At 35.0% G+C, this 133,468-nt stretch overlaps 15 protein-coding genes, 2 long non-coding RNA genes and 1 pseudogene across 41 annotated transcripts; 9 read left to right on the forward strand and 9 right to left on the reverse strand.

Annotated features, from left to right (window-relative positions):
* The first annotated feature begins 34,479 nt into the window (after positions 1–34,479).
* Positions 34,480–35,583, forward strand: LOC140004122 (UDP-glucosyltransferase 29-like). Its single transcript, XM_027236296.2, has one exon. The coding sequence runs from the start codon at positions 34,771–34,773 to the stop codon at positions 35,572–35,574; it is 804 nt and encodes a 267-aa protein (XP_027092097.1). The 5' UTR covers positions 34,480–34,770; the 3' UTR covers positions 35,575–35,583.
* Positions 35,584–37,301: 1,718 nt separating this feature from the next.
* LOC113712745 (uncharacterized) lies at positions 37,302–40,354 on the forward strand. 2 transcript variants are annotated; one of them, XR_003453338.2, is made up of 3 exons: positions 37,302–37,918; positions 39,400–39,453; positions 40,311–40,354. It is a non-coding gene; the product is annotated as an uncharacterized lncRNA (long non-coding RNA). The 2 variants fall into 2 exon arrangements; XR_011821698.1 differs by having other exon boundaries at positions 39,400–40,354.
* Positions 40,355–44,502: 4,148 nt separating this feature from the next.
* Positions 44,503–46,090, forward strand: LOC113712744 (UDP-glucosyltransferase 29-like). Its single transcript, XM_027236295.2, has one exon. The coding sequence runs from the start codon at positions 44,503–44,505 to the stop codon at positions 45,934–45,936; it is 1,434 nt and encodes a 477-aa protein (XP_027092096.1). The 3' UTR covers positions 45,937–46,090.
* LOC113712743 (pentatricopeptide repeat-containing protein At3g29230-like) lies at positions 45,180–49,087 on the reverse strand. Of its 2 annotated transcripts, none has more exons than XM_027236294.2 (2): positions 46,923–49,087; positions 45,180–46,818 (listed from the first exon to the last, which is right to left on the reverse strand). In XM_027236294.2, the coding sequence occupies exon 1, from the start codon at positions 48,897–48,899 to the stop codon at positions 47,007–47,009; it is 1,893 nt and encodes a 630-aa protein (XP_027092095.1). In that variant the 5' UTR covers positions 48,900–49,087; the 3' UTR covers positions 45,180–46,818; positions 46,923–47,006. The 2 variants fall into 2 exon arrangements, with proteins under 2 accessions (XP_027092095.1, XP_027092094.1); XM_027236293.2 differs by having other exon boundaries at positions 46,917–49,087.
* Positions 49,088–51,817: 2,730 nt separating this feature from the next.
* LOC113713068 (alpha-crystallin domain-containing protein 22.3-like) lies at positions 51,818–56,166 on the reverse strand. 9 transcript variants are annotated; one of them, XM_027236788.2, is made up of 4 exons: positions 55,860–56,163; positions 54,915–55,014; positions 52,293–52,827; positions 51,818–52,129 (listed from the first exon to the last, which is right to left on the reverse strand). In XM_027236788.2, the coding sequence occupies exons 3-4, from the start codon at positions 52,771–52,773 to the stop codon at positions 51,870–51,872; spliced, it is 741 nt and encodes a 246-aa protein (XP_027092589.1). In that variant the 5' UTR covers positions 52,774–52,827; positions 54,915–55,014; positions 55,860–56,163; the 3' UTR covers positions 51,818–51,869. The 9 variants fall into 9 exon arrangements, 6 of the variants coding, with proteins under 6 accessions (XP_027092589.1, XP_027092587.1, XP_071923802.1 ...); XM_027236786.2 differs by having other exon boundaries at positions 54,915–55,024; XM_072067701.1 differs by having other exon boundaries at positions 55,706–56,163.
* Positions 56,167–56,682: 516 nt separating this feature from the next.
* LOC113712781 (pentatricopeptide repeat-containing protein At3g21470-like) lies at positions 56,683–58,622 on the forward strand. Its single transcript, XM_027236351.2, has one exon. The coding sequence runs from the start codon at positions 56,810–56,812 to the stop codon at positions 58,556–58,558; it is 1,749 nt and encodes a 582-aa protein (XP_027092152.1). The 5' UTR covers positions 56,683–56,809; the 3' UTR covers positions 58,559–58,622.
* A 299-nt stretch (positions 58,623–58,921) lies between these two features.
* LOC113712782 (psbP domain-containing protein 4, chloroplastic) lies at positions 58,922–61,161 on the reverse strand. Of its 2 annotated transcripts, XM_027236352.2 has the most exons (5): positions 60,554–61,156; positions 60,122–60,225; positions 59,820–59,931; positions 59,368–59,595; positions 58,922–59,279 (listed from the first exon to the last, which is right to left on the reverse strand). In XM_027236352.2, exons 1-5 carry the CDS (start codon positions 60,870–60,872, stop codon positions 59,215–59,217), a joined length of 828 nt encoding a protein of 275 aa, XP_027092153.1. In that variant the 5' UTR covers positions 60,873–61,156; the 3' UTR covers positions 58,922–59,214. The 2 variants fall into 2 exon arrangements, with proteins under 2 accessions (XP_027092153.1, XP_071923800.1); XM_072067699.1 differs by lacking the exon at positions 60,122–60,225 and having other exon boundaries at positions 59,820–59,912; positions 60,554–61,161.
* A 1,119-nt stretch (positions 61,162–62,280) lies between these two features.
* On the reverse strand, positions 62,281–66,735 carry LOC113711091 (probable glucuronosyltransferase Os03g0107900). The gene is made up of 8 exons (XM_027234241.2): positions 66,317–66,735; positions 65,523–65,669; positions 65,208–65,272; positions 64,670–64,739; positions 63,781–63,996; positions 62,975–63,118; positions 62,753–62,888; positions 62,281–62,677 (listed from the first exon to the last, which is right to left on the reverse strand). Exons 1-8 carry the CDS (start codon positions 66,680–66,682, stop codon positions 62,448–62,450), a joined length of 1,374 nt encoding a protein of 457 aa, XP_027090042.2. The 5' UTR covers positions 66,683–66,735; the 3' UTR covers positions 62,281–62,447.
* A 641-nt stretch (positions 66,736–67,376) lies between these two features.
* On the forward strand, positions 67,377–78,823 carry LOC113712327 (putative transcription elongation factor SPT5 homolog 1). Of its 2 annotated transcripts, none has more exons than XM_072067688.1 (22): positions 67,377–67,865; positions 70,747–70,988; positions 71,072–71,218; positions 71,368–71,529; positions 71,627–71,710; positions 71,894–71,970; positions 72,065–72,422; positions 72,524–72,679; positions 72,761–72,858; positions 72,927–72,975; positions 73,046–73,201; positions 73,285–73,428; positions 73,517–73,613; positions 73,896–74,054; positions 74,176–74,224; positions 74,299–74,393; positions 74,504–74,582; positions 75,812–75,866; positions 75,948–76,035; positions 76,148–76,291; positions 77,543–77,643; positions 78,419–78,823. In XM_072067688.1, the coding sequence occupies exons 1-22, from the start codon at positions 67,553–67,555 to the stop codon at positions 78,668–78,670; spliced, it is 3,105 nt and encodes a 1,034-aa protein (XP_071923789.1). In that variant the 5' UTR covers positions 67,377–67,552; the 3' UTR covers positions 78,671–78,823. The 2 variants fall into 2 exon arrangements, with proteins under 2 accessions (XP_071923789.1, XP_027091497.2); XM_027235696.2 differs by having other exon boundaries at positions 67,378–67,865; positions 70,750–70,988.
* Positions 78,824–80,279: 1,456 nt separating this feature from the next.
* LOC140015350 (uncharacterized) lies at positions 80,280–83,186 on the forward strand. Its single transcript, XR_011821970.1, has 2 exons — positions 80,280–80,721; positions 80,802–83,186. It is a non-coding gene; the product is annotated as an uncharacterized lncRNA (long non-coding RNA).
* LOC113712328 (alcohol dehydrogenase 1-like) lies at positions 81,478–84,181 on the reverse strand. Its single transcript, XM_027235697.2, has 10 exons — positions 84,046–84,181; positions 83,664–83,800; positions 83,481–83,527; positions 83,033–83,358; positions 82,847–82,929; positions 82,679–82,754; positions 82,434–82,495; positions 82,239–82,334; positions 81,882–82,043; positions 81,478–81,775 (listed from the first exon to the last, which is right to left on the reverse strand). Exons 1-10 carry the CDS (start codon positions 84,080–84,082, stop codon positions 81,659–81,661), a joined length of 1,143 nt encoding a protein of 380 aa, XP_027091498.1. The 5' UTR covers positions 84,083–84,181; the 3' UTR covers positions 81,478–81,658.
* Positions 84,182–91,472: 7,291 nt separating this feature from the next.
* Positions 91,473–99,105, forward strand: LOC113710898 (auxin efflux carrier component 6-like). 3 transcript variants are annotated; one of them, XM_027233962.2, is made up of 8 exons: positions 91,473–91,966; positions 92,414–93,045; positions 95,659–95,848; positions 96,244–96,329; positions 96,570–96,736; positions 96,847–96,923; positions 97,683–97,770; positions 98,793–99,105. In XM_027233962.2, the coding sequence occupies exons 1-7, from the start codon at positions 91,542–91,544 to the stop codon at positions 97,747–97,749; spliced, it is 1,644 nt and encodes a 547-aa protein (XP_027089763.1). In that variant the 5' UTR covers positions 91,473–91,541; the 3' UTR covers positions 97,750–97,770; positions 98,793–99,105. The 3 variants fall into 3 exon arrangements, with proteins under 3 accessions (XP_027089763.1, XP_071923790.1, XP_071923791.1); XM_072067689.1 differs by lacking the exon at positions 98,793–99,105 and having other exon boundaries at positions 97,683–97,776; XM_072067690.1 differs by lacking the exon at positions 98,793–99,105 and having other exon boundaries at positions 96,579–96,736; positions 97,683–97,776.
* A 4,019-nt stretch (positions 99,106–103,124) lies between these two features.
* Positions 103,125–108,246, reverse strand: LOC113711557 (uncharacterized). Of its 4 annotated transcripts, none has more exons than XM_072067695.1 (8): positions 107,972–108,246; positions 107,780–107,864; positions 106,672–106,704; positions 105,851–106,019; positions 105,285–105,337; positions 104,945–105,163; positions 104,225–104,271; positions 103,125–103,899 (listed from the first exon to the last, which is right to left on the reverse strand). In XM_072067695.1, exons 1-8 carry the CDS (start codon positions 108,235–108,237, stop codon positions 103,845–103,847), a joined length of 927 nt encoding a protein of 308 aa, XP_071923796.1. In that variant the 5' UTR covers positions 108,238–108,246; the 3' UTR covers positions 103,125–103,844. The 4 variants fall into 4 exon arrangements, with proteins under 4 accessions (XP_071923796.1, XP_027090516.1, XP_071923797.1 ...); XM_027234715.2 differs by having other exon boundaries at positions 106,672–106,713; XM_072067696.1 differs by lacking the exon at positions 106,672–106,704.
* A 1,884-nt stretch (positions 108,247–110,130) lies between these two features.
* Positions 110,131–113,035, forward strand: LOC113711657 (alcohol dehydrogenase 1). Of its 2 annotated transcripts, none has more exons than XM_027234823.2 (10): positions 110,131–110,396; positions 110,560–110,696; positions 111,190–111,236; positions 111,346–111,671; positions 111,755–111,837; positions 111,929–112,004; positions 112,080–112,141; positions 112,266–112,361; positions 112,454–112,615; positions 112,751–113,035. In XM_027234823.2, the coding sequence occupies exons 1-10, from the start codon at positions 110,360–110,362 to the stop codon at positions 112,865–112,867; spliced, it is 1,143 nt and encodes a 380-aa protein (XP_027090624.1). In that variant the 5' UTR covers positions 110,131–110,359; the 3' UTR covers positions 112,868–113,035. The 2 variants fall into 2 exon arrangements, with proteins under 2 accessions (XP_027090624.1, XP_071923794.1); XM_072067693.1 differs by having other exon boundaries at positions 110,159–110,396; positions 110,519–110,696.
* A 489-nt stretch (positions 113,036–113,524) lies between these two features.
* Positions 113,525–115,027, forward strand: LOC113711558 (probable polyamine transporter At1g31830; annotated as a pseudogene).
* An 18-nt stretch (positions 115,028–115,045) lies between these two features.
* Positions 115,046–123,274, reverse strand: LOC113712812 (maltose excess protein 1-like, chloroplastic). 5 transcript variants are annotated; one of them, XM_027236404.2, is made up of 10 exons: positions 122,992–123,274; positions 120,091–120,435; positions 119,747–119,920; positions 119,360–119,650; positions 119,183–119,272; positions 117,799–117,900; positions 117,567–117,685; positions 115,838–115,900; positions 115,700–115,761; positions 115,046–115,467 (listed from the first exon to the last, which is right to left on the reverse strand). In XM_027236404.2, exons 2-10 carry the CDS (start codon positions 120,334–120,336, stop codon positions 115,385–115,387), a joined length of 1,230 nt encoding a protein of 409 aa, XP_027092205.1. In that variant the 5' UTR covers positions 120,337–120,435; positions 122,992–123,274; the 3' UTR covers positions 115,046–115,384. The 5 variants fall into 5 exon arrangements, with proteins under 5 accessions (XP_027092205.1, XP_027092208.1, XP_027092206.1 ...); XM_027236407.2 differs by lacking the exon at positions 122,992–123,274 and adding an exon at positions 121,685–122,030 and having other exon boundaries at positions 120,091–120,412; XM_027236405.2 differs by lacking the exon at positions 122,992–123,274 and adding an exon at positions 121,583–122,030 and having other exon boundaries at positions 120,091–120,412.
* Positions 123,275–123,822: 548 nt separating this feature from the next.
* LOC113711985 (protein TRACHEARY ELEMENT DIFFERENTIATION-RELATED 7A-like) lies at positions 123,823–124,726 on the reverse strand. The gene has a single exon (XM_027235254.2). The coding sequence runs from the start codon at positions 124,724–124,726 to the stop codon at positions 124,043–124,045; it is 684 nt and encodes a 227-aa protein (XP_027091055.1). The 3' UTR covers positions 123,823–124,042.
* LOC113711120 (protein trichome berefringence-like 7) lies at positions 124,053–129,449 on the reverse strand. Of its 3 annotated transcripts, none has more exons than XM_072067692.1 (4): positions 128,156–129,449; positions 126,817–126,975; positions 126,122–126,412; positions 124,053–124,929 (listed from the first exon to the last, which is right to left on the reverse strand). In XM_072067692.1, exons 1-3 carry the CDS (start codon positions 129,022–129,024, stop codon positions 126,124–126,126), a joined length of 1,317 nt encoding a protein of 438 aa, XP_071923793.1. In that variant the 5' UTR covers positions 129,025–129,449; the 3' UTR covers positions 124,053–124,929; positions 126,122–126,123. The 3 variants fall into 3 exon arrangements, with proteins under 3 accessions (XP_071923793.1, XP_027090086.2, XP_027090085.2); XM_027234285.2 differs by lacking the exon at positions 124,053–124,929 and adding an exon at positions 125,690–125,984 and having other exon boundaries at positions 128,156–129,448; XM_027234284.2 differs by lacking the exon at positions 124,053–124,929 and adding an exon at positions 125,690–125,984 and having other exon boundaries at positions 126,114–126,412; positions 128,156–129,448.
* Between the last annotated feature and the right edge of the window lie 4,019 nt (positions 129,450–133,468).

Below are 133,468 nucleotides of genomic sequence, written 5' to 3' on the forward strand. Positions count from 1 at the left end.
CTTACCTGTGACTTATGGCAATGATAGAAATTTTATATATGTTAATCTTATACCAATGATCAGCAATTCTTAATTTCTCGGTAGTTAGGACCCGATTCGACATTTAGGTTCCTTTTAAGTTATTGTTTCTTCCAAGTTTTATCATGCTAATTTTGTAAGGCGAAGCATTATTTTGTGCACTCATGTTACTGATTAATTTGTTGGGGTTTTTTAGCGCGAAATAAACGACTACTGAAATATCAAGAATACAATAATTTAATAACAATTAAGTTACAAGCATAAAAGATGAAAGGCACACAAGATTTAACATGGTTCGACTCTATCATTGAATCTATGTCCATGGAAAGAAAATTTGATCTTTACTATGAAAGGAAAACTCTATACAAGAATATAATTTGAACCCAAATCCAACCTTTATATATCATCTCTCATTTCGTAAGAACTCTCTCTCTCTCTCTCTCTCTCTCTCTCTCTCTCTCATTATGTATAAGGTTACATGTTGCTTTTGTATGTCACTTTGTAGTACACCAACCCATAACTATTTATAAACTACTTTACTTGGCCAACACCCAAATAATAATAGGAAATAATTGCTAATTTCTAATTTTATACATAATAGAAAATAACTTCTAATTCTTAAACTCATACAAATAGAAAATTTCTTCACTACTATTTCAAGTAACTAAAATCAATAAGGAAACAAGTTACTTCCACGTAATATTTATATGAATATCTTTTCACAATAGAAGACAAAGATGACTGGTATTGTAGATTAATTGGATATCAATTTATCTAATTGCTTTTTCTAATCAGTCATGGCTTTTGTACGCATAACTATAAAGTAACTCTTTAGCTTGTACTTAACGGAGATGCCTACCATCTTTATGACTTTCAAGAAGCATGCTCGCTGTACCATTGTGATATGAAGTGACAATACATAGTTTCCATAAAATATTTTCTTTGTTCGTTGAATTATTTTTTTAACCAGTGGAATAGTATTAACTCACTTTGCACCCTCCAATTTGTACCACTTTTTCACTTTGCACTTCAAATTTCAAGTTCAAACATTTTGCACATACTAGCAGAAATATACCGTGCTTGCGCACGGTGAAGAATTAATGTAATGCCCACCAGGAGCATTAAAGAGTATGAATTTAATAAAGTAGTATAATTTGTAATTGCAGTATGTTGTGTAAAAATTAGGGGAGATAATTATAAAGATGAAAAAAAGGATACACAAGCCATTAATTGAAACGATACCGCCATCTGAATTAAGAAGGCAAAAGTTAGTAGAAATGTTTTTTGACATGTATAAATTAACGATATGGAGAACTTGGCATTAATTAAAAAGTGGATAATTAAGGTAGAATGTAATAAACGTAATTTTTTGTTCCACCCTCAGGGTAACAGTTTTTTTAAAAATTGTAGGGAATTAAAGTGGATAGATAACTGTCTGCAGGCAAAATAATTTCATGTAACTAATAGAATTAAAGACAATTAATTTGGGTGAAATTTCCTAAATGGTTGAAATAAATGTGCGGCACGTTTTAGATAAATTGCTAAGGTAAATTTGGTATGGGAAAAAAAGGAAAATAAAAGCTGGCATTCATATGCTTAGTGAACATATAAGAAGGACAACGCTTCTCCTAGAACAAATGTAAAAGAAGCTGGCTAAGTTCTACTGGTTGGTGCATCAGAGAAGATGCAGAACTTGTTGTACCAAGGGAATAGCTTTTCGACTCCACGCTTGTCGAAGATTAGGACAATATAGCAGAACTCTGTTTCAGGGATAAATACTAAAGCGTCGCCAAATTGTAGCTGATGCTCAAAACAAAAAGTGTTCCAATTTGTTGTAAACTGTCTCCGACGCATTCCAAGAGTGATTGTCTTGTTTCCAGTTCTTAGGGTGATCAGAGGAGCTTTGTCACCATGTATGAAGAAGGATACAAATTTGGGCACTTTCTGTTGTTCAGGGAAAGGAAAAATTATCAGTGGGAAAGAAAGCAGTGAATGAAAAAATAGAACAAGAGATAACTGAAGCTCACAAAATGATGTTGGTTTTGCTCAGTGAAGATCTCATAGAATGATAGACCATCAGCGAAGTCTTGAACGAAATCTGGTTTCATTGCCGATGCTACTTTCTGACACTGCATTCTTTGTTCTGTGTATAATAGAAAAAGGTAAGCGTACAAAGCTGGCAAATAAAACAAGAACGATGCTAAAAAGCTGGAAGTGTTTAAGCATGAGAAAAACTAACTTTTTAGGATAACATGCTCTGGAGTATCTAACAGACTAGGTAGTGGATGAGTCCAAGGTAAGTAGTCATGCGTTTTTGTTGCTGAGTAATGGAGCACGTCGAACATCAAGTTTCCAGAATGTCGAAGGAACATTGTGTCATCTTCCCGGATGATATTATTCTCGCAGAAGTCTTGCCAGCCTTCTCCAAACCAACTTTCTAAAATGCTGATAGTCCATGTTCTATAGCCTTCCCGAATAGTTATGGTACGTTGTTGGTGGTTTCTTAGAAGCAGCAGAAATTGAGCAGGGAAGATCTAATTATTTTGAAAATCTTTGGTTATCACCAAAGAAATCATATGCCACGAGGAAGCAAAACTATATAGTAGCAAAATTACCTGCTTAGAACTGCAACTCCTAAAGAAGAAGCAGCATTCCGTCCTGCCGGTAATATCTGGTGGAAGACTGGAGGATCCAACGCTTTCAGAGAACTCCATGTTTGTTTGTTATTAATCTTATAACTATAATGGCCTTCTGAGGCTGTAGATTTTAGTAGGTTGTTCTTGTCATATATATACAGGTTCCATAACAAGCTTTGGCAGCAAAAACTGGTTTGTAAAAGTATCTGGTAACCAGTGTATTCATTGAAAGTGGTTGAAGTAATAGCTGTAAGATCATTAATGAATGCAGAAAGACAATCTTGGAAAGGGTCAATGCAGTTTGATGTTTGGAGGCAACAGTTAATTCATGGCACATCATTTCACATTACTTGATGGCACATTATTTCAGAAGAAATGGACTGGAAAGTGAAAGCTTTGATAAATATATTGAATGGGAAAAAGTGTTGCTGTTGGCAATAAATGTTAGCTTGAAACAGCATAAAGGCACGCAGAATATGCTACTTTGAAACTAAGTTGCAAAAGGCATTTAGATTAATAGGCAATGCTTAACAGTGTGCACAGATACATACTTCAGCCGCATGGATATTTCATAGCATTTTATAGGCACATTAGCAGCATGATAGTGCTAAAAAAATGTGCTAAAAAATGACAGATAATAGAGAATCCAGCAAAAACAATATGCCTTGTTTGGAAAAGGAACTACTCTAAGCTTGTCTGGGCTTTTTCCTGGGGCTGCTCTGAAGAGCTTCAGAGCTTAATTGCATATTTTTAGCAGACGCGTCAAGTTTTTGAAGGAGACAAACTTTAGCTTTGGAAGAAGACGTTTCGCCTGCTGAAAAGCAGTAACCATACCTGATTCAGTGAGGTGTCTCTTGCATAGAAAAACAAATATGTACATAGTACAGATGAAATGTAATACACTTCTTATTTGTAGAGTAATTCATTCACATGTCAGGCAAAGATGACCAAGCATAGGTTATAACCTGCTGAAGGAGAAATCAAGGTCTGTTCACTGGAGTCTGTAATAGAAACCTGGTCATGAGAAACTTCTTTATAGTATACCATTGTGAAGCGTTGTTTTGCATCAGCCAAGGGAACTTGTACAGGTCTTATGCAGGCAAGGAATTTTTTTGATTTTAGGTCTTCATGCAGAATTTCAAGTGGTAAGGCTGTATTCTGCAATTTACAAAATGAAAGAATATATATATATATATAAAGACATATATATACATATGTATTGATGCGGCATGGTAAGAGCAAACCTGAAAATAATGCTCCATTGCTTCCTTGGCTGTGAACGTTAGCAATTTTTCAGCTAAATCACCAAACAGTGTGGCTGTGACTGTTCCAGTGGCATCAGAGAGGTCAACATCAAATTTACACCTATTAAGTATGCAAGCTTTATATAAGGCACAGCAGAGGGGAAAAATGATTATATAATGAGCAGTAGCATCAGAAATGACAAGTAACAAATAAATTAACGATCATTATACCTTGGTTCAGCCTTGTGCTTTTGTTTACAAGTATTACACATGAACTGAGCACCATAATCCGCAGACGTGGAGCGGAAGCATTTTTCGCACCCGATGTACCAAAATTTTTGGAAGATGTTTTCAAATGAAAACGATGCTTTGACCCACACATTCTAAAAATATAGTCAGTACATGAAGTAGTCAAAATATTTGTAGGCTGAAAGCTGCTGATGAGGCTGCAATCAGGACAGTACCTTGTGTTTTGAGCTGATATTTGATATATCAGTAGTCTTTTGATCTGCTTGGCAAGAGATATCAGGATTGTAGCGATTGTAAGTTCGCTTTTCGACAATGTCTGCAAGGCATTTGGCATTTCTACTTGCCCTGTATATAGGATACTAAAACGGTCAGGCAAATAGGGAACATATCATTTCTTTGTATGCACCTGAGATCGAAAATTATAAGAGTGAAACCAGCTCTTAAGTCTTTCTGACTGTCAAACAAACAGATGAATTATAAACTCTATAAGCAGTAAATACTGAAAATTCTAAGAGCAGAACCAGTTCTTGAGCTCCATTGCTTCCTGAATAGGTGGATTCACAAGGACTGCTGAATCAAACCAAGTAGAAAGAGCTACACCTATAAAAAAGAAAAGGGGAAGCAATATGTGATTTGGAAAAATGCACAGATAGAAAAAGACTATACGTTCAGAACATGTAAGTGCCAACTGTTATACCGACCATTGTAATTTGGAACCTTTAGCCTTCTTCCAATAAGAACAGGATAGTTCTGAATGTCCGAGATAATCTTGGAGCCTTCATTATCAATAAAAGCATTCCACATAGATAGCATAAGTGTCTGCAATCTGAAATATTTGAAACAGATCAAGTGTTTATGTTTTTGTTGAAAAATGCCTTAATCCGTAAAAGCAGATAGTGAGTGTATACAAAGATTAAGCCTTCTTACTCTTCATTAACAATGACAAGCTTCTGGACTCGGGCTTCCTTTGAATTAATTGTGACATTCCTTTCATCCAACGCAGCAATAACAATTCCCATAATATCTAGTGAGAGGAACTGTAAAAGTAAGCCTAACAACATATAATAACTAAGATAGATCAGTTATGATTGCAAAGAAAGATACCCACCAACAGAAATGTCCTTTCGATCCATGTACTGTGCCAAGTCCCTAAATTTGGTATACGTAAACTTTGCAACTATAACATCCTCATCATCTACAATCTCTTCAATAATAGTGCGACTGGTGATTATCCATTGCTTTGTCAGCTCAGTGGTTCTAAAGTTATCAGGGATCCTTTTCACCTGAGCATTGGAGATGAGGTATTTTTTGTAAACCTCTATTCTGGGGCTCATTATAGCAATGTCAGAATTAAAGATGATTCCTTCAACCTTTGATCCCTGAAAAATAATCATCATATTGGCGGACAAATGAGCAGTATGTATACTACTAAGTTTAGCAGATAGCATTAGAAGTATAAAAGGTAAATTGCAATAAATACCTCAGAATCAATAAAGATAAATTTTTGTTTCCTAGTTGGTGTGCTAATCGATGAGGTAACCTGCTGTTTCTCCTGGACAGTAACCTTCGCTGTCCACTTCTCCATCCCGACCTCAACATCAGCGATAGATAATACAGTAGCCATCCTATAATCAGTAGCAATAATAAGAATAAATAAGCAAGGAATTGCTGCTTCGAAGGCAAGAGAAAATTATAAGTTTCGAAACCAACATATAACAACAATTAAACGTCAAGATACCTCTGAAGAGTGCAAATGATCAATTAGACAATTGCAATATTTCATCAAACACAATATTCCTTGTTTTACAGTCGGTTTTTACTTCAGCAAAAGTCCCTGGAAGTATGAGAACTTTAACGGCATCAGCAGTTTTTGCTCTAGAGAGTGCAACGTATAATTGGCCATGAGAAAATACGGGTTCCTTTAGATATACACCAACATAGTCAAGAGTTTGGCCTTGAGCCTTGTTAATTGTCATTGCAAAACAAAGGCGAACCGGAAATTGTGTTCTGATGAACGGAATGCCATTTTTTTCATTATCAGGTATCTGCAATGGAATTCTGGGAATGAAAATCTGTTTCCCTTTATACTGACCAAAAGCAATCTCAGCACAGATAGTGTGCCGTTTTAGCTGTCGACAGATAAGTCTCGTGCCATTGCACAATCCTTCAGCTGGATTTAGGTTCCTGAGCAAGATTAAGGGACAGTTTTCTTTCAGCATGAGTTTGTGTGGAGGAAGACCCTTTGGATTTTGAGAATTTAAAAAATCCTCGTAATCTGCCTGAAATCTCTGATCAACAGTTTGGTCAGAGCTTGTATAACTAAAAAGTTGTCCAGGAAACCTCTGAATCATCACATCATTGATGTCTTCCACAGAGGTGTTTTTTGGGGTTAAAATACATCTACTGATCATTTCATAAGGATCAGATGAATAGAGGTTCAAATCTGGAAATGTGTAAGCTACCAACCTGGTCATAAAAGTTTCTGTTAACAGTCTGTGCAAGAATATGTAGTAATACTTATGAAAAAAGGTCAGGAGTGTGCGCGAAATACAGGAAGTATAAAGGACCTGTCAAAAGACTCTTTCATGTTGTGGAATGGTATAACCATATGACTTGGCAAGCAAATTTGGTTATCTGCATCAACAGGTTCTGAACCTTCCCCAACTGCGAGCAAGAATTGTGAAAATGCAGGATCTAAGACAGCCCTCATGTTCTGTGTTAACTTTATTTTGTGCATCTTAGACCATAACGAAGAATGCAGGAGGCTAGCCTGAATTAACTGGTCCTTAGTTACTCCTTGAATGACAGGAAGAGTTTGGCGAAAATCGCCCCCAAAAACTACAACCTTGCCTCCAAAAGGATCAGCAGTCTCCATTAGATCTTTGAGTAATTCATCAAATGCTTCAATAGTCTCCTTTTTTGCCATTGACGCTTCATCCCACAAGAACAACTTGCATTGAATGATTAAATGAGCCATGCTGCTTTGCTTGCTCAACTGACAGGGTTTATTCCTGGAAAAGTCCAATGGAATCTTAAATCTGGAGTGAGCAGTTCTTTCTCCAGAAAGAATCGATGCTGCAACTCCTGAAGTTGCTACAACTATTGCAATGTATCCCTGTGATCTAAGTGTTGCAAGAAGAGAGCGATATAAAAATGTTTTTCCCGTCCCCCTCGGGCCATCAATGAAAAAGCTCTGGAAAAAACAGTTTGCAATATCAAATCATAAGCATGTTTTTGTTCTGCATTTAACTTTGAAGATATCAAGAGATCTTCCGGTGACACCACAATACTCTTTTCACTGTCAACTTCCTTAGTCATGCTCTCATGACAGCTAAAAGTAATATCGTCTGCTACTAACCTGTACTCACTGATATGCCTCCCCATATGTTGGAGCGATCTGTTAATATCAAACAAAACCTTCCGTCTTATCTCAGCAGCTGAACAACAATGAGCCTGTACTTGCGCTCGTTCAAAGTCCCTCGAAAGTTCCACTTCAAATTTTTCCCACAGAAGACTTGGATTTGTTGGAGCACAATGCAAAAGCAAAGTAGCAAATAAAAATCTCAGTGAAGAAAGCATTTGAAAACCAGCCGCTTCTTCAAGTGTCGCCTCAATGTAAGAATCAGAGTCTAAGAGGCCAAGTTTTAAAGCAGCAGCTCTAAATGAAGCTAGTTTACATCCATTAACAGTCAACAAGTCATCAAATGAGGTAGGAGCTCGAACATGGGAGAGAAGAAGCCTTAAATAATACCTATCACCTTCGCTTGGTTTAACAGTGACTAACCTGCCAATAACTTTCTGCTTACTTCTTTCGGTCCATTTTCTTTTAGCAGGTGTCCAAACAAAGTGCTGAGCAAAATCTTTATACAAACATCTGAGGTTTTGAGCTTTCTTGTTGACACGGTTCATTCTAAAGAACTCAGTTAACATAGTTTTTGAGAAATCAATTTTTTCTAAGAGCTGCGAAAGATCAGAATCTTGATTAAAGGAAACATATTGGTGACCAGGAAGATGCACCTGAAGACTGTAAACAGCAGGGGTCATCATTCAATCGAAATGCATAAATTCGCCACAAAGCTTCCGGAGGAGAAACCCATCGACCGCGCTGAAACTCCTTGATCTCATCAACATCTTGAGGTGTTTCATCAGCTATGATGTGGAAGTTGACAAGGTCATGGCCTTTAAATATGTATTTGTATAAGTACTTAACTAACTTGATAGTTGAACAGATTTCCACGTTGATGTGACAATCGATCAAGGCTAGCAAGTATGGAGTATATGGGATGATCCACCTATTATCCAAATCATAGCCTTTGACTCTAATTTTTTTTTCCATCCTTTCGCCTCCGATAATTTGGATAGCTATCCTCACCGTGAGTCGTATGCTCAGAATACCCCTTGGGATAATGATTTTTGCAAACACTGTTTTTCATACAAGGACTATTTTTGTTCATTTGTCCACAAGGTCCATGTATCATGTGCCTTACAACAAGAGAATAAAGATGAGGATGTTCTTTACGATCAGGCAGCTCAGCGGAAACAATTTTATCATATGCTTCTGGATTAAGAGGCTTAAACTGCGGTTTCAATATCAGTAGTAGGTGAGCATGAGGAAAACCTCTTTTTTGAAATTCAATGACATAAGCATAGGCTGCTACGTCTCCAAAGATTTTCTTTGTAATGATCTCTGCTTTCAGCATTTCAAACTTTGCCCTGAACACTCTAGCTAAAAGATCGGGTCTGTCCTGAGGTTTTTCCTTGTATTTCAGATTTTCCTGAATTTCTGGCCATAGTGGATTGCATGTCATGGTCAAAAAAATGTCAGGCTTTCCAAATTTTTGCACTAAAGCCATTGCATCAAGATATCTACGCCGCATATCCTGCGGCCCTCCGAGAAAGGAAGCTGGCAAATATATTCGTCGGCCAACTTTAGAACCTGAGGTTTGGCCTAAAGAGACACTATCCATTATTCCTTGGAGAGCTTCAGTCCGAATCGTATTCTGTTTTCTTCTGTGAAAATCAAGCCTAGATGTCTCTATCTTAACGTATATATCAACAACATACTGCTGTAACAATCTCAAGGCATGTAACAACATGGACTCATCATCAGTTCTCATTTGAAACTTATAACAGTAGTATTCCCTAGCCGTGACATTAGTTTTCTGTTTCTTGCCACGATCAGCGACTGGAATTAAATGGAAGTACGTATTAATGACATGAGGCAGAAAGACATTGAGCTAGGAAAAGATTAAAAGAATGTTTCCAAGGTGTCTAGCTTATACTTGCCTCTTTGTTCCAGATTAATCAGATCAGATGGACGACTGATAGAAGCTGGATCAATAGGAATATCATCCTCACAAACATGACGTAATCGTTTCCTATTTTCGAACGTAATCCTCTGAATTCCATGATGCCATCCAGACTCACCACGAGGGAATAATAAAGGGTACTGCAAAGAGTCATAGCAAGCATAATAATGCTTAATCATATGACTTTGATCGGAATGACTATAAACCTGAATATGGACAGACTTATCTACTGATTCACCATCAGTTTCAATCCATATAGCAGCAACTTGAGAAGCTGATGGAAGATTATATACACGCTGATCAAGAGATGGATTGCAATTAAGCACAATTCTATGGTGTTCGAGATCAGGAACATGACGCAAATCCTTAAAGAACCTGGCATAAGGATTGCTAGCTAAAATGCGCATAAGCAATTTAAGGGTGTTTTCGCGCAGCCGAGAGGAAGCATCAAGCCTCCTTGCAAGTTCCTCATCGGTATCAAAAAAGTACAACTGAATACCAGATGGATTGCGACGGCGTGAGACCAAGCTATCAAGAAAGTGATATACTTGGCCCTGCACGCGAAACGTATAAACACCGTGCTTATTTTTCGTCAGTTCTGGATCATACTTTGCAGCAAAAGTAGTGAAAGAAACATTGTTATTGTATGTACGAGCATTCTTCCTGAAATGGTCACATTCTTCATCATCACCGATGAAGAGGCGGCGCAGATCATAAGGCATTGTTGAAGTGACAAGCGAAACTTCCCCTCCTGAACAGCAGAAATTAGGAGGTTCTAAATGGAACCTTATAGCTCCACAATACTGACAACTTGGAGATTCAGGGAGAAGCAAAGAACGGTCAGGAATCCTTTCTAAATGAGAGCGAATAGTTTTCCTAGAGTTTCGCTGATGACCTGGAAGAAAGGGTACTCGTTGACTTTTGCTGTTCCAGGGAAAAGTAGGACAAGAACTAAGCTTGAAAAGACAATGATAAAAGATTTAACTGGACACAATTAAAATGCAACCTGAGCTGGATGTTTTTCTGGTCAGGGAAGCACGTTTGACAGTGGTAAAGCAAGCTGCATTTCCTGTGAGTGAAAATGAGCTAAGCATTTTAAAAAGGAAAGAAGACAGAGAGAAGTTGTAGGTTGTAAGGAATGAGTAACATGGATGGATGGTGAAGGGAAAAGAGGCAGAGATAGATTGCAAGAGGTGTCTAAAAGACCAAAGTAGAAGGAAAAAAGATGAAGTGTAACAGATGAATTCGAAACAGCTAGATGCTAGGGAAAAAATAGTAATTAGGATCAGTAAAGTGCATTTAAACGCAAAGGAAAAAAACTAAAGCTAAGGTCTACCTTGTTGACCATTAGAAGGAATGGAATTTGCATGAACAGAGGAGGAAGCATGCTTTTCACACTCCAATGAAGTATTTGTAGAGCTGAACAAGTGCGGTAATGGAGCACCGTCTAGCACGTCTTCTGACTGAATGGCAAAAGAATGTGAGGCTCTACTGGCTAGCTCATCACTGACCAGAGGATCAGCATTTTTAGTACTGGCTAACTCATCACTGACCAGAGGATCAACATTTTGAGTAGGAACAGGGTGTATAAAAGCATCAGGAGTACTAATGGCTGTCCCTACAGGAACTAACGGAGTTTTTTGAGCGTTAGCTGGACGTTTTCTCCTAGAAGTGCCGGGTTTTGACACACAATCAGAGGCAGAAGTGGGCATTTTGTGCTTCTTTGAAGCATTAGCCTCCCTCCGACGGCGTAAAAGAGCATCCTTTTTATCCTGTGGCATTTGTGCGTAACGACGCGCGCTAGCTGCCCTTTGGCAGCTTAAAAGTTCATCCTTCCTTTCTGGGGGCATCTCTGCATAACGTTTGCGGCGTTTTGCATTTCTATCCATGGTATGGTATGGTATGAGATTTGCGAGAGGACTACATAAACGGACCACAGGTATTTCCAACGGAAAAAGAGGCACATCAGACAAGCAATAAAAGCAGAAGAAGCTAACGTGGCATATAAACAGAAATAGAGAACAAAGCAGCTAATAAATGTTTGCTAAAAGGAGACACAGTTAGACGGAGCAGTAAACATAACAACCGAGGCATTCTTGGGAAAAGAAAACGTTAAGTACCTTCTGCTGAAGCAAGGAAAGTAAGCAACAACTTCCAGCTACCAGAACCTGGAGGTAATGAAGATGGGCACCAAAAAGAAATAGCAATAAATGTCAGAAAGAGAAAGTGTAGAAGCAATAGTAGCATGCAAACAAAGCTGAGCAAGAAAGCAGGCGAAACATACAGAACAGAGGCAATGGTTTAGCAGGAAAGAGGATAAAAAGGAACAGAAGCAACAAAAATCAATAAACGCAGCGGTTCAAATACAATATAAAACTTAGCGGCGCAAGTACAACAAAAAAACGAACAAGAAAGCATACGAAACATACAGAACAGAGACAATGTTTTAGCAGGAAAGCAGAATAAAGGAATAGAGCCAACAAAAAAGCAGCAGACACAGCAGCTCAATTGCAATTACAAAATGTTAAGTACCCCTCCCTGAAGCAAGGAAAAATAAGCAGCAAGCTGCAGCTGCCAGAACATGGAGGAAATGAAGAGGGCAAGGAAAAATAGCAATTAACGACAGAAAGCTAAAGAGTGTAGAAAGAATAATAGCATGCAAACAAAGATGACCAACAAAGCATGCGAATCATAAAGAAAAGAGGCAATGTTTAAGCATGAAAGCCGACGAAAAGGAACAGAGGCAACAAAAAACTGGGTACAACCGAAAGTAAAAACGAAAGACAAAACAGCAAGAGATAACAATGGAATGAAAATGAAAACGGTAGAACAAACAGAATCGAAAAAAAAATGCAAGATGAATAATAATAGCATCGTCACGTGGAACAAAGCAGCAAGCATGATAAGTGCAAGAATAGGGGGAAAAATACAAACAGTACTACAAGAACAGGGATAGAGAAATTGCAGCAGCACTTACAGCAGATGTAATAGCAGTAGCAAGAAAGCAGGAAGAACACTGTTTGAAGAAAGACGCACAAGGAAACAGAGGTAAGGAAAAGCTGGAGGAAGAAGAAGTGCAAGCAATGCATGTAAGGAAGCAGAAGAAGAAGGAAAGAAGGCCGAAATGCAAGCGGAAGAAACTCAAATGATTACCTGGAAGCTCTTGGGTGCATGAGAACCTGGGAAAGCATGGAGACACCAAAAAATAATGAAGTGCAGGCTGCGTACGCTGAGAGGTGACTGCCGACCAATAGAAGAAACGGGCAAGGCGTCTGCTTATGCTGGCTCGACTACTAATGTCTTGTGTTCAGCGTGATCAGACTAATGTATTATTAGTATTAGAGTTATAATAATAAGTACTGTTATCATTATGATTAGTAATATATTCATGATAATATAGATAAGATATAATACTAATGTATCATTAGTACCAGGCTTATAATAATAAGCACTATTATCATGTTGACTAATATTTTTTGCATTACAACATAGGTAAGACAGATCACATAAGAAAATGTGTTATAGAAATTGGGAAAAGAAAATATACGAAAAATTATTACACTGAAGGCAAAAAATAGTCAGCCAGTAACAGCAAAAGAATAAATATAACAGTAAAGATGGAAAAATGGGAGAGAGGAAAAAATAATAATTAAAAGCAAAAAAAAGTCATATAAATACAAAAATTTAGTTTAAAGGAGGAGAGGGAAAAAAAACAGCATGGGTACCATATTTAAAAAGAAGCAAATACCGAATAGTGAAAAATATATTAATATATTAAAAAAAATGATAACAAATATAAAAAATATAGACAAAATAACAAATATAATAGAAGATAAGTATATATAATATATAATACATTAAGAAAAGCAAAGAAGGAGCGGAAAAAAACAACATGGGTATATAATTTAAAAAAGAACCAAATAATGGATAGTGAGCAAGATGAATTCAGGGGGGAAAAATAGAAGCAGGGATGCAAAAAATGACGGTGGAGGAGCAAAAAGGCAGCAAGCCACTCAGAACCAGCAGGATGATTTCCACGCCACGTGATTTGCACAGGAGTAGAGGACGAAAGACCACCAAGAATTCAAGTGGCATTCCCACTTTATATAAAGTTCTTTATATACAATACTTCCAAAGTTAAAAACTCTCAATTTTAGATATTTTACACTTTGAAATCTCAAATTTGTCTCATTTAAATCCAATCATTGATAACCGTAGCAAAATTAACAAGACAAAGAACTGTATATTAATGATAATGTATTATTTTGTTCTATCCGTTATCCCTTGAATCCTTTTAATCACTTTCAACCCATTGTCATTGATTTGTTTAGTTGCAATTATTAATATTTTGGATAGCAATAATATGTAAAAAAAATTATTTACTTGCATCACAAATACATTTTTCAAGACATCTTTTTATCTTTCCAATCACTTTTTTATCTCATATGCATCACATCACAAAAAAATTTTACAATAATTATTTCAAATAATCTCTTATTCAAACACAGCCATTGTCAGCAAAATTAATAAGACAATAGATAGTGTAAATTAATGAAAATATATTGTTTTATTCTAATTGCAATATTTTAGCTCATTTGACCACTTTTAGCATATTATCATTGATTTGTAAGATTCTATATGCCATTAATTTTGCCAATATTATCATTGATTGGACTTAAATGGAACAAATTTAAAAGTTTAGGGTACAGAGTGTATAAAATTGAGGATTTGAGGTGCAAAATATTTAAAATTAAAATTTGGAATACAAAGTGAAAAATCAATATAAATTCGGGAGTGTGAAGTAGTATTAGTCCAATGGAATTAATACAGAACGAAAATGCAAATCTTACAATCTAGTCCCGGGCAACAAAAGTTAAAAAACTCTTTAACTTTATGATAAAAAGTACGAATTGTGTTTAACTTGAAAGGATTTGAGAAAATACAATCTGACAATGAGATGGGACACATTAATAACATGGTCAAGACATTCTTATTTGCACTCTCCACTCTGGAGAGCCAGAAAATGTGCAGAAAAATAAATATAATGCATAGAGATGACAAGAATCAATAAACTTGTATTTGTTGACCACAAGAATTAACATGTTACTGATACCAGCTTTCGATGGTAAATTTTATGGTTTGCCAAAACCAAGCTACACTTCTGCAACTGCTAATCATATTGATCGAATAATGCAAGCTGCAAGTCAACCGTGGAAGACCCTGTGGAGTATCATTGGTACATTTGAAGACTATTCGTCAGAATGTACAGGTAAACATGCGTGTTTGGATTGCGAATTTATATCAAATAATATTTCACCTGCATCATAAACACATTTTTCAATTCATCTTTTTCTATTCCCAATTACTTTTTATCTCACATATATCACATCACAAAAAGTGCTACAGTAATTATTTCAAATAATACTCTATCCAAACAATTTAGCAGGCCAAATTCAGTAAAAATTCTGGATACCATTACTAGCAAAAGGATCATACTAGGTCATTTCCCAGCAAAGAATTTTGGATACCATTATTTAGGTCGTTTCCTCCAGCCTTGAAAAACCTACAACCCATCAAAATGGTGATCTTGCTTGAATTTCTTTATCTTGTAGTTATTCTCATAGTGTGACACTAACTTGCTTTGTTGAGAAAGGGCTTGCCACAATGGTAACAATATTAGACTCCTTGTTAGGATAGTGCAAATAAAACAACAAACATAATTTAAAACTTCATCACAATGCAAAGTATCTATAGATCTTGTCCATAAAAACACACATCATAGAAATCATGTCTTTAATGACACATTCCGCTAATAAAACAGCTTTGTAGCTGGTCCAAACTAGACGGTTTATTAGGCTGCTTCATGCCAATGCAACTTTGATGTCAAAGCAGCAAGTCCATAACTGAAAGAGAAAATGGCAAAAACAGTAATTCAGCTATTTAGAATTCCGTAGCTTGATCACTAAACTTTTTATTTAGTTAAAATTGACGTCATTTTAATATATACGTACAAGATAAAAAAACCGAATTACACCCGTTCACTGTAAGTATACAAGTCAACTAGCAGTTTAGGGAATATATCGGGTCGATCCCACAGGGAAGAGTGAACAATTACCGGTATTACTAAAGCTTCTCTATTATTTAGACTATCAATGAATTATAACAAATTTAACCTACTAAAATTATACAAAATAACAAATAAAAGCTCCTTAGGTTGTGTTATCCCTAACTACTCATGCAAGTGCTATATTTGGATCATTGAGTACTACATCTAAGCTAGTTATGGTGTAATTTCATTATGCATTTGAATCCTATTTTCGTAGTGAATCAATTATACTTATAACTAATCCATACCTATTCTCATGGTTATGAAATTAGCTACAAGTTCATTTCTTCAGTGAATTTACATGAAATGAATCACTAAAAACCACATAGGTGCACCTCTACTTTCGTGAGTGTACTCCCTATATTTAGCACTTCTTGAACTAGTGTTAAATCTCAATTTTCATTGCAGAAACAACACCTTAGATAATCACAATCAATGGTACCAGATTAATCATGATTTAGAGTCAAAGTGCTAAATAACTTGCTCAAATCATAGCAATCAAATAACCAAATAATAAACACTAACAATTATAGAAAGTTCAACCAAACCCAAGGCATAAATTTTAGAGACACATATTGAACACAAAATCCAGAACTTGTATATTAACTAAACTTGGAATCAAGTACAAAAGATAAAGAGTTTGGAAAGAATGTAACCCTTGTCACATGAGTTCATCTCCTTGCCTTCTTCATCCTCCATCTTCATCTTTGCCTAGCTAATAAACAAGAATGAATGAACTACTAGCTAAACTATCCTACACTAAGAAGAATGGCAGAGCTACATTTTTGCAGTCCAAGCTTTCTCCCGTATCTCTCTCTTCTCCCAATCTTGCAATGAATTTGGCTATATAAAGATGAAAGATTGGTCAAGACTTGAGGTTTACACCTCCCTTTTACAGTTGGGAATGTTTCTCACATGTCTAGCATCACATGTGAGTTGGTGGAGGTGAAATTGAGTTTTATGCGTACATAGCAGCCTTTTCTGACCATAATCCGGCCAGAAATCCGGCCAAATTCCAGCCGGATTGCTACAGTGACCATTTGGTCACTTCAAGTTCAATTTCCAGCTCTGCTCCGATTTTGCATCAATTTCCACTGAACTTTTCTTGATGATAAAATCTGATTTAGCTCTTGACCAAAACATGAAACTTGTAGCCCTTTGAGTTAGATTTCCAATGCATCAAGAATCATATCATTTAGATTTGTGTAGGCTGAGAAATGACCAAAATACCGCTACCTGCTCATTGCCCTGTTTCAGCTTCGACCAGTAGAAATTTGCTACTGTAATTCAGCTTTTTGACTTTGAAAACCTTCAAACTGGATTCAGATGTCTTCACCAAAGTTGTAGATCTATCTCTTATCTTCAAATTGGTTCAAGAATCATCTCAATCCGATCACTGTAACTCAAGTTATAGCCGAAATACAAAAATGTGTCAAAACTGTCAAAATACACAAAATCCCACTAAAAAGTGATAAAAACCTCATTTAATCACTTAAAAGCATTTTTCACCAATTATAGCCAAAATGTTTCATTTTCTTCCAATAATGTAACTAAAGTGACTAAAAATAATATAAAATATCATACAATTATTACGTAAATTAGTCACTTATCAAACTCCCCTACACTTGAATCATTGCTTGTCCTCAAGCAATCCACACATAATCAACTACAATGATTCAAGAGGTGAAACAATATATGCACTTTTGTCAAATTTAATTCCTCAAGACTTGGAAAATAATCATTATACAATTGTTCAAATTACACTAAATACTCATAATATCAAGTAAAGGAAAGATAATTATACCCTAAATTCAACAAGTTAAACTTAATCTCTCACCCTAACTTAATTTCACAAATAAGCAAATCACATAGTCAATTTGTAGCCTTCCTCCTCCTATAATAATCTTTTTCTCAAAATTTTACAACTAAGAGTAATTTATTTATACTAATTTTACTTAAATAGTGCGAATGTCTTTTTACGCGAAAATCGACACTTTTAGGTGAAGATCTCCGGTTACTCAACATTTCACTTATTTAAATTGCTATGCATACTCGTAATTCAAGTACTTTTTACGCGAAAGTTGACATTTGTAGATGCCAACCCCCGGTTACTTGGTACAAGAATCTTTAGAGTAGAACACTTTTTATTTCTTTTCTTTTCTTTTTTTTTTCTTTTTTTTTTCTTTTTTTTTCCTTTTTTTTTCTTTTTTTTAACCAATAAATAAATTTTCCCTCATAGAAAATATATAAGAATAATCAAAGGAGGAGTATAATCTTTATCGACTATATCAATCACTTACTTGGAAAATTAAGTAAAGAGGAGAAATCTCATTAAACATTGCAAAATTTATAGGCATAATATTCCTCACTTTACCAAATATACTTTCTAAAATGCAAAAATCCTAAATGCATAATAATCATTTCCAAGTTAAATGAGGACTAAACCTTCCAAAATACACATAAAGTTTCAACAATTGGAAGAATTAAACACTTCAGGTTGGAATACTTTGACCCTTTTTGAATAAAAATGCAAAAATTTGAAGAATTTTTGGGCCACAGTAAAATATTGGAAAAGATTTTAGAAAAATTTCGATAGAGTTTCCCCTTATAAATGGATGAAAACTCCCTGCCAACAAACCCAATTTCAAGCAAATTATCCACATGGCAAATAATTCAAACACAATTCCAATATTTCTAAGCATTTAAGTCCACAAAATATCATCACATAGCATTAAAATGCAAGTTCAAATATTTCCTCCCCCACACTTAAGTTTCACATTGTCCTCAATGTGAGAAAAGGAAAATAAATAAAGAGAAAGAAAATACTCCCTTTATGACTTGCGCGATCCAAAATCCATGGCAATGTGATGAATTTCCAACCGTATTTGAGAAAGAATAGAGAGTTCACTTATTGCACCCTGAAAAGACAAAATCAAAAGAAATCAACTTCTTAAAAATAAAAGTTTGCAATCAACAAAAACATGCAATTCAAGTAAAAAGGAAAAATGATCAAGCATGTGGAACCATACAATGTTCAAGGGATAAAAAACATTAAGTGAGCTAATCTTTGCTAATCAAATATATGCATTAGTATCCAAAGCAAAAGGAAGCTAATTTCACACAATAAATCCACCATCACGAACAAAGTAAGTTCCATTTATACATTTTGTCATCAATGATCAAATCCCCTCAAGTACAAAAGTAATCTCAAAATGGAGGCAAACACACCAAAACAAATCATAGATGACCTTTGTGAGAATTCATAAAATACTAAAAACCATTGAACCACAAAGATTATAAGTGCATTTATGAATTTCATAAATTAAGGCCATCTTCAATTCACCTCTTCTTTTAGAATTATCCAAGAATTTAAGAAATCATTCAACCAAGCATCTTTTCATTCATTAGGTAATCTAAGTTACTCACATAAATATCAAAAACTCCCACTAAGCTAATTAAAATGCTACATTGGCCACTTAATATGCAACTTTGTCACCAAGCCAAATTAAGCATAAAATTAGCAAACATTCACCAAATAATCACAAACTCATGAGTTACACATCACCAATAATCATCAATAATCTCAATAAGCACAATGTAAAGCACCAAACTTCACAAAATGAAAAAAATTCGAAATTACCCAAACATTAGAAAAAAGTGATAAATGGCAAAATTCAAATGACAATATTTGGTGAAGATTTGTTACCTCAAACTTGTTTGTGCATGATTATGGATGCAAATGGTGAAGAAACCCCCAAAAATTTCACTCCAATTCGGCCTCAAATGAAGAATTCAAAAATGTGAAACCCTTGTTCTTGAGTTGCTCAAATCCGAATTAAAACTTGTTTTTGAAGAATTTTTAGCTATGAAATCATCTCTCAAGTGAAAGGGGAGTGTTTTGGTATAGTTGGTTTGAAGATTGGATGGTGAAAAGAGTGAGTTTAGTGAGTAGTATGTGTTTGAGGTGTTAGTGTGTGAGTAGGACTGAAGAAGAAGGGAGAAAAATTGTGAGGAATCCGTAAACAGATTCCTCTTACGCTGGTTACTGTTCATATCCGGCCAAAAATTGGAGGGATTCGTGGTGGGATTGCTGGAGGGATTCTGGGCAATTTTTTTTTTCCTGTGGCATATTCGGCCAGTTTCTGGCCGAATTTGCTACAGTAGTTTCTTTTTTTTTTTTTTTTTACAATTGGCCGGATTTCCGGCTAGATATACGACCGGATTCTAGCTAGTGAGCCCGAAAAAATTTTTCTTTCTCCCCTGACTATCCGGCCTTCAATCCGGCCAATATTTGGCCGGATTTGTTGCAAAAAAAGCTGTTTTCTACAGTTTTTCCTCCAAATTTGCTTGGCCAACCTTCCACATTCCACTAGTATCCACTTGCTTTCATATTCTTTGAATAAAATTCAAGTTTAACATGATCATGCATGATTATAATTTTAACATGAAACACTTTAAATGCATGAAATGCAGCAATTGAACATGAAAACTCCCTCTTTGCCTCAATATAGACACTTTTGTCATTGAAATCATTTGCATGAATCCTTGCCATTGCCACCTACAAAACACACAAAAACACTGGTTAAACAATTGAAACTTACTAAAAATAAGAAATCGTTGGGTTGCCTCCCAACTAGCGCTTCTTTATAGTCATTAGCTTGACTATATCACCTCATTATCAAGGAGGTTTAGTTAACGAATAATCCACCATTTTAGACCTTGGTGGATCATTAAATGGTGACTTTATAGCAAAAGTCACATGATCTAATAATATGAGAAATGAAAGTAACTTACCTATCCCAAGTGTTTCATAGATATTACCTTGAATATGCACCACTTGAGAATTCACCAAATGAAATGTCATGAGAGTATCTTGAGCAGCAATACTCTTAGAACCTATACTTTCAATGCACTCCTTAAGAGGGGTGAAAAATGAGTCATTAAAACTCACCTCTTGAGGTTCAAAGTTAGTTCTAAAGATATTATCATGTGAAATGGATATTTATTCATTAAAACACACTTGAGATTCATCATTTTCATCAAAATACAACCCATTTTCACATACAACATTCCCACCATTCATGCTAGGATCATTTTGTAAATTATTAGAGGAAATAACTTCACACAATGAATTCAATTGCTCATGTATTCTACCAAAGTGAGAAGCTAATTCATCTATTCTTTCCTCAATCCTATCAAAACGGTCAGAAGTTGCATTTGCTAGCTTTTCTATTGCTAAATCAAATTTATTAGAAAAATTTTCTATAGCTAGCTCCCAAGATGCATTAGAATCATTAGCTAATGGTTCACTTTCTAACTCCCAAAGTAGAGGTGCATTAGCTAACTTCTCTATTGCCAACTCCCAAGATAGTTTTGATTCATATTGGACACTTTCAGGTTGATAATCATAAAAATATAGATAATCACTATAAGTACATTGATTATCCCAACCATAAGCAGGAGAATTGCTCCAATTAGCACTATATCGATCAAAACAGGGATTGTAATGCTCTAATTCATCATAATAATCCACATTTTGTGCTTGCATACATATATTAGTATAATGATAACCTCCACACAAGTCACAAATCACATGATAAAAAGCATTAACATTCCTCCCTTGCTCAATTTCATGCATAATTGTGTCCATTTGAACTTGTAGCATCATAACATCAAATTTAGCCTTTAAGCACCTTAAACCATCTTCAAAAAACATACATTCAGTAAACTCTTGGTTACCTCTATTGAATGAGCTTTGCACTTGGTAACCATCCATTGCCAATCTTCCATTTCTCAAGCATTGTCCTCCAAATTGACCTACCCTTCTTATCACCTAAAATTGCTTTTAAACAACCTCAAAAGCAAAATTAGTAAGAAAAATAGGTAATGAACACATACACACATAAAACACAAAAATAACAGAAAATAACATTCACACCATAACTAATGAAATGTCTAAACTAATAAAGTTGCTCTTCACACCGATATTGCCAAATCTTCCCCAGCAGCGGCGCCAAAAACTTGACGGGATTTTAATATATACGTACAAGTTAAAAAAAAACCGAATTACACCCGTTCACTGCAAGTATACAAGTCAACTAGCAGTTTAGGGAATATACTGGGTCGATCCCACAGGGAAGAGTGAACAATTACCGGTATTACTAAAACTTCTCTATTATTTAGACTATCAATGAATTATTACAAATTTAACCTACTGAAATTATACAAAATAACAAATAAAAGCTCCTTAGGTTGTGTTATCCCTAACTACTCATGCAAGTGCTATATTTGGATCATTGAGTACTACATCTAAGCTAGTTATGGTGTAATTTCCTTATGCATTTGAATCCTATTTTCGTAGTGAATCAATTATACTTATAACTAATCCATACCTATTCTCATGGTTATGAAATTAGTTACAAGTTCATTTTTTCAATGAATTTACATGAAATGAATCACTAAAAACCACATAGGTGCACCTCTACTTTCGTGAGTGTACTCCCTATGTTTAGCACTTCTTGAACTAGTGTTAAATCTCAATTTTCATTGCAGAAACAACACCTTAGATAATCACAATCAATGGTACCAGATTAATCATGATTTAAAGAGCTAAAGTGCTAAATAACTTGCTCAAATCATAGCAATCAAATAACCAAATAATAAACACTAACAATTATAGAAAGTTCAACCAAACCCAAGGCATAAACTTTAGAGACACATATTGAACACAAAATCCAGAACTTGTATATTAACTAAACTTGGAATCAAGTACAAAAGATAAAGAGTTTGGAAAGAATGTAACCCTTGTCACATGAGTTCATCTCCTTGCCTTCTTCATCCTCCATCTTCATCTTTGCCTAGCTAATAAACAAGAATGGATGAACTACTAGCTAAACTATCCTACACTAAGAAGAATGGCAGAGCTACATTTTTGCAGTCCAAGTTTTCTCCCGTATCTCTCTCTTCTCCCAATCTTGCAATGAATTTGGCTATATAAAGATGAAAGATTGGTCAAGACTTGAGGTTTACACCTCCCTTTTACAGTTGGGAATATTTCTCACATGTCTAGCATCACATGTGAGTTGGTGGAGGTTAAATTGAGTTTTATGCGTACATAGCAGCCTTTTCTGACCACAATCCGGCCAGAAATCCGGCCAAATTCCAGCCGGATTGCTACAGTGACCATTTGGTCACTTCAAGTTCAATTTCCAGCTCTGCTCCGATTTTGCATCAACTTCCACTGAACTTTTCTTGATGATAAAAGCTGATTTAGCTCTTGACCAAAACATGAAACTAGTAGCCCTTTGAGTTAGCTTTCCAATGCATCAAGAATCACCTCATTTGGATTTGTGTAGGCTGGAAAATGACTGAAATACCCTTACCTGGTCATTGCCCTGTTTCAGCTTCGACCAGTAGAAATTTGCTACTGTAATTCAACTTTTTGACTTTGAAAACCTTCAAACTGGATTCAGATGTCTTCACCAAAGTTGTAGATCTATCTCTTATCTTCAAATTGGTTCAAGAATCATCTCAATCCGATCACTGTAACTCAAGTTATAGCCGAAATACAAAAATGTGTCAAAACTGTCAAAATACACAAAATCCCACTAAAAAGTGATAAAAATCTCATTTAATCACTTAAAAGCATTTTTCACCAATTATAGCTAAAATGATTCATTTTCTTCCAATAATATAAATAAGGTGACTAAAAATAATATAAAATATCATACAATTATTACGTAAATTAGTCACTTATCAAAAATTGTCATTCAACTAACAAAATAGTGCATTTTTTGTCACTCAACTAATAAAACTTTATTTTGCTCACTCGAATAATGAAAATATACACTTTTTTTTTGTAACAAGAAGTTGTTTTAGTCACTTGAATAACCATTTTGGATAAATAAAAGTTGATTCATGACTAAAACAAGGAACTATAAATAGTTTCATGACAGATTATACCATAATGTGATTGATAGAATTTGACAATGATCAAAAATCAGTTGTACATAATGTGAAAAAAGGGTTTTGGTTGAAGAGGAAAATACAGAGCAAAAGAAGGTTGTTCATGAAGATTTTTTTTTAAAACTTTTAAAACTATGACAGTTGTAAAGTAATTTTGTGGAAGTAAAGGAGAAAAAACAGAAAAGAAAGGCAAAATTCAAAAATTTTTTCTATTCAAGATTACAAGAATCATAACAAACATAATGTCAAAAAAATATAACTAATTTGTTTTGCATAATCTTATAATCATTAGTGTAGTTTGTTGCTTATTTGTGTTGTCTAATTTATTGAATATGAACTTTTTGAGTAGTGAAATGTGTTTGTTAATTGTTTCTAATTTTTAATTATTTTTATTCTTTTGTTAATACAACTTATATACATGCATAAAGGGTATTTATGGAATAATAATTTCATCTCTTTCCTTAAAATACTTTTTTAATAGTACTTTTTCTAATTGAACTGATTTTGTTACCAAACCTTAACCTTAGGGAGGTTTGTGTGATTTTACAAACTTTAAGGGAGGCTAGTGAAATTAATAAAAATCTCATGGGAGGTTTCTAAAATTTTCCCTTTAGTTTATTGCCCAACCATAATTAGTCTTTTTGTCCTCCAAGGAGTCAAAGACTAACTAATTATTACGATTCAGCTTCATTGGATTCGCACCTTGAGCTCATCAACCACAAATTCAGAGACTAACTAAATTTATGTTTTTCTGATTCTTATATGAATTAATTATTCTATAGCAAATTAAATTAAATGAGCATTTGTTATGACATTATTTATTAAAATTTATATCATATATCCTATATAAAAATTATAAGATATAATATTTAAATATATTTAGTGATCCACTGGTTCAACCACTCATCCACTGGTTGAACCAGTAATCCGTTGACCCACCTCCTTTGCCGGTCTCCTTTCCGTGCCGGGTTTAATAACTATGGCGAGTAGGGTTTGGTGAAGCAAAGAAATAATGAGAAAGGATTGGCTTGTCCATGCACACTCCTAGAATCAATAGTAAGGTTGTGGAGTACGCTTTTAGCATGTGCGGTGTTGGAAAAAGAGAGAAATGACAGGGCAGTACGATGGGAGCCAAGTCAGCCAACTACTAGATTGGACAGACTTTTTTTTTCTTCTTTTTTTCTTTTTGGATAGTGGATTGATTACACAGACTATTTAAGAGGATAGTATATTCTAAAAGAATTTTAACAAACACAAGAAAATTTTCTGAAAATACCCAATTAATTTAGGGGAAATCATTGCATGAAAATATTTATCTGACGATAGATTTTACATTGACAAACAAACATTATTGTTATTAATTTGTTGTTCATGTTTCTTGGGACTGGGTGATTATGGTAGGGTGAAGGAGTGCACTGTGGTGGGTGAAGTTTTGTGCCTCTTACCAGTTACCAGTACATTTCATTTCTTCGTGGACCCGTGTTAAAATTGCTTTCGCGTTATGTTTTCGCGCCAACAAATATGTCATATAATAATTTTTTTACAAAAGTCTGATGACAGCAAACGGGTTTTGGCAGGAATAAAAAAGTAGAGCTGCAAATGGGTCCCCGCATGAATGCTGCTACATACGTTATGGCAATATGATTGAATTAAATATCTTTTTGTCCTCGAGGAGTCAAGAGTCAACCACAAAGATTCCACTTCATTATCCGTCCTATGGATCCAAAATTGAGACTTTTCATTATTATTTTGGGAATGCTTCCATTCTCCTAACAAAGAAAACCATAGGATTCCAGAGATTCAATCAAATCACCTATGGAGCAGACATCAAACGACGAATCTAATACTCGTAGATTCAGAGTTTTGATGTTCCCATGGCTAGCTCATGGCCACATGTCTCCCTTCTTAGAACTATCCAAGAGACTTGCCAAAAACAACTTCCAGATCTACTTTTGATCCACTGAGATCAATCTGAGTTTCATCAAGAAAGATAGAAACTTGGACGAGTACTTCTCCGATCATTCAACAGAATTAGTGCAACTTGATTTGCCACACTTCCCTGAACTCCCTCCACACTATCACACAACAAAAAACCTCCCACCCCACCTGAATCCAACCCTCCATGTTGCGTTTTACATGGGAAGGACCAACTTCCAAAACATCCGGTTATTTAGATACTTGAATTTTACCTATATTTGTATCTGACTCTTTTCTAATTAGTTTTAGTTATAGTTCTTCTCTCGTCTAACAACTTTATCTTTTTAGATAAGTTTGAGTTATTTGTTCTTATGATTCCTCTCTCTTCTAACAATATGATAACTTCATATATTTTTTTATCCATATGGATTAACTTTTTTTTTTATATAGAAAGGGATTTTATTGAATAGAACACGAATGTACACAGAGTAGAGGCATTTGCTACACAAAAGTACTACTACAACCAATTAAGCTATACAATAGTACTGCTACAATGAACTAAATTCCGATTATGCTATCAACATTTAAGGAAAATCTCTTGGGGAAAATCCCAACTAAGGCAAAATAACCAGTTGTCTCTTGTACTCGATACATTCCTCCATTCTGCCACATAGCAGCGAATCTCTTTTAGCACTTTGCGTACAATAGCTTCAGCATCAAAGGTTTTATATTGGAACACCCTATAATTTCTCTCCTTTCATATATAATATACAGCTACTCCTAGTGCCAACTTCTTTACTGTATTTATAAAGCTTTCTTTTTTCCAATGACAACTGAGCCATTCAACTTCAGTATTCCATTTATAAATCCCTCAATATTGCAAGTAGTATTGTAACCTGCATACTCACATTGAAAAAATAGATGATTACAAGATTCATTTCCAGTACAACATAATACACATTTCATTTCAGTCATAATGCCCCATTTAACCTACCTGTCCTTTGTGCTTAATCTATTCTTGCACAACAACTACAAGATCAATGAATGTTTTGGTATATATATTTTAAACCACACAAGATTATGCCAATAGACCTCAACAGCGAAATGATTCAACACTTCATTTGCAGATTTGACAGAGAACAAACTTGATTTACTGGGTAGCCATTTCACTATATCTGACATTCCCTCGCTTAATGATTGTCCAGAAGGAAGAAATTGCACTGGAAGAAATTGTGCAAGATCATCTACTTCAGCTATTCTCCTCCTACCAATGGAGATCTTCCACTCTCCATTTTCAATGATAGAAGAAACCTTAGCCAGTAGCGTACTTCCAAATTGTCACATCTTATTGTGTCCACAAGCTGTCAACAATGGCCCTCTATGGTGCCCATTATCATACCGGAGATAAGTATTTTCTCCACTTTTGATCACTGAGACAATAAAAAGGCTGTATAATAGGTCTAATCTAAAGGAGTTTACGCCAAACCCAAGAACAAGATTGAGGCAATAAAATAGACTAGAAACATTTATTTTTGAGTATCACAGTGTGAACCCAAGCAATCCAAAGAGAATCCTTTTTAAGTGCTTTGTGCCAGATATGCTTAAACAATAAAGCCTTATTCCAATTTGTCAAATAAGGTAATCCTAGCTTTTCTTGTTTAATAGGTTTGCTCATTTCCTTCCAACATACTTTGATCCCATTCTTGATAGAATTTACTCCTTTCCATAAGAATGCAATAAGCATAGCTTCAATCCTCTTAATGACAGCTCGTGGTAATAGGAATATGCTACTCCAATAGAGTTGAATACTAAGCAACGCTGACTTCACCAATTGCAATCGACTAACGTAAGTCAATAGTTTATTACTCCACCCTTCTATTTTCCTCTTTATCTTCTCAATGATTGGAGAGCAATCCTTGAAGAATAGTTTGGTACTTATCAAAGACACACACAAATATTTAACAGGTAGATAACCTCTCTTGATTCCTAGGATCTTACATAGTTCAAGACCATGCTATTCATTAACGTCTGATAGAAAGATCTCACTCTTGTGCAAATTAGGGGATAGTCCTGACAGATCAGAGAATTCCTTAAGAATAGATTTCATGATATTAAAAGAACCAAGGTTTGTATCAGAAAAAAGGAATAAATCATCAGCAAAAATAAGGTAAGATATTCCAAGTGATTGGCATTTTGGATGAAATTGAAAGTCAAGTCCTTCGGCAGCTTCATCAAACAAAAGAGAGAAAATTTTCGTTGCAAGAAGAAAGAGATATGGTGAGATGGGATCACCTTGTCTTAATCCTCTAGAACTGGGAATATAACCAACTAGGGCTGATACTGGACCGAGTAGCTTGAGTCGAGCTCACAAGGTACTCGGTCTGCAGCTCGGCTCAAGCTCGTTTTGACCGAGTTCAAGCTCAAACTCAAGTTGCTTCATAGAAACAGCGAGTCAAGTTCAAGCTTCAATATTTTTGCACTCGAAGACTCGACGAGTCTAATTGAGTTTTTTATAATATATATTTTTATTTTTATTCTTTGAAATGTCAATAATATCCTTTATTTAAAATTATATGTAAAATATTAATTTTTATTACGTGAGCTTGATTAGGCTTGATTGAGCTCGATTTGAATTGATTAGATTTAATTAAACTCGAATTCGAGTTCGAGCTCGAGTAACGTAAATTGACATCGAGTTCAAGCTCGAGCTCGAATTCTAAAAGCCCGACGAGATCGAGCTCGATCTCGAACTTAGTTATTTTAACTACTTGAACTCAACTCGACTTGAACGCACCCCTATACCTAACTAAACCTCCATTCATGTTATGTGAAAATCTAGCTGAACACACTCCTTTCTTAACCCAACAAATGTACTTCTTAGGAAAATTCATACATTTCATAATAGTGAATAAGAAATCCCATCTAATAGTGCCATAGGCCTTAACCAAGTCAATTTTTACAGCATATTTAGCCTGTCCAGTATCCCTGTGGTACCCATTTACAATGCCATGCATCAAAAGTATATTATCTGAGATCACTCTACCTTTTAGGAAGGCATTTTGGAGATTACATATCAATTTTGACAACACTTTCTTCATTCTTTCAGTTAAGATTTTGGAGAAGACCTTGTAAATTGTATTACAGCAAGATATAGGCCTATATTCTTTCATAGTTGATGGGTTAGGCACTTTTGGAACCAGGGAAATGACTGTACTATTCAGTGGAGGATAAAATTTGCTATCACTAAAATAGTATTTAACAACTCTGATAAAGTCAGTTTGCACAACTCTCCATTTTTTTACAAAAATTCTACAGGAAAATCATTAGGTCCTGGAGCCTTACCTTGCTTCACAGAGAATAACATTGACTGTACTTCACTGTCAAAGACTTTTTTTTAGAGCTCATTAGCCTGGTAATTGCTTATTTTGTCTGCAATAAACTGACGCAATCTGGCACTATGTGCTTTAATAAAGCTCCCTTGTTCAGAAAACAAGTCTTGAAAGAAATTCACTGCGATCCTCTTGACCTCCTCATAATCCTCCACTTTATGTCCACTGCTATTCTGAAAAGATAAAATACTATTCCTCCTCTGATGCATTTTCATCTTTCTATGAAAAAATTTTGTACTCTTATCCCTTGAGAGTAGCCAATCAGTATGGGCCTTATTCTTGAAAAATTGTTCCTCGGCAATTAAAAGAGAAGTATAAGCTGATAGACATTTCTTCTCAATAGATTGCAAGTGTATGTCATAGGAGCCTATTGTAGTTGCCTTTGAGCAGAGTATGGAGCCTCTTGTGCATGGATAGTTTTGATAGAGATATCCCAGAATTCTTTCTTATTTAACAATTTTAATGTTGTCTTCACCTCTTTCAGCTTCAAACAGAAAGTCCTCGTAGGGTCACCTTGAAATTTAGTAGACCATGCCTTATGAAGTAGCTGAGGGAAATCATTGTGAGACATAAAAAATCCATGAAATTTGAAAGGCTTAGGTCCAAAATTAAAATCTTTCTTAATAGTAAGTAATCCAGCACAATGATCCGATACTCCAGGATCCAAAAACTCAGCTTCTTGATGAGGAAATAATTGCATTTATTTCTCATTACATAATATCCAGTCAAGTTTGCAATAAAGCTGATCTTTACCAAACCTTCCATTGCACCAGGTAAGTAAATAGCCTTTGAATGGCAAATCATCAACATCAATTTGTTGCAAGCAATCTTCAAATTCAGATATTGCAACCTGGTTTCTTTCCATATTACCAGATTTTTCATAATCATAACAAATTATATTGAAGTCTCCCATTAGAATCCAAGCATAATGATAAGTGAATATTTAACGTGCATTTTGTACAAGTTTGGCATGAATTTTTGGTAGGTTTTGAGAAGATTAAATCCATATTTGAACTCTTTTGGTGATAATTGCTTAAATATTGTTTAAGTGTTCAAAACTTGATAAATGAGTGGATTAACGTGTTAATTCAGTGAAATTGTGAAGGATTGATATATGGAATTCATGCATGAGATGAAGAAAATGTAAGGATCATCTGGAAGACAAAAGTACAAGGATACTAGGAGCAAAAACGAAGAAAAAGGAATGAAGTGAAAATCTAGAAAATGATCACACGGATCCGAGCTCGGATCCGTGTGCAATAAGAGCAATCCAAGCCCTCGAATGTACTTCTGGAGTAATGGATCCGAGGTCTACTGATCTGAGCTCGGATCCATGTGAGAAAGGCCTCGGATCATCCTTGATCCGAACTCGGATCGTATTGCACCCCTCGGATCCAGGGCTCGGATCTGCCTTTCTCTTCTGCAAGTGGCACAGCCGTTTTTCTCACTTTTTACACAACTTTCCAGCTATCTTGGGTGAGAGAATTCGGTGGCACATGCTTCTGCAACAAAAGGGAAGACAAAATGAGTTATTGACAAGTCAAAACAACATTTCTTTTGACTTTCCTTACAAAATCTGAGTTGTTGGAATCATGAAGGAGAAAAAAGTGTCTTTCTACCACCTTTTATGCAGAGACACAAGGGGAAGCTAAGGAAAGATACGGAGGGAGTTTTTCTTCTTGTAGCAAGTTTCTCTCTAGCTAGAAGTTCTTGAAGAAGCACTAGGAGACTTCACTTGTAATCATCTTATACAAGACATAGCAGAAATTTGAGAGTTTCACCATTAATTGGCTAAGCTTTTCTTTATCTTTCTTGTACTTGTATTTTATGATGTTTTGCATTAATAAACTTGTGAGTTTGATTGTTATATCATTCATGAATAGCTAAATTTCTTTATCTAGGGAGTAAATGAAACCTATGACTAAATGATATGAATTGAATGTGATTTACACTTGTTGTATCTTGTATTAACTTGTCTATTTGTATACTTGTAATTACTTGTTATTGTTTGATCACCAATAGCATGTTTATAGTTGTTATTATTCAATGAGAATTGGTAGTAACATTGGAAACACATAAGTAGAGTTTAAGTTGTATGTTCATGAAAATAGAGGTATACTTAAGTGGATTATTTAGCATTTCATGAAGGAAAACAGAGTAGAACTAGTATTTCACCATGAAAATAGGGAAAACTGGACTACTCTAGGCCATTTCATCATGAGAATGAGATCTGGTAATATTAGAAATGAATCCCTGGTTAAAAAAGGATTGTAACAAGAGGTAAATCTATTCATTTGTGTTGTTTATGCCATAAGTGGAATTTACATCCCTAGATTCAATTTTGAGTGAAAGTTCTCCATTTGTATTTAGCATTTATTAAACCAGATTTGTAGACAATAGCATTATAATCTTCTTGCTTAGATTTATCGTAAGTCTAAATAATAGAGAAAATAAGGGTCTAGCACTTGTTTAAATTGCTCCTTGTGGAATCGACCTGATATTTGCCCAAAACTACTAAGTGACCTGTATACTTGCAGTCCAACAGGTAAAATTTGGAAATAAACTTGCATTGATATAAAAATCCCGTCACATAATCATGTATTATATTCTGAAGCCTACACAGCTCACTCCATAAGGCTCTCCTATCCTCCTTATCATTTCTAGCATATAGAAAAGAGACAACAAAACTACTTCGCCAATTTGTATCATTTCTAGCATATGGATTAACTTAGTGTTAAAAAAAGTTTTAACTAGTAACTCATAGATTTATCACTATTGCTGGAAATTGAATATTTGTTGATGTAGAAAATAAATTGCAAAATCTTTCGTTCTTAATTGAGTAGGAATATGTAGCTAGATTATGGTTATTATAAAAATTTTAATCATCTAAAAAATATCCACATACAAAAAAGTAGAATATCTATTGATTTTTTGATATGCGTTATAATATATGATGAATATTTTTATATTATAGTAAAAGTATGTGAAGAAGTTTTTAAAAATTAGTATAATAGTTAAAGAAGTTGTAAATAAGTTTTTAAAAATTAGTATGATAGTTAAGTATTTTTATTATATCAATCTTGTAAAATTAATATGAATGAACTTGTAAGATCATCGTTAATTTTTTTTTAAATTAAATTTTGGTCTTTTATTGGAAAAGCAAAATAAACACAGGAGGGGGAGATGGACCTTACCTCCAAATAATACCAAGAAGCAAATGCTAGAGAAGGAGTAGGGGAAGCATTCCCTTTACATCATTTGCTCTTACATTTTCTAATTGAAGGCAGGCCTATTTTATCTAACCGAAACGCTCCACGAGCTGTAATAGGGAGGTCTAAAAACTAAAGATACGTTGTATCGAAACCTTGATCACACCCCACGTTATATTACATCGTTAATTTTTTTATCTAAATGGTTCATGCTTGCACAAATTCATTATAAATTAAAAAAATAAATTATGCCAAGGCAAAGGCAAAATGTTAGTTCAAATTAATGCTGTACATGTATAGGAGTCACAAAACGGTTTGGTGCATTAGCAGATGGAAGGGGACATCTAAAGTACTAGGACAAGTTTAATACTAAAGTGGGAGATTTGTAAACCAATTGAGCGTAAACAAATGAGGCTGAGAAAAAAATTAAATGACTTGCAATACAATCATAAAAGCTGTGACAATTAGTTAAAATAAAAAATATTTATTAATTTGGTGCAGTCTAATTGTAAACCAAGGAAAAAAATATGGATGATCCGTAAGAGAGAAAGATGTCATTTGACTTTAAATAAAAGTGTGATTGGATAGATGTTTAGTCGAACCAAAAAATTAGACTAATATCGTAACACTTTTTGTGGCTTGATATAATGTATGTAAGACAAAATGATAGTCGGTAAAATAAAAAAAAATGATTTGGGTAAGTATAAATAATCTTTTTCATATATTTGTGTAATGATGATCGTGATAGGGTGAAGACAATGTATGCAAAAACTAAAAGTGATAACAATAATGATAAGTATGGTGAGATGGACAGCATTGCATGTTGCACACCAGGCAAGTAGTGTTTTAGATTAGGTAAATTTGAGATTGAATGGAATTGATTAGCTGACACAACTTTTAATGAATACACATCTATTATGCTTTCAATCCAAATAAGGCTAAATTTCATTTTTTTTTTTTTTTTTGCCCTTAACTGGAATTCTCAGCCAATGTATTTTAGGTGATTTTCGTTAAAAGGTTTATCAACTTTAGCAAGGACAGCATCATCCTTACCCGCACCAATGAACAAAGAAAAGCAAGAACACATACATTTATTGAATTTTTGAAGAAATAATAAGCAGAATGCGAGGTGTCCTATGAGGCAAGGGAAAATGAAGACGTGGACTACTCCAGGAGCATTAGCAGAGAAGAAAAGAAAAGGGATGTAATTTTCTCCTTTTTTCTTTATAAATTTTTCATTAAATTTTCTTTATTTCATGAATTATTAGAAAATTGTGAGGAGGGTTTGGTGAAGCAAAGAAATAATGTGAGGAGTACGCATTTAACATGTGCAGTGTTGAAAGAAGGGAGAAATGGCAGGACAATACGATGTGACCAACTACTAGATTGGACAAACTTTTTTTTTCCTTTTTTTTTTTTCGGGTAGTGGATTGATTACACAGACTATTTAAGAGGATATATTAAAAGAATTTTAACAAACACAAAAAAATTTCTGAAAATGCCCAATTATTTTAATGGAAATCATTGCATGAAAATATTTGTCTGACGAAAGATTTTACATTGACAAACAAACATTATAATTAATTTATTGTTCATGTTTCTTGGGACTGGGTAATTATGGTAGGGCGAAAGCGTGCACTGTGGTAGGTGAAGGTGTGCCTCTTACGATTAATGAGTCGTTGAAACTTGAAAAGCAACCATCCCCTTGAGTCTTGTTCACGTATATTAGAGACATTGCACCTTTACGAAATGTACATTTCATTCGTTCACGGACCCGCCGGTGGGCATGAAAGTTGCCACGAAACTTATTTGATCTGCAGATTTGATCCATGCCATCATATTCATGTCTTCAGCTTGTCAAACTGTATATTCGTTGAGAGCGATGAATAGGAGGATTCTGTGTAAAGCTCTACCACACGAGTACAACTTTGGCGAAAGTTTTTGAAATGTGTAATTGTTTGGCAAAGGTTACTCTCACTTTACCCTCTTAATATTAAGGCAAGCATCACCTTTTCCCTTAACGTTGTATTTTAGTCATTTTACCCCTAAAAATAAAAGTTAAATTTAACGGAGTTTGTTAATTCAAATGAAAATGTATGTTTAGCTCTTAAAATTTGGATTAATTATGAAAAGCCCCCTAAGATTTAACTAGTTTGCACTTTATCCCCTAACTTTATTTTTCTTATCACTTTACCTCATAAATTATTAGTCAACTTTAACATTACGTAACGAGAACTTCAAAGAAACATTGAAACCGTAAGGACTAATTGCAGTAAATTCCCTTAAAATATAACTATTTTGTAGTTTATTCACTGATATTATTTTTCTCTTAATTTGTCTATTCGTTCCTAAAATCATTAGTCAACTCTAATATTCTCACCTTGAGCTCATCAACCACAAATATTCCACTTCATTATACGTCCAATGGATCCAAAATTGAGACTTTTTATTATTATATAAGGAATGCTTCCATTCTCCAAACAAAGAAAACCATAAGATTCCAGAGATTCAATCGCCAATGGAGAAGACATCAAACGAATCTAATACTCGTAGATTCAGAGTTTTGATGTTCCCATGGCTAGCTCATGGCCACATGTCTCCCTTCTTAGAACAATCGATGGGACTTACCCTTTTCCTGCAATTTTTCTCCGGGATTATGAAATAAAGAAGATGGCAGCATTTCTCCAAGAATTAAAAAAGAAACGTTCCCGAAGAAGGTGTGCTATCTATGACTAAGAGCTTTGAAGTATCTTCTGACATTGTTTTGCTGAAAGCCTGCAGAGAGATTGACGGGAAATATATTGATCACTTATCTTCCTCTCGTGGAAAGAAGATTTTAGCTGTCGGTCCTCTTATTGAACTAAAACATGATGTTACCAAGATGGAGGAGGAGACGGAAAACAGTTCCCATATCATTGAATTTCTGAATGGTAGAGAGGAATCATCAGTGGTTTATGTTTGTTTCGGGAGCGAATACTTTTTGTCCGAGGAAGAAAGGGAAGAGATGGCATACGGGCTGGAGCTGAGTAATGCTAACTTCATATGGGTAGTCAGATTCCCCGTGGGACATGCCATTGCCCTTGAAGAAGCTCTAGCAGAAGGGTTTCTCGAGAGGGTGAAAGACAGAGGTGTGGTGGTGGATGGATGGGCACCGCAGGCTAAAATTCTTGAGCATCCAAGCACTGGTGGTTTTGTGAGCCATTGCGGATGGAGTTCTTTTATGGAAAGCTTATATTATGGGGTTCCATTGTTAGCCTTGCCCATGCTTTATGATCAGCCTTTCCAAGCTAGACATGCGGTGGAGATTGGCGTTGGCATTGAGATTTTGAGGGATGAAGATGGGCGGATCAAGAGGGAAAATGCTGCTAAAGTCATAAAAGAGGTGGTCGTGGGGAAGAAAGAGCTGGGAGTATCAGTGAAACAAAAAGCTAAGGAATTGAGTCACAAGTTGAGAGAAGAAGGTGAAGGGCAGTTGCATGAAGCAGTAGAGAAGCTCAAGAGCTTATGCAGCAAGAACCAGTCGCAAGAATAGTGAATCCAAGGAATCCCAGGTATCTCAATTGTTTACGACCTTTTTTTTTTTTTACTCATTAATATTTTATGGTATGGATTGTGTGAAATTTATTCACTCTAATGTTTATTATGTGAGGACGATGTACGCCAAAGAAAAAATGGCCATCATATTTGCGGGCATTATAGTTTAAATTTTGTAACTTTCTATTTATTTTTTAGGGATAATTTTAGAAACCTCAGGGGAGGTTTCTGACATTTACACTCACCTCCCCTGTGGTTTGAACAATTACACTAACCTCCCCTGAGGTTACTAATCCTTTACAAATTCAGTCCAAATGATTAAAATATTGTTTTAGAGAGTGAAATTAGAATTTTGTACCTGATTTGCCCTTTGTGCTACATGTCCAATGAATGACAAAGTATTACAAATTAATTAATAATTAATAAATTTTAAGGAGCGTAGTTTATAGGCAAATACGTATTACTTATTTAAAGTACCAGTTCTTTACGGGTATTTTACTTTCAAACATTTACTTTATTACAAATATTTATTCTCAAATACTGGTAGGTTTTTATTTAACAAAAATTAAATATTTGAGAGTAAATACTAATCTGTATTTGAGAATAAATATTTGTAATAAAGTAAATGTTTGAAAGTAAAATACCCGTAAAGAACTGGTACTTTAAATAAGTAATACGTATTTGCCTATAAACTACGCTCCTTAAAATTTATTAATTATTAATTAATTTGTAATACTTTGTCATTCATTGGACATGTAGCACAAAGGGCAAATCAGGTACAAAATTCTAATTTCACTCTCTAAAACAATATTTTAATCATTTGGACTGAATTTGTAAAGGATTAGTAACCTCAGGGGAGGTTAGTGTAATTGTTCAAACCACAGGGGAGGTGAGTGTAAATGTCAGAAACCTCAGGGGAGGTTTCTGAAATTATCCCTATTTTTTATTTATAACTATTTTTATTTTATAGTTTTAAAATTCTAAAAATTCAATGACCAAAAAGCCTTCATGTGATTGGTATGGGCTAGACTAGAATAGAAAGAATGTCTAAAAAATTAGTTACGCGATACTCACTAAACTTTTTTGAGCCCAAATCCATTCTTGTTGAAAACGCATAAAAGACAGCTACAGTTTTCATATAATTTGTCCCCAAACGTATACCACAATTCTCAATTTACCCATTAACTTCTTTTTTTCACTTAACTCTCTCTAGGACAAAACTACCCCTCCATTATGTCAAAAAAAATTTTTTTTTTTTTATCTTTTTGCTTCTATCTTCTCTTTCTTTTTTTAAAATTAGTTTTCTTCTTTCAAATTCTTATTTTGGAGCAAAATAAACAGTTCCTTTATCTATTATTTTCCATTTCTAAAATTGGTATTCATCAAATAATTTAGTTTATGTGTCTTGTTACATATAGTGATTCTACATTAATTTGTATCTCTTTTATTTTTCATAATCCATCTTAACAAAAAATTTAGGATGTCCATTCACTAGGTTACAATTGTGAAGAAATTTTATATGTTTGTGTGTGTATGCGTGTGTGTGTTTATATTTTCTTATAATTAGAAAATCACCAATCAATTATAATCTTAATTTCAACCATTCCTTAAAATTAAAGAAATTAAAAAAATTCCACCAATTTCTTTAAAACCCGCAGACCTCCAGAGTTCTCCATTTCTATGCCAAAGAAAACTGTGTTCAACGATCAAAATGTAAAGGAGAGAGAGGAAATGACAACCATAGTTGTGACTTTGCAACATTAATTACCTCGTTCATTAATCCTTGGGAAATAGACTAAAAATGTTATTTTGTGGGGGGAAAAACTGAAAAAATAATCGCTGGTTCACTTATCAAAAACATGAAGTGAAATGTGAAAGCCCGTCTTTTTCTGTAAATAATGTTATTAATTATTTTACTAGTCGTTTACTTAGTTAATTTATCTCTTTAGAGGTTGGTGTTAATATCTTATCTTATCTCAACCACCAAGGATAGTGGGTGTTGAGGGAGAATGTTTTGTAACTTAGGAAGACATCTACTCAAACTAACCTACTCTTTTCTATCTATTACTCAAATTCTTTGGGGTTGGGAGCCTTTACAACTACAATAGAATAGGAGTTGTGGGGAGAGTTTGGAGTAAACCACGTTCTCTTCCTTGGCCTAAATAACTAACTTGTTTGCCTGTCACTTGATTCATTTGGTAAACACCCAATATACGACAGAGTGGGAAAAAAAAAAAAAGAACGCAAGGAAGAACGTCAAGTGTTGAAGGACTAGTGAAGGGGTAGAGAGGGATTAATTCAATATGGAGAAATCAACACCCTCGACATCTCCATTGGATTGAGTAAGATTTCAATCATGTTGCTTCGTTTACTTATTTGTTTGAATTTTCACTAAGAAAAACCCCTAGGCATATTACTAGGGACCTAGGCTATTGACAAGCTTAAATGTAATTATCAATGTTTTATTAATAGGTTTTATATGTTCAGAACTCTAAAATCAAATGGGTATTGTTATAGTCCTGATCAATGTCTTTGGCACATATTATATCGCTTTGGATTGTTTAGTGTTGAAGGAAATATAGAAATTGTACCCAACAAAGATAAATAACTAGAGAATCAGAATCTTCAGTCTGACATTTGGTACAAATTTTGAAGGCAAAGTAGTGATGGTTTGTTGTGGTCTTTTGGTTAGAATCAAAAGGATGAAAAGAGTCAAAGATTGATCAAATTGGTGGGATTTGCGTAATTACAAAAGCATTGATTACAAATACAAAAAGGGCCATGGCTTTTGATTTCATAAGATTGAGTTTGTAAGAGAAGTCAATTCAACAAAATAAATGAAGAACAGTTGTTGATGATATTAGGAGAGGAAAATCATAGGTTGAGATGATGGGTTTGAAGATTTGTTCTTCTTATTTTTATCTTTCTTCAAAATTTAGTATTGGCCCTTGATTTCAAGATAATTCTGCTAAGGCTCAGAAACTAGTATTTTTAATTGTCTAACTAATGTCTCAGGCCGAATGCATGTGAACTAGTGCTCTCTTATATGATAATCAAGGCTGGAATCAAGTAACGGAGGTCATTTAGGCCAATTTACTAGGACCAACTATCATCATTCTTGGAGCTAGACATAAAGAAAAAATAATGATAGCTTGGGTTAAAAGAAAAATTTTGGGCCTATCAGGTTTTCAAATAAATGAATGAACATATTTTACCAAGCCTAATAGCTGCATTTTAAATATCCTAATATGGACTCACTATAAGTTATTAAATCATTGAAAAAAAAAAGAGAAATTCAAACTTTACTTCCAAGGCTTATATTTTAATTGGTCAAACTCAAGATATCTTTTATTAAATTCAATTTCATTACTAAATAGTATCTAATAAATCCGCAAACCAACTCTAGAAACCCAAATTATCTTCTAAATCCCAGTTGATTAAAAATAAAAGAGAAGAAGTTTAATTAATAAACGGACTTAAATCCTAGGCCGGCCGAACCCAGGACCCGACCCAAGTTAATGTGGGCCATTTTCTACATAAGTAAACAAATAAACAAACAAACAAACGAATGAATGGATAAATTGATAATAAATGAATTCTATATAATCGAGTTAAGAGACTTCCTAAAATTAGGACACCCTCTAAAAAAAAATCGTCTCAATTAACAAACTTTTTTAAAACGGAAAATCTTTTATTTCAAGAAACTATATAAGTATATTTTAGAGAATGTCCAGACACGTTTTCTTGGTTATTTAAGGTAGGGTTAGGCACTTTAAGAATAAGATAATTAAATTAATTAAGGTATATATGTTATTTGTTATAGGCTTGAAGCAAGTTTAACGGTGCACTAAGAATCTCTTCAAAAGCGCAATTTGAGGTAGGTGGTGCTTACCCCTTTGTATTTTTGAAATGTTAAATATGAATATTTTTTTCGAGTAAGAGCTTTATTTTGGTATATGAAGAAATGAATCATGTATGCCTATTTCAAATGTTTTGCAAGCACGAAATTATGAATACTTGAAATATTTTGCTATGCAATATTTTATGGAATGAGTGGCATATTTTCATAAAATGAAAGAAAGGTGCATGTGACGTGTGAAATGATTTTATATTACGAAAAGCTCTAAACGGTCATGGAATAAACGGTAGGGGCTGTAGTCCTGCCTAATGGTCATGGTAGCCTGGTATAGAGTCCGGCCGATTGACAAGGTCATGGTAGTTTGGTATAGAGTCTGGCCGATTGATCTATGTATGTAATGAGACCAATCAATAGTCATGAAACCTATTGGTCACCCACCTAGAAGGGGTTTAATCTCTAGGCTGAGTACTCAGAAGCCAAATATTGCATGTGCTTGTTTATGAGCTATGTTATGAAATGAAATGACATGATTGATATAATTTATGATTTGCAAGTATGTTCAATGAATACAATCATGTCATATTATGTGTATTTCTTAACTATGTTCGGCGGGGGCCACGTCTAGAACCTACGGGACTAAGTGTCACGTCAGACAGAGGCCACTTATGTTTAAGCCACTCACTTTCAATGAGATATGTTTATGTAATATATGAAATAAGATGACAAATGTTTGTAATTGCTATATGCATGTGGTATGGTGTGACCGAATTTGCAAATGTATATAGTATGTATATAGCTACATGATCCAACAGCGGAGTAAGTACTACTCACTGGGCATACGTCGCTCAACCCACGTCCATTTATCTTTCTTGCAGATCAAAGAAGTCAGTTCGTGTACATTTAGAAAATAAGTGAGAAAGGTATATAGATAGATGTTTAAATTCTGAGGAGTTAGAATAAAGTATTTTGTAGATATAATTTATTGAAGTGTACGTGTCTCATTGGTATATGTAAGATTTAAATTTTAGTGAATTTTTGTAAGTTATGGTTATGATGCTTTGTATTTATGGGAGTAAGGTCTCATAGATACGGCGTGCCACGTTGCAAATCCAGTCCAGGGACGTAATTGGCGTGATTCTTAGCTTTTACGCTTGTGAAATTACCAAAATAGTCACTCATAGTTCCACAAGTTTTCTAGCACTTTAGACATTTTGTGTCAAAATGTCTTGTTTACATACAATATACAAAATTTAAGTGGTGAAAGTTTGAGAAGTTTCTTTATTATTATTCTTTTTTTGGTTGGAAGACAATATACAATCAACTAGAGTTAGAAGTGAAATAGACCTTTAGCTCACACTATAATCATAAACTTTGACTGAATTTGAATGTTTTAGGAAGGGGGAAATGAGCATGTTCCTGTGGTTTCATTTTTACTATTGAATTATTTGCCTATGATATGATCACAAGTTTAACTTCAACGGAGTTGTGATAATAGAAGATTGTCTAAACTCGAAAGAAGACTTCAAATGGTGGAAATTGAAAATGAGTGTGCAATTGATCGCATCTAATCAATACATAATATATATGTATATATATATATATATATATAATGAAAGTTGTAATTTCAATTACCCATATTCTCTCTCTTAGGTGGTTTACCTAATTGAAAAGAATTAATGGAAAATTAACCGGTTATTTGGATACTTGAGTTTCAACTATATTTGTATCTAATTCTTTTATAATTAGTTTTCTTTATAGTTTTTCTCTCTTCTAACAACTTTATCTTTTTAGATAAGTTTGAGTTATTTGTTCTTATGGTTCCTCTCTCTTCTAACAATATGATAAATTCATATAATTTTTTTATCCATATGGATTAAATTAGTGTTACAAAAACTTTAACTGGTAACTCATAGATTTATCAATATTGCTGGAATTTGAATATTTGTTGATGTAGAAAATAAATTGCTAAATCTTTTGTACTTAATTAAGTAGGAATATGTAGCTAGATCTATGGTTATTATAAAAATTTTAATTATATAAAAAATATCCACATAAAAAAGTAGATTATCTATTGATTTTTTGATATGCATTATAATATTTGATGAATATTTTTATATTATAGTAAAAGTATGTACAGAAATTTTTAAAAATTAGTATGATAGTTAAAGAAGTTGTGAAGAAGTTTTTAAAGATTACTATGATAGTTAAGTATTTTTATTACATCAATTTTGTAAAATTAATATGAATGAACTTGTAAGATCATCGTTAATTTTTTTTATCTAAATTGTTCATGCTCGCACAAATTCATAACAAATTTTAAAAATAAACTTTGCTAAGGCACAGGCAAAATGCTAGTTCAACTTAATGTTGTACATGTATGGGAGCCACATAACGGTTTGGTGCACTAGCAGATAGAAGGGGACATCTAAAGTACTAGGACAAGATTCACATTAAAGTGGGAGATTTGTAAACCAATTGAGCGTAAACAAATGAGGTTGAGGAAAAAATTATATCAGTTGCAATACAATCATAAAAGCTGTGACACATTAGTTAAAATAAGAAATATTTATTATTTTGGTGCAGTCTAATTGTAAACCAAGGAAAAAAAATATGAATGATCCGTAAGGGGGAAAGATATCATTTGACTTTAAATAAAAGTGTGATTGGATAGAGGTTTAGTTGAACAAAAAAATTAGATTAATTTCATAACACTTTTTGTGATTTGGTATAATGTATGTGAGACAAAATGATAGTCGATAAAATTAAAAAAAAATGATTCAGGTAAGTATGTTGCACACCATGCAATTAGTGTATTAGATTAGGTAAATTTGAGATTGAATGGAATTGATTAGCTAACACAACTTTTAATGAATACAAATTTATTAAGCTTTCAATCCAAATAAGGCTAAATTACTTTTTTTTTTTTGCCCTTAACCGGAATTCTAAGCCAATGTATTTAGGTGATTTTCTTTAAAAGGTTTATCAATCCAATTTTGTATTTTAGGTGATTAAACAAAGAAAAGTAAGAACACATGCATCTATTGAATTCTTCAAGAAATGATAAGCAGAATGCGAGGTATCCTTTGAGGCGTGGGAAAATGAAGACGTGGACTACTCCAGCAGCATTGGGCAGAGACAAATTCATAAGGAAAGAAAAGGGATATAATTTTCTCCTTTTTTCTTTATAAAATTTTCATTAAATTTTCTTTGTTTCATGAATTATTAGAAAATTGTGAGAAGCATGGTTATAAAACCCGACCCGGTCTGGCTCGACGGTCGAACCGGTCAACCCCCAGTAGACAGGGTCAGGTCTCTAATTAGATCGGTTAAGCACCGGAACCATTGACTGGTCAATGATCTAGTGTTTCAACCGAATTAAACAGGAAACCCGACCGATTTTGTGGAGAAACCAGTTTTGAGAAAAAAAATTTTACCCATTTTTTAAGCTCACTACCAAACCATTTTGCCACATGTTAGTTAATTATCATTCTTATACTATATGAACGTTTTATCAATTTTATCTTTATTCTTTTTTTATTTCTCCAAAACAAATTTATTTGGAATCTTTTAATACAAACTTATGACCCCCAAATTCTATAAATTATAAAATATATTTCAAAAATAACATATTACATAATTTATTTTAAAGATAAATATTGTTTTTAATAATTTTTTACACTTAAAATTCGTAAGTAACCTAGATAATTGCACTAAATATAGATAAAATTTTACACTTGAAGTTTGGTGGATCACTAATTAAATTTATGTTTTGCTGATTCTTATATGAATTAATTATTCTATAGCAAATTAAATTAAATGAGCATTTGTTATGACATTATTTATTAAAATTTATATCCTATATCCTATATAAAAAATTATAAGATATAATATTTAAATATATTTAGTGATCTACTTGTTCAACCACTTATCCACTGGTTGAACCAGTAATCCGTTGACACACCTCCTTTGTCGGTCTCCTTTCCGGACCGGGTTTAATAACTATGGCGAGTAGGGTTTGGTGAAGCAAAGAAATAATGAGAAAGGATTGGCTTGTCCATGCACACTCCTAGAATCAGTAGTAGGGTCGTGGAGTACGCTTTTAGCATGTGCGGTGTTGGAAAAAGAGAGAAATGACAGGGCAGTACGATGGGAGCCAAGTCAGCCAACTACTAGATTGGACAGACTTTTTTTTTCTTCTTTTTTTCTTTTTGGATAGTGGATTGATTACACAGACTATTTAAGAGGATAGTATATTCTAAAAGAATTTTAACAAACACAAGAAAATTTTCTGAAAATACCCAATTAATTTAGGGGAAATCATTGCATGAAAATATTTATCTGACGATAGATTTTACATTGACGAACAAACATTATTGTTATTAATTTGTTGTTCATGTTTCTTGGGACTGGGTAATTATGGTAGGGTGAAGGCGTGCACTGTGGTGGGTGAAGTTTTGTGCCTCTTACTTACCCGTTACCAGTACATTTCATTTATTCATGGACCCGTGTTAAAATTGCTTTCGCGTTATGTTTTCGAGCCAACAAATATGGCATATAATAACTTTTTTACAAAAGTCTGATGACAGCAAACGGGTTTTGGCAGGAATAAAAAGAGTAAAGCTGCAAATGGGTCCCCGCATGAATGCTACATACCTACCGGGACTCGGGGCACGGACGGTTGCAGGACTCCTGTAACCCTGTCAATTTTAGTCATTATCAACTGCGCGTAACTTTCTTTGTACATCGTGTAACTTTTTTTTCACAGGATATATTTTCACAACAGATAGTGATGGATCCCACACTTGACGCGAAAATCGAGTTACATGGTGTAATCTCAGCCGCACAAAATTTTAAGGGCCAATCTTGCCCCTTAACCGTGCAGGGATGGCAGTATGATTGAATTAAATATCTTTTTGTCCTCAAGGAATCAAGAGTCAACCACAAAGATTCCACTTCATTATCCGGCCGATGGATCCAAAATTGAGACTTTTCATTATTATTTTGGGAATGCTTCCATTCTCCTAACAAAGAAAACCATAGGATTCCAGAGATTCAATCAAATCACCTATGGAGCAGACATCAAACGACGAATCTAAAACTCGTAGATTCAGAGTTTTGATGTTCCCATGGCTAGCTCATGGCCACATGTCTCCCTTCTTAGAACTATCCAAGAGACTTGCCAAAAACAACTTCCAGATCTACTTTTGTTCCACTGAGATCAATCTGAGTTTCATCAAGAAAGATAGAAACTTGGACGAGTACTTCTCCGCTCATTCAATAGAATTAGTGCAACTTGATTTGCCACACTTCCCTGAACTCCCTCCACACTATCACACAACAAAAAACCTCCCACCTCATCTGAATCCAACCCTCCATGTTGCGTTTTACATGGGAAGGACCAACTTCCAAAACATCCTAAACATTTTGCAGCCAGATTTGCTAATCTACGACATGTTCCAAGCATGGGCCTCGGAGCTGGCTTCAATGTTTCATATCCCAGCTGTTCTTTTCTTAGGCGGTGGAGCAGTTTTCTGGTCTTGGTCGTACTTTTACGATATCATCAATAAAGGATACTCCGGTATCGATGGGACTTACCCTTTTCCTGCAATTTTTCTCCGGGATTATGAAATAAAGAGGATGGCAGCATTTCGCCAAGAATCAAAAGAAAAAGTTCCCGAAGAAGTTGTGCTATCCAAAACTAAGGGCTTTGAAGTATCTTCTGACATTGTTTTGCTGAAAGCCTGCAGAGAGATTGACGGGAAATACATTGATCACTTATCTTCCTCTCGTGGGAAGAAGATTTTAGCTGTTGGTCCTCTTATTGAACTAAAACATGATGATACCAAGATGGAGGAGGAGACGGAAAACAGTTCCCATATCATTGAATTTCTGAATGGTAGAGAGGAATCATCAGTGGTTTATGTTTGTTTCGGGAGCGAATACTTTTTGTCTGAGGAAGAAAGGGAAGAGATGGCATACGGGCTGGAGCTGAGTAATGCTAACTTCGTATGGGTAGTCAGATTCCCCGTGGGACATGCCATTGCCCTTGAAGAAGCTCTACCAGAAGAGTTTCTCGAGAGGGTGAAAGACAGAGGTGTGGTGGTGGATGGATGGGCACCGCAGGCTAAAATTCTTGAGCATCCAAGCACTGGTGGTTTTGTAAGCCATTGCGGATGGAGTTCTTTTATGGAAAGCTTATATTATGGGGTTCCATTGTTAGCCTTGCCCATGCTTTATGATCAGCCTTTCCAAGCTAGACTTGCGGTGGAGATTGGTGTTGGCATTGAGATATTGAGGGATGAAGATGGGCGGATCAAGAGGGAAAATGTTGCTAAAGTCATAAAAGAGGTGGTCGTAGAGAAGATAGAGCTGGGAGAATCAGTGAAACAAAAGGCTAAGGAATTGAGTCACAAGTTGAGGGAAGAAGGTGAAGGGCAGTTGCATGAAGCAGTAGAGAAGCTCAAGAGTTTATGCAGCAAGAACCAGTCGCAAGAACAGTGAATCCAAGGAATCCCATGTATCTCAATAATGTTTATGATGAACTATTCTATGCTATGGATGCGTAAAGATTATTTACATTCATGTGCGGATGATGTATGCCAAAGAAAAATGCCTATCATGGTCTTGAAATTTCATAAAAGTTATGGTTTTTACAGCTCTTTTTTGTGAAATAACTCGTGCAGCATGCTATTCTGAAACTTGGCATTCAATGCAACTTTTAGTGACACAGCAAACTAACTTTCATTTGGCCACAACTAGGTGTTTGTATCCCAAAAAAAAAAAAGTACTTTTTCTATCTTAATTAGTTTCAAAACATGTACAAGCAGCTTCTTTAATTTGTATTCGCTTCATTTCAAATTTTCCAACAAGCGAAAATAAAACTGTCACTTTAGAAGACTTGGATAAATAATTGTTTGGTTCACTCAAGCAATTAAGTCGAAAGGGCTCTGAAACTTCATCAGAATATGAAAATTCATAGTGAGCAATCAACATATATATGCGTGGTAACTACTAAAGAGTTTAGTTAGTTTAATCATGTCACATATTGCTATTCGTTGTTACATGAAACCAGTAGCTGTTTTTTAAAAAGAATAAAAGTATCTGCTGTCACTAATTTTTTGCCATGAAAAATACTTTTAGATGGCTTCCATTGATGAGCATCACGCATTGAAAGAGCATTAGTGATCAAGAAACACTTTATGATGGAAGCCCATTTAGTTACAGCAAAAAAGAGTGGTCCTACCTCTTTTTTTTTTCGAATTCCAGAGCCGGCAATGAGTTGAGCAGCGATAATGGAAGAAGTTGCAGAATCAGCATTACTGTTGAAAAGCCAAAGGATGAACTCCTCATTCCATCCGTGATAGCTGAGAGCCAGAGCAGTATCTTCAAAAATAAATGTACAAGTCAGACGTGCTTCACTTAAGTTTCATAAAGCACAAATGCTTTTTATCTACAAAATCTAAATACAGTTCACATATTACCCATACAAGTATGTTGTCCATCTGTGACAGCATAGCTTTCCTCTCGGATATCAGATCAAGAAAAAGTCGAAGCTTATACATAACTATGCATTAACCAGAGTTCTTGCACGTCTGACTCTGAGAAGAAGCATTGGTAGTCAATGCAAGGGCCAGGAGTCCCTGCATGTCATAAACTGACTTTAAGTGTCCATTCAGGCTAGCTAAAGACCTATAGACCTCTTTCCTTTGTGTATGCCTTGTATCCTTAGCTAAAAATTCATGCACACTGTTTCCTATTTGGATTGAGCTACAACCAGGTACCTTTTCTGTTCCCTGTTGCCTACTTGCTACACGGACGTCCAATGCATCTTGCCATCTTCCAACATGCAAGCTTAAATTTGCAATCAATGTTAAGTAACCAGGATTCATTGGCTCTTGCTCGAAGATCTTTCTTGTCAGTGACTCCAACAACTTTCCATTACCATGGATCTTACAAGCAGAAAGTAAAGTAGCCCAAATGACAGCATTAGGTTGTAAATGCATGCTCTCTATGATCCTTAATGCCTCTTCCAACTTTCCTGCTCGACCAAGGAGATCAACCATGCAGCCATAATGCTCAATTCGTGGTGTAATATCAAAGTCGTGCACCATCTGATCATAAACCCTTTTACCTTCTTTCACCAGTCCTCCATGTGTACAAGCTGAAAGAACTGCAATAAAAATCACATCATCTGGTTTTAGTCCTTCTGAGCACATTTCATCGTATAGGTCTAAGGCTTCAGTACAATATCCATTGACTGCCAATCCTGATATTATTGAAGTCCAAGTAATAATACATCTCTTGTTCATCTTTTGAAAAACTGCTCTTCCATTTTCTACATCCCCACATTTCGCATACATGTCTATCAAAGCATTACCCAGTGGAAGTGACAGTTCAAATTTATTTTTCCTAACATAGGAGTCAACCCATTTTCCATGGTCATGAGATCCCAAGTGAGCACAAGCCGACAGTACACTGACTAAAGTAGTTTGATCAGGCTTGCATCTGCCATCAATTAACATATGATGAAACACGGAAAGTGCTTGATCAAACAAGTGACCGTTAACATAACCTGCAATCATTGCATTCCAAGAAACCACATTTTTTGCTGGCATCTCACCAAAAATCTTCCTTGCTGATGGAAGGTCACCAACCGTTGCATACCCTGAAACCATTGCTGTCCAAGAGACTACACTTCTTTCCGGCATCTTATTAAAGATCGCCTGTGCAGTTTCCATATCACCAACCTTTACATAACCAGACAACATTGTATTCCAAGAAACATCATTTCTTTCTGGCATACGTTGAAATACAGAATGAGCTAACTCCAATTTTCGAGCTCTCAAAAGCCCACTGATAACCGAATTCCATGTCACAATACTCCTTTCCGGCATGGACTCAAACAGCCCAATTGCAGATTCTATCTCTCCACGGCTCATACACCGTCCAATCAACGTATTCCACGAGACAACATCTCTTTTAGGCATATAGTCAAACACCTTTCGAGCCACACCCAAATCCCCACAACTGTTGCCATAAAAATCCATAAGCGTATTCATAACAAAAACACTTGACTCAAATCCCAACTTCACAATCTGATTATGCACCATTTCACCATCTCCCAACGCCTCAAAAGACTCAAAACATCTCAAAAGAAAAGTGAATGTGAAACTGTTAGGCGAAATCATTGAGGCCCTCATCTTTTTATAAGTCAATAATGCATCATTACTAGTCTTACCAATGAAGCATTGAATCAAAGTATTATAAGATATAACACTGGGATTATTCATACTTTCAAAAGTTGCAACAGCATAGTCAAGTGAAAGGTCTGAGGATCGACTTATGAGTTTGGGTACAATAAAGTTGTCATCTTTGAGGCCATTGACGATAATCTGAAGATGGGTTTGTTTCAATTGTTTGATCGTTTTGCATTTCTGCAACAATTGGAGCATAGAATGCTCCATTGCTTTGTAGTATTACCATTCAAACAGAGCTCCCCTTTAACGGTTAATAACGGTCAATTCAAGAAAGCAACATGAGAGGGGCATTTTCGTAATACACAAATACAAAGACATGGTGCTATATTACTATGTCTAGCTTAAGCCTTCTCCAAAAGAGAAAAAAAAAAAAAAAAGGAAAAAGTGGGGACCTAGATCAAGCCTCAAGGAAAATTCTTTTTAAGTGTCAAAAAGGTGCTTTGGACACTACCAAGTAGTTAAGTTAATTATTATGGAAAAATCAAATTGCCCCCAAAAATAGCCTAAGTCTCCCTAAGAAAATAATTGATAGTCTATACTGGTAAATTGCTCAAGTAATGGAGTGTTGATTGATTTTGAGTATTACTAAATTTGACGCTATAGTAAGACTTCTAGTTTAAACTGTTTAACATGGATTTAGTTGCTCAAGTTAACTTGGCTGAATAAGAATTGATTGGCCATTTGACAGAACCATGAACCATATTTGAAAATGATATACTACAAAATACTGTTAAAAGTTACAATAATTGTGAAATTAAGCCTTATTCAAAAGTATTTTTGAGCCAAAACAATTGTCTAGAAATTCATGTTGAAAAGAAAATAAAACTTTCTAGGAATGCTTATCAAAGATCACCATTTTTTTTTAAAATCATTTCTCTAAGAATTGATTATCTTTTACATAAAAAAGCCGTGCTTCCAAATGGTTTTGTATCCCTAAACTAGTTTGTAAATGGCAAAAACTGTTGGTAATAGTTTGTAATGAGAATGTTGAAGTTCATTGTCCCACATTGAAAGAGGATAGAGTGCGCATTGTCTATATATGCATCATTGTCTTGTTTCCTTTACAAACTTGTTCCAAAATATTAGTTTGGAGGGAAAGTTAGGTAGGAAAGTTATTTTAATTTATATCTCATACACTTGAATATGAATCGGAAGATATATAAAATCTTGACAAGGGCACTTGGGGCACCTTGGGGCTTTCTGATTAGGATAGGGGGTTAGAGGTAGTTAATGACGGTTACATTTAGTAGACATATCTATTTATTGGTTAACTACCTATACACCTATTCAATAAAGATTGCATCCTCTGATAGTGCCTTGGATAGGTGCTTCAATTCTTTTAAATAGTAAGATTTTGACAAAATTAAATCACTTTTTCCTTTCATTTGATAGTTTTCAGACTTTGTTGTATCCTAGAGGTAATTTGTCTAACAGAGGCAAATAACACCTTAAAGTGCTTTCACGCCTCAAAGTCTCTGCATTTGTTTAGTTTAGATTTGTTATTTACTACAATTTCTCAACAAAAACTTGGATGAACCGGTATGCAGACCCATTTTATGGACCTCGTGATTGTTAAAAAGCCACATTGCTCCTCCCAAGCAAAGTTAGAGTTCCCGTTCTTGTATTACACTACTATTTTTCAATTGAAAAGAAGAAGAAAAAATCGAAAGAGAAAAGGCAAGGAAAACCCTTCAATTCTAGAGGAACAAAACCTATGATTTTCCTCATTCTTACAAAATCAAACCTTTCATGGGAGGAAGTTCATGAGAGTTTATGCAAGTTAAGTTACACGAATCTGATGTATTATTAAAGTTTTGCTTAGTTTATCGAGAAGATTAATTACAGAGAAAGGAAGAAAGAGTGGAAACATTGAAAGATGAAGAAAAAATTCTTAAGATAAGGAGAACGCAAACATCATACGAAATCTTCGCAGTTGAGTCTCATAAAGACCCATGTAGCTGCATAAAAATCTAATTTTTGCTTATGTGTGTGATTTTTTTATCAATATACAAATTTTTAGCCTCTTTAGCATTTTTAATTGTAAGATTATGTCAATGGATCTAGTAAATTTTGGATCAGAAAAATACTAAAATAGTTTATGCCAGATTAGTAATGAGTTATTAGTTTGCTTGTTCTTTATGTTGCTTGTGCTTTGAAAACCGAGAAAACGATCTCCACAAAAAAGGTAAATTCATATTTCATCTCTTTCTTCTTTTTTTTTTTCGAGATTATGCTAGAGCTGTTAACGAGCCGAGTCGAGCTCGAGCACATGATAATCGAGCTCGACTTGAACCTCTAATCGAGCTAACTCGAGCTCGCTCGATTAGTAATTCGAGCTTCACAAGTTGTTCGAGATCGACTCGGTGTACTCGATAGAAAACTCGAGTTCGAGCTCGAACTCGAGTTTTCTATCGAGTCGAGCTTATCGAGCTCGAAACTCGAGCGAAAACCACGAGCTGAGCTTATCGAGCTCGAAACGGGAGAATGAATTAGGTTAGAATATTAAATACACAATGAAATGACGCTAATACCCCTACTATTCGAGCCTGTTGAGCTTTAATCGAGTCGAGCTATGCTCGACTCGTCTATTAAACGAGCATCCAGTTGAACTCGAGCTCGGCTCGTTTCTCTCAATAAACGAGTCGAGTCGAACCCTTATCGAGCCGGGTCGAGCTCGGCTCGCGAGCTACCCGGTTCGATTAACAGCTCTATATGCTAGTAAGATGAAGTTGGCAATTGGACGTGAGTGAAGATAGAAAGTGAAAGTATTTTTTATGAAGAATCAGTGATGGAAGAACTCAACTTTTGTATGCAATTATGCTTTTTTTTTTTTTTTTTTAAGTTCAAAAATAGGGTATATTGAATTTTGGATTCTATCAGTAATCATCTGATCTGCATTTTACTGATGGTTCTCAATTCATTTTAAATGATATGAAACAATTTTGTTTCATTACGACATATAGCTAGTTTAATTTTCAAAAAAGTATTCTTCCAGGATTGTCAACAAGAATTCAGAAAATGAAAATAGCTTAAAATCTTTGCACAAGTTCGTTGTGTTTTCTTTTCAAAAGAACTTTGTGGGATCGCTCTTCAGAAAGTGCTTGAGCACAAAAAACAGAACAAAATAAGAAAGGGCGAAAGCCATTGCTCTACTTCTCTTGGTGGACAAGATTGTTCCTACTTGTTCATACTAAAGTCTCTTTCACTTTTTACTACGACACCTTCAAAAATGCCGTCAGATCTAAAGTTGGGAGAAAAAAGTCGCGGATCAACTGGTCCTGGAAGACTGAAGGAAAGAGTAAAGGGTCCAGGGGGGCATTGTTGCTGAAACTTCATTCCATAGACTCGAGAATTCCTCGAAACAGTTCTTGCACCAGTTGTTGTCACCCCTCGCACATGAACATTTCCATCGTGTTCGACCTCACAGATAAATTCACCTGCAGTGAAACCATTCTCAATGTCAAATTTGACAAGTATTTGTGTTCCTAGTTTTTAACGCATGGAGTATTTGAATAACAACAATTAGTGCAGACGGATGTAACTAAGTTGGACATTGGCACAAGCAAGATGTGGAAAATAAAGAGGCAGAGCTATTTATACCAGGATCTTTCTTTACTCCAGGTAGGGCGACACAAAAGTAATATGCTGACTTGCTAACACCAATATCTACAGCTCCTACGGGTGGCCCAATTCCTCCTCTATTTGCTGCTCCATTCAAGATGACACGCAAATCTGAGCTACGTTCTTGCATATTGGGAATGGGAAGAAGGGGCATCATACAAGGTCCATACAGTGAATTGTTTGTTTGTAACATGGATGTCTGAGGATCACAAAGAAGCTGGTTCTGCAGATCATATTGGAAGTTCATTGATGCATCATGATTTTCAGGTTCATCAGAATCCCGAGTGCTAGGGACTGCAGTAAGAGGTGAACGATCACAACAGTGGCTCTTTTTCGCATCATCCTGAGATGTTCTTGAAGAACTATCATGGTCATCATTAACTTCATTCGCAAATCTTTCCCTGCTGCTGCTTTTCCAAACTATTCTCTTAACCTTCATCTCTGGATGTAAGTTATTCATTCTGATTTTAAAGTATCTCCAATGGAAGTATAATTATGCGCCCTCAAAGTTTATCTATAATAAGATTGTCAATACAACATCATAAGGGCAAATAAACAAAAATAGGAAGAAGAAGAAGATTAAGGAAAAGTTAAGCTCATTGTATACTAGTTTCTTTGCATGTATCAATTAGATGGCCATGTCAAGTAGGGTGTGTTTGTTAGTCATCTTACTTTGCATCAATAGTTGAAAAGCAATTAGTTAAATCCCACCAGTATCAAAAACTAATCATAATTGTTCCACGGGATAATCAGAACCTTCCTTAAGATGGGTTCACAAGACAATATTTTTCCACATTAAAACTTGGGTGTGAAAAACTACTACTGCTTTTTCATATTCTGTAAGTCCTTGGATCATAGTGTCCTCACTTACAGTTAACAAAACTCCAATATCTAATCAATTCACTTACCCATTCTAGAAGTAGTTGTCTAGTTCAATCAATAAAGAAACACATGTAGCCACCAAAATCACAAGTCTAATCATCATCGTCAAGTTCTAAAGATAAGCAAGTGCCAGATACAAGCACATACTGGATTTAGGGTGGGAAACATTGGAGCAATGCGAGGTAATATAATAATATAATAATAAAGTGAAGAATAAATGAATTAATTGAACACATTCACTGCAAACATAAGCAGTTTAAATATTATTATGAAACACAGAAACAGAATCTGTGTCCTGCATGCCGCCATTCAGTCGACCACCCGAGGAATTACAGATTCGGAAGCACAAATATATGGATAATTTGCAGCAAGTGGTCATGACTACCAAGTAAAACTAGTAGCCAAATAAAAAGCCCACAACACGTATGCACCATTCAAACAATAAAAGACTTTGATCCTGCACCATGCATTATCAAGCACTAACGCTACTTACTTTTTCCCCAAATGCCACCAAGAACTAAGGCCCTGTTTGGTTCCAAGAAACCAGTGAGGAAATGGAAAGTGAATTCCTTGTAGAAACCTACTCCTTTCTCTTGTTTGGTAAACAAAGGAAAGTAGTAGGGAAATGGAAAAGAATTCCACGGAAAGTAATTCTTTTTCTGAATCATGGATTTTGTGAAAAAAATGGGATAGGAAAACATGAAAAGATAAAGAGAACTCATCTTAAATCAATCATAATCAATTTTGATGAAGCTGAACTTTGATGAATGATGATTCTCACTCTTAAAATTGCCTAACAATTGTATTGTATTTTAATTTACTTTAAGTATAGTGGACAACCATGGTTAGGTTCTAAATGGTGGACAACATTGACAATTCAATTGATTATGTAAACAATTCTATAGTGAGTAAGCTGGTAAGAGAATTGCATTGTTACAAAACTAAGTTCAAAAGCAAGCTTGAATCATCAAACTCCATAAAATTGAAACAAGTAATGTATTAATAAAACTGAAAAATAACCAACATGTTAACCCAAAGAATTCAAAAGAAATAAAAAGTTGCAAAATTCACCAAAATTTAGCTCTCTTTATTCCAAAAAAAGGCCTAATAATCTGAAATTACATCAAAATCCACTACCTCATAAATTTATGGTAAAATATCAACTGAGTTATGGTTTCTTTGCTTTTTGGAGAAACAAAAGAATGAAAAGTAACCTTTGTAGTTGCAACTGCTGCATATAAGGCAGTTTATTTGAACTATTTCATAGTTAAAAGGTTGAAAATAGATAAAGGGTACAACCTTTCTATGCATAATAGTAATGCTTTTTATTACTGAATCATTTGCTATTACAGAGCTATAACCATATCCTAGTCGACAGCAGCAAGGCCACAAAAGAAATTTTTCAATACATTGGCTGCTCAATTATGCCTCCAACATTTACACTTCGGAGGCTCTATCTGCGAGTAATACATCTTCTTAGCGCATTCGATTACATTAGGACAGAGGATTCTACTAAGGGAAGAGAACCATGTCCTTCAATATGACTCCGTCACATACCTATCTTCTTGGAACACTGCATTCACATTCAATTTTTTGCACATGCTCTAGAAACTTGTCATTGGCATCTGATCAACAATAGCATGTACAACCACATTTTAACAAAGAAATCTCATTTTGCAGTAACATTGCTGAATTTTTGTCGAAACTCAAACGTCTTACCGTTGCCATGGTCGAAATTACATAAAATGAGATTGAGGCAAAGCAAATTCAAGAGTCCGCTGGACAAAATACAACCATAGATAACTTATAGAAATCCAACCTGCAATACCCTTAAAAACGATAAATAATTGTCAGTTTGGTTATTTAACATCACAAACATCTCAAGTTTATGGATGTCATGAGTTAGTTAGAAGTTTCAAGAATTTCACATATCTTTCCATGTAGATTACACAATGTGATGTCACATCACATATGGTTGGTTCTTATATCTGGACTAAACTGATGAAGTTAAGTTCTTTTCTGTATCTTAGTCATAATGACAAATATCTTCCTAAGGCTAAACTGCTAATTTAATAATATTCTAAAAGGATTCTGATCATCCCCGTTTTACTCCCGATGGTCATGTAGGATTAAGAATCTTAAACTTGCTTGCATGGTTGTAAATCAGAAAATTCAAAGAATATATCAATTAAATGTTGGTAAGATCAAGATTAGCTGTGACTTTAGTGCTTAATGAAGGTAACTTAAGTTAGCTTGAGCAGATACAGAACAAGTCAAAATTCATCTCCTTATACAACCAATGCATGTATGATTAATAGACATAAAAATCTATGCAGACCCATATACAAATTTCTAAGGCCATGAATCAGGAATACTATACATATCAACCTACATTACAGGTATAACCACGAAAATCATCACCATCAAACGGTTTGAGAGATTGAACAGCTTGGAATGGTACTAACATAGTCTACTCACAACACCAAAGCGAAAAAAAAAAATCAGTTTACCTGAATACAAAACAATAATAAGTATAAATCTCTTGAATGAACAGGAAAAAACCAATTCCTATGCCCATGGAAACAGAAGAAAAGCAACAGAATTTAGAAAAAGGACCCCCGAGGGGAGGGGGGTAGGGAACTGAAAGTCTCCAAGGGAGCAAACCTATGCCAAAAAAGAGCAATTCGTTTTTATTTTGCACTTCCCCTGAGCCTTCTATCGTCCTTTCTCTAAAATTGGCAACGCCGACTGCCGGAAACCACGTTGGAGAAGGAAATCTAGTGGCTAGAGAGGAGAAAAAATTGTTTGAGAGAGGCTAGGGTTCGATTGCAAAGGGGAGACGTTTTTTAATTTGACCCGATTTCTCTTATTACCCGGTAGGATCCACATTTGGCCCAGTCCTTCGATATTTTTACCCAAATAGAGTCCGCATATTGACCCGGTTCTCAGTGATTTCCTTCATTTCCTCCCATTCTCGTAAGGAAACATTTGTTAAAACTTAGAATGTATTATACATTTAAACTTTATTTAAAAATATTTTTAAGCCAAAACAATTTTCTAGAAATTCTTTTATATTTAAAAAAAACTTGCTAGGAATACTTATCAAAGATTAACACATTTTTTAAATCATTTCTTGAAGAATTGATTATCTTTTACATAAAAATAATCGTGCTTTTAAATGATTTTGTATTGCTAAATTATTTGTAAATGAGTTCACCTAACGACGAAATATCATGAAATATTTTTAAACGATAAGCAAAAATATGAAAATTTTAAAAATAAAAAAAGTGAATCATCTTTTAATTTATTTCTATTGCTTAAAATCGTATTATCATTTAGTATAAAATTTTTCCTTGTAAATATTCAATACATAGATCCCAAATTAACATATATAACCAATGTTTTTTAATCCTTTTATTTCATTTTCCAACTAACCTAGAATAGAGTAATATTGAAGCAAGTTTGAAATAATTTTACCAATTAATTGAGAAAAACAACCCGAAAACAAAACCAGAAATTGTCACACTCCAGAAGGGTCAAGTTCTTGGTTCAAGGGCCTATAAAAGCTTACAATTCCCTCCATTCCATATTATCAATTCAAATGAGTACGCAATATGCAAAAAACAGCAACATTTCTCCAAAATCCATCAGAAACTACGAGGTTTTCTGAAGTTGGAACCCAAAACAAACGTCAAAATCACGAGAAAGAAATCCTCTTTGAGACGGAAACTAAATACTTGAGGCAAAGTTCTGGTTTTGGCCATCCAAACATCACCAAGAACCCATCGTCAAAGTGGTCTTCTTTGATCAAACACTGCATCTTTCAAGGGAAAACAAAACAAGCCCTTTTGATCTATAACCGAAATCGTGGAGTAGGAAACATTATCCTGGGTGCAATCCCTTTAGCCCTCAAGGCTTGTGCTTCATTATCTATGATTAGCCTTGGCCAAGCTTTACATGCTGAATCTATTAAAGGAGGGGTAGAAGGTGATGTAATGGTAGGGACTTCTTTGGTGGATATGTATGGCAAATGTCGCAAAATAAGTTATTCGCGTAAAATGTTCGATAATATGCCTGAGAGAAATGTTACTACCTGGAATGCAATGATAGGAGGGTACATGAAAGTTGGAGACTTGAAATCTGGAATATTCTTGTTTGAAGAAATGGCATTAAGGACCTCAGTGACTTGGAATCAAATGATTGATGGGCTAGCGAAAAATGGAAATATGGCGATGGCTAGGCAGTTTTTTGATAGGGTGCCAGAAGAGTTGAGAACTGTGGTAACATGGACTGTAATGGTTGATGGGTATGCTAGCGGTGGAGAGATGGAGGCGGCTACTGAAATTTTCGAGATGATGCCAAAGAGGAATTTTTATGTTTGGTCATCGATGATTTCAGGCTATTTTAAGAAGGGCAAGGTTGAAGAAGCAAAGGCAATCTTTGATAGGATGCAGTTAAGAAATTTAGTGAATTGGAATTCATTGATATCTGGATATGCACAGAATGGACTGTGTGACGAAGCATTGGATGCATTTACAAGGATGCAAAGTGAGGGGTTTGAACCAGATGAGTTTACTTTGGTGAGTGTATTATCAGCTTGTGCTCAGTTGGGTATCTTGGATGTTGGCAAGAAAGTGCATGAAATGGCGATCCAGAAAGGGGTGGTCCAATTGAATAACTTTGTTCTTAATGGATTGGTTGACATGTATGCAAAATGTGGGGATCTAATAAATGCTAGATTGCTCTTTGAGGAGATGCCATGCAAAACTACGGCAACTTGGAATGCTCTGATTTTGGGTTTTGCAGTCCACGGACAATGTAAGGAAGCTATTAAGCTTTTTGGCAGAATGGATAGCAGGGGTGAGAAGCCTGACAATATAACCTTTCTTGCTGTTCTATCTGCGTGTGCGCATGGGGGATTTGTTGAAAAAGGTTTAGAAATTTTCTCCAAGATGGAGAAATATGGAGTGACAGCGAGCATCAAGCATTATGGGTGTATAGTTGACCTCTTGGGCCGTGCAGGGAGAATACAAGAGGCCTATAAACTAATCAAGGAGATGCCCTTAAAACCAAATGAGACGATTTTGGGAGCTCTACTTGGAGCATGTCGAACTCATGGAGACACAGATATGGCAGAGCGCATGCTGGAGGAGGTAGACGGATTAAAATGTGGCTCTGCCGTGGATGACCCTGTTCACTATGTTCTGCTCTCAAGTATCTATGCAGCTTCTGAGAAATGGGAGCAAGCTGAAGGAATGAGGGTGGCTTTATTTAATAAAGGTTCTAAAAAAGCAGCAGGCTGTAGCACCGTGATGCTTGAAAGCACGGAAAGTAGTTTTATTCCGCCTCTAAAGACCAGTTGACATCTTTAACCAAATCAAACGAGTGGACCAGAGTAGATACTGGCCTTGCTAGTTTTTTAATCAATGATGAGGACTTGAGCAGTTCAGAGAATGACTTTGAGAGTACCAACTGCATACAATCCATTATATAGAAATACATTATTGAAACACCAATTTAATGCAATTAGAGGTTCTGCCTATGCCTCTATATTGTGTAGTCTAACTTTTTAAATGATTTTTCAACCTAAATGGGAGAAAGCTGAATGTATGAGGGTGGCTGTATCAAATAAAGGTTTTCCTAAGGCAGGTTGCAGCGCTGTAATTTCTAAGTCATGGAAACTAGTGTTAATCCGGGCTTGCAACATACACAGATGAGCGGTCAAGTGAAACAGCAGCACCAATTGTAGATTTCGTAAATTATTGTCATTCATGCCGTTTTTGAACATATGGCCTTATCTCCCTTGCACTTCAGTGAGAATCGGGGCAAAACACTAAAAATTGTACTCTTCTAACTTTTATATATTAATGCTGCAAAATTAGAGGTTATGCCTCCGTATTGTGTATATCACAAGCTAGATTCTTGTAAATCATTCTCTATCCAGTTGATCCGCTTCCTTTCTTCTTTCTGGTCATCAGAATACTGGAGTTCTGCCTCTTTACACACGAATAATTTCCAATCATATGACTCTAAAAGATTCAGCTATCGTTTTCAAATCCTTGTAGTGTCTCTTCCATTGAAGTCCTGTAGAATGAGAATAACACATTATATCCCATGGTTGTGGGTGATAAGATCTGGCATGAAGTGCCAATAGCAATACTTAATTTCATACCACTTCCAGTGACATTGAACAAGTAAAGGCGATTTCCTGCTGCAGTAGCCGTGATAAAAATGTGAGGTGGTTCTAACTCAAACTGGTAGTATTTTCTTCCCGAGTGTTCTGCTACTTGAGCGCTCAACACCTTCCCTTCGACGTTCTCACCAATCACTTCCGGCCCAAAAGCCCCAATCACTTTATCTGGTTCTCCAATTTCTTCAATTTTTGCATCATCACTGATATCTATACACCCAAAAACAACCAACACTTGCATCAGCAATCAAGCTGATTTAACAGCTTATCATGTGAATGAGCCATTGTTTCAGAAATCTTCACAATTGTCTGCCTATTGCTTGTATGACCCTTCTGTTAGCTTATTATATTGCAACAACATCCAAGAAATTGCACCAGCTTCAGAATTATAAAGAAGAAAGGAGGTGGAGGGCAGGGATGGGAGGGAAACTCACTGTCCGCAAATCTTCTAACAGGAGCAACAATTACAAAGAGACGTCCTTCTTGGGAGTTGGCAAATCTCAAATCAATTTCTGTGCCTCCTAGATCTGCAATGGACACAGGAACCTGTATACAAGATAAGCTGTGGTAAAAAGAAGACTGTTCTAAAGAGTAAAGAAGTATTGGAGATCATACAAGATAGCAGAAAGCCGCTCAAACGATGAAAAATATATGCTTTGGCTTCAGAAATTGGAGTTCAAAGATGAAAACGTAGAGATATTTATGAATGCTCCTCTGTTGAAGAGTTTATGCTTACCTCTTCCCAGCCATCAGGCACAGAAAAGGCATAGGGGATGATAGGACTCCATCCCACACCATGCCCTCCTGACTTGTCATCCGGCCTTCGATAAGTTCTCCAACCTGCCTGAGAAATTGTTCTACATAGTGAAGGAGTACGTATTCACATTGGACGAAGCTATAGAATTTGAAGCACCCAAGAATCTTTCACGTTATCAATTTTAAGGAATACTGCATGTATATACGTTGTCTACCAATTTTGAACAACAGAAAGAAAATGCAATTTCTTCAATCCATGTTAGAACAATTTAAGCATTTTGCTTCATAAGATTGATTATGCTTCCTTTTCAGTCTAAAAAGATCTTGAGGACGATAACCAGCATGCTTCTTTTGCTTTATTCTAAATAATGTTCTTGAAAGTGGGATTACCAGTACAAACGATGAATCTAACCTTGCTCATTTGGTTCTGAAAGGCCAGGCACCCTTCCTGCCAGAAGACCTTGTTTTACAACTGCCAATCCCACTCCAGGAAATCCAAATGCTGTTGTAGCTAAAGACATGGCAGAAGCCATTGCTGACCTCCTACTGACCGCCTGTATCAGCCTCTCACTTTCTTCATTCACAGTTTCCCTTTCTGTTGAACCTGCCCCAGCTTTAACAATTGAACCCCCTTTCTCTGATGCAGAATTAGCAACGAAATGTTTAGATGCAACAATCTGTTGATTGTTTGTCCCAGCAAGACAACAACTAGTGTATGATATTGTAATCATTTTTCACTCGACCGAAAAATAGAGTGGTGGCAGAGGGAAATGAAGAAGAAGAGAAATGAAAGTTCAACAATGGAAACTAAGAAACTAGTTACTCCTCTTCTTGGTTGCTTCTGTCCAGAAATGAAGCTCAGACGATTGATTGATTGACCTTATTCTCCTAGTACCTCTAAATTATTCAAGGGGCAAACTGTAGAAGATGAGATGCTGTAGTTACTTGTAGTTTTCCTGTGGCTGTGGTATTTTTTGAGATTTCTTTCCCCCTAGTAGTTGCATTCTGGTGTATCATCCACCACGTGTAACTCGGATGTTACAATTGCTAAATATCAAGGAGCCCAAAATTTCTTGTCTTGTTTGGCAGCAAATAATATCAAAACAGCTACTAGTATAATCCCCTTGTCACGTATTGATACCAGTCAAGAACCATGGATTCACTAAAAACAGTTCCTGATGTATTAATTCCTTTGTCCCGTAACAATACTAGTTAAGGACCATGGATTCAATTACTCCTATATGTTATGACTTAAACTTGTACCTGTATCAGTATTGCTGTATATTAAATGAAATACCAATACCAGATTCTAAAGGTAGAATCCAAAGCTGAGTACTCTTTTTGTTTCTTTTTTTTTTTTTTTTGGTTGCAATGATAACATTTGTATAAATACCAAATTCTAGAGTTAGAATCCAAAGCTGAGTACTCGAAAAATAGAGAATGGTTATAAAGTGGATCACAGATTAACTTTTCCTCTATAATTATAAAGTAGGGCATCTTCTCCTTTATTTTTTTTATCATTTTTTTTAAAAAATTTTATCACTTAATTCGCCTTAGCTACAACCATATTGTGTATCTTTGCCTGCCTATATATACTCCGATACTTCCGTTTGGATTAGTTGTTGTTTGTAGTATTTTTGAAAAATTTTACTGTAACAGTGTATATGAAAAATTTTTACAATAAAATTTTTTAAAATATTTGATATATTATATGAATGAGATGTTTTTTGAGTTATTGTATATTACTGTAATATTGTATTTTAAAAAATTATTTTTGAAAAAATGACCAATCCAAACAAAAATTTAAAATTAAACACGTCACAGGGTCATGTAGATAACCCAAGGAAGATTAAGCTTTAAAATATCGAACATAAAAATATCAACTCTTTTTCTTTATTTTTTCCCCTCTTGATGAACTGAAAAACGTCTTGATTTCGGCATATCTATGCAGTTGAGGCACGAGGTCAAAGAATTCACATGGTTTGTCAATCTTTGGTGCCTTTACATTCGAAAACGAGCAGGCCCCAAACAAGTTTTCATGCCCCAAACAAGTTTTCATGTTCAGATTTCGTTGTAAAATTACGAACGCAATTTGAAGCCTCGTATGTGCTTGTTTTGTCAAGCACAGAAAGCACAGAATTAGCAATTCTTTTAAAGACCTCACCTTGTAAAAGATTCTGTATACAACAATCAATTTCACTAAAAGACTAAGCTAACAGAGAAAACATGCTGGAAGCAGCAAAATAATCTACAACAGCTTGTCAAAAGAGTGCTGCAGAACGTTAATGATTGTCCTCAGACAACATTCATGGTAGAGGCAGGGGTGGTTTCCACTTGCCAAACTCCACCAAATTCCTATTGATTATAGTTCCATTATGCAACCAGAAAGTTTCAGTTGATTGGTGGAATTGCCTCACTTTCTTCTGAAGCTCCCACAAAATCCCAGTAAATGCAGAGCATGACTCAGATTCAGGAGCATAAACCCACAAGCACCTTATTTTTCTACCCCGGGCTATCATCTTCTCTATGGCATTATCTGAGAAGCAAATCAAATGCTATTAGAAATGCTTTGGAGAATTTGGATTTGCAACAAAAGAAGTAGCAGGCTAACCTGCTATCGATTCCAAGTACTCCAACAGCTGAGGACCTATTTGCGTAGATGGCCATTTGATTGATATCTGAGAATAGTCGACTACATTCTGAAAAGGCAACTCCACTTGATCTGATAGAATTACTGGTACACACTCCTGTTCGGCAAATTACAATCATAAGCATAACTAAAAGGCGGACTGCGCTCCTGTTAATAGATACATGGAAGGGTTGAAAGACTAACCACAAAAAAGGACTCATAAAAGCGTAGGCTCCAGGAAGACTCGCCCCGTGGAGCCAAGCAGAATTTGGCATTGCGCAGATGCTGAAAATATGCTGCTCTCTCAAGCTTTTCCGAGCCACTGAACTTTAATTCTGGAGATTCCAACTGTGTACAAAATGAGCATGTACCTTTTTTTGGAGGAATGACCACCAAACAACTATAAAGCAAGTAAAGGCAAGCATAATTATGATATTAAAGAATTTTAGACAGGCTCGAGCAGCCACCAGAGAGAAGAACCTATTGACCTGGTTGCAAAAGGGTACATTGTCAATGGTACAATCTATGAACTACGGCCATCACTGTTAGAGATTATCATTTCAGTTGGTCTTCAGCCATTTGTATCGAGACTAACATTCACCAAATAAGGCTGTTATTGATTTCTATATCTTCAGAAAGAGAACAGCAATGCGTCTAAGAATTATTGTTGTCAATATAGACCATAAATACAAGGTTCCACAGTTACCAGACTCTCATTCTTTATGAACAAGCTGAAAACTATGGCAGTGATGCAAAACCCAGGTAAACCGAACTATAATACTTTATAGGACAGAAAGAAGTGGCACTTGAACTTTGGAAACATCTAACATGAAGTGATGTATAAGTTTCTGCAGAGCAGAAAGAAGCTTTTAAATGCTTATTTCCTCATTGTTAAGATCCAAAAATGTATATAACATTCAAATACTATTTACAAGTACAGCGATCTGCTTTTCTTTATTCTGACCCTGATATACTGCAGTGAGGAAAGAGGTGAAAGAATAAACTCGTACCTTATTCGGGAATTGCTTTCCAAGGTCTATCAGTTGAAGACGACCAATTTTTCCCTGTGCTCGTCCTAGATAGTTTGCCAAATATTTCCTCTTTCCTAAAGGCAAAGGCTCAACCAGCCTATCCCCCTTGGTCATCCTATCATCAACATTTCCAGGAATGATTATATCTTTCCATGTATTGAAGGCACTAGTGTCTCGTTTATCAGTCCGGTCTCCCTGAATTACATTTGAAGACCATTTGTTGTGTAAGACAGGCTAAAAAAAGCCAACAAGTAATTAATGAGCAGTTTTCGCCTGTAATTTAGTGGTGTAAAACTCAAGCCATGTACTCCCCTTAAAAATAAAAAATCTGAGGAATCAGTAAGTGGAAAAGCTTGAGTTCAATCTGAAATGCTACTGCTCTAATATAAAAAATGTTCATCCCTGTCATCTCAGTTAAAGCACCATAACAGGTCTCAATTGATGAATGTATCACGTTCTTCAACAAAAGCTTCATTCTTAAAAACCCGAATTACCCATTCATTCTAAACAGAAGAGACACACAAGCAAATCCTTCAATTCAAATGAGCAAACATGTACGAAACTTAGCAGATATGGACATGGACTTTAAAAACCATTTTGGCACCAAGAACGTTTTGGAAAATTTCATAAAGTTATTCTTTGAGAAACAGACAACAGAAATTGCAAGCACTGGACAAGGGCTGTACTGCCTAAGACTCATCCATTGCAAAAGAATGAGTTACATATTCTCCAAAGAGTTAAAACAACCTACTCGACCTTTGGTGAATGTTTTGGAAAATTAGGCACTTGTTTTGTGCGTAAACTACACTTCTCTCTCCTTTTACCTACTTCATTCAGCATAAATACCCATGCCAAAGTCAAACTGTACCTCGGGAGTAAGGATAATGGAGCGGTTCAAATAAGTGGCCCAAGACTTGAATAAATGCGCTCCAGCACCACTGCAGTAATGAGAATTAGGTAAACACAGCAAAGAACCACCATTAAAGCTGAATAAACACCAATACAGCAATAGCAGCCACAGCTGAAATACCCTTTTGGTTCACAAGGAAAGTCAATAAAAACATTAACAGAGATTAAAAACCCAATCTGCTAACATAAGACCCCTGTTCCCCACCCCCCCCCCCTCCCCCCAACCCCCCAACTCACCAAAAAAAACACAAAAAAAAAAAAACTCTAATGCAGGATTAGGACAGGACAAATAGGATAGTTCAGAACTACAAAGCCATTTCTCTTACAGAACTACAAAGCTTTGACAATTGACAGCCTTTTAACTCTTTTGCAGTTCAAAAATCTAAAACTGACATTCCTACTTTGTTCACCTGCCTATGCAAGTTAGATAACATAATATTATTACAAGTCACTTAAGATCAACAAATAACACTAAACTGCGAATAAACCCACAATACCTTGGGAAGACAAATATGTGATTGCGTCCCCCTGAGACCCTGAAATAAGGCATTTGACTTAGTACCTGCGAAATGTGTGCTGCCATAAGTAAAAAAAATATCTTACTCCAATGTGATGGGAAGACAAGAATGCAGCTACAGAAAGCCAATAAAGTTCGTAACTTTTTCAATATTGCACAAAATTGAAACACTGCAGAATTTTAAGGTTCCTAATGGAAAATATCATTATCCAAAGCATCATCAAGAAATTAATTCCAAACATGTAAGCAATGAACTCATCCAGGCAAGATTCAATTTGAGATGATGGATTATCACCTTGACATAAGTTTGGTTAATTTCTTTGTCACTCAGGCCACCCATCATCCGAACACATTTGACATAAGTTGGAACGAAGAACAAATCTGCTTCCTCTTTTTTATTCGTCCGGAACCTCGACTGCAAGAGCATCTGGTGTATCTTAACCTACAGCACATCAAAAAAGCCACTCATGACAAATCAAAGTAATTTAAATCATCAAAGCAGCGAATTCCAGGCAGTCATCAATCTAGAAGACGGAGAACACGAGCAACAACCCTACAAACTTTTATATAGTTCTAAAAGAGCAAATGTGCTTTCCGACCAGCACAAATCAAATGTATCTGATCCACATTAGAAATGCTACACATATTATATCGAGAAATACGAAAGAAAAACCAATCAAAGAATCCAATTTTCTTTCTCTCATCGACCTCACAAATTCACTAGTAATACAATGGGATGTACCACTATTCTATTCTACAGAGCTAGTTCTCCTTTCTGATCATTACTGTATAATTCCTTTCAAATCCTACCAATAACCCTCCATTCTAAAAACTCTAAAATTACTCCTTCCTCACCATTTTTTACCATCTTTCCTAATACCCATCAATAAATAACGAATATTAAGCTTTTCCTTTCTTTTCTTTTTTGTCCCTTTCCTTTTCTATTCCCCAATGCAAAATCACAGTTAATTCAACTTAAACCATACACAACAATTTCCACCATCCCCGGAAACTTCATAACACAATTAAAATCAAAATTATTGCACAAATGTGTAAACAACTGCACTTGAATTTTCATAAAAAAATTACCTGAGTGCCCCACTGGCCCTTAACACAAGCCTCCGGCGTAATCCTGCCGTCACGGCCAAAGAGCAATAATTTAAGCCCGTCGATCTCCTTTTCATCGTAGACGTAGATCTTTATCGACAATTGGGCCCCGTACCCCCTCTCGGGCCAAATTAGGGACCCGCCGGCGGCAACCAGAGCGGCGTCGTATTGGCTGTAGTGGGAGGGGCCGCTGTCGAAGGAGGAGGAAGGGGGGAAAGTCTGATCAATGAGTCTGGTGAGGAAGAAGGTGAAGATTACCAGAGCTAGAGCTCCAATCTGGTGCGTGCGGGTGCAGGGCGTTGCGGTGGTCGTGATTCTGCTGCCGGTTTTGCTGTTTATCCCCGCCATTTTTGTGATTCAGTCCAAGACGGGACTGTGATTGAAGTGGCATCGAGATGCACGACATGCAAAAGGGAATATTGCATTTTTTGTCCCCCAAAGTTTGGAAAATGCACTGATTTAGTCCCTAAGGTTTCCATAAAAACACATCCACCTATGCTATTTTTTTTTTTTTATAAATATTTTCAACTTTGATACAAGGAAATAAAAGTTAATTGTTTTCAACTTTGATAGTACTAGGTAAAAAAAAAGATAAGACAATTGACAAAATGTAATTAATTACGGACGGTAAATTTTAGGAAGCAAAATTTTTATACATGCTACTTAGTGTCAAATATAAATGTCATAAATTAGCATGATAAAGTCAATTATTATATGTCCTGCCATATAAAATGCCTGTGAAAAAGAAAATATATTTTGAAAAAGAAAATATATTTTCTGGTGATCTCTAAACGATAGGATCCTGATTTTGAAAACTCGAATTTTTTGAAAGATTTTCCCTCAGAAAAAATTGTCGTGAAGATTTGTGGTTATGGGTTTTGGGCCGTCAACTGCCAGAAGGTCAGGAACAAACAAAAGGTTTTTGGGCTATTGACTCTAAAAAAGGAACAACGGAAAAACTGTCAACCTAAAATTTCAATCGAAAGCCCAACCCACAATGTGGTAGCTCAACCCAACTCCCTCCACCCCTCACCGTCCTCATAAATTCACAAGAACAACACACTCCACTCTCTCTCTCTCTCTCTCTCTCTTCAAAATCCCCAATTTTTCCATATAGGGTTTCACAAATCTCCATCTTTCCAATCAGCGACCGACACAATCAAGAATTAAGAAGAGCTTAATTGCAGTTGTAAGGAGAATTACGAAGTGAGATTTACGATGCCGCGAAGACGAGAAGAGGAGTACGACGACGAGATGGAGCCGGAGGAGGATGAGGATGTGGAAGAGGAGTACGAGGACGAAGAGGAAGAATATGATGGAGGAAAGGCCGGGAAAAAACGGCGGAGATCGGATTTTATTGATGATTTGGCGGAGGAAGATGATGAGGAAGAGGAGGAAGACGATGATGATGAGGATTATGGCGGCGGCGGTGGAAAGAGAAAGGCAAAGAAGAGGTCGGGGTCGCATTTTTTTGAACTTGAAGCTCAAGTTGATACTGATGAGGAAGAAGAGGAGGAAGAAGGCGAAGATGGTCAGAATCTTATTCAATTTATTTTGTGTGAATTCTTACTAATATTTGAAATTTACTTAATTATACGTATCTTCCACCTCGACTAACTGTCGGAATTTACAGTTACTGTTTTGCGGAATATTTGTGTGGGCTTATGTGATTAAGTTCTAATTTAAGTGGTGAAATTCGGTGGAAACGTTGGATAAATTTTTAAGCCCTAGGATTTTTTTTTTATGAATAACAATATGTTGCATGGTTTGATACATGATCTGTAGGTGAAGTGTCTAATAAGTTGTGAAATGAATTGTAGGAGAACAGTGTGCATGAGTTTTATAGCATGAGTTTTATACGGGTTGATGATGTCAATTGTCCATCCAAAATTTTATTTTTTTCCCTTTGGGTCTATCCTTTTTCTTGAAATTGATCTCATAAAATTTTTGGATGGTTTTTGAGGATCTTCGGCAATGGATTAAAATGGGGCACAAAAATTTTGGTGGTTTTTTGAGGATCTGCATCTATGGATGAAATGGTACTTGTAGTTGATTGAGATTAGGCTGGTTAGTGGACTGGTCAAATGTTTATACCTAAACGCTTTGTTGTTGGTAGGTTGAAATAAGGTCTGAACATTTGTCCTGGGAGTCTGAAATACAATCGCAGTGAAAAAGACTATTAGCAGCTTAGGATCTCGGCTTAGAAATTTAAAATTTGTTCTCTGGTACACTGGAAAGCCAATGTAGTGTCTTGCATTGCTGTCTTCCAGCTTATCACTATACTGTTGGCTTTTCTGAGAAAGCACTTTACAACATTTTGAAACTTGATGTATGAATCTCAATGAGTGGATGTGGGTAAAAAATTTGTCAATTGAATAAAGATGGAGAGAGGAATATGTGAGCTTTCTCTGAGTGTGCTGTCCATGAATTGCCTTTCCTCCAGAACGTAGGATGACTGCAATGTGGGTTTAAGTTGGACAGATTCTGTTTCTTCACCTCATTAAAGTTCCAAACCAAACTTTACAGAATGATCTCAGCACATCCAAATTCAAGTGTAAAGCATGTCCGCTCAATACTTATAAAAACAATATTTGAGACCTCAATTTGTAGTTAGTTCTATCTTGTTATGTGCCAGATGCGTGCATCTGGTGTTGACTCATTGCAAATTGTCAATCTTCTAGGGGTTATGCACAATGGTTATTCATATGTATTCTTGCTGATTATATGCAACTTTTACCGTATTCTATGTGTCCTTTCTTAGTTAATCTAATCTTGGTGAATAAACCTGGCAACTTTTAGGATGAAATAGGCTAAACAAGCCTTTTTTAAATTGGATTTTCGCTAAAAATGCCTTATTGAAGTACATACTTGCTATTGCATCTCAACTAGGTATTCGCCCAATAGGTTCCCCCCAGAGATGCACCTAACTTAGGTTATCAAGGCTATCAGTACTTGTACTCCGTTAGGGTATGCCAAATGACATGTATTGTTTTTTATGCCTAATTTTTTGTGCTCTTGTTCGTGAATACGCCAGCTAGTTGATTTTCTAGTTACGTGTTATTGACTGAAGTGAAATAAGGGTTTGAATGTTTATGAATGGTTCATTGAACTGAATTCACGATGCTATACTGGTGCCTATGCCATCAAACTGTTGGCTTTAATTCATTGGATAATATTTGGACCATTTCACCTTAAAATTGGGACATAATACGTGAAGTGATCAAAGTTGAAGAGTGAAATTCCGCAAAAGTGGTGTGGAATATTGTGGATTCCTTTGCTAATTCTTGGCCTTTTGAAAGTTCTAAGAGGAAGGGTTGTGGATACGTAGAGAATTGTTTTCTGGAATTCAGGGTCCTAAAGCTCTCAAAGATGTACTCCAGATAGGTGGTTGCATTTATCACTTGTACTTTTGTACATAAAAAGATTATTCTAGTTTGTCTTGATGCAAGTTTATGTTCTACACAAATTTTAAAGTATTAAAAACACTTTATACCAAACATTACAGCTGCCATCTATAGACATTAGTCTCATAATGTCTATAATTAACTAGACTGGATAGTTTCTTCAATAATGTTAAGCTTTTTTATTAGAGCCTTTTTATATCACTTGCTTACCGAATAATTAAGAAGTTTTTGCATTGCGTGATGAGCTGCTTTCTTGCAATAGGGTTATCTTTGCTGACAGAGCATGTGTATGTAGATTTAGATTGTGCTTCCTAGAACTCATTAGAAAACAATTTTTAGTCAATGTATTTGGTTGTGCTTTCTGTAATGATGATACTCGTCATTGGTGTTTGCTGGCCATCTCTGTGGGAGTCCTCTTACTTGGAATTTAATCTTTCCTTTTCTCCTATAAAACCCTAAAGAGAACATGCCTACAAAGAGTTCAGCCAATTTTTCCACCAGGGTGGCTTTTTGGAAACCTTCATGTTTGTTTTATTTACTGTAAGAAGGGTGAACGTGTCTTAAGTTCTACTTTTAGGATACTTCGCTCAGTTGTTTACTCAAAAGGGGTAAATAGGCAATCAAATTATTTTTTCTTTGTCATGATCAATAAGTCTGGCTGACTGCTTTCTTCTGTGCTTGAGTATATTTGCTTTCTACTTTGTCCAATCATGTTTCTGGCATCATTATTTCATTCTCTATAGTAATTGCAAAACTGGATGTCCTACTCAGGAAGAATTCGTAGTTCTAATGTTATTATTTGAAAAGCCAAGGATTTAATGCTTCTTAAATTGCTTGTATGATTTATCCCACTGTTCTCCTGACATTATTATTTGAAGAGCCAAGGATTTTATGCTTCTTAAATTGCTTGTATGATTTAGCCCACTGTTTCTCAGCACAAGATCTTGTGTATTCCAACCGTACAGTTGACTGCTCTTCTTTTAGTGCTTACATGATTGATTTTCATAGTAGACTTTATAGTCGATACTGGAGCCGAGCTACCTGATGAAGATGATGAGGGTAGAAGGATGCATCGTCGCCCACTGCTTCATCGGGAGGAGGATCAAGAGGATTTTGAGGCCCTTGAGAGGACTATTCATGAAAGATATGGTAGGCGAGAGGTTGAATATGATGATGAGGCAACAGAAGTTGAACAACAAGCTCTTTTACCATCTGTCAGGGATCCCAAGTTATGGATGGTGAAATGTGCGGTAAGATAGTAAAGACAGTTTTTCCAATCGGTAATAAGTATTTGGGGCTGGTACATAATGTTCTTGCAATATTTTTTTGGCAGATTGGTCGTGAAAGGGAAGTTGCAGTTTGCCTTATGCAAAAGGCTATTGATAAAGGGCCTGAGTTGCAAATTAGATCCGTTGTAGCTCTTGATCACCTTAAGAACTACATTTACATTGAAGCGGACAAAGAAGCCCATGTGAAGGAGGTATGCAGTTTACCTGGTACTTTTTGATGGCTATGTTGTCTATAATTGAGATCCAATTGTGTCAGTTTTGGGTTTCCATTGGATTGGATGTGAAGTCTTGTGTTACCTGTTGAATTCTATTGAGACTCTTTTTTGGTTATATGGAACAGGCAATCAAGGGTATGCGGAATATTTTTGCTTCAGCAAAAATAATGCTTGTTCCAATCAAGGAGATGACTGATGTTCTTTCAGTTGAAAGTAAAGCTGTTGATATTTCCAGGGACACATGGGTGAGAATGAAGACAGGAACATATAAAGGAGACCTTGCCAAGGTATGTAAGCTTTTTTGCCATTTGCATGTGTTATTTTGTTATGCTTCTGTTCCATTTGGTCTTTTCTTTCTCTTACTTTAAGCTATTTGCTTTGAAGGTTGTAGACGTGGATAATGTGCGGCAGAAAGTTACTTTGAAGTTAATCCCACGGATTGACTTGCCAGCCTTGGCAGCTAAGCTGGTTGGTACTGTGTATTTTGCTTGTTACTAGCTTGTGTTAGTAGGTTGGACCTCCACGAACTAGTCAGACATGTTCCGATGTCCAGTTTGCTCTAATTAGTATTAGAAATTTGTTGCCCTTGCAACCTATGGAAGTGCTATTGTTTGAGTGGCTCTTGTATTGATGAAACAATTTACAATTCAGGAAGGAAGAGAAGTTCCAAAGAAAAAGAACAAAACATTTAATCCGCCTCCACGTTTTATGAATATGGACGAGGCCAGGTACTTTGGCAGTAAGATAATTGTGAAAAACAGAGAGTTAAAGAGTAGTTTAGTGCTCATCTAACATGACTGTTGATCTTTGTTTTGTGTCTAGAGAATTACACATACGAGTGGAGCGTAGAAGGGATCCGATGACTGGAGATTATTTTGAAAATATTGGGGGCATGATGTTCAAGGATGGCTTCCTATACAAATCTTTTTCCATGAAATCAATTAGCACTCAGAACATACAACCAACATTTGATGAGCTTGAGAAATTTCGGCAACCTAGTGAGAACGGGGATGGTGATGTAGCTAGTTTGTCCACACTTTTTGCAAACAGGAAAAAGGGACATTTCATGAAAGGTGACCGAGTTATTGTTGTCAAAGGCGATCTGAAGAATTTGAAGGGATGGGTTGAGAAAGTTGAGGAAGATACAGTGCACATAAAACCAAATGAGAAGGGTCTCCCGGTAAAGACAGGCTATTGTTGTTGGATGTCCTTTTATAGCATACGTGTATATAAGTTGAAAATGGATAATGTGTTCCACTCTTGCTGTATTCTACTTTGCAGGCAACTCTTGCTATAGGTGACAGAGAGCTTTGCAAGTACTTCGAGCCTGGAAATCATGTCAAGGTTGTAGCTGGAGCCACAGAAGGTGCAACTGGTATGGTCGTTTCTGTTGAGGGACATGTAGTAAATATAGTATCTGACACCACTAAGGAGCTTGTAAGTTATTCCCTCTCAGTTGTTTTAAAGTTTGCTTCTCTAAAGAAGGGTTCTATAACTTTGTCATCTGATTCTGTTCAGCTTCGCGTATTTGCTGATAACATTGTCGAGAGCTCTGAAGTAACAACTGGTGTTACTCGAATTGGAGAATATGAGCTCCATGACCTTGTGCAGTTGGAGTAAGTCCTTTTATTTGTTTGGATGTTGTCAATATCAATTTAGTTCTAATTCTTGTATGTTAATGCAGTGATATGAGTTTTGGTGTAATTATACGTGTCGAGAGTGAAGCATTCCAGGTGAGCATTTACCTTTGAGTCAAGAATGACTCTGTTGAAGTTATGATGATTAATGGGGTATTAATTTCAGGTCCTTAAAGGGGTTCCGGAGAAGCCAGAGGTAGCACTTGTGAGGCTAAGAGAGATCAAATTTAAGCTTGACAGAAAAAATAATGGAACACAAGATCGAAATGGGAACCGATTATCAGTAAAAGATGTAGTGAAAATTCTCGAGGGCCCCTGTAAAGTGAGAATTTCAACCTCTTGTTGGTTGTCTTTTGAAGCAAGGTTTTGGGGATTGACAGTTTTGCTATTCTTTCCATTCTTTAGGGAAAACAAGGCCCTGTTGAACATATTTACAAAGGGATTTTGTTTGTTTACGACCGGCATCACCTTGAGCATGCTGGCTTTATTTGTGCCAAAGCTCAATCCTGTGTGCTGGTTGGTGGATCACGAGCAAATGTTGACAGAAATGTATGTGGGTTGCATATCTTTGTGACTAGTTGTTTACTAATGTTAATGCATTCTATAATTAATTAATTCTCGCTGTTACTGTTTTTAGGGTGGCTCCTTGCATTCAAAATTCACCAAATTTGGAGCACCTCCTCGTGCTCCCCTATCTCCAATGAGATCACCTAGAGGCGGTCCACCTGTAAATTGTATGTTACAAGTTGCTTTTAGTGCTCTGATTGTGTTGTTGGTTATGTTGTCTCCTTCTCTTCAAAAGTTAGCTACTGGACATTAGTGCTGTGATTGTTGTTGATTAGGTTTTCCTCCTCTTTTGGTGTCTTGCCTTTTTGGATATTTATACTTGATTTCCTTATTTTTGCTTTGGCTATGAGAGTATACTATTTTATATTTCTTAATGCCAGGTCTATATGGCTTCTATCGTCTATTGCCGAGCTTTTATTTGTAACCCTTATGAGGCTCTTAATTTACAGCTGCAGGAAGATTTAGAGGTGGAAGAGGGCACGACAATTTGGTTGGTGCTATTATTAAAATTCGTATGGGTCCTCACAAGGGGTGTAATGGGATTGTTAAAGAGGTTAAAGGAAATGCTCTCCGAGTTGAGCTCGAGGCCCAGATGAGGATAGTTACGGGCAAGTGTTTCTTTGCTCTCTCTCTCTCTCTCTCTCTAAAATGTTTTTGAGAGACCTGTCCCTGTATGTACTTTTTATTATTGGGTTTCTTGCCTTTTACTCACCTAAATTTTACATGCAGTTAATCGTGATCAAATAACTGATAATGTGAATGTTTCAACACCATTCCGGTAAATATATTTACATTGCTATTTATTTCAATCTGTTTGGAGCATGAAGATTTATGAGTGGTTTCTTTTGTCAGGGAAAAATCTAGATTTGGTATGGGAAGTGAGACCCCAGTACATCCTTCTCGTACTCCGCTACGTCCATATATGACTCCTATGAGAGATCCCGGAGGTACTCCGCTGTTTCTATATATCACTAGTTGAAGGTTTTAATTAGTGATATAGTAACTTACTGCCAAATATTTTGTGTAAATGGTTTTGTTGTTTCCTGATTTGCTACAGCTACACCAGTTCATGATGGCATGAGGACACCTATGCGTGACAGAGCATGGAATCCATATACACCAATGAGTCCACCTAGGTGCTTTTCTATTTTATAATGCCCATTTTCTTTCATTTTTTGGGGATTTATTTGCATTTAGAGTGCATCAAAGCTGAGTTAAGCTGGTAGCTTGGTTACCTAGCTCAACTGTAGTCAAAATACCTAATTGTATGCACAGATAAGTTAACTTCTAAAATACAATTGTAGTCAAAATATCTAATTGATAGACGTTAACTCGAGCTTGGCTCTATTTAATTCAACAACCAATTGCTTGAACTTCCACATTGAGCTCAAGCTCAAATGCTGAATTTGGCTTCTTGGATATCATGATCATGTTTACCTTTGAAGAAGGTTTCTACTATTATGAAATATAGGTACTTGAATCTTTTACTAAATATCCTTAAGCCCATGAAATTCCACCGCTAGCAGAGTTTCTTCTTTTTGTGACAACCTGTTATGCCTAGTTGAGCTAGGCTGAAGATTAAATTTGAGCTTCCCACTGATCATAATCATGTATTCCTTGATATAAGTTCTTTTGTATCATGTAAATTGCAATACTCTAATACTTGACTTTTTGGCAAAATTGAAATTAAGACCATGATCTCGATTACTCTCAGAATTATCTATTACCCATCCCCTTTTTTCGTAGTTTTACCTGCCTAATCACTTTCCATTTATTCAGTTCTGGTTGATCATGAAGGAAAATTTACCCTATGAAAATAGGTGCATCTATATATATTTTCGTGTTGTTGTAAAGTTCTTATTTCTAGATTTGTTGGAAAAAAGCAAATTTTCAGACTGACAAGGAGAGAAGAACAAAAGAGAAAAGGTTAATTTCAGCATTTAGTGAAAGTTTTTTTTAAGGCAGCATGTAGTGAAAGTTGGCGAGTGGATGAATAAACGTCTAAGCTATTGTCCAAATTCTTTGACAGTGAGAAGGTCAAGGATTACAACATCATGTTTAGTTTCAAGTGATTTGGACATACGTGTAAACATAAAAGAATTTATGCAAACAGGCCCAAGTTATCTTTGTGTCAGTATATGTCTACCTGCAGGGCAAACTGTCAGGAAGTAAATAATTCATGAAACAGTCCCCTTGATGACTTTAACAGATTTCTATTCAAAGTATGTGATATTGCCTGTTGTTTGGAACTTGAGACTGGAAATATGGGAGAATTCACATAGCAAGGGTCTTAAATTTGGATGTGTACAATGTCATCTCTATAAATGATCGTGATGCTGATGTTTTTGTGAAATGGTTATATTAGGGACGATTGGGAGGATGGAAACCCTGCTTCATGGGGCAGTAGTCCGCAATATCAGGTATGAACTGCTCTTGCGATTCTCATTCAATTTACTGCTTGTTAACTAATTGCTTATGGAAATCCATTTTTGTTGGTTCAGCCTGGAAGTCCTCCATCAAGAACTTATGAAGCTCCTACTCCTGGTTACGGTGATGCTGGGACACCAAGGGATAGTAATCCAGCCTATGGTAATTCTTGTGAAACTTGTGATTTGAGTTGCAGTTGTCTGGAATTTGGATTTCCAAATGTATATTTTTGGATTTCCTTTATATGACTCTACGTGTTGTCTTTACTTGGCAGCAAATGCTCCAAGCCCTTACCTACCATCAACTCCTGGTGGGCAGCCACCAATGACACCAAGTTCTGCATATTTGCCTGGTACCCCTGGTGGGCAACCAATGACACCGGGCAGTGGCGGTTTAGACATGATGTCGCCTGTAGTAGGTCTGTCTTTTTATTCCTCTTTATATACTCATTAGGTACACACACACACACACACACACACATTGGTAAATTAGGATCATTGTATTTTGTGATGACCAACATGGTTCTCAAATTTAGACTATATTTTAAATCTATAAGGATGAGGTGGCAATAACTTTATGAAACCATGAGTCAAGGGATATCTAAATTGGATACCATTGTACTGAAAGCAGATTGGGGTGCTTTTATCCTCTGTGGTTCACCCTATAACAATTGTAGACTGAATAATATTAAGTATGAATGTCCAAGATACCTCCATTTTCCAATTTTTTCCTCTTACAAAGTTTTAGGGTGCATTTGATAAAATTGAAGTCTGAAATCTGAAGTCTGAATCCATTAAATTATTAAATTGTTAAGTATTAAATCTAATATATTTGAGTGTATATCACATTCAGTGATAAGTGAATAGCTTATCACTTAATTTTGGGAGCAATTTTTGCCTGGGAAATTAAGTGCCACTTAATTAATTCAGATGTTCAATTTTTGGTTATCAAACGCGTTTGAACATATTAAGATCTGAATTCATTAAGTGCTGAATTGGGTTATCAAACAGGGCCTTAGTGTATAAAGCGTAGTACATTGATCTTTTTCCAGGTGCTAGTTTGATCCTTAAAGAGTTCAGAAAGGAATCATATCTGAGGAATGAACGGACTTATCTTCTGAAAAAAGGACTCTAAACAGACTTAGATAATGTTGTATGGGCATGTCTACTGCAAAATTTACACACCATCAAAACATTTTTAAACTGGTATGAATTAAGTTACAATAGTTCTCATGAAGAGTTTTTTTTTTTTTTCATGATATTTAAGTTTGGGATGTAGAACACAGTCCCTCAAAATTTTGTTCTAAGTATCCAATGTTATTGACTTGTAGTATGTGAACCAAGATATTCAACTGCATAAAATAGGTAGCTGCTACTAGTGAGTATTGATATTTTGAATATTCAAAATCCTGCAGAAAGTCTTTTCATGCTTTATGTGTTTTTACAGATTTTAGCGATTGTGTACTTTGGCTGTGATTTCTAATGTCTGCTTATTATACAAGTACCCGTAGTTTGATGAGTTTCATTAACTGATTCCTGCTTTGACGATTTTTATAATGTATATATGAATTCTTTTCTACGGTTTATGTTCAGTTGCTAGTTCACTTCTACTTCTTTTCTTCCCTCTGATCAAAATTTACTTTGGTATGATGATGGACATACAATTTCAGGTGGGGACAATGAAGGGCCGTGGCTTTTGCCTGATATCCTGGTCAATGTGCGTAGGCCTGGTGAAGATGGTGATATTGGAGTTGTACGAGAGGTGCTTCCGGTATGTGTGTAATATATAAGAGGCTATATATGATTCTTTATCATTTGCTGTTTGTCTGGAGCTGAGACTGAATTCTTCACAAGGGCTGAAACTTTTTGCAGTTTTCATGTTGCACCTGCCATTATGTTAGTGTGAAGGTTTTATGTGATTGTTTTCTTGGTGGTTCTGTAAAACATTCTATGTTGGGGGTTTATGGAGCTTCCTGGAAAGGGGACTTCATAAATGCTTAGGAATATATAATGAATTTAGAATTCAGGAGGGCAAGGGTTGAATCAGGGGCTTCTCATAATTCATTGAGGAAAGAATAGGTTTAATTAACATCAAAATTAGAATGACTTTTACCATGAATGTATGCAAAAGCCTGTATGGTTTCCAGCTTGAGAGCAAGCCTTGCTGAATGAAGTAGGTAGTGTGGTGGCACAGGAATGCTTTAAACCCATTAGGGGCATTGGGTTCAAGGCACAACTGGATGTTTGTTAATGTAGTTTGTGTGGCTTTACAGCTGGAATAGCTTCGTTTTAACCTGCACTTCTATAAAAGTTGTGCGCCTTATTTCTGAGCATCAGTAGTAGTAAAATTTTTCAAGGGACTTCACTATCTGATCAACTATATTGTGGGAGACTTGCTGACTTACTACGTTGATGTATTTCTATAAGCACAAATTTGCTTTCTGGGGTTGAGTAGTTCATTGCAAAATTTACTTGTGACCACATCTCTTTATATTTTGGTTTAAGATTTTATTTGAATTTATTTTGAGGTGTTTCTCCTGGTTCAGGATGGTTCATGTAGGGTTGCATTGGGATCAAGTGGCAGTGGTGAAACAATCACTGTCCTTCCGAATGAGATAGAGGTTGTTGCACCAAGGAAGTCTGACAAAATAAAGATCATGGGTGGTACTCATCGTGGGGCTACTGGGAAGCTCATTGGTATTGATGGTACTGATGGCATTGTCAAGTTGGATATTACCTTTGATGTGAAGATCTTAGACTTGGACATTTTGGCCAAGCTTCCACATGTTAAAGAGTAGATTGCCTTGTGTATCGTTTTGTAAGTATGGTGTATATTTATGATGCGTCAAGGCTTTTGTTTTTGTTTATTCTTCTAAACAGAGGAAAAATTCGAAAATAAGGAAAAACAAAATCATATCTTCAGTATTTTTATACAGGTTCTTCCCCGCCAATCGCTTCCCCCAAACTTGTAATTTTGCAATCAATTTTTTGCTTCAGTCTCGGTTGCTTCGTATCAATTTGACTGCATATTCACCGGCATTTTCCTGCCAATTCTCTCATGCATTGTAATAGAGGAGAAATAAATGAATATAACTAGCCCCACGAAAGCTTTTGCTCGGTTTTTGACAGACATTTTCCTTTGGTCCAGTTTGTACTGCTTTAGACGTTTCATCGTTTGATTATGTAAAGGTCCACGACTAGACACGACAACCTTAGGGGAGACTGGAGACATTTTCCAGAGTGGCTTTTGCAGAGGAAGAGAGGAGCGAGGGGAGCAAAGGCAAAGTTTGTACCTTCCAAGTTTCCAATTCCAGCCGAGAGAGGGAATTGTCAGGATTTACTAAACAGCATGTTTCACTTCATTCCTGACTTCTTGATATTTTGAAAGAAAAGAAACAACTGCTATTTCCTCTTCTTCCATCTTCGAATAATTCCATCCAGACTAGGGGCTCATTTGATTCATGGACCAGATGAGGTAGGATATCGGATTATTTATTCTGAGTTGAATCATTCTCGAATTAATAATTCAAATTATCTAGTGTTTGATTGATTCTATATTGGATAGGGTATATTGAAAAATAATTTTATCTTGTATTGGTTGGAGATTGGATGAGATAGGATTATTATTTTAATAACCAAAATATCCCTTAATTTGTAGAATCGTTTTAGTAAAATAATTTATAAATTTTATTAAAATAAAATAATCTGCAACTTTAGAATTATAAAGTAAATCAACGGCTTAGATATAGAAAAAAATTTGCATTCACTCAAACTCAACCCATTCAACCCTTAAAAATAGGTTTCAACTTAGTTTTTGAATCTAAATTTTAAATTTAATTAAATAATGAGCCGAGTTTTAACTAAGTTAGGATTAAATTGAATAAAATTCAACCCATTTAAAAGTTCTAAATGAGCCAAACTCAAGCCAATAGAATATTTTTCTTTGGGTTGAGCTTGAAATTATATAAAATTTGATTAAGAAAATAAGGTTAGTAAGGGCAATATAGTCCTTTTATTATGATGTAAGTAGGAGCAAATTAGAAAAAAATTTAAAGTAATTAATAGGGGTAAATTTGTCAAAAATTTAAAATAATGAATAGGAGTAAATTATTTAAAATTTTTAATATAATTAGTAGGGGCAAATTAGTACGTTTATTATCATATTATTGTGTGAGAGTATGATTATATAATATTCAGTACGAATTTGTATCATTAGTAAAAGCAAATTAGTCCAAATATTGTTATGTTAGTAGTATGGTCAAATTAGTCAAAAAATACTTTGGGGCAAATTAGTCTATTTATATTGTCTTACCGCGTAAGGGTAAGGTTATATAATTATGAGAGTATAAATTTTATATTATTTGTAAGGATAAATTAGTCTAAAATTTCATCATCCTATCTCATAGTTATCCCTGAATAACTAATAACACCTCCCCATGGAATTATTTTATTTTATCTCATGAATAGGAGATTAATTTGATTAGTTGGGATGTGTTATCTCATGTGTAAAATCCAACTAAACGTGGGATAACATAAGATGATTAATTCAATCTCGTGTCATTCCATGAGCCAAACGACCCCAAGTGTAGCGGAGTAAGACTATCTTTAATTATAGAGTTAGAAATGTAATTCATGATGACGTTGAAGTAATAAAAAGAAAATTCAGTGAAGCAAAGTTATAGGTGAAGTATTCACGGGAGAAAGTAGTGGCAGGAAAGGTCCTTGCTAATATTTCTGAGTTGGGGTGGGAACAATTGCATGCCTGAAGATCTCACAAGTTGTATATTGTGAGCTTTCAAGTCCAAAGCATCTTGTACACCATGGGTTGTCGGTTGTCGGTGTACCTTGGGTAGAAATCTTTGGACAGTTCACATTCTACAGTGTACATGATCCATCTTTGGCTTTAAACCTTTTACTTCTCATATGCAGAGAACTGCTGCTAAGCCATTGACGTTTCTTCGCGAGGGAAAATGCTGTAGAGACTTCCAAGTCCGTAGACAGAATGATAAGTTTGCTAATTGAATTGCAAATTCAGTTATGAAATTTTAAGTTCCGTTGAATAATTCTGGACAAGACTTGCTATTGAATCTTATCACTTAGATGACAAGACTTGCTATTGCATCAACTTACTGCTCGAAACAAAGCTGAGGTCCCAAGCCACCAAGAAGTCTGATCTGATTGGTAGCGGTTGACATGAAGGATTAATCATTCATTGCTTGTTTTATTATGCAAGGTTCAATCTCTCTCTCTCTCTCTTTTAGTTTACGAAGGAAATTTCTTCCGAACAAAGGAAAAAACACAGGCGGTCCGTAAACAGCTATCAAAAGTTCAGGTACAACCTGCATGAGCAAAAATTGAAGTCCTGCCTTGATAGCCTATAGAAGCCTGTTATTGAACTAGATAGTTGATGTTATCAGGGCCTTAACTTCAATCTTCCTATTTACTCGAATTCCATTGATCATCCCGACAAGTTTCAAAAGCTTCAGACAGCTTGTGAGGAATTACACTAAAAGAAGACGTAGAAAACCATCCATTCCTCCAAAGATAATTGTGCAACTATATAATTTACTTGGGCAACAAAAGAAGGAAAAGAAAAGGCAGTACGTAGTCACATGAAAAGGGCTTGATCTTAGGATAAAATACAGAACGTCAACTTCAACTTGGGAGAATTTTAAATAACTGACTGATAATTATGATATGAACAATTTAAAGCTTCAAGTAAAGGGATTTGGTAAAAGTCGCAGGTAGTAATAGCAGCCTCATTAAAAGCATTTGGTTCTTCTTCTTTACTCCTCCATACGGATTAGGCATCGCAAGCCTTCTCCCTTGAGCATGTACTCAAAAGCCTTGTTGATCTGAGAAAATGTTACTTCATGAGTGATAAATTTCTCCACTTCAAGTTCCTACAAAAAGGGAGAGAAGGGTATTAGAAGCTCCACTTTCAATACGCATAGTCTCTTCCAAACCAAAGCAGATATTGAACTTGAAAAAAAACATCTGCGGACTTACTTTGTTCATGTATTTTTCAACAACAGACGGAAGGTCAGAACGAGGTTTATAGTTTCCAAAGAAGGTTCCTTTGAGAGTCCTCTCATTCAAGACATTCATGGGATGAGTCTGGAAGACAGCATCTTTATGTGGAACACCAACAAGAACAGCAACTCCCCAGCCCTGACATGGAAGGTTTCATAGTGTAATTAGTCTGTTTAGAAGGCCTACAAATATTGCAGTTCACGAGTGAACCTACGATCCCTTTGATTCTTTGTTTGCTTTTTTAATCTTAGTACGTTTCAGTACAGAAACGTACATTTCATAGAAATTCTTGAATATAGTAGGCTAAAAGAGGGGAAGAGGATAGGAAATTACATCATGCACGCATTCAAAGGCTGAGATCATGGCATTGACGTTTCCTGTACACTCCACACTTCTATCCACTCCTCCATCAGTCATCTCAGCAATTACCTAGTAATGTTGAAGAGCATGTTAGTGCTTTGGAAATGTATTAAGTGGAGGCTCAGGATGCAACTGCAACCCACAATTCAAATGTCACCAAGAACAAACCTCTTGAACTGGTTTAGGGTAATCTTTTGGATTCACAAATTCATTCACCCCAAACTTCTTTGCTGCATTCAAGACAGAAACCTCATTATTAACCATTGAACTAAATTGTACTTGAGGAAGAAAACGGGAAAAGACCACTTATTAAGACCTATGGTCAATGAATACAGAGTGATCCGTTTAGCTTGAATCAACTGAATGCAAGGTCTGAGTATGATTCTAAGTGAATGATGAGAAAGACGGCTAACCTTGTTCAAATCTGTCAGGAAGCAGATCGATACCTATAATTCTTGAGGCACCTGCTATTCTAGCTCCTTCTGCAGCCTGATCAAGTAGAATTGTAACAAGAACAGTTACTCATTTGGAAATTTGGGCAGAATGAAAGCTAAATTTCGATTTCCAGTTCGAAAACTCACAGCAAGGCCAACAGCCCCCAAACCGAAAACTGCCACTGATGATCCCCTTCTAGGTTTAGCAACATTCAAAGTAGCACCAAGGCCTAAAATAGAAGGGCACCGAAAACACAGACATCAGAACATTAAACATCCAGCATTAAAAACTTTGAACTACTGGAATCCAGTTTTCAATTCCAATTCTCATACCTGTGGAGATTCCACAACTCAAGACACAAACTTTGTCAAGAGGAGCAAGGGGATTGATTTTGGCTAGACAGCCAACATGGACCACAGTGTACTCGCTAAATGTGGAAGTCCCAACAAAATGATAAATTGGTTTCCCATTAATTGAGAACCTTGATTTCCCATCATTAAGCATCACACCCCTGTCTGTGTTGATCCTGAGGAGATCACACATGTTACTTTCTTCTGATTTGCAATGACGACATTCCTTACACTCCCCTGTGAAAACAGGGAGCACATGGTCTCCGGGCTGAAGTTCTGTCACGCCTTCCCCTACACTCTCCACAATCCTAATCGCCAAAAAAAAAAAAAAAGATTCAATCAGTATCCATCTCATATGTAGTCCTAAAACCAGAATATGAGTAACAGTATAACGAGAATCAGTGAAATCATGGCTCAGACATTAACATACCCTGATGCCTCGTGCCCGAGAATTCTAGGAAACACGGGGTGTTGGCCCTGAAAATATTGAAAAGTACGCAACCTCAGATCAGCAAAATTTACTAAAGGACACTATGATCCATCAGGTTGATTTGACATAAGACACATTGCATTGATTATATACTATGCAAAAGTGTGTGATTGTTGTTGTTACCTTCGCTTCCCAGAAATAAACATCAGTATGGCAGAGGGAAGTGAAGAGAATCTTGAGCCGGACCTCCATTTTCTGAGGAGGTGCCACCTCCACTTCCTCAATGACTAGTGGCTTCCCTGCTTCCCATGCAATAGCAGCTGCAATCCCACACCAAATAAATATGAAAATCAAACCAAGAACCAATTATTCTTGCTTAAACCCCCCTCACAAACAACTAAATTTGATCCACTATCTAGTAAACTAAAGATTCCATGAATAGGCAAAAAGCCCTCTACAAAATTTCCTTGGACTAACACATAGCATCAACTCACATCTTTACTCTCCCACAAAAAAAAAAAAAAATCAACTCACATGCTACATCAAAAGCTAAAGGAAACTGTACCTTTGCAACGTATAACCTGTCCAGCAGTGCTTGCCATCTCTTCTTTCTTCCTCTTCTTTTTCTTCTTCTCTTTAAAGCGTTGCTTTTGAAAATGTGTTTCGTTATTCTGTCTGTAAAGTATTGCGTTTGTTTTCCGGTGAACTTTGACATGAACTGATGGGTATTTATACAATGGATAAAAGCATTTAAAAACAGGCCCCCCCCAAAAAAAAAAAATCAACCAGGAAACTGTGTATTATTTTAATGGTTATCATTTTCCATGGGCTACCACTGTTTTGTAATGGACCTTTATTAGTCAGCACGGTAGTCAATGTTTTCAAAAATACAACAGGCGAAACCGAAACAGTTCCTAGGTTTTGGTGGCCTGGATTTGTAATCTTGCGTCTGGTTTTGCTCCCGGTTTTATCCATTACCCTTTTTTTTTTTTTTTTTATTTCCAAAAGCTTATCCATTTTGTTTCTTGTAATGTTGTAAAAATATTTTATGCTGAAATTATGAAATTGAAATGGAGATTTTGAGGGCTCTCTACTCTTTTGTTATGGTACTTTGATTTTATCTTTTTCCTTTTTTATCAGAAAACTACAAATACTTTTGGAGTTTAGAAAACTATTACAAAATCTATTAAATTGCTATTTTTTGAAGTTTTTTGTAAAAAAAATATACTATATCGATTTCATGTATTTATATGAGGTAAAAAAATTTAAAAAAAAATGGCTTTTCAAATAAGGCCTGCGATAGTAAAAGTGGCATTATAAAAAAAAAAACTCGAATTACATAAACAATTGTCAAATGAAAATTCCAAAAGTGAATTGATTAACATTAACCGTTTTTGCCCAACTTTTCTAGTAGTTTCCATAAGGGTGCCCAGTCAAGAGAAAATTATTCTCAGCAAGAGAAAAGAATGGTGGAGAGTTTAAGTTTAGTACTTGAATTAATAGCACATGGGGGCTTTTGTCACACTTGGACCCAATTTAAAAGGTGGAATGTCTTCCAAAAAAAAAAAGAATTAGAAAAAAGATTATGTAAAACAATTCCAAAGATATTAAAATACAGAAAATAATATATATATATATATATATATGTGTGTGTGTGTGTGTCTGCAAGAATTGTCAAATTGGACAGAGTCATCTTGCTGTTTGTTTAAAGAAGAATTTCAGATTGCCCCGCTGTTAGAAGCTCAATGAAGATTCTATACAAAAACCGCAGAGAGAATTTAGTGGATAGTTTCTACGTGGTTGGTTTAAGCTATTGATGGTTTCGTAGGAAGGCAAACATTTGGATTGATCCGATTTATATAGATTTTACGGTTCAAATTTTGTCACACCAACTCAAGAATTAACGGTGTAATAAGATTTGGATCACATGATTAACAAAATTAGATCTATTCAAGTTTTTGATTTGTAGGAATTGCAACTTTTGATTATTACCCTTCAGATTTCTATGGATCCACTTTGCAAGGGTGGCTTCCAATCGACGGGACGCGAGGCGCAGATGATCACCAGTGATAATCGTAGCGTAATATTTATTAGAAAAGATGTAACTGCATTTTAATTGATTGTATATGCTTACAATGGGAGTTTAATATTCTGTTACTATTTATATGAACTCTATATTATAATTATAAGTAGCAAATCAACCCATTTAATTAAATTTACCCATACCCGCTCATGAATAGATGGGTATGGGTATCTTAAGTTTTTGCATATGGGTATAAATGGGTTACCCAATAATACCCATTTAATAAATGGATATTATTGGGTAACCCATCAAATCCAATTAACCCATTTAGAATTATTTTCCCCCAAATCTCCTCCCTTTTCCCGCCCATTTTTTTTTTCAGATTTTTCATTTTGTTATGATGTTAACTACTTTTGTTTCATTATTATTGTTATTTGTTGGTTTTATTTTATCATTTTATTTTCTCTTAATTTGTTAACTTACTCATTTTTTAGCATTACCAATTTATAATAAAGTTTTAGCCTCTTTTCCTACATTTTCAAAATGAAATTTTAAATTTACACATGAAAAAAATTAGGGTTCAAAATTTTTGGATTAAGTTTTTATGTTAATTTTTATAGTACTTAATTTAAATTTTTATTTTTTTATTAGTCAATTATTAAATAGTATGTAATTTTGCGACATAGAGTACGGATAGAAAAAAAATTGATAATTATGCTTATTGAACATTATGCGTAAATATTTAAAACTAATGATGGGTGCAAAAAGTAGTATAAATTGATAACTTAGTTTGCAAAAATGAATTTAAATGAGTTTACAAAAGTTAAAATAAATGGGTTATAAATGGGTAATTGGGTTACCCAATTCATTTTTTGACTTACCCATTTATACCCATCTAATTAAATGGGTATAAATGGATTGACTCACTTATATCCATTACCCATTTTACCCAACCCAAATCCGCCCAAGTCATCCATTTTGACACCTCTAATTATAATAAGTATGTATTTGTTATAAAATTTTACAAGTAATTAATATAGAATTATATAGTATTTAAAAAAATATTAAGTCGTTTTGAATGATTGTCAATAACGACGGACATTATGCCCCCAGTCCCAATCAAACATGGGTCTACTTTGCAATTTTGGAGGTTCCGTCAACGTTTGCATATTTGCTCGAACAGGAATACAGAGACATATGATAGGCGACAGCTTAACAGCAACTGTCAAGAGTTGCTATTTAGCCTATTAGCCTATCACCGTCACGAGCACCTTTTGGAAAGTACATTGAAATTAAGAAAGTCTATTAAGAATGCCCATTTTTAGAAAGTAGAATGTCAAGACTTGTTTGAAAACTAGATTGGACCACATTAGCCCATAAAAGTCTCGTCCCTTCACCTGGTCAAATGCCTCAAGCTCATTTTGCAGCAATATATTTCTTATGATAAATGATATATATATATATTGATAATGTATCTATTATTTAATTTGAATGCATGATAATTAATCATAATTTAAATTTAAAATTCAAATTTTATATATGTGATATATACCAAACCATATTAAATTAATCCTATTTCTTAACATTATTTTTGTGCTATGTTTATCCTCTCTTAAGTTAACTCAATAGTGTTGAGACAAGTTTAGGCATATTAATGAGGTTATGTTGAACTCCTAGATTCAACTCTTAAATATTTATATATTTTTTGCCTCACACATATCTTTTTTGTATCTCTTTTCTTATGAGGTTTAGACTTTAAAGTCTCCTTTGAACTAAATTAAAATCAATAAAAAAAGAAAGTAAATTAAAATCAATAAAAAAAAGAAAGGAAGGAAAAAAAAAACCCCACATTTGTGGTGGTTTGTCAAAAACCCATTCCCTTGTGTTATAAGTATTGAAATTCTCACAAGAAAATACATCATTTTCTCTCGTAGGAATCGAGATGTGATAGCCCACAGCTTATTTGTTACTCCATCCTCTCACTTACTTTGATGGTTTTGTTTTTCTTTTCCATCTATCACAAATTATAATCCACTTTTTTAATTAAAGAATATAGTTAACTTATAACTTTTCTAAAATGCCTTTATTTAATGTAGGTTGTTATTGAGTATAATTTATCTTATTTAATTTAAAGTTAATTAGTCATACCCCATTTAATGTAGGGTGTCTCGGGAAGATAGTAAGCTAGATAGAAATTAAATTGTTAAGAATTTCTATTTTGAAATCTTGATTGGACCACATTAGCCCATAAAACATTTGATCTCTTGACCCGTTCATCTTTAAATTCGTTTTGTTGCATCATATTTCTAAGGATAACAACTAATCAAAATTCAAATTAGAAATTTAAATTTTGAATATGTGATATACATCTAATCCTATCAACGTATACAGAGTCGATGTATAGAAAATTAATTTTATTTCTAGACAGTCTATGTTTATCCTCTCATAAATTAAGAGTGTCCTCAAGACCTTATCCTTAGGCACATTAATAAGGCAATGCATAGCTCCTTGATGTATAACTCTTAAATCTTTCATTTTCTTTTGCTCTTTATAAATATCCTACTGTTTCTCCTTCATTATTATAAGGTTCGAACTCTCTCTTGAATGAAATTGAAATCATCTGATAAACACAGAAAGAAAAGAAAAGAAAAGAAAAATCTCACATTTGACCATTTGAATTGTCAAAAACACCATGCCTCCTTTCTTTGTCTTATAAGAGTTGGAATTCTCACAAGAAAATACTGCGTTTCTCTTCAAAAATACATTTATCTTCTTTTAGTATTAACTTTAACAGTTTACATCTGCTCCATTTTTTTTCATCCCTTTGCTTCGAGTGCATGCGTCTATCTGTTTTTGTTTCTTGGGCTCGTTTACGATTCGACTTTGCCATTGGGCAAAAAACCCAATTAAGCCCTATGAAAACCCAACAATCGGGCAAAAAACCCAATTAAGAGTTATAAAAAATTGCAACGTCAGCCATACACAAATGAAGAGAAAAATGTTGCTTAGATTAAGATCCAGCCCATGATCAGAAACTGCTAAGATGGAACTTGCAGCACAAAAAAGTTCTGCTATGTTCGATTCCACTTTTGAAGTTTAAAGACAAAAGGAAGAATTTCAATATAGTTGATGGATATTTTAGAATTAGCATTCCATCTGGATATACATCAATCTTGTGACCGTAAATTGCATTCAGAGCCTAGAGATCCAAGAAACAAAATGTAGTAATTGTTTGCCTAGGTCTAGAGAGCTTTAATTTTCAACAACATCTAAAGAGCTAAGCAGTTAATTCTATGCTTTATTTTTTTATTTTTTTTATATTCAATAAAGTCTCTCTTAGGGTATCATTATTTTCTCTCTTTTAGTGTTTACTAGTGACAGTTTGCTCTCTCTTAAGGTTTCCTAATGAGAGTGTTGTTCTTTTGTAGGATTTTATTTTTCAAGTTTTTTTTTTTTATAGTTTCTTTATTAGATATAAAAGTTTTGTTCTTATATCATTTCTCCTATGAGTTTTGATAAAAGTTTTCTCTCTTTGATTCTAAGCAATATTTTCAAACTTGGGATTTCTTAGATTATTTCATCGAATTCTCAACATCAAATTTGAAATTGAACCAGTTGGATAGCAAATATGATATTGTTCTCATGCATAGATAATCATTGGTCTACTAATGGTTTATCTAGATTTTGAATCTGTAAAAATTTCACAATGTAATCTCTCGTTCTAGTGATTTTTAGATTTGTAGTACACGTAACACGCTATTCACTAAAAAAAAAAAAGAGAATAGTTTATCTTTTACCTTGCTATGCTTTGGTACTTTACTACAAAATCTCTCTATAGTTAATAACTTCTGCATCATCTCTTCAATTTGGGTTGAAGTGTCACCGTTAATTGGTTTTAATTGAAACCGGCTAATATTGAAAAGTTAAATTCAAACAAAGGTACAAGTAATCTTGCTTTAGCTATCTCTAACTGCACTTAGTAAAGTACATTTTGTGTTTTTAACCTTGTGTGAGATAAGCTACTTCGTTCTTATAGAAAGAATCTCTTTCTGGATTTCACGTCTTGATCATTCCATGAGATATGAAGTGTCCAACGCTAATATGTTTCAAGTTTTCTAGTTCAAAGTGTATCTAAGTTTTTTATGTGGAGACATGGTAAAATAAAGACGGCTGATAGTTGCTCTCTCTTTTATCAAAGCACAACTACAATTTTACAATCTTAAGGCGCAGCCAACCAAATCCACCCACTGGTACTGGCAACTAGAATCTCAAGAAAGGCACTATAATTAATGTCCATAGAATCTCAAGAAAGATATATCAATCAGAGACATATTGCACCTTCTACCAGGAAAGGGGGGAAAAAAAGACCTATATTATATCTTAAACTAAAAAGAAAGGAGAATCTAACTAGGCTATATAATAAGGTGGAGGAAAACTCATCTAAACCAAAGAGATATACTGACATCTGGATATTTTTAATCGTAAGATAGTGAGATTTGATCTTTTCAGCAATAGCCTATAAAGAGCATTAAATCCCTAATGTGGTCAGCTTGCTTGTGACAAGTTGGTTCTTGGAAAGATCATTTGGGCCGTATCATAACTAAGACATAGAGTTGGAAGTGAAACAGTTGAGTTGCAGAATTCATTTCTCATTCTCACATATTCATACTTTGCTTTCATGTTTTCCTCCCTTTTTTCTGCGTCATTAGTCAATATATCATGTCTCAGTTGCTTAGCCGCAGTGGCACTTGTTGGCATGAGCGACATTTCTTGCCTCTCAGACTGGATTTCTGATGGCACAACTAAATCAGGGAAAAGGCCCAGAATGATACATTTTAAAGTAACTCTTAAAGACAAAGGAGGCGTAAACTTAAAATTTGGAGAAATTTATACTAAATCTTATGTATTGATTTTCCTTTTTCCTCCAAATCCCTTAAAAAAAAAAGGAGATCTTTATTTCTATGACTGATGGCTTGTCATATTGCTACAAGATCCGGGGTAAGGTTGGGTTGAATAATAAAGTAAAAAAAATTGTAAGTAGAAGATCCTGATTCCAGATCTCACACTTACAATATATATATATATATGCTAATAGTCATATAAGCTTTATTTTTATGATATAAAAATAGTGTAATAATAATAAGTATAATTTTAAATGACAAATTATAATATGACATTCATTTACGAGTCATAATCGGTGTTGTGGCCATATAGAGATGACCTTATTTGTAAAGGGGTAAAAAATCTATTCGATGACTAGTATTATAGTTTTTGTGACCAAATTCCTTCTTTCTTTGGTTGCCTATATGATTATTACAGAGACAACTATAAAAAGGAAGAATTTTGAGATGAACATGTTCATGGCAGCCTGCGCGCACTTTAAACTTTTGTAAAGCCTACCCACTTTAAACTTCTTTAAACTTCTTTGACCTCAAGAATAGATTCCTAATAATCACCAGGAGGAAGATTCAACTCATAAAATAATGCTGTCCGATCAGAAAATTCCTTAACGATTTCAATGCTTCATCTCGGTTGTCCGCAGTTACTTATCATTTTTACAGAAAGAATCGACATAGTTTCTGAATACAAAAGGTAACCTTTCTAACATTGACTAAACCTCTGGTAAGTTACTTGTTTACCACAAGTTAAACTCGTCTTCTGCTACCATATCAGCCAATTACAAATCTTCTTAGACACTACTGTACCAAAACGACATGATTAGTAAAGTCTTCAAGAAAAATTTTGAAAATGTACATCAACTATTGGATTAACTTTTTGTAATTACTTGAGTACACTTTTTCTTGTTGGTTTTCCACATCAAATATTGTGCATATAATTTACTGTTCCCGTCCCAAATTTTATGCAATGAATAAGACCTAGTACCAAAAAGTAATTCACTGTGATCTGGTATCTAACACATGTGGAGAAAGGAGCCTTTAAGTCTGCATATCCCTCCCTATATATACTCATCAAACTTTCTTCTCATCCTTGAATTTTACATAGCTTACTCATAATAAGAGAGGGAAGAGACTTAAAAGATGATCAGTGCTAGTGATTTCTACAAGGTCATGTGTGCTATGGTTCCTCTATACTTTGCAATGCTTGTTGCATATGGTTCAGTCAAGTGGTGGAAAATCTTCACACCAGAGCAGTGCGCCGGGATTAACCGGTTTGTCGCAGTTTTTGCAGTTCCAGTGCTATCTTTTCACTTCATTTCTCAAAACAATCCGTATGAGATGGACACAAAGTTCATATTAGCCGATACTCTCTCTAAGATGTTTGTGCTTGTTTTGCTATCAATTTGGGCTGTTTGCACAGGAAAATTCGATTGGATGATAACCCTCTTCTCAGTTTCTACTTTGCCGAACACACTAGTCATGGGCATTCCTCTGCTTAAAGCCATGTATGGAGATTTCACGCAAAGCCTTATGGTGCAACTTGTAGTCCTTCAATGCATTATCTGGTATTTCAACTAAGCTCTTTTTCTCCATTTTTTCCTTTTGTCTCTCAAAAATTTCAATGGTTCCTTTGACTTTTAGTTCATTTTATCCTTGAAGAGGGAATAACACAAAAGGAGATTGATGTGGAAAGAGACAAATTCTCTTCCTGAAAGCAAGCCGATAAAAGAGAAAAAGTAGACAATTTAGCCACAAAGTTGATTCAATTTTGGCTGCAAAACTCACTTCAAGTTCAAACACACATTACACTAACAAAATAACCACTGAGAAACTAAAAATACAAATGGAAATAGGATCCAAAATGAAGGTTTCATTTCAGTTCTCACTCAGACCAAGCAACCATTTTTTTAAGGAATGATTGAATTAATATAAATGTAACGAAAATATGCCCCAAAGAAATTACATAAACTGTTTAAATCAGTCGTAACACTCCCATATTTACTGCAATGCAGGTACACCTTCTTGCTATTTCTCTTTGAATACAGAGGTGCAACGATGCTAATCCGCAGCCAATTTCCTGGTTCCATTGCTGCCTCCATCACCAAATTTGAGATAGACAACGATGTAATATCCCTAGACGGCCGGGGCCCACTTTGCACCGAGTCAGAAATGGACGTCAATGGACGCATCCATGTTCGAATCAGACGGTCAACATCTTCAGCTCCTGAGTCCGTATTATCATCATCCCTAGGACTTACTCCTAGAGCATCAAACCTATCCAACGCAGAGATATTCTCAGTCAACACACCAGCACCTTTGCATGAATTCCACCATGCAAACGGTGATATTGCTTTTGGGCATGGTGATTTAGGGTTTGGATACCATGCAACAAGTCCTAGGTTGTCGGGTTACGCATCATCGGATGCCTACTCACTTCAGCCTACTCCTAGGGCATCAAACTTTAATGAAATGGACGCTGTGACCGCGACTGCCATCGTAAACACTCCGATGTGGATAAGGTCTCCGGCTGCTGCCGGGAAGGTGCACCGCCAGCCGTCTCCGACAACGAAAATAGTGTGGGACTCACCGGGGAAGGGTCAAGGTGGTCTTGGAGAGGGACAAGGGCACAAAGATGCTCTTGGAGGTATGTTAATGTATTGTCAACTTTTGACACGCGACACTACTGCTTCTTTCTTTCCTAGGACTTGATGATTAAATATACAAAAGCAGACAAAAATTGAGACTGTAAAAATTAATCCCCTATATTGTAAAGATATTTTCATTTGAGCATGAGTAAAGATGCATGACGCATATACCAATGGAGGATTTCAAGTTTCAATAGAGAATGTATGTTATGAACTTAGATCAACTAGTATAGAGAAAATTTTTTTTTTTGGGTCCCTAAAACTTAAACGGGACTAAAAAAATTACGTAATTAAAAGTTTGATATTCTACATGAACATGATTTGGTAGTATAATCAAGTGTTCTAGCAACAAATTTGGAATTCGATTATCACCTAGCTTATTTGGGTCATTGGGATCTGGAAGAATATGGATCACATGGTTACTAGAAAAAGTAGCAGGCATGAAGTAGTCAGAGATAAATTGCTTTCTTCTGCGTCTGGTTGTACATTTGTCTCCTGAGCTTATAGATGTCTCATTCTTACCTCAACTGACGAGACCAGACATGACTGGACCTTCTCATTGCAAATTTCACAATAGCAGAAAATTGAGGTGATAATCATACATACATGGGTAAAACTCTGATTTAGAACCAATAGTTGTTGTATTTTGTAAAAAAAAAAATAAAAAAATGCTGTACTTTAAAAGATTTTGACGCTATTCTCTCTTCGAATCATTTGGCCACAAACCAATGTATCATAATATAGTATAGTAGTACTTTATGTAGTATTTGCAGCATGATTCTTTTATGATTGGTAATACTTTAGTCATTTTAGACTTCAAGAAATTAATACACTAAAGTCATCCTGATTTTGGATTTGTCTGTATCTCAAATTTCTAGACAATTGCTGCCTGTAGCATCGCATGTTGGTGTTGGTGTTTGTCTTGGATTCTCATGGGAATTTTACTGTTTCCTTTTGCCTTGCCTTTTTTTTTTTTCTTGACTTTCTAACTTCTTTGTCGTTCTCTTTTGTGGTTGAGACTAATAAAAAGCTAGGAAATGACAATTTGGGTTACAAAGAAAAAAGCACTAGATGAAAAGATTGAGTTGAAGGAAAAAAAATTGAGACCTTGAAATTCCCTCTTTTTTCAATCTTGTAGAAGATTATCGTTTGTGCCAGTTAATTACTTTCCAGCATTTAGTCCTTTGTTGGCTTCCTTCCTTGCTCTTTTTTCTGATTAATTAGCTCTTACTCAAGCACGTTCATGGATTAACTTGGAATCTACCATTTAAGTTGTGCTGTTCGAGTACTTATTTAATTCAGGAATAAAATTCCATATGCTAATCCGATTTCTTGTCGTTAATTACTTGGAAACTCTTGTAGTCTAGATATTTCAGTGATTTGTTTCATACAAACTCAAATTGTTTTGAGCTAACGCCAGAAACTTTTAACAAATACTTCTGAAGATTCCTGGAAAAATATATTGAAAATTAAACTTTTCTTGTGCACCAAAATCTTCAATTATAGATGTAGATACAGAACATATATATGTTTCATTACTAATATCCTTCAAGTTGTATGATGTTTGCATCCTGATCCCCTAACATGACAGGAGCTCTTAATGGTTCTAGCAAACATCGACCATTTTTATACAACTCTTTTTTTTTTTTTTTCCAATTTTTGCATATTTTCCAGTACAAAATATACATTTTTTTTCCAAACAAATTAAGTAGCCTTCTGGCCCATCGATAAGAATCACTCCCCCAATATAATTGTTCAACAGTGGGTTTTTTTTTTTTTTTTTTTTGTTTGGTGCTAGGCAAACAAATCCACTTTTACTAACTATAAGCACACTAGATTTCCAAGTTCTATAGTGGAGTTGACTAGTCTAAATTCATACTTACCCACGAAAATAGTCGAGATTTATATTGTAGTTTCATGTGACTAGTGTCTCTAGACAAAATTCAAGAGATTCACACCTCTTTCTTGACCATGTTAAAGAACTATTTACAAGTAATTAGAATCACCTAATATTTCTTCATATAATTGGCAATTTTTTTTTTTGGGTTAAGCATATAATTGGTGGTCGGTCAGACTTTTTTAGCAGGTGAAATGATTACATTAGGGCACATGTATTTGGGTTGATAGGGAAGTTATTTGGGGTCCATTGTCTAACCATATTGTGTAAAGACAGTTTCATCATGGTATCCACTTTAACTTCCTGCATGCTTGTCCTGAACCAGTATGATGCTTTACCTATATATTCACCTAAAGTGGTCGAGATGGTCTTAAACCATACATGCCCTTAGAAAATGTAGCCATAAATATGAGCAAAGATTTAGATTATGGTAAAAATCTATATCTTTTTAATTGTGGACTATTGAAATAACAAACAAAATCAGTTCATGAGAGCTTGCTAATTTGATTTTCAAGTTCATATTTACAGGGAGGACAATATTAAGAAGAAGAAAAAAAGTCTCACTCCTGCGTGAGATGTTGAATGGGGAAATAGAGAAAAAAGATTAAATTTATAAACATTGAATTTCATATTTTTCTTTATAAATAAATAAATGGTTGGTTTTGTCGATAAATATGAATAGTGATGATCCATTTTATTGAATGTTGGCTTGCAGAAAACGATCTTAGCTTCAGAGATTGCTCAATTGTCGAAGTAGGTCCACATGGTGCAGCAAAAGATCAAGAAATGCCAAATGCTTTTGTCATGTTAAGACTTATTCTTATAATGGTAGGCAGAAAGCTTTTGCGTAATCCAAATACTTATTCCAGTGCCTTGGGGCTTCTTTGGTCGCTCATTTCATTCAAGTAAGTTTCTTAACAATGAATTATTATCTAGTATTATATGGATAATTATTTTCTGAAAAAGTAGAAAAAAAAAATTTTGATCAATTCATTGCTGCGATATAGCAGTGATTCTGTCCTAATGCTTGTTCATAACAGTTGGTTTTAAGCCATAAACCTGTTCTACAATCTATTGTTGCATGATCAATTCATGTTATGATGTCAAAATGTTGAATCGAGATAAAGATATATTTACAAAAAAGAAATAACGAATCACACGCGCGTTAAAAAAAAAAAGGAATAATTGTGTGCTTTTACTTTGTTAATAATTTCTCTCTATCTCTTTCTCTCTTTTTTTTCATTTTTTTTGGATGTGGATATATTTGTGTATGATGCTTAGTTTGTAATCTTGGGTACAGATGGAATTTTGGGATGCCAAGTTTGGTTAAATACTCCATCAAAATAATCTCCGATGCAGGTCTTGGAATGGCCATGTTCAGTTTAGGTAAGTGATCTTATCACTGATAATTCTCTTCAATGTGGACAAATCAAATCATTAGCTTTTTTTTTTTTTTTTTTACGCAAAAGTAATTATCATTGTGGTACAAATATTTTTGAGTAAAATCTAAATGTGGGAGGACTAATTACGTTGAAATATTTAAACATAAAAAACTTTAGTCAATGCTAGAAGAATTCATCTAAAACCTTAAAAAACTTTTCCACATCCCTTACATCTCACAAACAGATGTTGCAGGGTTATTCATGGCATTACAACCTCGGATTATTGCTTGTGGCACGAAAATGGCGGCTGTAGGAATGGTGATTCGTTTTGTCTGTGGACCATTGATAATGTCAGCTGCATCAATTGCGGTTGGACTAAGAGGAATTAGATTGCATGCGGCCATAGTGCAGGTGATAATTGTCATGCTCAATACTTTGCAGATGAAAATAAAAAGTGGTCTAATCAATTGTGATTGCAAACTCAAGTGAAATTTTTGGTGGGTTTTCTGGGATTCTTTCAGGCTGCTCTTCCTCAAGGAATTGTCCCTTTTGTCTTTGCGAGAGAATATGGCTTGCATCCTGATATACTTAGTACCGGGTAAGCTTTATCCAATCAGAAAATACTAGCTGCTGCAACCTTTATATCTTTGGTGGAGCATGAACAGTTCAACATTTGACCAATCATGAACCTAGCTAAAAAGAAGAAAAAAATGTTACTCTTTTTTGGGTTCCAAGGTACATACTTGGTAATAATTGAGGATTTTCAGTAGAGTTCAATTCTCATTCACCCATCTCCCTCTCGTCCTTCCCAATGCTGCCCCCCCCAAAAAAAAAAAAGAAGGAAGACAAATATAATCTACTATGAATTACGGAATGGAATCCACCCACTATTTGATACTTTTTTCCATTCCCAACTAAAAAAGGAAATCCATTCCCAAGTATATATTGACTTAGCAAGAAAAGTAGGACTCTAGCTTCATCTTGAACAAACTCATTTGACACTGAAAGTGGAGAATGAATTAATGTAGTTGAACAAACTCAAAATTACGAGGTATATCCTCTTTATCATGTACTGTTTGAAAATTTACAATAAACAGGTTGAGATCTATGCCAAACTTCTACCACTTTCTTTCTAGTGGTTTATTTAAAAAAAAAAAATTAAAGAGCATAGTTTTTGTAATTCGACTAGGGCTAGATAAATCAACTGAAGCATTTGAATTGTAGATATAATAGCTCAATCTAAGCTTCAAAAGGTTGGAAACTCTAACGAAAAATGAGTTTGTCTCTTTCACTATGTGCCTTAGTAGTTGTTGCACAGCAAAATTGTTTAACAGTAGTTTTTTTTTTACTTTTACAGGGTAATATTCGGGATGCTGGTATCTTTGCCTGTAACGCTGCTATACTACATAGTCCTCGGCCTGTGATGAACATAGGGAACTCAAAAAGTAAGAAAGCAAGAATCCCATGTACCCAATTGGCAACATTTCATATATATGTCCTATGTATTATGTTAGATCCAACATCTAGCCAACAAATAACAGTCAAAAATTGACTAAATCTATCTATGGTTTTAATTGAGAATTTCTCAGAAAGACTTAGAACAGTTATCTAAAGCTGCAATTATGATTGTAGAGAAAGCAAATCAAAGGCTTAATTTATATAGATAGAAATGAATTAGGAGTGGATTTTAGTTTACTGTGTTTTACTCATGTAATTAGTGCACGTTCAAGTTAGTGGAGACCGAAAGAATTGGACCCTATACATAATTGCTTACGACTGAGGTATCAGATTCTCGTAAAATTATTGCAAGAGACTGTGTAAGTTGTTGAAGGGCATAGATCTATGTTTGACCCAAGAAAAAGATGAAAACGGCAAAATCATTGAGTCATTTCCCTTTGCATTTTTTTGTCAACATCGTATCAAAGGAATCATTTTGACGAATATTTCTTGCAATATCATTTCAACTTTCAAAGGTTATGCCCATTGAAAGACTTGCCATTTGTCAGCATATTCAGCAGAATCGACTGCTTTGCTGAGTCATATTAAAAGTGGGTCCGCCGGGCATATCTAGCCTCTATAGTTATATTGTAGCTAAACAGTTAAAAAAACAAACAAAAAAGAATAACCAACTCCTCTTGGTTGGCCAAATTTCAATGAATATGGTTAAATTAAAAATATCTCAATTATGATGTCCTTCAAAATCATTTTTTTTCATTTAGTATCGCGGCATTTTCGAAATGTGGTGATCATAAAACAGTATCTTGCTTTTGATTTTCTTTATTTTTTTGCTAAAAGGACTGTCGTATGAAAATGATCATTCGCCGCATCCAAAAGTGGATACCGCGATGGACTTATTCAAGTTATCTTGTGTTTGGTCATAATTAGTATTGTTTTTGGTCACAATTAGTATGATTCATGCACTCTTCTGTCGTCAAAGTAACATAAGCATATCCATATACTTTGGCAGGGAAGACGAAGAAACACAAAGATTGCGGTGATACGCACGTGTAGGTGCTTTGGCAGCTGGTGATAATGCTAAAAATAGACCATAGCAAAGAAGATATGTTCCAACTTCGTAGTCCCTCTCAATTGTATGACTAAATTAGTCTGCTGAATGTTCAAAGTTTCCCTAGTTTATTATTATACGCCAATTTTCAAATGGTAGAAAATGGGCATAAGTTCTTTGCTAAAGTGCTTGATTAGATCCATCTGCACGGAGAAAATAATTCGGGCTAATACATTTACAGTTGACATATATTCAAATGCGACTGATCAAATAAAAAAAGGGCATCGCATTACATGCAAATGCAATGACCATTATATTCAAATCTTAATATATAGGAGTACCATATTTGATGGTCGTCCACATTTTGAAAATTTGGTGACCCTAACTAGGGAAAACGTCTTTGAAAAACTTTTTAAATTTAGCAATATTTCTAGAATTTCGCCCTTGGTTCGAGTGGCAAGTTACTCGGTTCCCCATGCAAAGTCTTGATTTCAAGTCTTGTAAATGGAGGGACGGACTCTAAACACCGGGTGTAAGACACCAACCCAAAAAAAAAAAAGGTGTCTTGTAGCACCAAAAAGAGGAAAAGAAAAGAGAACTTTTCAACTCATCTCATCTCGCATGGCCTTTGATGAGAATGCAGAGAAGTGCAAAGGAACTTTTCGACTTTCATGCTAGCTTTAAGCATGCATGAAGAAAAAAGAACTAACTATCCTTCTTCCTCCTCACCAAAAAAAAAAAAAAAAAAAATTTCCTTCTTTCTCGTATTTTTCCTTGCAGTCAAGCACTACCAAAAGTCCATACCAATAATAGCATAAAAATCACTCTAGAAAGTTTTAATGAAGGGATAATTGCAGAAACCTCCCCCGAGGTTTCTGACATTTGCACTGACCTTCCCTGTAGTTTAAAAAATTACACTGACCTCCCCTGAGGTTACTAATCCTTTGCAAATTCAGTCCAAACGATTAAAATATTATTTTAGGGAATGAAATTAGAATTTTGTACCAAATTTGTCCTTTGTACTACATGTCCAATAAATGACAAAGTACTACAAATCAATTAACAATTAATAAACTTTAAGGAGTATAGTTTATAGGCAAATACGCATTACCTATTTAAAGTACCGGCTCTTTATGGGTATTTTACTTTCAAACATTTAATTTAATACAAATATTTACGCTCAAATATAGATTTGTATTTACTTTCAAATATTTAATTTTTATTAAATACAAAAACTACCAATCTCTCTTCCGTAAAAATATTAATATAACACTTTTTCAATTTTAGTTGCAAACATTTATGTATTTAACATAAATTAAATGATTCAAAATAAAATGCCCATAAAGAGCCAATACTTTACTCATGTAATGGATGAAAGCCATAAAGAATTAATACTTTATGGGCCATTTCTTCTTTTTAAAAAAATATTTAATTTATATTAAATAAATAACCCACCGATTTTCTTTTTGCAAAAATATTACTGTAACACTTTTGAAATTTTACTTACAAATATTGATATATTTATCATAAATTAAATGTTTGAAAGTAAAATACCCGTAAAGAGCCAGTACTTTAAATGAGTAATGCGTGTTTGCCCATAAAGAGCAGGTAACTATTTAAAGTATTGGTTCTTTACGAGAATTTTACTTTCAAACATTTAATTTAATACAAATATTTATGCTCAAATACAGATTTGTATTTACTTTCAAATATTTAATTTTTGTTAAATACAAAACCTACCAATCTCTCTTCCGTAAAAATATTAATATAACAATTTTCAATTTTAGTTACAAACATTTATGTATTTAACATAAATTAAATGATTCAGAATAAAATGCACATAAAGAGCGAATACTTTACTCATGTAATGGATGAAAGTCATAAAAAATTAATACTTTATGAGCCATTTTTTTAAAAAAAATTTAATTTATATTAAATAAATAACCTACCAATTTTCTTTTTGCAAGAATATTACTGTAACACTTTTTGAATTTTACTTACAAACATTGATATATTTATCATAAATTAAATGTTTGAAAGTAAAATACCCGTAAAGAGCCAGTACTTTAAATGAGTAATGCGTGTTTGCCCATAAATTATATTCTTTAAAGTTTATTAATTGTTAATTGATTTATAGTACTTTGTCATTCATTGACCATGTAGCACAAAGGGCAAATCTGGTACAAAATTCTAATTTCACTCCCTAAAATAATATTTTAATAGTTTGGACTAAATTTGCAAAGGATTAGTAACCTCAGGGGAGGTTAGTATAATTTTTCAAACCATAGGGGAGGTCAATGCAAATGTTAGAAATCTCAGGGGAGGTTTCTGCAATTATCCCTTAAATAAATTCTTTCAATGTAATATCCATTGTTGGGATCAATCGCAGATTGGATTTGATCAACACTTAGTTTGGACTACAAGAACATAGGGTTGTATGACATTACAGTTAAAAGCCCAATATAGCAAAGCATATCACCTGTCTTCCGCCTTCTGATGATGAGAAAAAGATAATAATGTGGCATAATAATATAATAATATAATATTTATATATTTATATTATAATATATACATATATAATATATTATAATTATAATATTTTATTATAATATTAGTATATTATATAAATATATATTATAATTATTTAGTTAAATATAATTATATTTATATAAAATATATATTATAAATTTATTAATATTATATAATAATATATTTATAATATATGTATATTTATAAATGTATATTATATGTGCATATAATTATAATATATACATGTATATAATATTAATAAATTATATAATTATATTTATATTTATTATTTTAAATATAATAATATATAATAATAACTATATCTAATATTAATATTTTTATATTTATATAAAATATTAGTACAATTAATATTTATATATTATATAATTATAATTATATATTTATATTATAACATTTGTATAATTATAATTAATTATATATATAATATTTAATTTAATTAGTTACAAACTTATAATAATGATATTATTATATTATATAATTATATATTTTAATTATTTAGTTAAATATAATTATACCTATATAATATATATTATAAATTTATTAATATTATATAATAATATATTTATAATATGTATATTTATAAATGTATATTATATGTGCATATAATTATAATATATACATGTATGTAATATTAATAAGTTATATAATTATAATTATTATTATTATTTTAAATATAATAATATATAATAATAACTATATTTAATATGTAATATATAGTATATTTATATAAAATATTAGTATAATTAATATTAGTATATATTATATAATTATAATTATATATTTATATTATAACATTTGTATATTTATAATATTTAATTTAATTAGTTACAAACTTATAATAATAATATTATTAGTTATATGTATTATATAATGTATATTAATTTATGTAATATAATTAATATTATCAATTATACTAATAATTATACATGTTTACTAATAGAAATTATTAATTAGTTAGACTAAATTTTTTAATACATTTATACTAATATATTTAATTAGTGAAAATTTCTTATATCCCATTTACAAAGAGTCAATAACTATCATTTACGATGTGGTTTATAATATATTTATTATATTCTATTCCGAAATAGTCGACGAACCAAATATTAACTATAGTAATGATACACATTCCAGGTACTTGAACCAAACAAATGTATTGGAATGAATGACCTCATTCCAAACCCAGGATATCCGATTCCGAATCCGAATCCGATTCCGATGTGCGAACCAAACGCCACCTTAACTAGAGAAAATATTAGACAAGTTAAGAAGATCATGATGCAGGGCTAATAAACACTTGGAATACCTCCAAATTACGGGCCATTTTTTTTGATTGGGTTGCATTTCTTTTCCATTTATTGACTACATTCCTCGTGATATTTTTCATGTATGTAGAGACCAACAGAAAGAACTGCTAACTGAATTTGATTGGTGGATATTGTAATATAACGACGGCTGTAAAAACCGAGAGAGAAAGAGCTGCCTATGACAAGTTTTAGAAGAAAATTAGCTTATTATATTACTCCTCCAACTCTGGAGGTTCGCATGCTTGATGTACAGAAGCAGTTAGGCACAATTGACTTCACTTTGCCTCTGGAGTTTTTAAGTAGCAACCCTATAACTGTTGAAAATTGTTTTGTTTAGGCAATAAAATATCCTCTATCAATACATATATTGGTTGCCAATCTTTTCCTTATTATCTCGTCTTAGTAAAACCCTGCTGTAACTTGGGATTTCATCCGCTAAGCAAACCATTTTTTGATTGTCCTTACAGTCAGCTCTAAATATTCGCCAATATGGACACAAATCAAAGCAACAAGCATGATCCTGCATCTCTAAATTAATTGCCATTCCTGTCAGACTTCAGATCAACACAAACATCTGGGAATTCACTACCAGTTTTCTTACCATACTTGAGCATACCAGGAGGTTGATACCCCCGATAAATAGACTACTCATTACAACTGGGAAGAAAGGGCTCAAGTAATAAGGAGCTAATCTACCTCCTTTTCTTTAAGGAACAAACCTCAATCTTTTTGCGTGAGAAGCAAAAAGAAGTCAAAACAACTGAGATATTGCAGGCAGAAGGCATCAAATCCCTTTGTTGAAATGAAAGAATGGCTATTCAGACACCTTAACCATGTTGAGCCCAACGCAAAATTTTGATTTCAAAAGACAGCCCAATCTCTAGTCATGCCAAGTGCAAGTGAAAAAACGCTCAGATTTCTATATCTTCATCATTTGTTCTCATTTGGTCACAATGTCTTGGAGATGTCTACTGAGCTTGAAATCAGAGCATGTCAATCTTGCTATCAATTGAGTACTGAGAAATCTACATTTTCGATCTTCCCAAGGCTTTCCAAGTATCGAAGGTTGACTTGCTGTCATGAAGGAACCTGGTAGTATTGCTGTGGACATTTAGAAGCATGCCCTCCCTTTTGCATTAACTCCAGCACCACAACTTCAAGAAAGAGTCACGTGCATTTCAGCTCCTGTGCTAGCAAATATTTCATCCACCCTGTATACAAATGAATGAAATTACTGCACTAAAGCAATGCCATAATGTTAAATTGTTCTATGAGTTCTTATATCTCAATTATGGGAACTTTTGGCATTATCTCAGTTTTGATGGCTTAACATTCTAATCAAGCAATGGCCCCCACCTTACCTTCCCCATTAAGGTGAGTTTTGAAGACATTCATTGGGCATAATAATTTCTGCAATTTTTTGAATGGACTCCCACAAGCCTTTTATTAATCTGTGACTCTTGATCCTCAAGAGTAGGATATATTCTAGCTGCTATTAACTTTAAGAAAATAGACTCACGACCTCAGATTGTCTACCTGCTTCTCTCTACGTTGACCTCAGCAATCAAAGTAGTTAAATAAATCTGCAAGAAAGGTGATCAATTTACATGTGTGAGAGAGAGATAAGTGATAATGAATTCGACGGACAAGTAAATCATAATGTTCAATTTTTTCTTTTTCATAACTGATAAGTAGTGCAATAAGTAAACTTCATTCCTTCATCTATCTTATTTGATTAGTCAGCTTAACAAAGATTCTGCCTCAATGTACATTCCTTCATGATTATCCTGATCAGAAAAGTCACATTTGCAAAGAGCCTGATTTCCTAATTTTTAGTAACTCAAGTTTGAAGGTCTTTAATTCCATCTTTAAAAGCATCACAATTTCAGGATTTCCACTCGCTAATCAGTTAAGTTTTAATAATATGCATCCATTTCTGCTATAATCTCAACACCATGGATTTGGGGAGCCAGATGACAAGAAATCAAACATTGTAACATCATATCTCTAGGCAGCTTCAAAGAAAAATGTCAAATGACCATATATTTGGCAGAACACATCATTATAAACAGTGGTTGAGATGTCAAATTACTGTCTTGCTAAGGTAATTGTAACCAATCTGCTTTGAAACAAGTGATCGCAGTGTAATGCAAACAAATTAAGTGCATATTGCACATAGGCAAACCACTGCAAATAAATTGTTTTGAGATGTGTATAGACACTTTGACATTAGAAAAGTAAATACTATTCATATACCTGTAAAACATTCCGGTCTTGTTGATGCCTAGGTTGAAAAGATTCAACTTCGCCTTTCCCAAGGCTTGGAAGAACTGGCTTGCTAGCTCCATGTGAATACAAGGAACATGTATGCAGATCATCAAATTCTCCTGGATAAAGTTCATCTGACCAACACAAGCTACTGAGATCTGGAATTCTTTCATCACCCAAGGAAAGCAGCTCCATGACAAGCAACCTCTGTGTATATATATATATATATAATTCAAGAAGAATAAGCATAAGATCAGTAACACAAATTAGAAGCATGAATTACAAACCAAGAAAAGCTTGTTGAAAGCCAGCCACCTCCATACTTCACCTTCAAGTTTAGCTCTGATACAAATATCTGAACAAGGTCCTGTGCTACTTTTTCTGAAGAAGAAAAATAAAAGCTAATTATCATAAAGACATCAATTAATAGAGTGAGACCATGATAAGTTGGTAAAAATTTTGCAAGAATGACAAATAGGCAAGCTCTGAACAGCATCACACCTTCACATCTTTGCAAAAGCAGGTAAAAAAGATACAAGACTAAAAATCAGAAACATATGTTATACAACTCAGAAATCTACATTTTAACTGTTTCGACAACATTAGAAAGAAACTTGTTGAAAAAAAGAAAAGCAAAAAAATTTGACATCCACAAAAGAAAATTTACATGTCCCATGCCTTTAGCCCAGGTACACTTGCAATCATGTTAGCAGTTGTTGTTCATCGTACATATAAATAACCAGATAAGTTTTAATAATTTTTCTCAAATGCTGTATTTCATAGATTTTTTTGCACCACAATGAAGAGAAGAATAGATCTATTGCTCTGATGGACAATCAAGAATCAATATACTAGAAAGAAGCAATTCTTCATTGGCATATGCAGTAGACATACCAAAAAGAGAGATTGGCCAAAACGTGAAGACTGGGGCTCCACCACCATCACCAGTATCATTCTCATTTTCAGAAGAGAGAGAAAACTGAGCCAAGGGGCTATTGGTTGTTCCTTTCAGATAGCACCTCATAGATCTAGATGTGTTCACCATCTGAGTTACAACGCCTACCTGTTATGATAGAGCTTGCCAATTTACTTCCACATAAACCACTAAAGCACCCAAAAAAGGACATAATAAAGTTGGTACAGAGAGAGAAGTAAAAGAGAGTTGTTGCCCTTGTTCTCAAGCATCCACACATTAAAGAGATCAGTATTACTGCAAAACTGTGCATTCATTTATTTAATGCTTTTCAAACATCTGGCAGTGATTAATAAACATTACAATGTACAAAAATGAAGATAGGTTAGTAATTGCACAAAGACGAGAATAAGATGAAGAAGACAAGTCAAAAACATTTTAAAATAGAAAATCTTCTATCCCTGAGACCTAATAAACTGAAAATTTCAAGACTGATAAAGTAGATTAATCTTCATAAGTGGGGTGTTGATCTTGAAACATGGAGAAGTCACAGTAAGTCACTTGAAATTCTGGAAAGCTGTATGCAATCTATCTTGTTCCCAAGAAAGCAAATCATGCAAATCCTCCCACATAATTATAATTGCTGAAGTTGTGCAAGGCCCATAGTACTAAAGGAGTTCATTTGCAGACATAGGGCAGTGCATTTTGCTAATTGACTAAGCAGAAACTATAAAAGCAGATGAAGTCAATAAAAGAAAAAAAAACATTTTGCATAAAACCAATCAGTAGTAAGTATGCGTACCATATCTTTGTATGATGCCAAGAGTTTATTATGCTGAATCTCCTACAAAGAAAGGGCAGGGCAGCAGGCAGGGAAAAAGAAACTGATAAGCATTTACTAAGCATTGTAGTATTACAAAGATTTATATTCGCATTAATATGGAAGATAGTATATTTTTACTAAGCCCATTTCACATTAGATTAGCTTCCAATATTGGAGACTGAAGGACAAGTTCTCATGGATACCAAAAGCTATTCACATTTATGTACCTTTCAACATGAAAACCGGAAAAGAAAAGTATAAGAACAAATAAACATGTAAATTTTGTGAATAAACCAAATATCAATTAAAAAAAATAGAAAAGCAGGTTCTCTTCTCTATTTCCTCCAATAATTCTTTGCAAGGTATGATACTGATGTACCATAACAAACCCAACAGCCAAACAAAACAGTTTTAAGGAATTGTATGTTTTTCTGGCATTGACCCTGCCAAATCCTATCAAAGCCTGGCATGAAAAGAACCTAATGAACAATCAATGAATATGTGGAAATGCAAATATACTCAAGCTCACAAAACGCTTGATCCAATAGTGCTTGATATTTACACATTTATCAACAACATCACACATAGCTACAGTTGAGGTCACCACATACAAGTTTAGAGAGAGTGATAAATTAACAAAGCAATCCTGGTAAGTGCAAAAATTTCTTACCATCAACTCTGTTCCTTCAAGCCCATATACAAAGCATAAAATGTCAAATTTTGAATGCACCCTTCTGTGCATTTTGGTTCCACATGAGAATTGAAATTAGACTGAATTACTCAAGTCACATTACTAACAGTACATCAAATTCAATGCAAATCCAATTCCCATAAACAAACCAAACATAGCCTTAATTGATAACTGTACACCAGATCACACATAATTTCCTATAACAGCACTCTACAGATACTACTATAACCATTGTCTAGACCATTTCATCTAAACAAGCACAAATTTGCGAAAACCAAACCTAATTTCTCCTAAGTTAGTTCTTCACAAAAGCAACCAAAGGCTCTATCTCAATCACTATTTTCAATAAAAGCTGTTTAAAAGAAAAGAAACCAAGTTTTTAGCAAACACACTAACTTGTTGCTTAAACAACTTCGAAGAGGCTTTTTTCCGAATACTTAGCATGCCACTCAAAATTCCCAAATCCATCGCATCCATATACCTGTAAAACCAAAAAAACAATCCCCATTTTAGATAAAACACTAGGTTTAATAAAAGATTTTCTGTATATTGTTAAGAATATTAATAAATGCTGGCTTTTTACTGTACTTCTGGGAGAGATAGGAGTTGACAAGAGTAGTGGCTTGAGAGCGAGTAGCGGACGAGCAAGACTGCCAATCTTGCCATAAAGAAGCCAACTTCGACCATTGGTTTCTAAGGTTTCGCTGCGCTGCTGGCCTCCATAGCCTAATATTTACTACTGCAGAAAAAGGAGACGAAGAAGAAGATTTTGGGGTTTGAAATTGAATGTTGAGTTCTTCTTTCGTGGTTTGTTCATTTGAAGCAGAAGAAAGAGGAGGGGTCTGGGACTCCATTGGCGCACAAATAGTACTGGGTTTGTTTGGATAGTGTATTATTTGAAATATTATTTGGAATAATTACTGTAGCTAGGGGTGGGTAAAATTATCCGCTAACCTGAAAACCCGTCATATCCGATCCGATCCGATTTGAAAATTAGAATATCCGATTTTTATTATTTGATCGGGTCAAAATAGGGTCGGGTATCCGCTAAGATGCGGGGCGGGTTAGGATCACATAATTAAAAACCCGCGGATACCCGATCCGCCCCGCATATATATATTTTTATTTTTATTTTTATACACACACTATAAAATAATAAGTTAGAACTAAATAAGTAATTTTATTGAACAAATTGCATTACAAATATGAGAGACTATAGTTTATTTACAATATTCATTTGTAAAGGCCATGATCTTATATTTTATAGAAAAAAGTTTAATTAATGTGGAACATATATATTAAAAATTGTGTTACTTATTTCAAACTTTTATTGATTTTGAATTCTTTTAATTTTTTTCCTTTATCTTATATTCTCTTTATATGCTTGTTTCTTGGTGGGAAACCTTTTTTTAGAAAAAAAAAATTATTAAATCTTAGATGAATGTGTAAAATATAAAATTAAATTGGTATAAATCATTTTTTTTAAAAAATTTAAATGATAAACTGGGTGGGGCGGGTACCCGCTGATCCGACCCTATCTCAGCGGGTATCCGTTATAGGGTACCCGCTGATATGCGGGGCGGGTAAGGGTCAGAAAATGGCTGACCCGCAAGGTGCGGGTTGGGTCAGCCAAATGGTGAATGGGGCGGGTACCCGACCCGCGCCCACCCCTAACTGTAGCACTTTTTGTGATATAATGTATTTGAGATAAAAAGGTGATTGGAAATATAAAAGGTAGGTTGGGAAATGTGTTTGTGATGCGAGCAAAATATTATTTGGAATAATTTTGGTATCCAAATAGGAAATGCAGCCTTTAAGAACCAACCAAACCAGTTCTCAGCGAAATTGAAATGTAGGAATTTGCATGTGTGTGGTTTATTACAGGTCACAAACAGAATAGTTCTTTGAATTTCTTCATTGATCCAAAGGGAAAAAAATAATAAAATTGGGAAGAAGAAAAATCAGATATGCAACTGAATGACTTTGTAGGCGACATATTTTGAAGAACAAAATATCCTAAGAGAGAGGGGGAAAAGAAAAAGAAGAAGATAGAGTGATGTGCATCTTAATAGTGTCGTGAACATTTTGTAGAACAAATCATATTAAATATTTCGTGAGGGAGACAAAATCAAACTAGAAGAGAGGATGTTTGAGTTAGAAATTTTTTCTTCACTGATTGAATGCCTTGTTCATATTGTACAATATCCAAGTTTCTTATTGAGTTTTAACACCCAAAAAATATAATGAAAAGATTTAACAGCTCTTGGATCTAATGTTCCTTAGCAGTCTTAAATAATAGATGGGAAGTTTATCAAAGCTCTTAACAATACCCTTATCGTCCTTTTCTTTTTCTTGAGGTTAAAGCCATCTCTAGTATTAACATCCTTTTTTTTTTTTGGTTAATTCTTGTTGCACAAATCAGTCTATGAATGAATTAGGAAACAGTAAACCAAAATCACGAACATTTGCAAGAAAACCTTCTTGCTGATCAAGCGACTTCAGTACCAAGCAAATAATCTTTTCCTATTATGACTAATTTCTTGTTTCTCAAACTTTAACTCCTAACCTTTTTACACCTATACCCTCTCAAATTGTTGTGGCTAAAATTTTTTTACCATATTAACCTTGAGATTGAGATTTTTTTTTTTTTTTAAATGGAGGGCATTTGCTGGAAGGACACATGGCAAATTACCATGCAAAATAGAAGGCTGCTATTAGTACTGAAAAATTAGTTAAAGAACTAAGCCACGAAAAGACAATCTAGTACATTGGACTTAGGTGCGTGTCTTTCCACCGTGCAAGAGGGTAATCAAAGAATAGTGGCGTTTCTGGTACTTTAGTTCCACATTTGGCGGTGGATTATCCGACAAATCCTACATATGCATCTCTGTATAATGCATGCATAATTGCACTAGAATTAATCTCACCTTATAATCAGAGATTCCGGTCATTATCACAATCATTTTAGGCACAACAATGTCTAACACTGCAGGTCAAGTTATTCGATGCAAAGGTACCATATTTGTATCTTGTGTTTTTTTCCTTAACTAGCATTGATTAATGTGGATGTGGGTTCTTGTCATTTTTCCTTGATTTTGATGTATTATGGTGTTAGAGATTCTTCTTTTTACACAGCGTTTATGGATGTTTGGTAATTGTGATGAATATTACTGTAGCTGCTGTGGCATGGGAGGCGGGAAAGCCGTTGGTGGTGGAAGAAGTTGAGGTGGCACCTCCCCAGAAAATGGAAGTTCGTTTGAGGATTCTAGTTACTTCCCTTTGCCATACTGATGTTTACTTCTGGGAAGCTAAGGTCACTGTTTATTCATTTTATTAATGCTTTGATTTTGTGGGGTTTCATATTAACTTTTGAAAATAAAAGGTAAATTGCAAGAGTAGATTCTGAGAACTTGTGCACTTATATTTTGTTTGTCTGTTTGATCTGATTATACAAGCAGATTTCTGTAGTTCACTTGTGGACATATATATGGTGATTATTTTTTGAGATAATTAGACATGTATATCAAGGAGATTGAGATGGCTAAACTGAATGATGTTTCTGTATTGATGGCAAAGTAATCCAATTTTCTCGGCACAAGCATGTTTTTCCCCCCTTCCATGTTTCCAATATGGTTTTGGTGATATTGCCTTATATCAACTACAGATTTTAAGTAAACCATCCAACGGTCTATTATTTGAATATCGAGTATCCAGTGGATGAGCTATCAGGTTGTCTAATTCATAACTTTTCATCTTTCTTTGATTTGTTATCCTGGAATTGACATAAGTGAGTTGCATATATACAGGGTCAAACACCACTCTTCCCTCGGATATTTGGTCATGAAGCAGGAGGGTAGGCATCTAGATTTCTCTTTTGAAAGCCTAACATTAGTAGATTAATTTGATTTTCAGAAATCAGATCATAAATTTGCTTCCCTTTTTTTCTTTGGGGCTCAACACAGAATTGTGGAGAGTGTAGGTGAAGGGGTGACGGATTTGCAGCCAGGAGACCATGTTCTTCCTATATTCACAGGAGAATGCAAGGATTGCCGCCATTGTAAGTCAGAGGAAAGCAATATGTGCGACCTTCTCAGGATAAATACCGATAGAGGTGCCATGTTACATGATGGCCGGACAAGGTTCTCCAAAAATGGGCAGCCAATATACCACTTCCTTGGGACTTCAACCTTCAGCGAGTATACTGTTGTCCATGTTGGTTGTGTTGCCAAGATCAACCCGCAAGCACCACTAGATAAAGTTTGCGTTCTTAGCTGTGGGATATCTACAGGTTTGATGAGTTTAAGACTCTTAGCAACATTATAGAATTTCTCAAACAATGGTGTAAAAATGTTGTGTGGTTCTTCTCTGCAGGACTTGGTGCAACTCTAAATGTTGCAAAACCAACAAATGGATCAACAGTCGCCATTTTCGGACTCGGGGCTGTAGGCCTTGCTGTAAGTAGATAATGTTAGCCTTCCCCTTTGCTTTTGTTGATGACGGACATTTAACAAATGAGCTTTCCTTTTGCCTTGATGACTGCTACAGGCTGCTGAAGGAGCTCGCATTTCCGGGGCTTCAAGGATCATTGGTGTTGACCTGAATGCCAATAGATTCAATGACGGTAATATTGAAGAAATTGATTTGCATTGATTGGATCTGCTTGGTAAATTATTGACGCTAAGTATATCTGAAACAGCAAGGAAGTTCGGTGTCACCGAGTTTGTAAACCCAAAAGATTATGACAAGCCAGTTCAACAGGCAAGTTGACATTTCGACAAAAAATCTCGTATCATAAGAGCGACAAGGCTTGTAAATAGCCTACTATTGCATTGCATGTATTTGCTTTTCACTTCTATGGTTTTAAGATCTCTGCATTTATCAGGTGATCGCTGAAATGACTGATGGAGGAGTGGACAGAAGTGTTGAGTGCACTGGAAATGCCAGTGCCATGATCTCTGCATTTGAATGTGTTCATGATGTAATGGCCTTCCTAGTAATCGTTTCTTTGATTTTTTTTCCTACAGTATCAATCAGTTAGAACTGAAATTTGATACTTCAATTTATTGACAGGGCTGGGGTGTAGCTGTGCTTGTTGGTGTGCCAAACAAGGATGATGCATTCAAAACACATCCTGTGAATCTGCTGAATGAGAGGACTCTCAAGGGCACCTTCTTCGGCAACTATAAGCCCCGTAGTGACATTCCAGGTGTTGTAGAAAAATACATGAAAAAGGTAAAATTTTTTTGTCAGATTCTCAAAAGTGTTGCTCTGATTTTCCTTTACTTGTATGTCTTTCCAAAGTTATTTGGACTTGTCCTATGCAATATTAGATTCTTTAGTATTTGACTTGTTATCTTCTGTTTATAGGAGCTAGAGCTTGAGAAGTTCATCACCCACGAAGTCCCTTTCTCAGAGATTAACAAGGCATTTGACTACATGCTACGAGGAGAAAGTCTCCGCTGCATCATCCGCATGGAAGCCTAGAGCTCTTGCCTCTTAAAGATTTGGGAGGACTGAAAGTTTTATGGTGGCAATAAATAGAAGTCTCGGGAGGTAGTGATGTTAGAAAGAATGTTTTGAGTGCATACCATTGCTAGACTCTTTTCAATTACTTTAGCAATACAAGTAATGATATTGATTTCTTCTTCGTTACATGATCAATTTTTATTTCATTGTTCAACTGCAAAGATCAAAATAGCTTTATAAGGTCGAAAGTGAAAGGATATCCCACAAAATAAAGGATTTTAGCACCATTCCAAATGTGTCTTGGAGAAGAAATTAAAGCTTGTATGGACTTTTAGTCGAAGTCTCTTTCTTCTTCTCTGGTTGCTTGTCTACACTTCCGCTCGCGCCTTGTAATTCCACTTAAACTACATATAACGTGTAGATTAAATCTACAAGAAGTTACTGTTCTAATGAGCAAAAGTTTTGGGATGGAGGGAGTGATTAAATTATTCATACTTTTCAAGACCCGTTTCAGAAGGCAAGAACTGAGAACTCAGAAGTTAGAACAGATCCCATTTGTCAAATGATCTCCAATTATTTTGTGGAGTATTATATCTTTTTCTTAGAGAAGTTTAGCGGTCATTGCCACATGGCTTGCCAAAGCTCAGGAAGACAAACTCGTGGCATTCCATAGAAATGACACCAAAAATCAAGAAACTGACCAAAAGTTTCAAGCCAAAAGTCAATTTTCATCAAATTATATAGAAACAAACTTCTTAACTTCACAAAGTTAATTAAAACATCTACTGCTAACTAACTGAAAGGCATCAAATGGATAAAAATGATGCTGAATATTCAAGTTAGGAGAAGGGTTTTCCTCAAATCTTGAAATCTTTACCAACGTATCAATTGTACCTCTTGTTTTTCTCGTCTTCAATGAGGTCTCTGGGGCTCTTTTGGAGTTGAGGACAGTGTACGAGCAGCTGGTCCTCTATTAGCCCTTCTTGGCTTTCTGCTTTGCCCCCTGATATCGAGTGTCCCAGAAGCATTAGTAACAGTAGAGTTGGGCACCATGTTTCCAGAAAATGGAGGCTCTGTGATCTGGGTTTCACCAGCATTGGGAGCTTACTGAAGGTTTCAAGTAGGGTGGATGAAATGGCTCAGTGGAATCATAGACAATGCGCTGTTATATTCCTAGACTATTTGAAGTCCGGAATCCCAGCTCTAGCACATGGTAAGCATAGGATGAGAGCTGCGCTGGTTTTGACGGTTGCACTAACTTATGTAAACTATAGGGGCTTGACAATTGTGGGATGGATTGCTGTAGTGTTGGGGGTGTTTTCTCCTCTTCCTTCCTTGGTTATGGCAGGTGTAGGCATTCCAAAACTGCAGCCTTCAAGATGGTTTGCTGTGGACTTGCACAATGTGGACTGAGGACTGGACTTGAAGGTTCTTTTCTGGAACTTGAATTATGGGACAATCCTAGTACAACACTCCCCAAGGCTCTTTTCTATGCACTTATTCTGGTTGTTCTAAGCTACTTAATACCTCTTCTCACTGGAACTGGAGCTGCCCCAGTTCCACTTGATCGTAGGCAGTGGACAGATGGCTATTTCTCAGATGTAGCTAATGATTATTGGATTCAGGGGCCTTCAGCTGTGTCAAATATGGGGATGTTTGTTGCTGAGATGAGCAGTGACTCATTCCAACTACTGGGGATGGCAGAAATTGGATACTTCCAGCCTTTTTCAGCAAGAGATCACGCTGTTACTGGGATTATCATCTCTGCATCATGCGTGATTCTGCTCTCATGGTTGAGCTTCCAAGAGATTGTAGCTGCAGAGAATTTTCTCTACTGTTTTGGGATGATTCTGGAATTTATAGCTTCTGTGAAGTCGAGGATGGATCATCCTGCTCCACCTAGGTCCTATAAGATGCCTATCGGAACAACTTGTGCACTTTTAATATGCATTCCTCCCAACTATGTTAATATGTGTTGTCTTAGTCCTAGCATCTTCCAAAGTAATGGTTCTTAGCTCCTTAGCTATGCTAGTTGGCTTAATCATGCAGCCTTTTCTACGATACAGCAAGGAAAAGCAATGGTTTAGGTTCTCCGTCAGACCTAACCAACCGGTGCGACCTTTTAATTCTAGTCGGATTCCTGAACCATAGTCCGGAATCACCCTTGATAATGAGATAATGCAACACTTAACTGCATTCTTTTAAATCTAAAATTGTATTGAAAAATATTAACACTGTCATTTTATTAACTATTGTTACATGCCAAGCATACTGCATCTGCTTTGTCAAAGATAACATTTGAGGTACATTCATACAGGAATTGTACTGTACTCGTTGAGAACCTAGAGGCAAGACAGTGCCAATCGTCAAGAATAAGGTAAAGAAGTGACTCCTACAAAGGGGTTTCTAAACCGAAATTCTCTTATTGAAGCCAGTAGCCTGGTTCACAATTCCTACCGGTCTCTGATGAAGTCTTGGATAACTCGTGCATTTCAGACAAACAACATTTAAATCAGACGTAGTGGACCAGTAAATTCAATGACCAAAAACCAACTCCTTCAAGGATGTCAAGGGGGAAGTGTATCCATAAACTTGTGTGTCCTTCCAGAGTGTCATCCCTGTTCCGCAGAAAAAGGACCAAAGAAGGCCAGTCAAGTTAAACTTAAGGATATTCTGTCCCTGTTTTGTTGAAGGACCATCAAGCCCTATTCAAGCTAAATGTCTAAGGATGATGGTAAAAAAGAATCTAAAAAGTTATTACCAAGACATAGTCTTATTATTCAAGCACTACTTCAGCTATGCTACAGATTTTGTAATAAAAGAAGTTCAGAAACAGAGAAATTGACCAACCTATCCAAGCCACAAGGCCGATTGTTGCCGCCCCGAAGAACTCGCGGCTGATACACTGAAAACTGGAAGAAAAGAAAGAATTTCAGCAACAACAAAATCGTCAACCCAAGAAATCTTCTGCAAAGGTAAGAAGCATACTAGTAGAGGCATAGAAGGTTCCCCCAACCATAGAAGACGCTTGCCCAACTTGAACCAGTGAACCTGAAGAAGTGTTTTGAATATAAGATTTAATCATTTGGAAGGATTTAGCAAACAATAACAATATAAAAAGACATACTAAAATAGTATTGTAATCAATCACTCAAAAGTCTAAAAACATCAGAAGCTTAAATACAAACTAATATCATACAAAAGAGGATTGCTTTCAAACAGATACAATTATAAAAGACGTTTAGCACCATCAAGAACACATTCCGCATGCTGTCATGGTCTACAGACTAGAATGACACTATTGGAATTCAACAAACAAAATACCGCACATTGATGAAAAAATCTTTCCCTTGAAATGGCACAGGATATGCTCAAAGTAAAAGTGACTCTGGAGGGGCTTTTTCTTTTGCTTCAAAGCAGCATCCAACCCAATGATAGAATATCTTTAGCAAACCACATCCTCTTTTCTCCTAATGAGACACACAACTTACCTAAGGACAAGATCAAGAAGCTCATTCGGGGTGAAGGCTACTCAGTTGTACTCTATTAGGCTATTGCGAATCGAGTAATCAAATGTCTCTCATATAAAATCAAAACTGTCAAGCAAAACCCAAGATGGCAAGATCATGCACATTATACAAGAGTGCTCCTTTCTCTTTTCTAGTTGTGACACTAGAGTACCATGCGATAGATTTCACAGACCTGTGACCTAGTTCTGCCCTGACACAATTTTAAAAAAGAATTTATGACTAAAACTACAGAAACAGATGCATGTTCCTGAGCTGAAGTTATAATTTATACTTCCTGAACACATCTTGTTTTGGAGTGCTTTAGTTCCAAGTTGTTGCAAAGGTGAAATGTATGTGATATAATTATTGATAAACAAATATATTCAAGTTGATAACAGAACATACCATTGACCTTATAGAAGTTTTACAGATACTTTTACAAACATAAAACAACTCTATGGAGCACATATATAAGCCACTCTAGGTGATTCTTATTTAGTCATCCAAATAACATTAATGAGGATGGGATCTTGTTTTAAAAAGAATTACAGTTCGTGAGAAGCAAAACAAGCCTTAACTTGGTATTTGACATGAAAAACATGATAAAGTTGATGAGATAATAAGTTTGCATTGTATTCTAGAGGAAATAAGATGTTCTTAGTCTTGGGCTAGTTGTCTTCTACAAAGAGTACGAGAGTACATTTTCAACAAATAATCATTAACTAGAAAGTTTCACAAACCTAATTAGTTTGCTGGACTTTGAAGATATAACCTAGAATAGCTTACATTGTTACTCATTATAGACACAAAAAACCATAGGATTAATGGCTACATGGTAGGCACTCATAAGCATTTTGTTTCATTTACTATAGTAATTATGGTCATAGGGATACCACCAAAAATAATTCAATCAAGCACTTCAAACCATCCGGAGTGCAAAAGCGTCCCCAATAGAAGGACACTTTAAGAGATTTTCATGTAACTGTGGGATTTGTGCCAAATGAATGTTCAGTCTTCCTCCCACCATCTCTTGCTCTCTCTCTCTGACTCACTCCTTAGTTCTCTAGCATTTTTACAAACTACCTATACTGAAAAGCCAATCCAATCAAGAAAAAAAATTTGAACTTTTAAGTAAGCACGTGCAGTCTCTAGAAAGCAAACAAAACAGAACTGAGGGCTTTAGAGAGCTTGAGTTAAAAGAATCATACCACATTAGATCTCGAATAAAGAGCGCACGGGGGATCATAAGTCCATTGCCAACCATAGCAAGCAACATTGAGACAGATGATAACCCTCTGATATTTTCAGGATTCCGGAGATTTGTCCACTGAAAAAAAAACCATCATGCCTATTAAAAAAGCAACCTCAATAACCTCTCAGAATATGTCTTTTGAAGCAGAATAATCGTTTGCTCTGTGGATAGAATTAAAAGATAACTACCGCTTGTGCAACAGGCATCCACATAAAAAGAAGTGTAGCTGTCCACCCAGATATCGACCCAACAAATTTGATGCCTCTATCTGAGAGTTTGCGCATCCTAGCCTGTAAATGTAGCTGCTGTCATGATTACATGCGCTCTGGAGTATTTTCCATCTCAGCTAATTAAGCAAAAAAACTGACTGGATAAATGAAGATTTTCCATGATCTTCTAAATGTAACTAGCAGACTTAGAACAAATGAACATATGCGATCAACTAGAGGAGGAGTAATAATATGGATATCTAGCCGTTTCACATTAAAAGAGTTTAACAAGACCAACAAATTTCCCACGTGCAAGAGGATTAACTTGTTTGGCACTTGCAGACTCCAGCAATTAAAAAGTAGCTTCAACTTCTCACAAACATTACCCCTTTGATGATTTTCAATGACATAGGAAAATCAAGCTCAATCTCTTGTAAAAGCAACAAACATTTGACCTGAAAGGTCAAGTTGCATGTGACACTTAGCATGTCATTTACTGTATTTAAACTAACATAAGCTTCATATTTTGGGCCATTTATAATAGGATGCTAAGTTAGTTTTCCACAAGGGCATTACATCCTGACGGTACAATGGAACACTAACTGGAAAGGTATGAATATATACACCACACAAAATTAAAACCACACTTGTAATGACCGATGAGTGGTTTTTACATAAAAAAGGATAGTGCCTCACAGAGCTGATGAACAAACAGAAGAATTGAAAACTGAGGCCAATGTTCTACTATATACCATTTCTCATTAATATTTTTCATATCTTTTTTCTTTTTGGGGAGGGGTGAGGGGAAGTTGCTTGCAAAAAAGTCATTTCAGCAAATCTCCTGTAGAATCTTTTTCTTGGTATTCAAGCCGAAGTTTCTGTGAACTATAAATAACACCAACAAATTCTGTATGCCGCCTCGTTTCAACCAGTATTTCTAACATCAATACCTTTAAAAGAGCTAGGAGACTCTTGTTGATAAACAAAACCATGGTAGTCAAAGTAACAACTTCCAGAGAAATTAAGTCAGGAAAATCCGAACATGGTAACATAGAAATATCCAAAAATTACACCCCATTCTTCATGTCTTCATGGACTACCAACCTCAAATTTGAGATACTATAAAAAAGATTTGAAGAAGCCTATTGCTTCCAGGCTTGAAAAGAAAAATCTCTTCGCATCAGAAGAATATTTACACCATCATCCTATGTAAAATTAAATTGTAGTTTCATTTTATGACTCCTATGGCATCAATTCTCAATGTTACCTTCATGGTTTTCACATTTATCATTTCAAACCTCCAGGGATGCATCAATTATTAGGACAACAAAGGAAATAAGTAAAGCAGTAGTTTAAACCTTACCATGAGAACAGTCATCACAGCAATGACAAAAGCTAAGAGACCCGGCAGAATAGTATTTGGTACATATGGAAGAAATGTTGACCACATGACCTGTAAAATTCATGGTAAGGGCCAAACCTAACATAATTTGCCTTTGTCAAGAATTTTATCTGTGTGTGCTTGAGACAGAAATATCACCTGTGGAAGTGCAGATAGTCCTGCAATCGTAATAAAATCTTCCCATAAACGCCAGATCCCAGGATTAAGCAAGTAAAAGTAATTCATAAAATTCAAAATCAAGCCAGAAAAAACCACCGTTGAAGTGACAATGTAGTGAGGAAGAGGCATAGCTCCTGCCATAGCAAGCTGCGTAATAACAATATATATGGATACAACTCCTAAAGTTTGCACTACTACAACTTCAGTCTCCCTTTTCTTTATGAAGTATGATAGCAAAGATAAATTCCCAAGTAACCCAGTGAACATCCCCTGCAATTTCATACAAAATGTATAAAATAACTCTCCAACTACTTCAGTTACAACTAGGATTTGAACTTAAGTACTTTTCGAGAAATGTAGTAATACCAGCCATGGGACGGCAAATAATGCTGTCTTATTCCCCGCTAAGAGGTTACGGGCATTGAGGATAATCTGAGGCAGTTGCAACAACAAAAATGGTATATTTGAAGCTCCAGCAAACTTTGCACTTAATGAATTCCATTCTTTAAAGTTCTTGCCTCCCCTCAGATTCTCAGATCCCTTTATTTGACAGCATTTACAAGTATTAGAATAAAAATAGAAACAAAGACACTATCTTCATTTGCTTTCTCTGTAACAAGATTTTGATGTATGTTTGTCTCCTTTGACTGAAAAACAATTTCCATGAAACTAAAGTACTGTCTGTTGCAATTTATCATAAACGATAGAACCTGTTGAATGGGGTCAGGAGCATTTGACTCAAGTGCTGCTACTGGCCTAAGCTTGTCACAGCAGATTAATGGGCCATTCAAGAGTCGTTTTGTAAAATTAAGTTTGCCATGTAATGATTGTTGCAGATATTTGCGCTGAAACTGAAGAGGCTGTAACCGATAGGTGCAGTACTCAGAGATGCAATAGTTGATACATCCATAATTACGTGATGGCACCTTACTCACAGGCACTACTGAGCCAGCCATTTACGAACTCAAAAGCACAAAAATCACAAATTTATGCCCATGCGTTGTGTGTCTCAGGGCTATGAAAAGATTTTTCCTGCAGAGGGGGCAACTCCAGCACTGAGTAACAAAGAAGGGCATCAGTTTACAGAGAAAGAGAAAATCACAAAGATCCAACTATCATGGGAAGCAAAAAGAGAACCATACACATCCAGCAGTTACAATGTCATAAAGGTTGTCAAAATGATGTTCCTTTCAAGAGATAATGCCTGAATGTAACTAACAGGAAAGTCAAACCAAAATGACAAACCATGAGAACAAGATTGAAAAACCAACAAAAAGATACATGATCCTTAACCAAAGCAGGAAGTATATGGCAAGTTTGTAGACCAGAAAATATCGATGTTAGAGGGAACCTATCCCATTTATTCATATGAAGATTTTTAACAATTCCACATAATTATCAGAAGTTTTAGACAAATTTGCTGTTACATACTCATAATAAAACAATAAAAAAGACTGATGAGCACAAATAAATGACTAACAAACAAACCTAACTAGAAAATGACAAACTTGGAATCATCAGCTCCATGTCATATTATATTGCATTATCATCAACGATTTTAAGTAATCATTCAAGCATCAAGTTCATAGGAGCTCAAAGCGACACAGTATGTATAATTGCGGTAGCGCAAATGTAGTCAATCAACTTCAAGGGTCAAATCAAGGGTTACAAATTCCTGACCCCGAATTTAATTTACTTCCATAGATTTTTTTTTTATCTAATTAAGTAGTCCATCTGCAAAAATGCACTAAAATCATCCCAAACACGATAACCATTAGAAAATACATTAAATCCCTTATTTCCTATCCGATAACTTTCTTAACAAATAAGCACCCAAAAAAGGGTGTCAAAGACCAAAATCAGCAATAACTACAAGGAATCATAAATTTGAAAACTTTTATATCAATATTATTGCCTCGGCAATTGGAGTCCTGCAACAATATTTGCTCTACAAATTCCTAACCATTTCAGCAAAATACCAGCAGAATTAGCTATAGTTTTAATGGCCATGCCACAAATTTGCATAATCCCACAAGGGCTCAGCCTTCTAAAAATTCTATCTCTAAACCATCAATACAGATCAAAACTATCATCAAGAAACACCCCCACCCCAGTAAAATTTTGAAGAAGGGAACTTAAAATCACAGTTTTTTTGACATTCCTTCAAGCAGAACCAGTACAACACTAAATTAGTTCACATACCTGCAGGAATAAGTTCGATAAAACTGAAGACAGTGTTTCTTGGTGTGTTTGTGTGTGGAAAAAAGGGTGGTGAGAGTTGAGAGGAGGAAATTTGACACTAACCAATAAGCTCAAAGCAGCAGGAGCGGCGAGAGAGAGAGAGGGTGAGAAATGGGAAGAAATGGAATGCACAGAATCACATTCATAAATAAATAGTAATGAGTTAAAGGAGCTCAGATATCAAAACGTGATCCGCAGGAGGTGGATGGCGGTGTGAACTTGGGAGCTTAATTAGGAGGGAAACAAACAAAAACTGAAACTTGGGATTCGAGTATCAATAATACCATCCTAACATCCTTTACTTTTTCCCTCATTTTCTTAAGCGAACTCAAGAATATAGAACATCCTTTATTGGAATATAGAGTTAATTGTCTCCTCATCTTTGAAAACAGTCCCTATAATTTCCTCAAATCTACATAATCTTCACAAATTTACATATTGTACAAGTTTGGATTTAATACCACATAAAAATTTTCTTGGTTTTGCATGTAAAATAGGACACACAAGTTTTAAGGGTAATTATTCACTATCTAAAAGATAAACAAGGTAATGTTAAATTAAATGGATGCAATACTAAGCAATTTCTACTTTATTTGTAGTCCGATCATATTTTAATTATTGATTTTTACTATTATAATGTACGTCTAAAATGGTACTCAATTTTTTTATTCCATATCACATAACAAACTTCCTTTTTTTTCAAGCATATCATGTAACAAAAACAAACTTCAATTGTTTCTAAATGTGTGATATGTAGTGTTTTTTTTTTTTTTTTTTTTTTAGAAGTTCAAAGATCTTGATTCATCATGGTCTAGTGGTCATTCTTGTTGAGTTTTTCTTCGCCATTATTTTTTTCTTCAGTTGTGGAGACAATTTTCACTCAAACAATGTGTAAATAGTGTAAATTAGCAGGTTGCTTGAAAATGTAACATACAAGGCAAACTCTAAAAGGAAAGAATTTTCAAAGCAAATTTTGCATAGGGGCCGACAGCCATCGTGCTAGGAAATTTTTAATGCAAGGATAATTTTTGAGAATTTTAATCAGTGAACTAAGTACAATAGGACAATAACATATGTACATTTTTTGGGTCTAGCTATTAATTTAGTGCACTTAATATGATGTAGTAATAAGCAACCATTGCACATGTATGTTGTACATTGGCATTTAGGGGTTGTACATTTCCTACTTTCAAGTGCCAATTCATATGCATTTGGGTGGAAAGAATGGTATATTACCATGATGGGGAGAAATTACAGAGCTAGAGTAATAAGCAATTTGTACACAAAAATTTGAACATTATTGCTCCAAGCATAAACAAAAAGGTTTAGTAACATAGGTAATATGGATGAACAAGATAATTAAGAGATACCTGTGAGAGAGCTGGATGCTGTTTGATTAGTTTGGAGCTTTCTTTTTTAAAGAAAATGTGAAGATATATGAACTGAAGAAGTTGGGAGTCCTTAGCTTTTGAATATGATGGAATGAAGTTGAATACAATGGGGGGTGGCAGAAAATTCTTGAAGCTGAGGAGATGAACTATTTCCTGAACTCATTCATCAGTTTTTTGTGTGCTTGGGGGGGTGTTATCAATTGCAAGAGAAAGAGAAGGAAAGATTTCGATGCTCAGAAAAATGAGGATGCAATTGCTCCATACAAACTGCAAAGCACCAAAATACAAATGGGTGTGAACTATACCAGTCATGCCACTGGATTAGACTGCATCCTGCATTGACAGATGAAGGCCAATCTGGCAGTCTAGTGAATTGGAATTTTCTACTGGTGTAAAGTCATTTGGCCTTACTTGGTCTTTGTCTTCTAGGTATTTTATTTCTTTAGTTGGGTGGGGAATTTGCCAAATAAAAAAAAAAAAAGTGTAGCTACCAGAACCTACTATATTTTATTGTCCCAATATTTTTTTAAATAGAAAATAGAAGTGTAGCTTTATGGTCTAATTTCACACAGGTTAATGTCATGTTCATATTGCATGTAGCTTTCTATCACTGCCATTAAGAAGAACATATTTACAACACTGATGAAAAATAAATGTACAAATTTGCAACACTGATGAAAAAACATATTTGCAGGTTAATGTCATGTAGTTTTCTATCACTGCCATTAAGAAGAACATATTTGCAACACTGATGAAAAATAAATGTACAAAGTGATTACACGTTATGCAATGGCAGCAGCTGATCATGAATTAAAGCATTTAACAACAAATTCATTCATCAATCAAAAGGAGGAATAAATTATACAGCTTAATTTCCCACAAGTAGGAAAATCATTGATCACGTTACATATTTCTTTTACCTCGTGATGTTTATTTGACCAATTTTTATTCGAAATGCAAACAATGCCTTAAAGCAAAAAGGAAAGTCTTGGAAGTGATGTTCAAGTTATTGAACACTGAATGTTATGAATCAGCTGGGATTTTGCTTAGAATGGTGATGGACAGGACTAGAGGAAGATCTCCCTTCTTCAAGGCTGCTAGGAGCAATCTCTCCTGATTTTGCATGCATGTTTTGCTCATCAGATAAACTCTTACTCTTTTTGTAATCTACTTCGTTGACATGCACATCATCCTCAACGGAAAGGACTACTGTTTTTTGTCCATGAGGTCCTTGGACTATTGCTTCCTGGACCTTCAAGTGTTCATCCATGTTGACAATCTTTGTCTCTTCCACAGCCTTCTTTTTTCTCTTCTTCAAGAAGCACCAGAGGGCTAACAAGGAGCAAGCAAGGAACAGAAGACAGCCGAATGACACGAACACAATGATTATGACTGTTGAATGATGGTCTGGTGGCGATGGAGGCGGTGGTGGGAGGATATGAGGAGGTGGTGGAGTGATAGGGTGTGGTTTAGGTGGTGGAGTACGGTGGGGAGGTGGTGGTGGGGTGACATGAGGAGGCGGTGGGCTAGTCGGTTTGGGAGCAGGTGGTGGAATGACAGGAGGAGGAGGGGGCCTAATCGGACCGGCAGGGGTTGGTGGAATAACAGGAGGAGGAGGTGGGGGCCTAATCGGACCGGCAGGAGTTGGTGGACTAACAAAAGGTGTTGGTGGGGGAGGAAAATGAGGGAAGTTGTAGTTGTTGACGGAGGCCATTGCAATGCTTTTGGAAATCTTGGGATGATCTCAGTTGGATGATGAGATAATCCAGGGAAGGGTTCATATTTGTACTAAAGATTTCAGCCTGTTTCTTTACGACAATGCTTTCAAGCTTCCAAAAACGTGGCACTCATGTTAAGATTTGGAGTCTTCACATTTTGATTAGAGTGAAAAACACTTCTTCAACAGCTTCTTCTTGCCTGCTTATAGTTTCAGAATCAAATTGGAAGTGGTAATTATTATTCCATAATCAAGAACATGTACAAATTGAATTTGCCCTTAAAAGACTTCTAAATTGTACTAGTGCCCGCTTAATTACAAGTATATAATATCTGAATGCTTGACTCTGAAAGATTAATGAGGGTAAACTATGAAAAAAACACTCAAAATTTTTTTCTTTCTGCTGCCATCAGGCCAGAGCTGCACATTTCGTTGCTTCTATTCTTAAAAAACTGCAGCAAAATATTCCTGAGCCAATTGCCTGTTATTAATCTAATATGCATAAGATTTCTGAATTCAGAAGAAAAATCATGTTTTACCGACCAGTTCAAAGCTAAAAAACGTTTTAATTACTGCCTAGATTAATTAAAGCAGAGAACTGAAGAAGATCCTACTTGTTAACTCCATGACATACCTCCGGAAAATAAGATGCTAATGTGATTTAGAAGATCAGAAAGGAGAAGCATATGCAAATGAAGGAAATGCAGAAATCTTAGGTAGCAGGGAGTCAGGAATCCTTTTACTTTGATAATCAGGCAATGGTAATCCATAAAATGGTAACTAAAGCCATAGCAGGATGAGATATGGGGTTTCTTTCTGAATGTCTACGTATATCTTAAGTCAAAGCTCTGTTAAGATCTGATACTTTAAAGAGCAAAGATTGCAGCATTTTTGAATCCCCATCCACATACTTGCATGAAGGAGATGAAAAGAGAACAAATAAAGCAAGCTATATTCCTGTTATAAAGAGATCAAAATGACCAGCTTGTCATTAAGGGAATCTTTGTACATATGAAGCCATTTCCTGAGTTCAATTTACATCCTCGGTCTTCCATTATCAGTGAATTTCTTTACATTGGCACAGTTGGAAAAGAAAAGTCTAACTGTCTTCTTGATGATGAATAATACAACAAAGTAGGAAGTGCCACTCAATGTACAAAGAAGCTCTATTTGCAGAGTCCTCATTCCTCAGTGACTCAAAAAGGGGAACAATAAAGTTGTATATGTGCAGTGAAGTATATGTCGATTGTCGGACCTGTTGAAGGAAGCATATACCTTGATCAAATGGGCATCATACCCTTGAAGCAGCAATAAAGTGAAAAAATGACAGGTATGTACAAGCAAGCTCAATTATATGGACATGCAACTAGGATAATAAACTTGCCACTTTACATTCATTGAGGGCCTTGATCTGAGAGCAGAAATGAGAAGAGCAGTTCGTTCCAAACATCAGGTACTCCAGGTAAGCACCAGTGGCTACAATCAGGTACTGATGGGTTGTCACTCCAAGTCCCCACATGTGCATCACTTCTGAATGCCCCCATGGGAGTTACATGCAACACTGTGACAGGTATTGATGTATTCTTAGCAGCGTCAATTATGGCATCAGAAAACGGGTGCTTGTCCCTGCCGTTAACTTTTGACATGGGCTGCTCTGTTACTTTGCAATGCTGTCGCGATGCACTACAGATACAGATACAAGCATCAATATAAGTCAACTAGAAATTTCGAAAATTGTTGTAGATATAAGAAATAACTGTTTATTATGCGAACTAGGGCCCAACTAAAGTTTGCTCATGGTTAGAGTGTTTACTGGAAACGTTACCAAAAAGGAAACCTTTGACATTCCACCAACACAAAAACAGCAATAACAAGCCATCCAACAAATACTAAATGCTTCAGGAAAATAAAGAAAACAATATATTTAACATGGATGCAGCTGTTAATGCTAAAGAAAATTTAGCTGCTGCAAATTTATTCTACCAATGGACAGGAAGACTTAAATGGACATAGCAAAATCAGAAGCAAAATAATCCAAATGAAATCACTGCTGATTAGCTTCACCAAACATGATGCACAAAACACACCTCCAGTGGGTGGATTCGAATGTCCGGAAAAATACACGAGTTTTTCTGGTATTGATCCTACTCTCGACCCAAGATTTCCAAGTGGCCAATGCTGTTTTAAAAGCACCAGAAATTGGCATCCCAAGCTTCATCTTTCCACCAATTTGAAAGTACCAGCCCCTGTCTGAAGAATACACATCAGAAGCATTCTCAAGAAAGCGTAAAAAATTACAGTGTTAAAAAATGGCAAAATGGTAAGTGTAAAAGTTTTGACCTATGTATGGCCTAAGAGAACTTTCCTTACAGGCTCAAAAGCAGACACGTGTAAAAACTTTTGTTTGACCACAGCAGAGAAGAAAAGTAAGGAGAATACTAGCATATATCATACTATCTTAATTGCCAGAAAAAATGACTGCTTCAACGAGAAAAATGAGACTAACATTATTTGTTTAATTGAATTAATATATACGTATTGAAGAAGGTAAACTCTTCTGCAAATAGATCTGTATTAGAAATTGCACTAATCCCTGTTTTTCCCATATTTGGGAAGAGACAAATAAGTACAGAACACATCTTCATGAATGGCAAAATGTTTTTATACCAACTTAGAACATCATCTTCAAGATTCCCCGGAAATGCTCACCATAAGAAGCAACATCATCTCAGCTCATAGATGTGATCTGACATATTTTAAGAGAATATCAAATTTTAAGTGTCTACCTCGGAGTTTATACCTATGGTTATCGGGTAATATTCAATTTGCACATTGATGTGTACTTGTGAACAAACCTTCTTCTCATTTAATTCTTCTCCACTACCATTACATGTCTCTACCAGTGGGGTGAATAAAGCATCTCATTAGAGAGAATTGTTAGTATGTTGAATCAGTTATTTTCAGAGCAGGAAGTCTTCAGCTCTTGCAGGAAATGGGAAGATGGCAGCTTCTGTGCTAGATTTGAAGGTTCAATTTCTCTTTTCCCCTTAGACTTAATGAGATTACCATAGAAACTGCTGCAAAAACCAAGGATACCACCCCTCTCCCCCCCCCCCCTCCCCAGCCAAAAAAAAAGAGAATCCAAATAAGAAAAGCAACAGAAAAAGAAAGAATAGAACTCAATACCACTAAATTAGTCATCAATGATACAAGGAAGGTGTAAGACTTATCTAGGCACTAGAAATCCAACAAACCATAAATCTAACACATAAACCATATAGTACTCAGTCTAAGGGATAAAAAAAAATGGATGTCCAAGAATCTAGAGTGCACTTGAGTGTCAGATTAACCAGAAGGGTTTAGATGATATCAACTAAGATAACCAAAACAAGTATTGACAACACATACGTTGACTAGACGACTTACATGTCAAAGAGCTTTCCAGGTGTCCACCAATGCCCTGAATTGAAGATAAGGATATCAGAATCAACCCATTCTTTACTGATATCATCCAACCTATCAAGCTGAAGTGCTACTTTAACCCTCTTTGGAGCTCGCTTTGGCGCCTGGTGTGGCTGCACTAGGAAAATTGACCGGTAAAACTCCACTGTGAAATTGAAAGAACCGAACCGAACCGCTAAATGCCTAATCTGTTTACTAATCTTGCTTCCATTGATTTCATACACGCTCCTCTTATCATTGACCCCAGTCATAAGCATACACACCATAGATTCCCATTGAGTCCTACTCAATGAATCTCCAACAAAGACAACCCTTTTATCACGAAGAAATTCCAACGTCTCTTCCACATCAAACCTCGGGATATTACAATTCTTTGGTTGCCACCTCCACTTAAGGTACCCTTTATCTCGCCGACCATTAGCTAAACAATTAAATCCACGTTCAGCAAAAGGACAATTTGATGCATTATACGAAGGAAAACTATCATCAGCCACCCAACTTCCATCAAACACATTGCATTCTCTAACCAAATCAGGTAATGCACTATCAATATCAACATCTAACTCAGTTGATGTGCTATTCATATCAATCACAAACTCAGGTGATGTTCTGTTGTCAGGATTATTCATCTCTGGTTGAAAAGTTGGAAACATGAAAAAATAACCAGAACTTATAGCTGCAACAAAGAACAGCAATGATCCAACCACAATAATCCCATTAAATGACTGAAAAAACCAGCTCTTAAACATCCCCTTAGCTTTCAACTTTCCAAAACTCAGAACATCAAAAAAGGCAGGCCTCAATCGCCAACAAACACTAAAATGACCGACCATCTTGAATGCAGAGCAAGAAGTTAACTCTCAAAAAACTGAAATTCAACTTAACTTAGCACCATTGCTTAAACAAGATCAAAATACCCAAAAAGACAGGATTTTTAAAGTAATGAACCAAAAACTTAATTGAAAATGAGCAACAAGAAAAACCCAGAAATAAGATTCTTTTTAGCAGCAGCAAGAAATGGGCTTCTTGAAAGCAAAAATTAACAAAATCTTACAGTTTTCTCTAAAGGGTCTTGCAGCAAAGTGTAGATCACGGGGTGAATGCTGTGGCAGTTGAGTTGAGGTAGCATTGGAAAATATGAGCAAAGGTGGAGGGTGTTTTTTGTAATTCCAGAGGTGGGTGATGTCTGAGACAACCAGTACTAGAGATGCTTTTATTGGTACGGATGTGATCTATGAACTAAATATGGTGCTGATGTTTTGGGCTATTATTTTTTCGAATAAATATGAGAATTAGGGATAAATCACCTGCTGTAAAGTCCAAGGAATAAGATGCACCTCCGCAATTAATTGGAGCTTTGAACCTTCTTTGATCATTACCAAGATGGTTTCTCGTAAAGTTCCAAAACTGTGGTCTACATTTGTACTGAAGTTGATTACTTTTGGCGTTATGCTGGGTGTCTCTCTCTGTGGTCGGCCAAGATAAAGGTAAGTTGGGGAATGTTGCTGTTAGGTGTATTTAGGGATGGCCATGTGCGCGGGCACCCGTCCCGCGAGGGGTTAATGGGGAGGGTGTTGGGGCGGAGGCGGGGACGGGGGAATAATCCCCCCTCTCCCCCCACCCGGCTTAGAAACGAGGCGGGGGAGTGTATTCCCGTCCCGCCACCTAGGGGTGAGCAAATTCGGTTCTTACCGAATTCATAACCGATTTCAAATTCAATTCGGTAATTTGAAATCGGGTATTTGGTAATTTGGTACAAATTCGGTACGTACCAAATTCACCGAATTCTAATATGGTATGAAATAGGTAATGAGATTATGAATTAGGTAATAACCGATTTCGCATTAAAATTCGGTAATTGAAATCGGGTACCGCATTACCGCATTCGAATTACCAAATTGGTATATAAAATTATTTAATATATAGATAAATGCTATTTAGTATTAGTATATACTACTAATATTATATTATTATATTATATAGGTAAATGCTATTAATAATAATTAGTATATGGTATTATCAATTTATCATCATATCATGTACTTATAATAATAATAATATATAATAATGTACAATATATTATTTTAGTATTTGTTAATTGTTATATGACTATAATAATACCAATATATAGTAATACATAACAATATAAGATAACTATAATACTTATTATTTTATACATGAGTAACATGACTAGAATTAGATAATAATTAACACATATATGTATAATACTAAATATTAAACAATAAACATAATTAGTAATTAAATTTAGATATTGGTAATTTGATACATCATTCATGTTTGAATTATTGAATATTTGAATGCGTAATCTCTAACTTGCAAGTATTAGTGTACTCTACATATTTAACATAAAAATTCATATTATCTATTCACTAATCTTAATTCTTAAGACTTTAAGTATAGATAAGACAACTAAGTAGTTAGCAGTGTAAGTGAATGCATATGAATTGCAAATCAATGTACTAGTGTATTGACTTTCACAATAATATATGTAAGTAAATAAGTTTTATTTTGATTTGAAATAAATTATAAGTTTGTAAGTAATATAACTTATCACTACTCATTGTAATTTGTAAGTTTGTAACTAATATTACTTATTATTAATCATTGTAAATTATAAATTCATAAATTATCACTAATCATTGTACAGTCTAAGGTTTATTCTAGTTTAAATTAATCACTTTTTATGTGTTCCTTAAATCATAGACTAATGATTTTAGGCATAAATTATCAAATAAGTTAAAATTCATATAATCTATTAACTAATCTTAAGGCTTTAAGTATAGACAAGACAACTAAGCAGTGTAAGACTGTAAGTGAATGTATGTGAATTGCAAATCAATGTATTAGTGTATTGACTTTCACAATAACATGTGTAAGTAAATAAGTTTTTATTTTGATTTGAAATAAATTATAAGTTTGTAACTAATATAACTTATCACTAATCATTGTAATTTGTAAATTTGTAACTAATATTACTTATTATTAATCAGTGTAAATTATAAATTCATTGTAACTACTAACTAATATTGCTTATAATTAATCATTGTAAATTATAAATTCATAAATTATCACCAATCATTGTATAGTCTAAGGTTTATTCTAGTTTAAATTAATCACTTTTTATGTGTTTCTTAAATCATAGACTAAGGATTCTAGGTATAAGTGATCAAATAAATGCCAATTAAACCACAAAATGATTAGAACGTAAGTAATGTGTTCAATTATGAATAAATTTAGGGATCAAATCAGTAATAATTTATAAATCATAGATGAATTCGGTTTAACCGAATTCATTACCGTTTTCGAATTTGAAATCGGTTGCGGAATGAATTCGGTTATGCCCAATTCGAAATTGAAAACGGTTTAAATTTTTACAGGTAGAATAACCGAATTCACCGAATTCAGTGCACCGAATTACCGAATTTGCACCGAATGCACACCCCTACCGCCACCCGCTTTAAAAAATAAATAAATATAATAAATATATATAATATATAATTTAATTAGTTACAAACTTATGATAATGATATTATTAGTTATATGTATTATGTAATGTCTATTAGTATATATAATATAATTGATATTATTAATTATATTAATAATTATATATGTGTACTAATACAAATTATTAATTGGTTATACTAAATTTATTAATACATTTATACTAAATCCCTAATTACACTTAATACAATAATATTTTTTTCTTAAAAAAGCACAAGCACAATAATGAATTAGTGATTGTATTTGTGCCAAAAGTAAAAACTTGACTACTTTAGTTATATTTATTTCATCATGTTGGATTGTATTCAAATATTTTTTGTTTGATTGTTTTTATAAGTTTCAATTGTAAAATTATAATGAATAATAATTTGATGATGTGTTAATATTTTAGTACTTGATTATTTGCTAAAATTTAACCATAATAAAATTATATAACAAATTTTTGTTAGCCCCGCGGGGCGGGGGGAGTGGGGGACGGGGGATTAGGCGGGGGCGGGGGATGGGAGAGGGGTCCCCCGCCCCGTTGCCATCCCTAGGTGTATTATGGCTTACACTTGGATATATCTGATCTTTAAAAATTCAATGGTCTAAATTATATCATATTATCTCATTAAATGGTGTGGTACAATTTGGATCATCGAATTTTTGAAAATCGGATTTATCCAAGTTTTAGCTTTATATTGAGTATTTTGAAAAAAGGAAATATAGAACGTAATCTTCCTAAATAAATGTGAAACGAGTTTCTCAATGATTGTACACGCGATAGTAGTATCAAGAAGAACAAGTTAAATATGACTTCAATCTTAGCTGTTAACTTTGAATTTTGAAAGTAAATTAAGTAGCATTTGGCTTCACTTATTTATATTGGATCAAATTGATAACTCAGTTTGAATTATGAAGCATGGTTATTCGTTTTTTTTATTTGCCAACGCACTTAAACCAACTGCTCTAGTTTGAACACTTTATGGGATTCGAATAGTGAATGAAAATTTGGATGACCAATAATGACAAGATACATTTTTAGGGTTTGATGAACGGATGTCCTAGAAGCAAATGTTAAGATAGGCGTTAGAATTTACAAATATGAGTTAGTATTCATATGCTAAATTAGGTATAAATTAGGTATGTAAATGGTGCTCCGAGAAAACCATTTTGGCAAAAATGGAACAGTTTTCTAGCTTGTCTTCTTTCTTGTACCTTTACAAGGAGATGATATCCACCCTAATCTAAAAGCAATCAATTTGGCAGAACCTTAATAAATCATTCTTGAATCACTACTATTTTTTAATCATTTTTGTTTTTGCCCGAGCAGGATTCAGGACTAAGGAAGTGAAAGACACTTTTTAAATCAATCTGGCAAAAGAGAATATTAAGAAGCATCTTCTTCATTCCTTTGAGATTATCAAATTCGGTCTAGTTTCTATTTTGTAAAAACAAAGAAAGTACATCATTGAGGACTTCAAATATTTTGTATAAAAACAAAGAAATTACATCATTTAGGACTTCAAACTTGTTTGGGGGCTACGAGATCCCGTCGGTAGAATGAGTGAAAAAGCACCAAAACAAACTTCCCTATTTGGGACGGACCAAATTTTTGGCAACTATGAAGGCTCCTATATATTAGCCATACACCAAAACAATGCCAAGAATGATAGTTTTATTATAAAAAAAAAAGGATTTTTCTAATGAGTGCTTACTAGCATTCATTAACGTACCTAAATCACATCCTAACTTACAACGTATATGCAGACATCA

The sequence above is a fragment of the Coffea arabica genome, chromosome 10e (genome assembly GCF_036785885.1).
Source record: "Coffea arabica cultivar ET-39 chromosome 10e, Coffea Arabica ET-39 HiFi, whole genome shotgun sequence".
In the NCBI taxonomy this organism is placed as follows: Eukaryota; Viridiplantae; Streptophyta; class Magnoliopsida; order Gentianales; family Rubiaceae; genus Coffea; species Coffea arabica.

Bases quoted from the DNA above. Each gene is read 5' to 3' on its own strand.
- LOC113712781 (XM_027236351.2), top strand. From the start codon at position 56,810: ATGCAAAAAACAGCAACATTTCTCCAAAATCCATCAGAAACTACGAGG.
- LOC113711985 (XM_027235254.2), bottom strand. From the start codon at position 124,726: ATGGCCTCCGTCAACAACTACAACTTCCCTCATTTTCCTCCCCCACCA.
- LOC113711557 (XM_027234715.2), bottom strand. From the start codon at position 108,237: ATGGAGTCCCAGACCCCTCCTCTTTCTTCTGCTTCAAATGAACAAACC. The intron at 106,714-107,779 runs GTTAGTGTGTTT...CTTTCTTTGTAG, and splicing joins CGAAGTTGTTTAAGCAACAA to GAGATTCAGCATAATAAACT. The intron at 106,020-106,671 runs GTACGCATACTT...CTATCATAACAG, and splicing joins TGGCATCATACAAAGATATG to GTAGGCGTTGTAACTCAGAT.
- LOC113711657 (XM_072067693.1), top strand. The intron at 110,697-111,189 runs GTCACTGTTTAT...GCATATATACAG, and splicing joins TTTACTTCTGGGAAGCTAAG to GGTCAAACACCACTCTTCCC. The intron at 112,005-112,079 runs GTAATATTGAAG...TATCTGAAACAG, and splicing joins TGCCAATAGATTCAATGACG to CAAGGAAGTTCGGTGTCACC.
- LOC113711120 (XM_072067692.1), bottom strand. From the start codon at position 129,024: ATGGTCGGTCATTTTAGTGTTTGTTGGCGATTGAGGCCTGCCTTTTTT. The intron at 126,976-128,155 runs GTAAGTCGTCTA...TTCTTCAGACAG, and splicing joins CCTGGAAAGCTCTTTGACAT to GGGCTGGTACTTTCAAATTG. The intron at 126,413-126,816 runs GTGTGTTTTGTG...CTGTATCTGTAG, and splicing joins TTCGAATCCACCCACTGGAG to TGCATCGCGACAGCATTGCA.
- LOC113712743 (XM_027236294.2), bottom strand. From the start codon at position 48,899: ATGGAGCATTCTATGCTCCAATTGTTGCAGAAATGCAAAACGATCAAA.
- LOC113710898 (XM_027233962.2), top strand. From the start codon at position 91,542: ATGATCAGTGCTAGTGATTTCTACAAGGTCATGTGTGCTATGGTTCCT. The intron at 91,967-92,413 runs GTATTTCAACTA...ACTGCAATGCAG, and splicing joins GTCCTTCAATGCATTATCTG to GTACACCTTCTTGCTATTTC. The intron at 96,924-97,682 runs GTAAGCTTTATC...TTACTTTTACAG, and splicing joins CCTGATATACTTAGTACCGG to GGTAATATTCGGGATGCTGG.
- LOC113712782 (XM_027236352.2), bottom strand. From the start codon at position 60,872: ATGATTACAATATCATACACTAGTTGTTGTCTTGCTGGGACAAACAAT. The intron at 60,226-60,553 runs GTTAGATTCATC...TTTCTCAGGCAG, and splicing joins TTCAGAACCAAATGAGCAAG to GTTGGAGAACTTATCGAAGG. The intron at 59,932-60,121 runs GTAAGCATAAAC...TCTTGTATACAG, and splicing joins TGCCTGATGGCTGGGAAGAG to GTTCCTGTGTCCATTGCAGA.
- LOC113712328 (XM_027235697.2), bottom strand. From the start codon at position 84,082: ATGGCAAGCACTGCTGGACAGGTTATACGTTGCAAAG. The intron at 82,755-82,846 runs GTGAGTTTTCGA...CTACTTGATCAG, and splicing joins TGGGGGCTGTTGGCCTTGCT to GCTGCAGAAGGAGCTAGAAT. The intron at 82,496-82,678 runs GTTAGCCGTCTT...TCTTGAATGCAG, and splicing joins TCCTGACAGATTTGAACAAG to CAAAGAAGTTTGGGGTGAAT.
- LOC113712327 (XM_072067688.1), top strand. From the start codon at position 67,553: ATGCCGCGAAGACGAGAAGAGGAGTACGACGACGAGATGGAGCCGGAG. The intron at 71,530-71,626 runs GTATGTAAGCTT...TTTGCTTTGAAG, and splicing joins ATAAAGGAGACCTTGCCAAG to GTTGTAGACGTGGATAATGT. The intron at 72,423-72,523 runs GTAAAGACAGGC...TCTACTTTGCAG, and splicing joins CAAATGAGAAGGGTCTCCCG to GCAACTCTTGCTATAGGTGA.
- LOC113712812 (XM_027236404.2), bottom strand. From the start codon at position 120,336: ATGGCTGGCTCAGTAGTGCCTGTGAGTAAGGTGCCATCACGTAATTAT. The intron at 117,901-119,182 runs GTAAGGTTTAAA...CTACATTTACAG, and splicing joins CTGTGATGACTGTTCTCATG to GCTAGGATGCGCAAACTCTC. The intron at 115,468-115,699 runs GTTGGTCAATTT...TCTGCGGAACAG, and splicing joins CGGCCTTGTGGCTTGGATAG to GGATGACACTCTGGAAGGAC.
- LOC113711091 (XM_027234241.2), bottom strand. From the start codon at position 66,682: ATGGCGGGGATAAACAGCAAAACCGGCAGCAGAATCACGACCACCGCA. The intron at 65,273-65,522 runs GTGATAATCCAT...CACATTTCGCAG, and splicing joins TTAACCAAACTTATGTCAAG to GTACTAAGTCAAATGCCTTA. The intron at 64,740-65,207 runs GTATTGTGGGTT...TCATTACTGCAG, and splicing joins CACATATTTGTCTTCCCAAG to TGGTGCTGGAGCGCATTTAT.
- LOC113713068 (XM_027236787.2), bottom strand. From the start codon at position 52,773: ATGAATAACTTACATCCAGAGATGAAGGTTAAGAGAATAGTTTGGAAA. The intron at 52,130-52,292 runs GTATAAATAGCT...GTTTCACTGCAG, and splicing joins TGGAGTAAAGAAAGATCCTG to GTGAATTTATCTGTGAGGTC.
- LOC113712744 (XM_027236295.2), top strand. From the start codon at position 44,503: ATGGAGCAGACATCAAACGACGAATCTAAAACTCGTAGATTCAGAGTT.
- LOC140004122 (XM_027236296.2), top strand. From the start codon at position 34,771: ATGACTAAGAGCTTTGAAGTATCTTCTGACATTGTTTTGCTGAAAGCC.